The sequence below is a fragment of the Ornithorhynchus anatinus genome, chromosome 3 (assembly GCF_004115215.2).
Source record: "Ornithorhynchus anatinus isolate Pmale09 chromosome 3, mOrnAna1.pri.v4, whole genome shotgun sequence".
Lineage (NCBI taxonomy): Eukaryota > Metazoa > Chordata > Mammalia > Monotremata > Ornithorhynchidae > Ornithorhynchus > Ornithorhynchus anatinus.
In genome coordinates, this window is record NC_041730.1 from 111,149,525 (window position 1) to 111,284,558 (window position 135,034).

Below are 135,034 nucleotides of genomic sequence, written 5' to 3' on the forward strand. Positions count from 1 at the left end.
AATCGGATTTATCGCACGCTTACTGTGTGCAGAGCACTATACTAAACGTTTGTTCATGAAAGACTGGCACTCCTGCACATTACTTGGCCAGTGTGCAGACTACCAGCAGTCATGTTATTAGTAAGATGGGATCATTTGTGTCCAAATGTGGGTCCTGAGTTTTTTTTTGTTTTAAATGCTGTTGAGTGGTTTCCTATTCATAGCGACTCCATCCATGGACATGTTCTCTCCAGAATGCCCTTTCTTTAGCACTTAGTACAGCGCCTGGCTCACAGTAATCGCTTAACAAATACCAGAATTATTATTCTGCCACAATGCTTCTGTAGTCATTCTGGTATGTGTATCCATAGAGTTTTCTTGGGAAAAAATATGGAAGTGGTTTACCATTGCCTTCTTCTGCACAGCAGAAACCTAAGTCTTTGCCATTGTCTTTGATCAAGATTTTGATTACTTGATCATCCGCCTTTGACTCTTTCCCGTGCTGCTGCTGCCCAGCACAGGTAAATCAACTTTGATGCTTCGGCTTTGAATTTTCCATTAAGGGTAACCCTGACAAGAAAATATCTCTCAATCGCAAAGACCTAAGCTTCACTGGCAAATTCTCCTGTCACGGTAAGGCATTGATTCATAGGAGAAGGGTCCCAGTTTAGGTGCCATTTAAATGTCAGCAGTAAAAAATATAGCACATGTACAGGTCAGCACTCTTAACGTTGTTCTCGATTGCTATGGGTGCATTTATCCATTTTTATTTATTATTTTTATCTATTTCCCTTTTCTTTAAGCTATGACATATTACATAGAAGCAGCGTGGTTCAGTGGAAAGAGCCCAGGCTTGGGAGCCAGAGGTCATGGGTTCGTATCCCAGCTCTGCCACTTGTCAGCTGTGTGACTGTGGGCAAGTCACTTTACTTCTCTCTGCCTCAGTTCCCTCATCTGTAAAATGAGGATTAAGGCTGTGAGCCTCATGTGGGACAACCTGATTAGCCTGTATCTCCCCCAGCACTTAGAACAGAGCTCTCCACATAGTAAGCGCTTAACAAATGCCAACATTATTATTATTATATTTGTCAACTTATTTGGACTTCACTGGCCTATGTCACCGTAAACTCCTGAAGGGTAGGGAATCCAACTTATGATTTTTCTAGGCATCCCCCTCTCAAGCATTTAGTTCAGGGTTCTGAATCTAAGGAGCCCTTAATAAAGGTTAATAATGATGTTGGTGATGATGATGATAATTCTACAAGCAGCATCTTTTGAAGTGTTTACTTTGTAGTACAGGCACCGATATATCACTCCATCAGCAGAGTAATCATCGATCGGTGGTATTTATAAAGCGCAAACTGAATGCAAACCACTGACCTAAGTTCTTGGAAGAGAACAGTAGAAACAGTCGGTCAATTGTATTTAGTGAGTGTTTACTGTGTGCAGAGCGCTGTACTAAGTACTTAGGAGAGTACAATACAACAATAAAACAGACACATTCCCTGCCTCTAATGACCTTACAAAACACACATTGCCTGCCTTCAAGAAGCACCCGATCTAATACAAGTAAAAATCTCTAATCATGGGTTTCTTCCAGAAGGCTGAAATTCTTTGGAAAGCTGTAAAGGAGCTGGAGAATGAGCTCTGACTTTGAATAGGTTGTATTTTTTTTACTGTAACCTGGGTTTTAGTGGTTCCAAAAAATTCTAGAGTTTACCTTCTTTACGGCTATTCAGGCATCTGTTTCTCACTCCCTTCTCCTCATAAGACCATAAGATGCCACCTTGGGTCAGCATCTCTACTCCATCAAGACCAACATTCCAACTTTAACACTTGGAGAGGAAAGAGTTGTCCACTTGGATATCAGGGAAGCAGCAAGTCCTAGTGGATAGAGCATGGGCCTGGGAGTTAGAAGTCATGGGTTCTAATCCCAGCTTTGCCACTTGTCTGCTGTGTGGCCTTGGGCAGGTCACTTCACTTCTCTGTGCCTCAGTAACCTCATCTGTAAAATGGGAATTAAGACTGTGAGCCCCATGTGGGACAGGGACTGAGTAAAACCCAATTTGCTTGTATCCACCCCAGTGCTTAGTACATTGCTTGGCATATAGTAAGCACTTAATGAATACCATAATTATTAATATTATTATTAGTGGATAAAGCACGGGCCAGGGAGTCGGAGGACCTGGTTTCTAATCCTGGCTCCTCCACTTGCCTGTGGTGTGCCCTTGGGCAAGTCACTTAATTTCTCCTGTCCTCAGTATCCTCATCTGTAAAATGGGGATTCTATGGGGTTTCAATACCTGTTGTCCCTCTTACCTAGACTGTGAGCCCCATGTGGGACAGGGACTGTGTCCATCCTAATCAACTTGTATCTATCCCAATGCTTAGAATAGTGCTCGACACATAGTAAGCACTTAAAGACCCCAAAAAAATCTATAATAAATCCATCAGGGATACTTATTGAGATCGGGATGCACCTTGTGAAGTAGAAGGTTGAATCTTCCCTGCAACTCATGAAAGGATGGACTTTCTTAGGGGTCTATAGGACACTGTGGTCCTTCTGATGCCCTTACAGGGAGAAGAGTGAGGAAGATATGAGTGAGGAAGACAGCAGGAGTGTAGCCACAGGAGAATAAAGCCTCCAGCAAGCAGGTCCTCCAAGGGTTCATGCCAGAGTTATAAACTTTTTCAAAGGTCTGCAGAGCTCCTGGTCATTGGGAAGTCAGTTGTTCCTGGCCCTTGCCACACTTCCCTTCATGGAGGTGAGCCCTATCACTGATCCGGTGGGAGAACCCTGCTCCTGGGAAACAGAACAACCAGGGTTCTAGTCTTCAATCTGTCAGCTAAACTGGATGCAGACTGCACATAATAATAATAATGGATTTTGTTAAGTGTTTGTGCCAGGCACTGTACTAAGTGCTGGGGTGGATACAAGCAAATTGAGTTGGACACACTCCCTGTCACATGTGGGGCTCACAGTCTCAATCCCCATTTTAAAAATGAGGTAACTGAGCCCCAGAAAAGTGACGTGACTTACCCAAGGTGACACAACAGACAAGTGGTGGAGCCAGGATTAGAATCCATGACTTTTTGACTCTCAGGCCTGTGCTCTATCCACTGCTGCATCTCTGCCTGCCTATGATCACTCAGTTGATGTTATTAATTGTACGCAGAGCACTGTACTAAGCACTTGGGAAAGTACAATAGAGTAGGTCATGTGATCCCTGCCCACAAGGAGCTTACAGTCTATAGGGGAAGCCTACTATCTGGTTGAATTCCATGTCCCTGCAGGAATAAAATTAGCAGGGCTGAGAGAGTTTCAGTGTCACTCTGCAAGCCACTCTCACTATAATCAATTCCTCTGCTGAGGCCTTGGCCCTGAATCAATCAATAAATCAATGGTATTTATTAAACACTTACTTTGTGCAGAGCACTTTATCAAGGGCTTGGGAGAGTTGTTGCTGTCGAGTCATGTCCGACCCATAGCGACGCCATGGACACATCTCTCCCAGAATGTCCCACCTCCATCTGCAATGTTCTGGTAGTGTATCCATAGAGTTTTCTTGGTAAAAATATGGAAGTGGTTCACCATTGCCTCCTTCTGTGCAGTAAACATGAGTCTCTGCCCTCTATTCTCTCCCATGCCGCTGCTGCCCAACCCAGGGAAGTTTTGAAATGTGGCAGATTGCCTTCCACTCACTAGCTACTGCCCAAGCTAGGAATGGAATGGATATGCCTCTGCCCGAATCTCCCTCCCATAGTCGAGACTGGTAGAATACTAGAAACTCTCCAGGTGAGACCCTGAGAGATGACTTGGGAGAGTACAATATAACAATAAACAGACACATTCCCTGTCCATGTCGAGCTTAGATTCCAGAGAGTCTTTTCGACTCAGATTTGTCCATCCTGATAGGAGGCTCTTACAACAACATGCAAGCGAAATCTTGGATAGAGAGGAGACTTGTGGAAAGGGAAGGGAAGTAGATGTCACCCTCAACTGATTATCAACCTGAAAGTTGGAAGGAAGAAAGCCTCCCCATTTCATCCTGGGCACCAGACAGATATCCAGAGGAACAACTGCTGAGATTTTCCTGATGTCTTCTGGTGTGGAACAAATTAGGCACAGAAACGAAATCCTTTGTGAAGGGAGTCATCCAGGCTCTTTGTGGCTGTTTTTCTAAATTTAATAACTAAACCACATTAGAGGATTTTTTTTTAACAAAACAAAACAAAAATCCTCTTAAGAAAATAGCCAACAAACTTGTCATTTTAAAAAAGAAAGCATTTGCTTAAAGGTAAGGAATGTATAAACACACTCAAAACACGAGCTAATTACTTTTTTTGGCGGTCTGTGATTGAAAAACAGCTTAGTGGATTTTGACAGGGCTTTGTTAAAAAAATAAAGAAAGAAAGAAACATGCTTGGGCTTGTATCCCCTACCATTTATGCTGTATTACACTTTAGAGTAAAAGTAACATGAGAATTGTAAAACACTGAAAAATTGAGCATCTAACAAAAAATATGAATAGGTTCATCACTGAAATAACTACCAGAAACAAAGTCATGAAAAGGTGTAATAAAAAAGAAGAAAGTGACTATAAACCAACTTTATTAATAAACAGAAATGCACACCTTTCCAATTAATAAAATGATGTTGACATACATAATAAAGCAAACTATACACTGCCATAAAAGAACTCCCTTTTTTAATGCAATCCCAAATTTTTAGATTTCATGTGATCACTTGATTCTGTACTTACAAATATAAAACAAAGAAAGTGGATCACACTTTTCAAGTGCCTGCTCAAAATTTCAGACAAAAACACCACAGTGAAAATAGGATTCCAGGCAACATTCTCTTAATAATTCAGATATAACTACTTAATTTCTCTGTGCCTCAGTTACCTCATCTGTAAATTGGGAATTAAGACTGTGAGCCTCAAATGGAACATGGACTGTATCCAATCTGATTAGCTTGTATCTATCCCAGTGCTTAGGACAGTACCTAGCACACAGTAAGGGTTTTACATCTTTATTTATATATATAAAAAACTGCCCTCCCACATATACATGTGTGTAGTTGGAGGAAGGTGGGAATGTTTAATGGCATTTGGTAAGTGCTTACTATGTGTCTGCACTGTTCTAAGCACATATATAATGATTACGGTATTTGTTAAACACTTGCTATGTGCCAGGCACTGTATTAAACCCTGGATACAAGCAAATCGGGTTAGAAACAATCCCTGTCCCACATGGGACTCACAGTCCCAATCCCCATTTTACGGATGAGGTAAGTGAGGCCCAGAGAAGTGAAGTGACTTGTCCAAAGTCACACAGCAGACAAATGGTGGAGCTGGGATTAGAACCCATTACCTTCTGACTCCCAGACCCATGCTCTATCCTCTTTGCCATGCTACTTCATATATATAATAATAATAAATGATTTATATGTAGGGGAATTACATATGATATATATATATATATATACTCTGTGTGTGTGTGTGTGTGTGTGTGTGTGTGTGTGTTCACAGGTATAAATTAACAAAGTTCATTGTTTGATCCTGGTGAGTTCCTGTAAGATACAATGTACTTTTATCTATATCCTGCAGAATGAAAGAGAAAGAAAGACTAGAAGAGAGAGCAAAGAAGGAGGAGGAGAAGAAAGAAGGAGAAGAAAAGATAGAGGAGTAATAATAATAATAATAATGATAAATGTGGTATTTGTTAAGAGCTTACTATGTGCCAGGTACTCAATGTAAGTGACTAATGTAAGGGTTCATGCCAGAGCAATATGTCTTTTCCCCAGGGCTGCTGAGTCCCTGGGAACTGGGCCGTTGGTTTTTCCTGGCTCTTGACTCACTTCCCTTGATGGAGGTGAGCCCTACCATTGATCCGATGAAAAAGCACAGCTCCTGGGAAACAGAACACCAGGATTCTAGTCCCCATTTTATAGATGAGTCACTCAGGCACAGAAAATATAAGTCACTTACCCGAAGTCACATAGCAGATACGTGGCAGAGCTGGAAATAGAACTCAGATCCTCCGCACTACCAGGCCTCTGCTCTATCCATTAGGCCACATTGCTTCCAAAGAGTATAGGGGTTAAAGAGATAAGAATCCCTCTTCCCTTTTCACTCCTGAACTCCCTTGTCTTCTTCCACCCAGGGTCATAGGTCTGTACCTAGGCAGGTCCTGTTGTGGTCAGAGGAGGAGCAAAGAGGCAGAGCCGGCATCAGGACCAGGGCCAGCTGAAGTGAAGAGAGAAAGGAGCTGGCCCTCAACCCTACGGATCTTAATTGCTGGCCACAATGGTCTCCTTAGAGTTGGGTTCCAGTGAAGCTTTAAATCTACCCCAGAAGTCCATCAAAGAAAGAAAACCTAAAATATTCCAATTTGATTCTCCCACAGTCACAGAAAAGGAAAGGATCTCGATCCAATGGTTCACTCCTCCACTCTTTAGCAAGATCAGCATGTTGGATATGAAGAATTAATAATATTCTAGGAAAATCTAGATATATGAGTGCAATATTTTTAGATCTCAAGCCACCAAATTTTAATTTGTGCTTTACATAAATTCCACTTCAGTTAGAAGCAGAGCTTAAGGCCAGATAATGGCAATTACCATAAATGAGGAGGCTCTGTCCAGCCTCGGATGGATTCTGTTAGCAGTGAACTGTGGCTTGCTTGGAAGGATGCGTGTTCATTAAAAAGGAAGTTGGATGCAACAAGTGGCAAATAAGTATTTCCGCTTCTGACAGATCTGACAGATCTTCAGCTCACAGTATGCCCCCCAAAATCAGGAGCCAGCTAATGGTAACTTCAATTTTAAACAGACCTAGGGAGTTAATACAGCGCAGTCTATTTGGTTAGATTCATGAGAATGGCTTTGCAAAATGGAAAATAGCTAAAAGATTTCTTAAATTGCATTTCATTCTGATATTACTAAAAAGTGCACAAACCTTTGAATTGGAGAAGTGTGAAAACCATAAATTCAATGTAAAAACAAAACAAAACAATACAAGGTTTGAGATGATGTCCAACATCTCGTAGGAATCTAGAGGTTAAAGATAACCCAACAGATCTTCTTGCCAGCCCCTACATCCACTCAATCGATTACTGGTTTAAATTGAGCATTTACTGTGTGCAGAGCACCGTACTAGTGCAGAGAAGCAGCGTGGCTTAGTGGAAAGAGCACAGGCTTGGGAGTCAGAGGATGTGGGTTCTAAACCCAGCTTTGCCATCTGACTGCTGTGTGACTTTGGGCAAGCCACTTAATTTCTCTGTGCCTCAATTACCTCATCAGTGAAATGTGGATTAATGCTGTGAGCCACCCGTGGGGATAACTTGATTACCTTGTATCTACCCCAGTGATTAGAATAGTGCTTGACACATACTGAATGCTTAACAAATACCATTATTATTATTAAAAAGCACTTGAATACAGTAGAGTTGGTAGAGAAAATCCCTGACCACAAGGAGTTTACATCCACGCAGGTAAATGACTAAACTACCCAGGGGAGATGGGTATCTATTTTTTTCTCTGAAATCCCAAAGGATGGAGGCTCCACAACCCCTCCCGTCAACCTACTCTTCATACTTCCTTTCAGGATTGTCACAACCTGAGGGTCAAGCAATTCTCCCTTAGCACCTGGGCAGGAATATGTCTGTTGTTATATTGGACTCTCCCAAGGACTTGGTGCAGTGCTTTGCACACAGCGCTCAATAAATATGATTGAATGAATGGCTGAACCTACTGAAATTTCTTACGTCATTCATTGCCACCTCTAACTCAGGCTACATTTTAATCCATTCATTCATTCATTCATTCAATAGTATTTATTGAGCGCTTACTATGTGCAGAGCACTGTACTAAGCGCTTGGAATGAACAAGTCGGCAACAGATAGAGACGGTCCCTGCCGTTTGACGGCCTTACGGTCTAATCGGGGGAGACGGACAGACGAGAACGATGGCAATAAATAGAGTCGAGGGGAAGAACATCTCGTAAAAAAACAATGGCAACTAAATAGAATCAAGGCGATGTACATTTCATTAACAAAATAAATAGGGTAATGAAAATATATACAGTCGAGCGGACGAGTACAGTGCTGAGGGGATGGGAAGGGAGAGGGGGAGGAGCAGAGGGAAAGGGGGAAAAGAGGGTATAGCTGCGGAGAGGTGAAGGGGGGGTGGTAGAGGGAGTAGAGGGAGAAGGGCAGCTCAGTCTGGGAAGGCCTCTTGGAGGAGGTGAGTTTTAAGTAGGGTTTTGAAGAGGGGAAGAGAATCAGTTTGGCGGAGGTGAGGAGGGAGGGCGTTCCGGGACCACGGGAGGACATGGCCCAGGGGTCGACGGCGGGATAGGCGAGACCGAGGGACGGTGAGGACGGCGGAGGAGCGGAGCGTGCGGGGTGGGCGGTAGAAAGAGAGAAGGGAGGAGAGGTAGGAAGGGGCAAGGTGATGGAGAGCCTTGAAGCCTAGAGTGAGGAGTTTTTGTTTGGAGCGGAGGTTGATAGGCAACCACTGGAGTTGTTAAAGAAGGGGAGTGAATCCGCATCAGTGTAGTAGGAGAAGCAGCATGGCTTAGTGGATAGAGCACAGGCTTGAGAGTCAGAAGGTTCCAATCCTGGCCCCGCCACCTATCTGCTGTGTGACCTTGGGCAAGTCACTTCACTTCTCTGCACCTCAGTTACCTCATCTATAAAGATGGGGATTCAGAGTGAGAGCCCTGTTTGGGACAGGGAATGTGTACAACCTAACTTGAATCATTTATTCATCCATTCAATAGTATTTACTGAGCACTTACTATGTGCAGAGCACTGTACTAAGTGCTTGGAATGTACAATTGGGGAACAGATGGAGACCATCCCTGCTCAACAATGGGCTCACAATCTAAATAGTAAGCGCTTCGCAAATACCCTCCCACCTCACATCCACCAAGCTAACTCTCTTCTCCTCTTCAAAGCCCTACTGAAAGCTCACCTCCTCCAGGAGGCCTTACCTGACTGAGCCCTCCCTTTCCCTCTGCCCCTCATCCCCTCCCCCCCGCCCTCTGCTCTACCCCCTTCCCCTCCCCATAGCACTTGTGCATATTTGTACATATTATTTATTACTCTATTTATTTTGTTAATGATGTGTATATATCTATAATTCTATTTATCTTGATGGCATTTACACCAGACTACTTGTTGTGTTTTGTTCTGTTTTGCTCTCCTGTCTGTCTCCCCCGTTTAGACCATGAGCCCGTTATTGGGCAGGGATTGTCTCTATCTGTTGCCCAACTGTACATTCCAAGTGCTTAGTAAATACTAATACAAATACCGAATTGCCCAATAAATATTATTGAATGAATGAACATCCCAGTGCTTAGAACAGTGCTTGGCCCATAGTAAGCCCTTAACAAGTACCATAATTATTATTACTAATTTTCTAACACCAAAATTGTCACTTATTTGGAGTCCGCAAAGACATTTAAACTGTAACTTCCCTAATATAATAATAATAATGTTGGTATTTGTTAAGCGCTTACTATGTGCAGAACACTGTTCTAAACACTGGGGTAGATACAGGATAATCAGGTTGTCCCACGTGAGGCTCACAGTTAATCCCCATTTTACAGATGAGGGAAGTGAGGCCCAGAGAAGTTAAGTGACCTGCCTACAGTCACACAGCTGACAAGTGGCAGAACTGGGATTTGAACCCATGACCTCTGACTCTCAAGCCCGGGCTCTTTCCACTGAGCCATGCTGCTTCTCTAATGCATTCTCTAATATGGATTTGTCATAGCCACCCCTCTTAAAAATGATACTCTAGCCCAGAGAAGCCCCATAAGAAGTTAAATTGAGAGCCTCACCTTCTGAAAGACCCAGTCAGGAGAGGCAGTTGAGATAAACACCCACAAAAAAAAAAGTGTAATGGAGAGCCAAGTCCCAGAAATCTGAAATTAATGCACAAAATCGCCTCCTCCCATAAACCCAGCATTTCCCCTTCCCCAGAGCTTTACTCACCCATCCCCTCTCCAAGAATCCGGCACAGCCCCGCTACTCTACTACATCCCAGAGACTGGCATTGCCTTCCTCCTGAAGCCCAGCAACTTGCCTTTACTAGAATCAATCATTAGTATTTATTGAGCACTTAGTGGGTGCAGAGCGCCGAACTAAATGCAGGTTAGAGTTGGCACAAGTGAACCCTGCCCACGACCTGCACCACTTCCTCTCCGAGAGCCCTCACCCACTGGGATAAAGGAAAAACATAGACTCAAAAGCAAATAAAGTTGCCCTATAAAAATGTCTGCTCTACAGTCATACACACATGCCCACCAGATTACCTGAGCACACAGATGAGCACACTGACACTCTCGGGGGATCTCACACACACACAGATACGTACAGGCTGGGCAATCAGCAAGGCCTAGAGAAAATAGCACCAGACCCGAGTTCTAGTTCTGGCCCGGATACTTACCTGCTATGTGACCTTGGCAAGTCACTTAACTTCTCCAGCCTCAATTTCCTCATCTGTAAACTGGGGATAAAATACCGATTCTTCCTCCTCTTAGACCGTGTGACCCTTGCGAGACGGGGACTGTGCCAGATCTGATTACCTCGTAGCTACCCCAGCTCTGTGTAAAGGACTTGGCACCAAGTAATTATTATCCTGATTTTGATTATTCTTAGTACTACTATCACTATTATATATGCTTATGCAGAGAACAGAAACACAGTGAAACCTCTACAATCATTCTGAGACGTGCATATATGTACAGAGAAATACACACTGATCAGACATACTAAAACCATGAATCTGGAAGCGGGGACTGGGATTCTAGTTCAGGCGAGTCACATAATCTCTCTGTGCCTCAGTGCCCTCATCTGTTTTGGAGTCTTCCCTGATTAATTCTCAGCATCCTCGTTGTATCAGACCAACAACCACTCTCAGCTCCTGGAATTTTATTATTACACTCATCACTCACGTCCATATGCATTCATTTATTTTTATATATTTTATTTATATATTTAGCTGTACATTCACTTATTTGTTCAGCTGTTCCATTCTGTTTGTACTGTTTCCTGCTTTATCTTTGTTCTTTCTCCAGCTTTCATTCTCGGTAAAATATTTTTCACCCGTCTCCCCCCATTAAATTGGAAGCTCCTGGAGGGCAGAGAATGTAATTGCCGCAATCTCCTAAACAGCTTAGCACACAAGTTTATCACTCTGAAGGTCCTTAATTAATATCACTGATTAGCTAATTGATATAGTAGTATCTGTCTCTACTTTCCTTGGGCAAATAAAAGAACATTGAGGTGAAAACAGTACCTGTGATTAACAAATGCATGGCTCTTGTGGGCAGGGAAAGTTCCTGGGAACTCTGCTATATTGGGTTCTCCCAAGCGCTTAGTACAGTGCTATGCACATAGCAGGTCCTCAAAAATATCATTGATAGTGATTATTCTCAACATTAGTATTAGTCACACTCATATAGGTGAACATAAGCACGTCACCCAACAGGCAAGACGGCCAGAGAGATATCTCAAGGACCGCTAGGGAGAGCCACAGAAGAAGATAATAATAATAGTATTAATAACAAGAATAATATTTGATAAGCACTTACTACATGCCAGGCACTGTATTAAGCACTGGGGTTGATACATGCTAATTGGGTTGGACACAGTCCTGTCCCATGTGGGGCCTACGGTCTCAATCCCCATTTTACAGATGAAGTAACTGAGGCCCAGAGGAGTGAAATGACTCACTCAAGGTCACACGGCGGACATGTGGCGGAGTCGGGACTAGAACCCATGACTTTCTGACTCCCAGCCCCTTGAGCCGGGAAAACCAGCAGAGACTCGGATACGGTGACCGCGTCGTGGGCAGGGAATGTGTTTCCTGTCATATTATCCTCTCCCAAGAGCTTAGTAGAGTGCTCAGCGCACAGTAAACATTCAATAAATACGACTGACTGACTTTGGGGGATCCGGTGTTGACGCGTGAACGTGTGCACTCATATGGCTGTGATAGATGCTCATGATGAGAATAATCAATATCGATGATATTTTTGAGCACTCGCTATGTGTGCAGAGCACTGTACTAAGCACTTGGGAGAGTCCAATATAGCAGAGTTCCCAGGAACTTTCCCTGCCCACAAGGAGCTACACATTTGTTAATCGTGGGTACTGATTTCACCTCGATGACCAGTGAAGGAGGTCCCTGGGGAGGATGGAGCACGAGGGTCTCGCTCCCAGCCAGGTTTGGGACCCTCTTAAACTCCGGTCTGGCCCGAGCGCCCCTGCCAATCAATCACCCAGGGCGGAGGGTCCGGTCTGGCCCTGGAGGCGCTGCCAATCGCCCAGGGTCGGGGGGTCCGGTCTGGCCCTGCCAGTCACCCAGGATGGGGGTCCGGTCTGGCCCCAGAGCCCCTGCCGATCGATCACCCAGGGCGGAGAGTGGGGCCTGGCCCAAGTGCCCTTGCCAATCAATCATCACCCAGAGTGGGGGATCCGGCCTGGCCCTAGAGCCCCTGCCAATCAATCGCCCGGGGTGGGGGGTCCGGCCTGGCCCTAGAGCCCCTGCCAATCACCCAGGCCAGAGGGTCCGGGCCCCGGCCTTCCATGGGGGCCTCCTTCTCTTCCCGAGGAGGAGCTAGCACGCGGGCCTGGTCGTCAGAAGGACCTGGGTTCTAATCCCACCACCACCACTTCTCCGCCGGGGGACCTCAGGCAAATCACTTCGCTTCTCAGGTCCTCGTTCCCTCATCTGTAAAATGTGGATGAAGACTGTGTGCCCCATGGGGGACAGGGATTGTGTCCAATCTCATTAGCTGGAATGCACCCTAGCGCTTAGAAGAGTGCTCGGCACATAGCAAGCGCTCAACAAGTCCCATAATTGTTATGAATTATTATTATGAAGTCTCTTTTCCTTCTCCCAGAACCGCTCCGAGATTTCCGCGGTCCGGGCCCCGGTCCGGGCCCCGCTCCCTCCCCCTCCGCCGCCCGGGCACCGGTCCGGGCACCGGTCCTGCCCTTTGGGGGTCCGGGCACCGGTCCGGGCAGCGCTCTTGCCCTTTGGGGGTCCGGGCACCGGTCCGGGCAGCGCTCTTGCCCTTTGGGGCTCCGGGCACCGGTCCGGGCAGCGCTCTTGCCCTTTGGGGCTCCGGGCACCGGTCCGGGCAGCGCTCTTGCCCTTTGGGGCTCCGGGCACCGGTCCGGGCAGCGCTCTTGCCCTTTGGGGCTCCGGGCACCGGTCCGGGCAGCGCTCCCCCACCCTCCGCGCTCCGAGCACCGCTCCTGCCCTTTGGCGCGGCGGGCACCTGCCCGGGCACCGCCCCAGCGCTTTGGCGCTCCGGGCACCGGGCTGGGCACCGCTCCTGCCCTTTCGCGCTGGGGGTACCGGGCTGGGCACCGCTGCGGGCACCTCTCCTGCCCTTTGGCACTCCGGGCCCCGACCCTGGCACCGCTCCTGCGCTTTCGCGCCGCGGGCACCGCTCCGGGCACCGCTCCTGCCCTTTGGCACTCCGGCCCGGCATCGCTCCTTCCCTTTCGCGCTCCGGGCACCGCTCCGGGCACCGCTCCTGCCCTTTGGCGCTCCGGGCATCGTTCCCTCCCCTCCGCGGTCCGGGCACCGCTCCTGGCCTCTGGCGCGGCGGGCACCGGCCCGGGCGCCGTCCTGCCGCCGCCTCCGGGCGGGCCGCCCTCCTTACCTTGGGGCGGGGGCCGGGCGGCGGGACCCCCGGGGCCGGGGCCGGACATCCATCCTGGGCCGGGGGGTCCGGAGGGGCCGGGGGGTCCGGGGTGGGCGGCGGGCAGGTCCCAGGGCCGGCGGGCGAGGAGGGATGGGCACGGGGCACCGCCCCCGGCCAGGCTCCGCCTCCGCCGGGCCCCGCCACCCCCGGCCCGGGTCCCTGCCCCTGCCGGGCTCCGCCCTCACCACGCCCCCTGCCCCCTCCCCAACCGGCCCCTGCTCCTGCCCCTGCCGTATCCCACATCTGCCACACCCCTCACCCCATTCTGCCACGCCCCCCTCTTCGCCCCCTGCCAAGTCCCACCTCTGCAAGCCCCTGCCACCTGCCGCCCCTGCCCTGATGCTGCTGCTGCTGCTGCTGCTGCTGCTGCTGCTGCTGATGCTGCTGATGCTGATGATGATGCTGATGGCATTTGTTGAGCGCTTACTAGGTGCACGTGGGGCTCACAGTCTTAGTCCCCACTGTGCAGATGAGGAAACTGAGGCCCAGAGAATAATAATAACGTTGGTATTTGTTAAGCCAGAGCACTGTTCTAGGGAATGAGGTTGTTGGTATTTGTTAAGCGCTTACTACGTGCAGAGCACTGTTCTAAGCTCTGGGCTAGATACAGGGGAATGAGGTCGTTGGTATTTGTTAAGCGCCTGCTATGTGTAGAGCACTGTTCTAAGAGCTGGGGGAGATACAGGGTAATCAGGGTGTCCCACGTGAGGCTCACGGTTAATCCCCATTTTACAGATGAGGGAACTGAGGCACAGAGAAGTGAAGTGACTTGCCCACAGACACACAGCTGACAAGTGGCAGAGCCGGGAGTCCAACTCATGACCTCTGACTCCGAAGCCCAGGTTCTTTCCACTGAGCCACGCTGCTTCCCCAGCGTTGTCCTACGTGAGGCTCAGTCTTCATCCCCATTTTACAGATGAGGGAACTGAGGCACGGAGAAGTAAAATGACTTGCAGCGGACAAGCGGTCGGAGCTGGGATTAGAACCCACCACTTTCTGACTCCCAGGCCCGGGCTCTAGGCACTTGGAATGTACAATTCGACAACAGTTAGAGACAATCCCTGTGCCGAGCGCAGTTCGAAGCGCCGGGGGATACAAGGAACTCAGGTTGTCCAACCTGGGGCTCACAGTCTTAATCCCCATTTTACAGATGAGGTAACTGAGGCACAGAGAAGTTAAGTGACTCACTCAAAGTCACGACTGAGGCACAGAGAAGTTAAGTGACTCGCCCAAAGTCACACAGCTGACAAGGGGGTGGAGGTGGGATTAGAACCCACGACCTCTGATTCCCAAGCCCGGGCTCTTGCCACTGAGCCACGCCAGGCTCCGCCCCTGCCAAGACCCTGCCCCGGCCCTGCCCCGGCCCTTCCACACCCATCTTCATGCCCCACCCTCGTCACACCCCTGTGGCTCCCTATGCCACGCCTCTGCCCCTGCCAGGTCCCTGCCATATCCCACATCTGCCACAGCCCTGCCCCCTCCCGCCCATGCCACCCCCCTGACCCCGTTCTGCCACGCCCATGTCACGCCCATAAGAAATAAATAATAATACTGGCATTTGTCAAGCGCTTACTATATGCAAAGCACTGTTCTAAGCGCTGGGGAGGATACAAGGTGATCAGGTTGTCCCACGTGGGGCTCACTGTCTTCATCCCCATTTTACAGATGAGGGAACTGAGGCACAGAAAAATGAAGTGCCTTGCCTAAAGTCCCACAGCTGCCAAGCGGCTGATGGGATTTGAACCCACGGCCTCTGACTCCCAAGCCCCGGCTTTTTCCACTGTGCCACACTGCTTCTCCTCTGCCATGCCCCTGCCCCATCCGGCCTCTGTCACGCCCCTGCTCCATCCTGTCCCTGCCAGGCCCCTGCCTTATCCCACATCTGCCACGACCCTGCCCCGTCCTGCCCATGCCACACCCCTGACCCCAGCTAGGAGTCAGAGCTCGTGGGTTCTAATCCCGCCTCCGCCGCTTGTTAGCTGTGTGACTTTGGGCAAGCCGTTCAACTCCTCTGGACTTCAGTGACCTCATCTGTAACATGGGGATTAAGACTGTGAGCCCCACGTGGGACAACCTGAAGATCTTGCATCTCCCCAAGAGTTTCGAACAGTGCTTGGTACATAGTAAGCGCTTAACAAATACCGATATTATTATTATTATTCTGCCTCGCCCATGCCACGCCCCTGTCCCGGTCTCACCCCCTACCAAGTCCCACCTCTGCACACCCCTGCCACGTGCCGCTCCTGCCCTGCCATGCCACTGTCCCGGCCACGCCACCCGGCAGTATCCCACTTCTGCATGCCCCTGCCCCATCCCACCCCTGCCCCGCTTTTATTTTAATGGTATTCGTTAAACACTTATTGTATGCCAGGGACTGTTTTAAGCGCTGGGGCGGAGACAAGTTAATCACGTCGGACCCAGTTCCTGTCCCACGTGGGGCTCACAGTCTTAGTCCCCACTGTGCAGATGAGGAAACTGAGGCGCAGAGAAGTAAAGTGACTTGCAGCGGACAAGCGGCAGAGCTGGGATTAGAACCCACGACTTTCTGACTCCCAGGGCCAGGCTCTAGCCACTGGGCCACGCCTCTTCTTATGAGTGGATAGTGGACTTTTCACTTCTCTGGGCCTCAGTGCCCTCATCTGTGAAATGGGAATGAAGACTGTGAGCCTCACGTGGGACAGGGACTGTGTCCAACCCGGTTTGCTTTGATCCACCCCAGCCCTTAATAGAGTGTCTGGCACATAGTAAGCCCTTAACAAATACATGCCTGACTACTTGTTTTGCTTTGCTGTCTCCCCCTTTTAGACTTTGAGCCCGTTGTTGGGCAGAGATTGTCTCTAAACTGTTATCGAATTGTACATTCCAAGTGCTCAGTAGAGTGCTCTGCACAAAGTAAGTGCTCAATAAATATGATCGAATGAATGAATGAATGCCAGGGCCCCTTCCATTTCCCATCTCCATCATTCATTCATTCATTCATTCAATAGCATTTATTGAGCACTTACTATGTGCAGAGCACTGTACTAAGCGCTTGGAATGTACAAATCGGCAACAGATAGAGACAGTCCCTGCCCTTTGCCGAGCTTACAGTCCATCTTGCCCCTGCCACTCCCCAGGCCAACCCCTGCTCCTGTCCTGCCATGCCCCTGCCCGTGCCCATGCCACGCGCCCTGCCATGTCCCACCTCTGTCATGCCCATGCCACTCCCCCGTCACGTCCCCTGCCACGCCCCCGCCCTCTGGCAGGAGCTGAAGGTCCCGGAGCCCCGGCGAGGTCAATAACAATATTGATATTTCTATTGAGTTCTTGCTGGGCACCCAGCACTGCTCTGAGGTAGGTACAAAATAACTAGGTCCTCGAATGGAGCTCACGTCTAAGCAGGAGGAAGGATGGTGAAGTTTTGCCTCTTGCAGAGGCGGAAAAGCACATTGGAGTGTAGAACTCCAGCTACTGCTTAGATAAGTGGTAAAAATGATGCCAAATTATCAGAAACCCATATGCCCATTTATGGACATAAGAGGGAAAAGGACAATGCCTAATGAAATACTGAAAATTCAGTAGAAGGAAACAATGCCTATGGAAATTGTATCACGCAAATGTGATCCTCTATCATTTTAGAGCAAATTTGGGTCATAAACTAATAGTGTAGAGCAGCTGTGATGTAACTTCATGTAATAGCTTTCCTAATAAATTCTAGAATGCCCAGGAAAAGAATACTGTTAGCAGTAGGTTGGTTATGAAATCAGTGGTATTTTTTGAGCACTTACTTGCTGGTTATGAAATCAATGGTATTTACTGAACACTTCACCTATTCTGGGAAAGGGAAGGTATTGGCTCACTTCTCGCACTCCACTGGCCTCCTTCACACCATTCCTTCTCCCCCATCCGGCTTTTCCCTTCCTTCAAAACCCATATCATCCGCCTCTACCACCCACTCCAGATTCTAGTAATGGTCATCTGCCCCAGGCCCCAGGCCCCAGGCCCCAGGCCCCAGCTCCAATTTTTTTAGCCATTTTGATCTCTTTCTCAGGTTCCTTCGCTCTTTCTCCATCCCTACATTGATCCTTGGGGACTGTAAAATCCACGTAGATGTTCCCGCCCACCCTTCCACTGCTTGTTTTCTATCACTCTTCAACTCCACTCACCTCCTGCTCCACCCCAGCTTGTCCAGTCACCAATTTGGACACATGCTCAATCTCATCATCTCTAGTCATTGCACAATCTCTACCCCCACCAGCTCCAAAATCCCTCTATCTGACCACAACTTCCTTACCTGCCTTCTCTCCCACACCCCTGCTTCCCACAAATTTGTGCTGTTTCCCCACAGAGACCACCGATCTTTTCCCGACTCATCATGCCCTGTTTAGCATCCCTACCCAAATTACCTTCCCTTAATGACTAAATTGATGCTCTCAATACCGCCCTCTCTACTGAACTCAACTCACTGGCTCCCCTATCCCTTTGTCGATCTCGTACCACTGACTCACAGCCCTGGATCATCTCCACACTCCGCCTCCTTCGTTCTTGTGGATGAGCCGCAGAGCGCCGCTGGCGGAAATCTAGGTATCAGGCCGAACTTGTCCACTTCAAGTTCATCCTTAGGTGCTTAACTCTGCCCTCTCCTCTGCCCAGCAAAATTATTTCTCCATCCTTATCGACACCCATGCTCATCCCCGCACCAGTTGTTCCAGATATTTAACTCCCTCCTCAAACCCCCTGTCCCCCTGCCTCCCCCATTCCTTGACTGCAACGACCTAGCCTCTAACTTTCCCGTCACTGTAGATGGCACCACCATCCTTCCTGTCTCTCAAGCCCATAACCTTGGCGTCATCCTTGAGTTCTCTCTCTCATTCAACCCACATATTCAATCTATCACTAAATCCTGTCGGTTCGACCTTCACAATATCACTAAAAGCCACCCTTTCCTCTCCATCCATGCTGCTGCCACGCTAATACAATCAGTTATCCTATCCCGCCTTGATTACAGTATCAGCCTCCTTGCTGACTTCCCTGCCTCCCGTCTTTCCCCACTCCAGTCCATACTTCACTCTGCTGCCCAGATCACTTTTCTACGGAAACATTTAGACCGTGTTTCCCCAATCCTCAAGAACCTCCAGTGGTTGTCCATCCACCTCTGCAACAAACAGAAACTTCTTACCTTGTCCCTTTCGACCTCCCCTAGCCACCCTCCTACAACAGTCAAGCCCACAGGCTTTGTTCCTCTAATGCCAACTTTCTCACTGTACCTCAGTCTCATCTATCTCATCACTGACCTTTTGCCCATATCCTGCCTTTGGCCTGGGACACCCTCCCTCTTCATATCCAGCAGACAATTACTCTGCCCACCTTCAAAGTCTTACTGAAGGGACATCTTCTCCAAGAGGCCTCCTCTGACTAAGCCCTCCTTTCTCTGTCTCTTACTCCCATCTGCGTTGCCCTGACTTGCTCCCTTATTCCTTCCTCCACCCAGCCCTACAGCACTTATGTACATATCTGTAATTTATTATATTTATGTAATTGTATTTATAGTTATATTTATATATATCAATATAAATAAACTAGACCATAAACTCATTGTGGGAAGGGAATGTGTCTGTTATATTGCTACACTGTACGCTCCCAAGTGCTTAGTACAGTGCACTGCACAAAGTAAGTGCTCAATAAATACAATTGACTGATTAGTTGCAGAGCACTGCAGTAAGCACTTGGGAGAGTACAAGATAACAGAGTTGGTAGAAACGTTCCTTTGCCCATAGTGAACTTAGAGTTTAGAGGAAGCCAAATAATATGCATATGCATTGTTTTTACAAACACCTGAGTTGATTCTGAGAAATCAGAATCTGTCTTCCAGAAATGGGAAATGTTGCTTTTCCATACCAGCCGGGCATCTCAACTGGGGGACAGGGGACTGATTCACAACCAGCAGGGACTCTAGAGGCACAGTGATTATTATTATTATGGCATTTGTTAAGTACTTACTATGTGCCAAGCACAGTTCTAAGCACTGGGGCAGATACAGGATAATCAGGTTGTTCCACATGGGGCTCACAGTTTTAATCCCTATTTTCCAGATAAGGTAACTGAGGCACGGAGAAGTTGAGTGGCTTGCCCAAGGTCACACAGCAGAAAAGTGGCTGAGCCGGGATTAGAACCCATATCCTCTGAATCCCACTTAGTGTTCTTTCCACTAAGCCACGCTGCTTGGCATCATTGTACGAATCCAAGTTAAGCTCGACTAGATAGAATCAGTCAATCAATGGTATTTATTGAGGCCTTAGTGTTTGCAGAGCACTGTACTGAGCCAATGAGTTCCAATTAATTCCAATTTAATAAGATAGGGAAGAACAACAGAATCAGTCCCTCAACCCTTTCAGTGATTATTTCCATCTTATACTTTGAGGAAAACTACACCCTTTTAAGAAAATCAAAGGGATGGATGAAATTATTCAATCAATCATATTTATTGAGAACTTACTTTATGCAGAGCACTGTGCTAAGTGCTTGGGAAAGTATAACATAACAGAGTTGGTAGACATGTTCTCTGTCCACAGCAAGCTAAGTCTAGAGGACTGTGAAAAATGCAAAGTGACCAGCTAGTTTGGGGAGGTGGGGGGCTGAACCCCCAAAAAATGAGTGAATGGAATTGTCAAATCAAAACCATTGCTCAGCTTCGCATGGGATGTGGGTAAATGAAAAAGAATTTGAGCTCTTTGTTCAATAATTCATTCATTTAGTCATTCAATTGTATTAAAAGAGCCCTAACTGTGTGCAGAGCATTGTACTAAGTGGTTGGAAAGTACAATTCAGCAACAGAGACAATCCCTACTCAATAATGGGCTCACAGTCTAGATGGCTGGAGACAGACATCAAAACAGGTAAACAGGCATCGATAGCAACAATATAAATAAATAGAATTGCAGACATATGCACATCATTAATAAAATAAATAGAATAATAAATACGTACATATATACACAAGTGCTGTGGGGCGGGGAGGGGGGTAGAGCAGAGGAAGGGAGTTGGGTCTATGGGGAGGGGAGAGGGAGCAGAAGAAAAGAGGGGCTCAGTCTGGGAAGGCCTCCTGGTGGAGGTGAGCTTTCAGTAGGGCTTTGAAGGGGGGAAGAGAGCTAGTTTGGCGGATGCGAGGAGGGAGGGTATTCCAGGACAGCGGGAGGACATGGGCCAGGGGTCGACGGCAGGACAGGTGAGAACGAAGCACAGGGAGGAGATTAGCGGTGGCAGAGGAGTGGAGTGTGTGGGCTGGGTTGTAGAAGGAGAGAAGGGAGGTGAGGTAGGAGGGGGCAAGGTGATGGCCAGCTCTGAAGCCAAAAGTGAGGGCAACGATGAGCCAGCATGGCTTAGTGGAAAGGGTCTCATGTGGGACAGGGACTCTTTCTGATGTGATTAACTGGTATCTACCCCAGAAGCTAGTACACACTTAACAAATACCATTATTATTATTATTATTATTATTAACTCAAATTCCCTAGGGGACACAATGGTAAAGATCAAATGACACATACTGGCCAAGTTTAACCTGCCCAAAGTGTGCGATGTCATTTGGCATGAATGGTTGCTCACTCAGCAGAATATTCTAATCTGTTGTAACTCCCTTCTCACTCATATTCACACAGAGGAGCAGTCCAAAGAGTCACTCTTAACCCTGGAGCAGAGGAGGGGAAGAAAGGCAAGGGAAGACATTTGAAAGGTCCTGTCCTGGATCCATGCTTACTCAATGATTTTTCAGCTCACTCCATCAACACCAGACAGAATTGTCTCTCAGCTCTCAGATCACGTATATCTAGACTGCACTGCCCAGGGTTCCGCCAACCTCCCCGGGCCAAACCGGGATCTCCTCAGCTCCCCATATCATCCTAGATGGACCTCACCCTCCCACATAAAGAATTCAGTCTAGAAGTCTTTCTTTCCAGAGAGAGGAAGAGAGAGAAAGAGAGAGATATGTGCCAGGGTCTGGCAGGGCCATCCCTCAGGAGAGAGAATGGCCCAGGGCTGAGGGTCCCTAAGACCACACCAGACGGGTATCCCGAGATCCCTGCATCCCCACCATCAGCCCACACCAGAGGTCTCATTGCAGGCTCTGGGCCGAGCAGCATCCAGGCAGCTGATGGTTCCACCTCCACCAACCCAAAGTAACCAAACCAAAGTAGTTTAATTATTTTAATTGAACTCCATCCCATGCCCAAATGGACTCACGGTCTAAGGGGAAAGAGAGAACAGGCAGCAGCATGGCACAGTCGATAGAGCACGGGCCTGGGAGTAAGAAGGTCATAGTTTCTAATTCTGTCTATGCCAGCTGTCTGCTGTGTGGCCTTGGGCAAGTCACTTCACTTCTCTGGGCCTCAGTTACCTCATCTGGAAAATGGCGATTGAGACTGTGAGCCCCTCATGGGATAAGGTAGTGTGTCCAACCTGATTTGCTTGTAACCACTCCAGTTCATAGTACTGTGCCTGGCACGTAATAAGCACTTAACAGATACCACAATTACTATTAGCAGGCATTGGCTCCCCATTTTTACCAATGAGGAAACTGAGGCATAGAGAAGTTAAATGGCTTGTCCAAGGTCACACAGCAGCCAGATAGCAGAACATTCTCTTTTTTTTTCTTTTTAACGGCATCTGGGTTTTTTTTTAATTTGTTTGTTTTTTGGTTGGGGTGTGGGGTTTTTTAATGATATTTGTTAAGTACTTATTATGTGCCAGAAACTGTATTAAGCTCTAGGGGAGGTGGAAGATAATCAAGTTGGACACAGTCCATGTCCCGCATGGGACATGCAGTATTGATACCCATTTTACAGATGAGGTAACTGAGGTACAAAAAAGGTTAAGTGACTTGCCCAAGGTCACACAAGTTAAGCGCTTACTATACTCTACTAAACCCTGGGGTACATTCAAGATTCGGACATAGTCCACGTCCCACATGGGGTTTAAAGTCTTAATTCCCATTTGACAGCTAAGGTATCTAAGCCATGAAGAAGTTAAGTGACTTGCTGAAGGACACACAGCAGAAAAATGGCAGAGCCAAGACTAGTACCCAGGTTGTCTGACTCATAGGCCTGTGTTCTTTCCAATAGGCCATGATGTTCCACTAGGGCATAAAATATCTGGTCTATTAACCAGGATTTATTGTTTTGTTTGTATGATTCCAGGCTGGAAATCTTCTAGCAGCTGTTTTCCAACACATTTCTGAATTCACAGCTAGAATATGGTCTTAATTATTCACTATTTTGTAATGGTAAAATAACAGTTGACTGTAAGCTCGTCATGGGCAGGGAATACATCTTCTAATTTCATTCAATTGTACTCGACATAGACGAGATCGAGTACAGTGAGATGATTAGCATTAGAGGAGCCGGGTATGAGTGCTGGGTTGTAGAAGGAGAGGTGAGGTAGGAGGGGGCAAGGTGACTGAGTGCTTTAAAGCCAATGGTAAAGAGTTTCTGTTTGATGTAGAAGTGGATGGACAAACCCTGGAGGTTCTTGAGGAGTGAGAAAACTTGGCCTGAACATTTTTTTAGAAAAATGATCCAGGCAGCAGTGGTCTATATCACAGTTTTGCTAACCTTGTGAGTCACCTAACTTTGTTTCTCCTCTCAAGTGCATGTACATTTGGGATGATTTTTAGTGCTAATCATTCTTTCTTGGATCCTCACAGTAACCCTCCAGTCTGCCCCTCCTAGACCTGGGGAGTGCCTTGTGTTTGTTCGATCCTGCTAGTGGTTTGTGTAATTCCAGAGCAGACCTCAAGAGCTTGGGCCTCCCTTTTCTCCGTCTAAGGGCCATAGAAAAACAACGGGCCAAGCAAATCAAAGCCAGAAAAACCATTCATTCATTCAATTCATTCAAACGTATTTATTAAGCAATTACTGTGTGCAGAGAACTGTACTAAGTGCTTGGGAAAGTACCAAAATTCCAGGTGGACAGAAAGAGAGTCCCAGAGCTCTTGAAGACAGGGGAGAAGGGAAATACTGGGGTCACAGTGCTGTGTTAAGGAAGAGAAGGGGAATACTTGTCTGCTGTGTGACCCTAGGGAAGTCACAACTTCTCTGGGCCTCAGTTCCCTTACCTGCAAAATGGGAATTAAGACTATGAGCCCTATGTAGGACAGGGACTGGGTCCTACCCAATTACCTTATATCTACCCCAGTGCTTAGTCAGTGCCTGGCGCAAAGGAAGCATTTAGCAAATTCCATAATAAAAATTGACAAGTGTACAAATCCAATAAACCATAAGCGCGGCTCAGTGGAAAGAGCCTGGGCTTAGGAGTCAGAGGTCATGGGTTCGAATCTCGCCTCTGCCACTTGTCAGCTGTGTGACTGTGGGCAAGTCACTTAACTTCTCCATGCCTCAGTGACCTCATCTGGACAATGGGGATGAAGACTGTGAACCTCACGTGGGACAACCTGATGACCCTGTATCTACCCCAGCGCTTAGAATAGTGCTCTGCACATAGTAAGCGCTTAACAAATACCAACATTATTATAAACTGTTACAGCATGCCAAGACTGTAGACTAGCATCCATGGGCTGCCTCCTGTATTACTTCTTCAACAATTTGGTCTTCATTTACAGAGAAACAACATGGACTAGTGGATTGAGCATGGGTCTCGGAATCAGAAGGATGTGGGTTCTGTTCCTGGTTCTGCCACTTGTCTGCTGTGTGACCTTGGGCGAGTCAAATTCTCTGGGTCTAAGTTACCTCATCTATAAAATGGGGATGAAGACTGGGAGCCCTATATGCGACAGGGACTGGTCCAAGCCAATTTTCTTATACCTATTCCAGGGCTTAGTACAGTGCATGGTACACAGGAATCACTTAAATGCCAGAATAAAAAATGACAAGTGTGTGAATCCAATAAACTATGAGTTGCTAGACTGTAAGCCCGTCAAACGGCGGGGACTGTCTCTATCTGTTGCCGACTTGTTCATCCCAAGTGCTTAGTACGGTGCTCTGCACATAGTAAGCGCTCAATAAATACTATTGAATGAATATTAAAACTGTAGACTGCAAGCTCGTCTCTTTCTTGTAAGTTCGTTGTGGGCAGAAATGTGTCTACTAACTGTTATATTTTACTCTCCCAAGTGCTCAATACAGTGGTCTGCACCCAGTTAGGTGCTCATTGAATTATTGATGCTAAACTTACAGGCAATTTTCCTTGATGCTATCCCATCAGTTAAGACTGGCTGGTTGCCTGACTGGTTGACTGACTGGCCGCTGGCTGGCTGGCTAATTGGCTAACTGACTGGTTGGCTGACTGGCTGATTGACTGACTGGTTACTGGCTGGTTGACTGGTTGTCTAGCTGTCTGACTGGCTGTCTGGCTTTCTGGCTATCTGGCTTAATGGTTGGTTGGCTGGTCGACTGGATGTCTGACTGTCTGGCTGTCTGGCTGACTGGTGACTGGCTGGTTGACTTGTTGACTAACTGGCTGGCTGGCTGGCTGACCGGTTGGTTGGCTGGTTGACTGGCTGGCTGGCTGGCTGGCTGACTGTCTGGCTGACAGGCTGACTGGTAGCTGGCTGTCTGGATGACTGGCTGGCTGACTGGTTGACTAGCTGTCTGGCTGGCTGGTTGGCTGACTGGTTGGCTGACTGGCTGACTGGCTGGCTGACTGGCTGACTGGCTGGCTGACTGGCTGACTGGCTGACTGGCTGACTGGCTGGCTGACTGGCTGGCTAACTAGCTGACTGGTAGCTGGCTGTCTGGCTGATTGGGTGGCTGACTGGTTGACTAGTTGACTAGCTGTCTGACTGGCTGGTTGGCTGACTGGCTGGCTAACTAGCTGACTGGTAGCTGGCTGTCTGCCTGATTGGGTGGCTGACTGGTTGACTAGTTGACTAACTGTCTGACTGGCTGGTTGGCTGACTGGCTGGCTGACTGGCTGACTGGCTGACTGGTTGACTAGCTGTCTGACTGGCTGTCCGGCTTTCTGGCTGTCCGGCTTAATGGTTGTTTGGCTGGGTGACTGGCTGTCTGACTGTCTGGCTGACCGGCGAGTGGCTGGTTGACTTGTTGACGAACTGTCTGGCTGGCTGGCTGACTGTTTGGCTGACTGGTTGGTTAGCTGGTCGACTGGCTGACTGGCTGGCTGACTGGCTGACTGGTAGCTGGTTGTCTGGCTGGCTGACTGGCTGACTGGTTGACTGGCTGTCTGTCTGGCTGATTGGCTGACTGGTTGGTTGGCTGGTCAAACTGGCTGACTGACTGGCTAACTGGCTGACCGGTGGCTGGCTAACTAGCTGACTGGCGGCTAGCTGTCTGGTTGATTGGCTGGCTGACTGGCTGGCTGGCTAGCCAACTGTCTGTATGACTGGCTCGCTCACTGACTATCTGGCCAACTACCTGGTTGTTTGGTTTACTGCCTGGCTGACTGTCTGAGTGATTAGCTGACTGGCTGGCTGAATAGCTGTCTGGCTGGCTATCTGGTTGGTTATCTGGCTGGCTGTCTAGCTGTAGGGGAGGTAGCAGAAGATTCCACCCTACTCCTTTTCCCTGCCCCTCCCTCTCTTTGCTAACACTGCCATATTCTAAGCTTAAACGATTTGGAGAAGCACTGAGTCCTGAAGGTTGAGGTATCTCACCTGATTATCTTAGAGAAAGTCTAAACTCTAAGATCCTTGTGGGCAGGGAACATTTTCATCAGTGCAGTTGCACTATAGTCTCCCAAGTGTTTAATCCAATGCTCTGCACCCAGCAAACATTCAATAAATATCACTGATGGACTGATTGATTGATTGAACTCACCAAATAGCAGAATTGTTGTCCATAAAGCCGAATTTCCTTCATGGACCTCAAGAATGGTGAAAGCAGAAGGGCAGCAGGGAGGGATAGAGAGAAGCAAGGTGAGATAGTAGAGTGGGTGGGGAGTGGGGGAGAGGGGAAAAGACAGTAGGAAGCAGGAAGTAGGAAACATTGGGGGTTAGGGAGAGGCAGGAGTAGGCAGCCAGGGAGAGGAAGAGGTGGGGGCCTCAGGGACAGTGGTGACTGTGATGGAATATGCAGAGAATAATAATAATAATTGTGATATATATTAAGCACTTACAATGTGTCAGGCATTGTACTAAGCACTGGGGTGGCTACAAGCAAATCAGGTTGGTCACTTGTCCCACATAGGGCTCACAGTCTTAATCCCCATTTTACAGATGAGGTAACTGAGGCCCAGGGAAGTGAAGTGACTTGCCCAAGGCCACACGGTAGACAAGTAGGGGAGCCGGAATTAGAACCCATGACTATGGGACTCCCAGGCCCGTGCCCCATCCACTATGCTATGCTGCAGTGGGAGGAGGGAGGGACTAACTGTTTCTTCTCAACCAATCCAAAATAACCAAATATTCAGGAGATTCAACCAATGGATGTTTACAGTTTTTCATCTAGTTAAATTGTCAGAGGACCTGTTAAAACTGGCCCATCAACGCATTTACTGCCTTGGTCTTATTACCTGAAATTAGGTGAATATTTTCTATTTTCACCTTTTGTGAGCTGAAAATTGTCTTTGAATGTGATATAGTTAGTTCTGCTCAACTTCAGGAATCCTGTAGTCTCCAAGGGCTGCCTCAGGCATTATATATTTGATTATTTGATGTTCACTTGCTGAGAAACAGGGTGGCCAACTGGGTATAACATGGGCCTGGGAGTCAGAAGGACCTGGGTTCTAATCACAGCTTTGCCACTTGCCTGTTGTGTGACCTAGGGCAAGTCACTTCACTTCTCTGTGACTCAGTTACCTTGTTTGTAAAATGAGGAGTAAGACTGTGAGCTCCATGTGTTCAACCTGATGAGCTTGCATTTACCTCAGTGCTTAGTAATGTTCCCAACACATATTAAGAGCTTAACAAATACTGTTAAAAACATAGAACTGCCCCAGCCAGTGTCCCCTGGCTGAACTGACTGGCACGTGCCTAGCTCAAACTCCATTTGGATTCCATTCTTGCTCTTTGCCAATTCTAGTGGCTTGTGAAGCTGGGGGCAAGACATCCTAGGCTGCAGAATAATAATAATGTTGGTATTTGTTAAGCGCTTACTATGTGCAGAGCACTGTTCTAAGCGCTGGGGTAGATACAGGGTAATCAGGTTGTCCCACGTGAGGCTCACAGTTAATCCCCATTTTACAGATGAGGTAACTGAGGCACAGAGAAGTTAAGTGACTTGCCCACAGTCACACAGCTGACAAGTGGCAGATCCGGGATTCGAACCCATGACCTCTAACCCCCAAGCCCGTGCTCTTTCCCCTGAGCCATTATGGGGTCAATGACTCAGTCTCAGATATTCTCTAGAAGTCATGACCCCCCCAGAACCATAATACACCAAGCAGGTCTCCTTGGAATATTTCCATTTTCATATTCATTCCTCAGTCAATTAAAAAAAATCAGTCAGGAACATTTATTGAGTGTTACTATTGAAGATTCAATCAATCAGTCAGTGGTATTTATTATGTGCTTACCATGTGCAGAGCACCACATTAAGTCCTGGGAAAGAGTATATAAGTAGAAATTAGAGGGGGAACCTTAGGGAAAGGGAGTTACAAGCCAGAGGGAGGATGTGGGTGAGGGGTCAGTGGTGAGAAAGATGAGACTGAGGTACAGAAAGTAGGTTGGTGTTAGAGGACCAGAGTATGCAGGCTGGGTTGTGGTAAGAAATCAGAGTCAAGATAGGAGGGGGAAACCTGATCAAGTGCTTTAAAGTCAATGGAAAGACATTTCTGTTTGAAGCAAAGATGGATTGGAAATCACCAGAAGTTTGGGGGGAGAGGAGACACATGAAGTGAGTGGGATTTTTTAGAAAAATGAAACATGCAGCAGAGTAGAATGTGGACTAGGGAGGAGAGAGACAGGAGGCAAGAATATCAGCAAGGAGGCTGATGGTAGTCAAGGTGGGATATGATGAGTGCTTGGATCAGTGTGATAGTATGGATGGAGAGAAGGGGCAGAGTCTAGAGATGTTGAGAAGGTAGAACTCATAGGAGATGGAATATGTGGATCAAATAGGAAAGATGAGCCAGGATAATGCCAAGGTTATTGGCTCATGAGACAAGGAAAACGGTGTTTCCTACTGCGTGGAAAAGTCTTGAGGAACTGTCTTCCCCTCTACAAAGCCCTACTGAGAGCTCACCTCCTCCAAGAGGTCTTCCCAGACTGAGCCCTCTCTTTCCCTCCACCCCTCCTCACCTCTCCATTGCCCCTACTCTACCCTTTTCCCCTCCCCACAGCACCTGTGTATATTTGCACATATTATTTATTACCCTATTTTATTAATGATGTGTATATATCTATGATTCTATTTATCTATTTGGATGGTACTGATGCCTGTCTACTTGTTTTGTTTTGCTGTCTGGTCTCCCCCTTTTAGACTGTGAGCCCGTTGTTGGGCAGAGATAGTCTCTGTTGCCTAATTGCACATTCCAAGCACTTAGTACAGTGCTCTGCACATAGTAAGTGCTCAATAAATATGATTGAATGAATGAATGAATGAATGGGAAAAAAAGGAGTTCAGCTTTAGACATTTATATTTGAAGTGGCAGTGGAACAACCAAATAGAGATGTCCTGAAGGCAGGACGAAATGTGAAACTGGAGATAAGTGAGAGGTCAGAGCTGAGGAGATAGATTTGGGAATCATCTGTGTAGAGATGACGGTTGAAGCTTTAGGAGCGAATGAGTTCTCCAAAGGAGTGGGTGAAGATGGAGAAAAAAGAGGGTCCAGAACAGAGCCTTGAGGTACTCCCACTGCCAGAGGGTGGGTGGCAGAAGAGGAACCTGTGAAAGAGACTGAGAAGGAGCAGCCAGAGAGCTAGGAAGAGAACCAGAAGAGGACAGTGTCACTGAAGCCAAGGTTGGATAATGTTTCAAGGAGAAAGAAGTGGTTTGCAGCGTCAAAGACAGCTGAGAGGGCAACAAGGATTAGGATGGAGTAGAGGCCACTGGATTTGAACAAAAGAAGTGCTGTATTAAAGTACTTGGGAGAGAAAAATAGATTTAGAAGACATGGTCCCTGTATTTAAGAAGCTTCCAGTCTAACAGAGGAGACAGACACAAAATAATTTACAGAGGAAAGAAAAGGAAAAATTTGACATGTAGATAAGAAGTGATACATAGTAAGGAATGTAAGTCTATATGTCCAAAAGTGCTATGGATGGGACAATCAATTTGACTGTCCATTAACTATCTTTGGTTTTTTTGGCATTTTTTTAAGCTCTTACTATGTGTCAAGCACTGTTCTAAGCTCTGGGTCATATACAAAAATCAATCAGGATGGACAGAGTCGCTGTCCCATATGGGGCTCACGGGCTAAGTAGGAAGGAGAGTAGGTTTTGAATCTTTGCTTTACATCAGAGGAAACTATAAAAAAGATTAAAATATTTAATGTTTCTTCTCTTGCCTCCTGAAAAAAAACAAAAACAAAACAACAATTGAAGTTCCAGAATCTCTAATAGTGGTAACTGAGAGATTGAACTGTAGACATTATTACAGAGTTTAGGCTTAGATTTTTTAGTTTTTTAATCGACGGCTATAAATCAGTTTGAAGAGATTATGTTTTCATTCCCATAACTATTTAGCAGCAACCTTTCTATTCTACCATCAGTGTTTTATTCTGCTCACAATGTGAGTAAATATTATTATTGTAAACATTCCTGCAGTGGAAACCTTGCTATTAGAAGGTTGGGAAGGGAAGACAACCTCCTTCTAAAGGATGGAAAAAAAATCACATCTTAATTGACTGTGTCAAAGATGAAAATCAATCTAGCCCAAATGAGTGTATAATTAAAAATTTTCTGAGGTTGTTTATTTTTGATCACCCTTCTTACTCCTCACCTTGTTAGGGGAAACATGTCTTCAACCTTCCAGAAGTCTTGGGAGTTCAAGTAATGTCACAATCCATCTCCTGTTATCTGATATAGAAGCAGCGCGGCCTAGTGGAAAGAGCATGGGCTTGAGAGTCAGAGAACTGGGTTCTAATCCCAGGACCGCAACCTACTTGCTCTGGAACCTTGGACAAGTCACTTAACTTCTCTGTGCCTCAGTTTCCTCAACTGCAAAATGGGGATTCAATACTTGTTCTCCCTCCTTCTTAGATGGTGAGACCCATGTGGAACCTTGTATCTACCTCACTGCTTTGTAAAGTGCTTGGCCCATAGTAAGCCCTGAACAAATAACACAATTATTATTTCCTCCCCCCAAAAGGTCAGAGTTCCTAATTCTAGTCCTCCCAGAGAGGAACACAGAACTGGTTGGAAGTTGAGCCGCTCGAACTTAACTCCAGAACATCCTCTAAGGGCACCTGGGAGTTCCAGCAGAATCCCAGGCTCATTTTATGCTATTTCCAGGGCTGGGTGAGCAACTAGGAACCAATTCTGTGCTTATTGTGGGCAGGAAATGTATCTCTTTATTGTTACATTGTATTCATCCAAGTGCTTTATACAGTGCTTTGCATACAGTAAGTGCTCAGTAATAATAATAATTATGGTATTTGTTAAGCGCTTACTATGTGCCAAGCACTGTTCTAAGTGCTGGGGGAGATACAAGGTAATCAGGTTGTCCCACGTGGGGCTCACAGTGCCTGGAACATAGTAAGCACTTAACAAATACCATCATTATTATTATTATCATTAGTCCCCATTTTACAGATGAGGCAAATGAGGCACAGAGAAGTTAATTGGTTTGCCCAGGGTCACACAGCAGACGAGTGGCTCAGTAAATCCTATCAAATGGGTGAATGAATGTTGAGCACTGGGGTAGATGCAAGGTAAGGGGCTTGTCCCACATGGGGCTCACATTGCCTGGCACATAGTAAGCGCTTAACAAATACCATCATCATCATCATCATTATTATTATCATTCGTCCCCATTTTACAGATGAGGCAACTGAAGCCCAGAGAAGTTAAGCGGTTTTTCCAAGGTCACACAGCGGACGAGTGGCTCAATAAATACGATCGATTGGGTGATTGAATGCAGAGCACTGTGCTGAGGCTTTAAGAGTGTACAATAGGATAGAGCTGGTAAACGTGATCCCACAAGGAGCCCACAGGGGCCTTGAAAGAAGAAGCGGCTTCCAAGACGGGGAAGGAAACCCTTCTTTGCCCACGCACTGTCCGCTGGAGAAAGACCCGACCTAATAGTGCCATCAAGTGTTCGGCTGGGCAGCTGTCTGGTGAGGAGAGTTGCCCGTTCTGGAGGGAAGAGCTGAATTCGGAAGACAAAGCGCGGGCCCATCTGCGGCTTTGGAGTGGCCTGGCCTGAAGGTTGCTAACCAAAGCACCCTACTAATGGAGCCCTGGGAACGGACCCCATTTCTCTCCCTTTCAACTTTTCTGTCCTTACCTTATAATAAGGTTGGTATTTGTTAAGCGCTTACTATGTGCAGAGCACTGTTCTAAGTGCTGGGTTGGACACAGGAGAATCAGGTTGTCCCACGTGGGGCTCACAGCGTCTTAATCCCCATTTTACAGATGAGGTAACTGAGGCACAGAGAAGTTAAATGACTTGCCAACAGTCACACAGCTGACAGGTGGCAGAGCCGGGATTCGAACCCATGACCTCTGACTCCCAAGCCCGGGCTCTTTCCACTGAGCCACGCTGCTTCTGTACTACCGATGGCATTTGTTAAGAGCTTTCTATGCGCCAAGCACCTTACGGCTCAGTGAATAGCGCACAGACCTGCGAGTCAGAAGGACCTGGGTTCAAATCCCCCTCCACCGCGTGTCTGTTCTGTGACCTTGGGAAAGTCACTTCACTTCTCTGTGCCTGTTACCTCATCTGTAACAGGGGGATCAAGAGTGTGAGCCCCATGTGGGACAGAGACTGTGTCCAACCTGATCAACTTGTATCTACTTCAGCGCTTAGAACAGGGCTTGGCACATAGTAAGCACTTAACAAATACCATAATTATAATTAGTTATTTATTACCAGATGGATTTTATCGTATCACCACTGTGCGATGATACACTCCCCTCTTCCCCCATAAATCCATTTTCCCTCAGGGTCTGGAATTACAGGGGAGGGGGGAAGTGACATTTGAATCTTAATTTCTGACTTTGGGGTGTGATCTCAGAACCCCCATCCTCCTTTAGATCCTCCCCACCCCACGCCCCAAACCAACCCACTGGGAAGAAACGAGATCCCCGTGTCCACTCAATCCAGTCAGGAAACTCCATCTCTGAGCTAGACTGACCTATTTTAAACACCCTTCCCTCCCTGACTTTAGGGCCGCAGAGCAGGGGAGAACAATTGGGTCGCCCCCCAGGCTAGAAAGCAGGACCCAGGCACCTTCACCCATCCCCTTTCCCTGAAGTTGCAGAGCCTGGGCTGCGGCAGGCTAAAAACGGAAATGCAGCCATGACGCTTATAGGAGCAAGATGCATATACATTTATATTTATGATTCAGTTTGCATGTTGGACAGAGGGTTTCTGTGTGGGCAAGTATCTCTGAATTGGAACACTCATTTATGTTTGCTCTGTAAACAATTCTGTAAGCACCCCCTACCCTCCACCCACCCCCATGGCTCTGTTCTCCTGGAGTTCAGTGGAGTGTGGCCAAGAATCCCAAAGGCTTAATTTCAATATGGCTCTGCTTTTTCATGCCGTCGGCCAGGAATGTGACCCTCATGACGGCCTTAAAATGTCAGCGAATGCTGATGAGGCCGTCAGTACTGGAGTGGTTTTGTGTGGGATGAGGTAGCGGGATTGATTAGGCAGTTCTGTTCCAAACTAAGGTTGATGACTATGCCCTTAGAGGCACACACCCAAGAAGACATGCAAATGGTTGTAAATCGCTTGGAATCGGCCAGGCACTGCAAGATGACGATAAGTCTAAAGAAAACCAAGGGGATGTGACGACCTGTACAGAGAAGCTGTACGTATAATAAAATTTAATTCGGCAACCCAGAGCAAAACACTGCCTCAGAATGATGTTACTTAGAGTGGAAACTGCGTAACGGAAGACAAGAAAAGTGAGAAGGCCACCGACGAGAAGCAGCGTGGCCTAGTGCAAAGAGCAAGGGCCTGGGAGTCAGAGGACCTGGGTTCTAATCCCGCCTCTGACCATCGTTCTGCCAAATGTTTGCTGTGTGATCTTGGGTAAGTCACTTCAGTTGTCTGTGCCTCAGTTTCCTCAACTATAAAATGATGATTAAATACCCCTTCTCCCTCCTCCTTAGACTGTGAGCCCCATGTGGGGCAGGAACTATGTCTAACCTAATTAACTTGTCCATACCCTAGGGTTTAGAACAGTGTTTGATCCATAGTAAGCACTTAACAAATGGCATAAAAATAAAACAAAACAAAACAAAAAAACTTTGTGGCAACAACATAGCATCAATTCAATCATATTTATTAAGCACTTGTGCGCAGAGTATTGTACTAAGTGTTTGGAAGAGTACAATATAACAATTTGGTAGACACATTTCCACCAACGAGGAGTACCAAACTAAAGTTCAACGGAACTGTAGCACTTCCTGGCTTCCTTAATGGCTGTGAAATCTGGAATCTCCACAGATGTCATATTTATCAGTTAATCAATGGGGTTAATTGAGCGCTTACTGTGTGCGGAATACTGTACTAAGCACTTGGGAAAGTATAATGAATCAGAGTTGGTAGACAGGTTCCCAGCCCCCAAGGGACTTACAGTCTAGAGCAGTTTCTAACCTCTAGAGTAGTTTTGAAACAGGCAAACCAAAAGCAAGAAGGTCAGAGGAGGTGATTTAAAGATCTGGAAAAGCCAAGCCTTAGACACTGCTGCGAGGCACACTGTAATCCAGAAAAGACGGACTCTGTTGATGCGGGAGCTCCATAAATGAAGCAAGAAGACAAAACCGAAACAGCATCGGGAGCTGCAGTTCACAAACAAGAGAGCACGAAGGAGAAACCGCGCGGTCTAGTGGATGGAGCACAGGCCTGAGAGTCAGAAAGAGCTGAGTTCTAATCCTGACTCTGCCATTTGTCTGCTGTGTGACTTTAGGCAAGTCACTATACTTCTCTGGCCCTTGGTTACCTCATCTGTAAAAGGGGGATTAAGGTTGTGAGTCCCAAGTGGGATGTGGACTATGTCCAACCTGATTACCTTGAATCTACCCCAGCATAGTGCCTGGCACATAGTAAGCACTTAATAAACACCATAAAAGCAAAGAAACATCTTTTCCTGTTCTGGCCCGGACTTGGGTAGCAGTGCCAGATGACGTTCAGTCTCTTAGCTCACAGGTGATACAAGTGATGGTGACTTCACAGGGAGACCAGAAAGCCTGGAGTGTCCTCACCCCACTGGGCTTTCCGACGACCCCTTGACCCCTGGTTTGCCTGAATCCTTCGCTCCCCAGAGCTCCCTGACTCCCACAGGATCAATCTGTGGCCAGAGCCTCCCAGCTCCCACCACCCACCCTCTGACTTGGCTCCATTCCATTGTCAAAGTGCCCCTTCTGCTTTCCCCACCCCGGGCCTGTCTTCTGCAGCATTCCAGCTGCGTGGGCATCCGGCGGTCACCCACCCTGCGACCCAGCTGGGCCCGGCGGCCCAGCGGTACAACAAGCCTCCCTTTGATGTTACCGGACTGGCGCTGCTTTTGGATCCCCCGTGCGGCCGCCACCACCGACGCTCTTCCGTAAAATCAAAACATCACGCACCTGAACAAACAGACGTGCTAAACGGGGACCAGATCTGTGTTGCTCCTCCAACGGCTCCATCCGGACGTTCTGCTCAGCTTCCCCGCCAGCACCCTTTCTCTTAGAGTTGTCTCCCGGTGCCTTCTTCTCCTCCGCTCGGAACCGGGAGATGGCTGTGTCTCTCCCCAGTCACCATTTTTATGGAGAACTTCTATTTTCTCCCTCAGCCAAAGTTCCCAAAGCAAATCAGTCTGTTCTGTTTGTTCCCAGAAAACGTCGCTGCCATTTGCCAATCTTCAGCCCTATACGAACCTCTCATTCATTCAGTCGATCTAATTTATTAAGCGCTTACTGTGTGTAGAGCACTGTACCGAGAGCTTGAGAAAGTACACTAAAACACTAAACACTGACAATCCCTGCCCACATTGAGCTCACAGTCAAGAGAAGGAGAGACAGACATCAGTACAAAAAGAATTAGAGATATTTAATCTCTGTGGGGCTGGGAGCAAGGAGGAGAACAACGGGAACAAGTCAGGGTGACACGGAAGGAAGTGGAAAATGAGGAACAGTGGGGCTTAGTCTGGGAAGGCCTCTTGGAGGAGGTGTGCCTTCAGTAAGGCTTTGAAGTGTCTGGCAGATTTGAGGAGGGAGGGCATTCCAAACCAGAGGCAGGACGTGGGCCAGGAGTCAGCAGCAAGAGAGGCAAGATGGAGGCAAAGTGAGAAGATTACCCACAGAGGAGCAAAGTTACAGGCAGATTACAGAAGGAGAGAAGCGACTTGAATGAGTATTGGGGCCCCGCTGGCTTTGCTGACACCATCCCCCTTATTGCAACATAATTTTAAGTAGATCCCATCAGTCCACAGCAACCGCGTTTCAGCAATTGCTTTTTTTTCTGTACAATTTAAAATAAATCACATCGGCTGATAACAAACACTTTTTCAGCAATTGCTTTTTTTTTTTCCTAACTCGATAAGCCAGTTTTCATCTGGCTTTTCATGTCTAGCAGCAAGGCTCCCACAGCCCACAGACCAACCCAGCCCCATCAGACCCACTCAGCTCAGCTCCACCCAGCCCTGCCCAGTCCAACCCCAACCCCTCCCAGCCTTGCCCTGTCCTGTCCACCCCAGTCTTTGGCTGTGGCTTGACCTGGGGAAGGGAGGGAGGGAAGAAGGGAGGGTAAAGCAAGGCAGAGCAGACTGGGAAGACGAGACTAAGCTGGAGGTAATCAGAGTCAACAGGAAGGAGACTGTGAGAGCACAAAGAATGGGAGATCAAACTGAAACCAGAGGCCTGCCAAAGATGGGGAAGCAGTAGAATGCAGCCAATCCAAATATGTCTGTTTTCTGTTGTATTGCTATTGTTATATTGTACTCTCCTAAGCGCTTAGTAGGGTGCTTTGCACACAGTAAGCACTCAGTATATACGAGTGAATGAATGCACTGAATAATGTTGGTATTTGTTAAGCGCTTACTATGTGCAGAGCACTGTTCTAAGCGCTGGGGTAGACACAAAGGAATCAGGTTGTCCCACGTGGGGCTCACAGTGTTAATCCCCATTTTACAGATGAGGTAACTGAGGCACCGAGAAGTTAAGTGACTTGCCCAAAGTCACACAGCTGACTAGTGGCAGAGCCGGGATTCGAACCCATGATCTCTGACTCCAAAGCCCGTGCTCTTTCCACTGAGCCACGTTGCTTCACTGAACATCCTCAGGGGCAAGATACTGTACTCGGTGCTACAGAACAGAACAGTTCTGTCCCTAGGGGGGCTCCCGATCACAACCTCGTTGGGAGCACAACCACAACTGGGCGGTATTTAAGGTTATTAAATTGTTATTTATTTATTTAAAGAAATTATTAAGGCATTTAAGATTGTCAATCAATTGTATTTATCGAGTACTTTCTGTGTGTGGAGTACTGTACTAAGGTCTTGGGAGAGTACAATATGAAAGAGTAGGCCCTGCCCACAAGGAACTTACAGACTCGAAGGGAAGACAGACTTTAAAAGTTAGGAGAAATGGCCAAGTATACTGATAAGAATATAAATGCTGTAGGGCTGGGGTGGGGTGAATTACTGATGAGTTTAAGGGGAACAGATCCAAGTGCATAGTTGACACAGAAGAGAAGGCTTAGGCAGGGAGGTGAAGGTTTAGTTGGGGAAGGCCTCTTTGAGGAGATGGGATGTTAGTGGAGTTTCGAAGATGGGGAGAAAGGTGGTCTGTATACTTGCCGTATAATAATAATTGATGTATTTGTTAAGCACTTGCTATGTGCAAGGCACCATATTAAGCGTTGATACGAGCTCTCATAATATCCCGACTGGATTGTTGTGTCAGCCTCCTCTCTGATCTCCCTTCCTCCTGTCTCTCCCCGCTCGACTCTATTCTTCATTCCGCTGCCCGGATCATCTTCCTACAGAAACGCTCTGGGCATGTCAGTCCCCTCCTCAAAAACCTCCAGTGGTTGCCTATCAACCTTTGCACGAAACAAAAACTCCTCACTCTTGGCTTCAAAGCTCTCCATCACCTTGCCCCCTCCTACCTCACCTCCCTTCTCTCTTTCTACTGCCCACTCCGTACGCTCTGCTCCTCTGCCACTCACCTCCTCACGGTCCCCTGTTCTCACCTATCCCGCCGTCGACCCCTGGCCCATGTCCTACCGCTGTCCTGGAATGCCCTCCCTCCTCACATCCGCCAAACTAACTCTCCTCCCCTCTTCAAAGCCCTACTGCGAGCTCACCTCCTCCAGGAGGCCTTCCCAGACTGAGCCCTCCTTTCCCTCTGCTCCTCTTTCCCTCCCCATTCCCCCTCTCCTGCCCTCTGGTCTTCCCCCTTCCCCTCAACACTGTGCATATTTGTATATATTATTTATTATCCTAATTATTTTGTTAATGATGTGTATATCTCTGTGATTCTATTTATCTTGATGATGTTGTTTTGTTTTGTTCTGTTTTGCTTTGCTGTCTGTCTCCTCCGTTTAGACTGTGAGCTCGTTATTGGGCAGGTATTGTCTCTATCTGTTGCCGAATTGTACATTCCAAGCACTTAGTACAGTGCTCTGTACATAGTAAGCACTCAATAAATACTATCGAATGAATGAAGGGCTGGGGTGGATACAAGCAAATCAGGTTGGATACAGTCCCTGTCTCACTTGGGGCGCACAGTCTCAATCTCCATTTTACAGATGAGGTAACTGAGGCACAGAGAAGTGAAGTGACTTGCTCAAAGTCTCTCAACAGACAAGTGGAGGAGTTGGGATGAGAGGCCATAAAAATATGACCCCCAGGACACAGGGACTGTGTCCAACCTTATTTGCTTGACAAGTGGTCAACAGCAAGAAAGATAAGACCAGGGTACAGTGAGAAGGTTGGCGTTATAAGAGCAAAGTGTGTGTGTTGGGTTGACGTAAGAGATCAGGGAGGTAAGGTGAGGGGGAGAGCTGGCTGAGTGCTTTAAAGCCAGTGGTAAGGAGTTTCTGTTTGATGCGGAAACGTTGAAGGCATTTTAGCTGCACTTTATAGATGTGGAGACAGGCCCAGAGATGTTAAGTGAGTTGCTCAAAGTCACACAGCAGGTAAGTATCCAGACCGGGACAAGAACCTGGGTCTCCTGACTCCCAGCCCTCTGCATTCTCTAGCAGGCCGTGCTACCTCTCATCAGAGTGGCCTGGGTCTTTCCAGGACAAACCTAAGGGAAGGTGGAAATGCTATATAATATGCTGACCGTGAGCCCGTTGTTGGGCAGGGATTGTCTCTATCTGTTGCCGAATTGTACATTCCAAGCGCTTAGTAAAATGTTCTGCACACGGTAAGCGCTCAATAAATAAGACTGAATCAATGAATGATGCTATCCCACCTTGGCTAGCTGTGGCTAGGGGAGTTTCTCTCTAGAAATTTTGCATTCCAGTATTACCAGCCCTCAATACGGTGTGGCTAGAGCATGGGCCCGGGGGGTCGGAAGGTCATGGGCTCTAATCCCAGTTCCGCCACTTGTCTGCTGTGACTTTGGGCAAATCACTTGACTTCTCTGTGCCTCAGTTGCCTCATCTATAAAATGGGGATTGAGACTGTGAGCCATAGGTGGGACAGGGACTGTGTCCAACCTGATTTGTTTGTATTCACCCCAGTGCTTAGTACGGTGCCTGGCACATAATAAGTGCTTAACAAATACCACAATTATTATTGTTATTATTATTAAGACATTCTCAGGCTGAGAAATCAATCTGTCACTGGTATGGAGCACTTATGGGATGCAGAGCACTGTACTAAATGCTTGGGAGATTTCAATACAATGGTGTAGTGGATAGAGTACAGGAGCGGGAGTCAGAAGGTCATGGGTTCAAATCCCACCTCTGCCACTTGTCTGCTGTGTGACCTTGAGCAAGTCATTTCACTTCTCTGAGCCTGAGTTACCTCATCAGTAAAATGGGGATTGAGACTGTGAGCCCCAGGTAGCACAGGGACTGTGTCCAACCTGATTTGCTTGGATCCACTCCAGCGCTTAGTACAGTGCCTGGCACATAGTAGGCGCTTAACAAATGCCAAAATTATTACTAAGACTTTCGCTGGAGCCCACTGACAAGAAGGATTGTATTTTTGGAGCCCAAGAGTTCATGTGATGGCAACTGGCGCCTGAAGATCCCAACAGCTTCTGTCCTGATCCCTTGATCTGCTGCCGCTTGGCCAGGCTGGACTCTGGGGACTCAGTGGGGGCTTGGGGTAGAGGTCATGGGTCAGAGGTCCTGGGGAAGGAGGCCTGGAGATTGGGACCTGGATTGTGGCTCCAATAGTATTTTCTCAGTCCTGAGCAATCCTCAGACACAATAATAATAATAATAATGTTGGTATTTGTTAAGCGCTTACTATGTGCAGAGCACTGTTCTAAGCGCTGGGGTAGACACAGGGGAATCAGGTTGTCCCACGTGGGGCTCACAGTCTTCATCCCCATTTTAATAATGACGGTATTTGTTAAGCGCTTACTCTGTGCAGAGCAATGTTCTAAGCACTGGGGTAGATACAGGGTAATCAGGTTGTCCCAAGTGAGGCTCACAGTTAATCCCCATTTTACAGATGAGGTAACTGAGGCACAGAGAAGTTAAGTGACTTGCCCACAGTCACACAGCTGACAAGTGGCAGAGCCGGGATTCGAACTCATGACCTCTGACTCCCAAGCCCGTGCTCTTTCCACTGAGCCACGCTGCTTCTCTTGATACTTAAAGTTTGAATAGTTCTGGGCAGATGTGGGTTAAAGGAATGTACCTGGCCCATATTATTGTGCTTAACCACAGAAAGAGGAGTGAGCGGGGTGTGTGTGGGGGGGTGTGCTTTGTGCTTAACCAGAGAAAAGACAGGGTGTGTGTGTTTGTGCGTGTTTTGTACGTAGGTAAAGCTTTCGGAGTTTAAACTTGGAAGTGTTCCCCAAAAAGGCAACAAAAAATGGTGCCACACGAACTACAATTTAGCATACACAGTACAAAACAATTTATTTCAGATTAGTGAAAAGAAAATGAATTCAATAGAGACACGCATATCAAATATACTTTTCATTTTTAAAAAAGGTGGGATTTTTTAAGGATTTAAATAATTTTTTTTTATTACAAACTCAAATATTTCCATTTTTAACCCAGGTACTGCACTGGTAACTGGGCTTTCTTCACAAACGGACATCAGTTATCTGGAGTCTGTTGGGCTGCCAATAATAGCTTTTTCCGGCTGCTTTTTCTAATTCAGGTCAGGATATTTATAGGCGAGTTTAGCGCCTTATTCCCTACTGTATGCAATTTCCCAATTGTCAGGGGAAGATTTATGGATTCGGTGAATCTGTGCAGAGCCCACAGAAGATTTTAACACCAAATTTGATTTGGGCCAGTGTGGTGGCGGGATGAACCACTGGGGTAGGTTGAGGAGCCTTGGGAGGTTGTGAAATCTTGAGACCTTGATGGTGTGACCTTAGTGGTTAAAGCAAGGGCCTGGGGGCCAGGGGCCCTGGGTTCTAATCCCCACTCCACCACGTGCCTATTGTGTGGCAAATCACTGAATTTCTCTGTGCCTCAGTTTAGTCATTGGCAAAATGGGGATTCAATACCTGTTCTCCCTCCTACTTGACTCAAAGCCCCAAGTGGGGCAGAGACTCTATCTGGCCTGATTAACTCATACCTATCTCAGTGCTTATAACAGTTCTTGACACATAGTAAGTGCTTAACAAATGCCATAAAAAACTGCTAACTACTTCTCTGGTTAGCTTCAATGTGTGTCCCATAGTTCTTTTAATCATTCAGTTGTATCTACTGAGAATTGAGTGTGCAGAGCACTGTACTAAGCGCTTATCTGCACATCAGATACCTCCTCTATACCTCCAATCTCTCCTATCAATCCATCAGTTGCATTTCATTCATTCAATCATATTTATTGAGCACTTACTGTGTGCAGAGCACTGTACTAAGCACTTGGAAAGTACAATTCAGCAACAGAGAGACACAATCCCTGCCCACTAGGGACTCCTAGTCTAGAATCTCCCTTATACAGAGGAGGAAACAGAGACACAGAAAAGTTAAGTGACTTGGCCAGGGCCACACAGCAGGCAAGTAGATTGATGATAACCATGGTATAAGCGCTTACCGTGTGCCAAGCACAGTACTTGTCTCAAAGTCTCAATCCCCATTTTTCAGATGAGGTATTTCTTGAGTGCTTACTGTGTGCATGATATTTTAAGTATTTAAAGTGCCAAATACTCACTCCACCCTCAGCCTCACAGCACTTACATACATATCCAAAATTAATTTTAATGTCTATCTTCCCCTAGAGACTAGAAGTTCCAGGGGAAGAGCATGACTTTGAGGGAAGAGCATGGGCTTGGGAGTCAGAGGTCATGGGTTCTAATCCTGCCTCCACCACTAGTCAGCTGTGTGACTTTGGGCAAGCCACAACTTCTCTGTGCCTCAGTTACCTCATCTGTAAAATGGGGATTAAGAATGTGAGCCCCACATGGGACAACCTGAGAACCTTGTATCTACACCAGTGCTTGAACAGTGCTTGGCACATAGCGCTTAACAAATAGCATCGTTACTATTATTATTATTAGTCAGGAAACGTTGTTGTATTGTACTCTCCCAAATATTTTGAACAGTATTCTACACATAAGACACTCAATAAATACCACTGAATGACTGATTGTGGAGCACTGTACTAATTGCTTGGGAGAGAATAATACTAATAATTATTTTGATATTTGTTAAGCGCATACTACATGTTAAGCACTGTTCTAACTGCTGAGGTAGATACAAGGTAACCTGGTTGTCCCACGTGGGACTCACAGACTAAATATAGGGAACTAGCGTGGCTCAGTGGAACGAGCCCGGGCTTGGGAGTCAGAGGTCACAAATTCAAATCCCGGCTCTGCCATTTGTCAGCTGTGTGACTGTGGGCAAGTCACTTCACTTCTCTGTTCCCTCATCTGGGAATTAAGACTGTGAGCCTCACGTGGGACAACTTGATCACCCTGTATCTCCCCCAGCGCTTAGAACAGTGCTCTGCACATAGTAAGTGCTTAAATATCAACATTATAAGAGAAGCAGCGTGGCTCAGTGGAAAGAGCCCGGGCTTAGGAGTCAGAGGTCATGGGTTCTACTCCTGGCTCCACCACCTGTCAGCTGTATGACTTTGGGCAAGTCACTTGTCTGTGCCTCAGTTACTTCATCTGTAAAATGGGGATTAAGACAGTGAGCCTGATGTGGGACAACCTGATGACCCTGTATGTACCCCAGCACTTAGAACAGTGCTTGGCACATAGTAAGCGCTTAATAAATAACATTAAATCCCCATTTTACAGATGAAGTAATTGAGGCACAGAGGTTAGGTGACTTGCCCAAGGTCACACAGCAGACAAGTGGCAGAGCCAGGATTAGAACCCACATCTTCTGCCTCCCAAGCCAGTTCACTTGCCACTAGACCAACCATCATAGAGTAAGGAGACATAATAATAATAACAATAATAGTGGTATCTGCTAAGCACTTACTATGTCCCAAGCACTGTTCTAAGCACTAGACACGACCCCTGTCCTCCCTGCTTTCTCCCTCTAGTAGTCAAGCCTCCAGAGGAAATTCTGTGAGTTTCTCCTCACAATTCATAAGGTCATAGTTTCCATCCTGCTCCGGGATTGAGGACTCTGCCCATGTTTTCTCCCTTATTCTTTCATATGTCACCTTACAGAATGAAAATGACATTTTCCTGTGGTGTGATTACTATTTATGACTTGTTCTGGGATCACACACCAAGTATCGCTACTTCTTCAAGTTGTTTTATTTTGTAAAAATGTACTGATTATGCGCACAAATGACAGAAAACAGTCACCAGGTGTTTATTTTCAGAAATATGTTTCACCAGCTTCGGTGCATTATATAAATATAACAGCTTATTTCATAACTGGCAGATTTGAGAAAGAAAAGATTCCCACGTACACATTCAATTTTTTTTATCTGAATTATTGCCAAGAATTTATTTGGAGTGAGTCTACACATACCAAGTGGAGGCTGAATCTGCCCAGGCAAAGTGGAGGATTGAACAATTGTAGGCTAGTGGAATAAATTAATCAATCAATTGTATTTATTGAGTGCTTACTGTGTGCAGAACACTGTACTAAGTGACAGTACAACAGAGTTGGTAGACACGTTCCCTGCCCACAGTGAGTTTACAATCTAAAGGCAGAGACAGACATTAATACAAATAAATAAATTAAATTACAGATATGTACATAAGTGCTATGGGGTTGAGGTAGGGGTGAATAACGGTTGCATATCTTAGTGCAAGGGTGATGCAGAAGGGAGTGAAAGAGGAAAATGAGGGAAAGTGCATGAGCCCGGGAATTGGGGTACCTGGGCTCTAATCCCAATTCTGCCACTTGCCTGCTGGTGACTCAAAAAAGCCACTTAACTTTGTTGTGCCTCAGTTTCATCATCTGTCAAATGGCAATTATATGCCCATTCTTCCTCTGAACAGGACAGGGACTGTGTCTCACCTGATTACCTTGAATCTATTTAGAGGTTAATACAATGCCTGGCACATAGTAAGCACTTAAATACCACTATTAACATAGATCATACAGACTGATTTTTTTTTGCCTCAATGGCAGGGTTTTTTGCAGAGGGTTTGGTTTCATTACCTATTTTACTCTCCACTCGATTTTGCCTATGCAGATAAAGCCCAAATGACTGATTAAAACAACACAGTTTGAAATCAGTGCATAGGTAGACAGAAAGTTGACCACTCCCTTTAAAAAATAAAACTTTGCATTTAGTCATAAAAACTAATATAAAACATTTAAAAATCAGTATATCCAGCAATTAAATGCAAAAAGACACTTTCTGTTAAAAACATGACCCATTTTAAACCAGAGAGTTATATATTAGCATAAACTTTCTAGTGACAAACATTTTGAAATCATGTTACAGTTGGAAAAATATTCAATCTCTGAATTACAAAAATCAATTTTTGCCATAGTAGTTTTAGCCTGCACCACATTTAGCAGGGCATCAAGAATATTGTCATTCTTTACAAACTGTTTTCTAATTAAAATAACACCCTTTCCTTCCACCCCATCAACACAGAGCTAGATACAAGCAACAGGGAAGGATGGGAGGAGCAGGATGGTCTAGTGAATAGAGCAGGGGCCTGGGAGAGAGAAGGGACTGGATTCTGATTCCTGCTCCGCCATCTGTCTGCTGTGTGTCCTTGGACAAATCACTAAACTTCTCTGTGCCTCAGAGAAGTGGGGACTGAGTCCAACCTGATTAACTTGCATCTACCCCAGCGCTTAGAACAGTGCCTGGCACATCCAGCACTTAGTAGTGCCCCAGAGCTTAGTATAGTGCCTGGTACATAGTAAGCATTTAACAAATACCTTTATTTTTACAGTAAGCGCTTAGCAAATACTGTTTAAAAGAGTCAGTGGTTGTGTGATGGTGAAGGGAGTGAGTAGTAGAGATGGGCAAGATCATGAGAAGGGGACACGATGAAGGGGCAGAGAGGTGACAAGGAAGTAATGTGGAGATAATGAGGTGAGGAAAAGGAGCTGAGCTGGTGGTGGTCAGGATAGGCTAGTCATTCATATTTACTGAGCACATATTATGTGCAGAGCACTATACTAAGTGCTTGAGAGAGAACAGTACAAAATCAAGTCACATTCTCCGCCCACCACGAGTTTACAGTCTAGTCAATGGGGAGAGGCAGTGGCAAAGTTAATGGGAGAGTTGGGTGGCAGGTTGGTGTGATCTAGCAGCAGGGAAGCTGGGCCTGTGTCCTTGGGGAAGCTGTGGCTGTGGAGATGCCTGGGGAGGGGGATGAGAGGGGAATTGCGGGAGGGAGACTCCAACCTGGACAGGTGGAGCTTTGACCATTAACCTTATTAAGTAAGTGACAGAGTTCAAGCCTTTAGCCATCATTTTTTCAGCCAATCGCCATGGTGCTTAACTGACATTTATTTGGTATTCATCCAACTTGAATGCTCTGTCCCTCTAGTAGATAACTCACTGTAGGCTGACCATCCAGCTACATAAACACCAACACTCTGCCCATCCATCAAAGGTGTGTGGGAATCATTATTGTCATCCAAGCATGCAAAGAGAGGTCATGCAACCAGACAGCTGTAGTGCTTAGAGAAAATCTTAACTAACTTCTATTCCTCCCTGGAGCGTCTATCTAGGACCAAGTCTTTATCCTAGGAAATCCAGTCAGTGACTGACTTTAGCAGGGCAAAAATACTAATTTTTTTTTTTTAAAAAGCTATCATCTGTTTGTCATCATTTTTCCAGGTCATCAGAAAGTTATATTGTTAAAGTTTTTTTAGCAGGCATTTGGCCCAGGAGTTAGCTTGACAGCTGCTGCCTCAGCATGTAAATGCGGGTGGTGTCTGCTACTCCCATCACTCTACTATACACCACTTCCCCTTGGTCTACAGACCACTTCTAAGTTTGATGTCAGGAGGATGAGACACACTCCTCCACGCTAAAGAAGGGGGAAGAACCCACAGCCACTCGGAGCACACAAAGGAAGCCGGGCCCATCAGTTGTCAGCAGGAGGGTCAGGTTCTGGGAGGGAATGATGAGGATGGTGCTCGTTAAGCACTTATTATGTGCCAGGCACCGTACTAAGCGCTGGGGTGGATACATGCTAATCAGGTTGGACATCGTCCCTGTCCCACATGGGGGTTCACGGTTTCAATCCCCGCTTTACAGATGAGGTAACTGAAGCCAAGTAAAGTGACTTGCCCAAGATCACACAATTCATCCCTAAAGGTAGCACATTGGAGCATACCATTTTGATCTTGTTAATAACCGGAACTATTCAGCCAAGGAAAACTGGATAAATCAAGCTGCAACATGAATTTATCTGGGCTGGTTATCAGGTAGAGGTGATTTCATGAAAGGTTTCAGGGAGAGAGGCAGGTAGCCCGGAGGAAGGTCTCTGGAATCCCTGGGCCATCCAGGAACTCCGATATTGTCTGCCTACAGTACAGATAGCATTTTGGACCTTTCAAGCCCCCATCCCTGTTGACTATCCTATGTGCATAGCCTGAAGCAAACCACTTCCAGCTGCTCCAGAAAGATAACCAGCTGCCATCTACTTCACTGGGTTGAAGGTAAAGTGGCTTCCATTTGTGGTTGTGTGACTGGTTTGTTTGCTTTTCCAGATGAATACTGGCTTTACCCAAAGTCAGATCTGACTGTTGGGAAACTGAATTAATTCCAATTTTCCTTAAACATTTATTAGAGCATGGTTCATACAGACCATGTACAACTGGAAACAAACGCTTACAGCCCAGAGTAACATGGTCTTTCAATAAGAACAGACACTTTGTGCCTACTGTATTGAGGATTTTCTGCAGCCCAAATGACACGGGATTTTTTTAATGCTATTTGTATGTGCTAGTCACTGTACTGAGCACTGGGGTAGATATAAGCTAATCAGGTTGGACACAGTCCATGTCCCAGGTGGGGCTCACAGTCTTAATCCCCATTTTACAGATGAGGCAACTGAGGCACAGAGAAGTTACGTGACTTGCCCAAGGTCATAGAGCAGACAAGTGCTGAAACCAGGATTAGAACCCAGGTCCTTCTGACTCCTAGGCCCGTGCTCTATTCACTAGGCCAAGCTGCTTCAGGCACTACTTAGCACTCAGTAGGTGCTCAATAAATACCACTACTTGATTGGATGACTTCACACTCCTTTTCAGGCAAATCCAAGAAGGCTGCCTACTGTCAGTCATAACAATAATTATAATGATAATTGTAGTATTTGTTAAGCTCTTACTACATACCAAACACTGTGCTAAGCACTGGGGTACATATAAGATAATCAGGTCCCACATGTGACTCACAGTCTAAGTATTCATTACCCTAAAGGTTTGATTTTCCTAAAGTTTTCGCGACAGAATAGAAGCTTTCTCCTCAATTAAACAGCTTCGTTAAAAACATTTCATAAAAGTTTTGAAGCCAGTACCAGCTCATTAACCTAGCTCTGACTAGCCTAGGGTAAGTGGGGATGGAGCAACCATACGCCTGACTTTTTTTTTATGGTATTTGTTTAGTGCTTGCTATGTGCCAGACACTGTTCTAAGCGCTGGGGTAGATAAAAGCCAATCAAGTTGGACACATGCCATGTCCCACATGGGGCTCACAGTCTTAATCCCCATTTTACAGATGAGGTGACTGAGGTCCAGAGAAGGGAAGTGACTTGTCCAACGTCACATAGCAGACAAATGGTGGAGCTAGGATTAGAACCAATGATCTTCTGACTCCCGGGCCCCTTTTAGTAGACTTGCTTTGGTTGACCCCCAGCCTGCTTTCAGAAGCCCCCAAATCCGCTTTAAAGCCTGAATTAAAGCAGCTGGGCCGCTTCCACCTAAAGCATCAAGTTAACAATTGCTCTAGTGGGTCAGTCAATCATACTTATTGAACACTTACTGTGTGCAGAGCACTGCATTTGGGAGAGTACAATACAACAATAAACCGACCCATTTCCTGCCCACAACCAGTTTACAGTCTAGAGGAACTGTAACCTCTGTAAGGTCTAGAGGATGGACTGTAAATTCCATCCTCTTCTTCCTTTGCTTTTCAGTCCTGCTGTTGATTCTAACTACAGCTGTAGGCTGCCGTTCAGGCTACACCCTAGAGCTGGACGGTTTTCTACATGTGCCCAGAAAATTAGCCTCTCTGAGTGACATTTTAAGTCCAAATCTAGGCGATGACAAATTGGGAAACTTGCCTGATTATCAACATTGTCCATCCCCTGTGAAATGACTGAATTTTTCCACAGAATTATTCAAAGACGTTCTGGGGAGATCATTCGTTTCCACGTTGCACCGAGAGGGTCAGATGGGCTGCACACCCAGAAACAGCACACAATCAAAGATACAAACCCCATGTAGTATTTCTGTTTAAGCATGTAGGCCATAAGCCAGAGATCGAGAGGAAAGGCTCAAATTAAAGTAACCTACGGCAGGACAAGAAGAGCACGTGTGTGAGCACAAACCACATACACACACACACACACAGTCATTCCACATAGCAGAGGGCATTCCGAAGTTAGTAATACACTGAAAGTCCATGACAAGGACATTAGGAAATGAAGGCTACAGATAGACCACAACATGACAACAGAAACGGGCTTTATTTCAACCAGACACATCAATACTTCATCTACTATCAGTTTCTCTCCAAACCTGAATGTACGAAAATGAATGATCTGTTCAGACGATAATAGGTAAAAACTCTTGAATAACAATATAGCTCCTTCCAAATCCAAATATCTTTCCCTCTAATCGCTGCCCCTCTTTCCAGAATTTGGGTTCATGCTAGGGTTCATTTACAAGAATACACAAAATATTCATCAACCCTTAGCCAGATCAACTTAGCAAGAATTTGTTTCAAAGATAGAAACTGGGACTTGAAGGAGTGTTTTTGTTTGTTTTTAAATACAAAAACTTGAATAACCCTGACTGTTTTATTTGCAAGATACTTCACCACAAGCTCCTGGGTACACACACCAAAAAGACACACAGCGTGCTAAGTATTTCCCAGCACCCCAGTCCACAATCTCAATTTAATTATGCCTCAATAACGGTGACTCCCACTGGGACAGATGGGACCGACAACTTTTGAGCCATGGCCTTGCCCTTCTCTCTGAAGGTCAGAGAGGACTAGTACTAAAGAATGCTTCATTTGAGTTCTGAACTCCCCACATTCAGTCCATTCAACAAAATATTGCAGAAGGAAGGAGATCTTCCTTATTCACACACTCAGCAGTCTTCTCTGGGCAGACAGTTCTCCTAGGGTTGGGATCTTAGAACACTGGGCATCGTCTGGGCTAACATGGACAACACTAACAGTCAAAGATAGGACAGTTAATTGAGTGGGGGAGAGAGAATCCCAGAATAAGCGGTGAGGGGGTTGGCATTCCCTTTTAGTAGAGAACATTTACTAACACAAAAACAAGACCAACACCCCCCCCCAAAAAAACCCCACCCAAAAACAAACAAAACCCAAAGGCCAAAAATAACATTCACAGTCAACATGCCAGCTTTGTAGTTTCATTTGAAACCAAGAGCAAATCATGAAACGTCATGAAAAATATAAGTAAAGGTAAAATCTCCTAGAGTAATTACTAAATGAAGTTTAAATTACCACACTGATCAGTAAACCCCAGAAGAAAACAGCTCTCACATTTCAGGTCCTTCTTCAAACATTATTCAGCTTCTTAAAATTAATGCAGAAAAATCAGTACATTTGGCCACGTTGCACTTTTTTTCTTTAAAAAATACAATATACAGAAAAAGGTCTCTCGTATTCCCCATATGAATTTTGAAGTTCAAGCTCAAAACCCAAGAGTTTAAAGATCAACTAAAAGGATTTAAGTTATTTACAAATCCAGCAGGTACCACTGCCCAAATGGCTTTGTTTCCATTGGCGGTCTTGGGGATAGTCTGTTTCCAGCAGCAGAGCAGCAGCTTACACAGGGGGTTGTTTCCTGTTGTGGGCACCTTCACTTCTCATCGTTCATTTTGAACAATTCCAGAAGGGCCCCCACGGCTCCAAAATAACCCTTTAAAACAAGAGCAAAAAGTCCCTATCAGAAACTCCTCAGAAGAGCAATAAATTTCACAGTGATCCAAGTACACTACAGCTGGGCGTTTTCAGACTTTTCCATCATTCAATCAATCAATCCATCATATTTATTGAGCATTTACTGTGTACAGAGCACTCTACTATGCACTTGGGAAAATACGCTATAACAATATAACATTCCCTGACAGTCTACAATCACTGATACTTACTGAACACCTTACCATGTGGTTCTGCACTGTTCTAAGCGCTCTGACTTCTATTCCATACCTTCAAGCAGGACGACTTCTCGGTATGATATTTCAGATCCCTCTGCCTCAGCCTCTCCCCTATCCGAACCACACTTCGCTCTGCTGCCTGAACCATTTTTTTCCTAAACCACCATCTTGAAGTCGTCCGGCCTAGTGGCAAGAGCATGGGCTTGGGAGTCAGAGGACATGGGTTCAAATCCCTGCTCTGCCACTTGTCTGCTGTGTGATCCTGGGCAAGTCACTTCACTTCTCTGTGTTTCAGTTACCTCAACTGTAAAATGGGGATTAAGACTGTGAACCCTATGTGGGATGAGGACTGTGTCTGCACGATTACCTCGTATGTACCTCGGTGCTTAGAACAGTGTTTGCCATAGGCTGAGTACTTAACAAATACCATAATTATTATTATTATTATGCACAAGACTGAGACATTTACAAAACAAATGCAAGAATGGTATTCCAAGAGCCAAGCACTTGCAGGAGCTGGGTCCCAGGGTGGCAACCTAGATCTGGCTGCAGCTCAGTCACTGGTGCCCAGAAAGCTCCTATGCCCCTTCTAGGTAGTCTGCCACCAGTCCTGCCATCCCCAGTGGCAGGTGGAAAAGCAGGGACAGGGGAGGGAAATCCAAGAAGAGATTCCAGAAAAGAAAATGAAAGAAACCTAACAACGGAACCTTCTGTGCTTCTGCAAGGGGCCATAAGGACAGAACTACATTACAATTACATTTATGGTCACACAATTTCTCATTTTGGAAAGACTACTGCCATGGCCATGGATTTACCCTCTAAATTCTCCTCCACCCCTCTTCGCCCTCGCTTCCTTCATAGATCCCCAGGCACCTTGGAGAAGAAAACGATCCATTGACTCCCATATGCCCTGCTCTCTTCCTCCCTACACTCCTGGCAGCTGTGTGAATTTGGTGCTGAAGGAAGAGGACAAGTGACTCCAAATCTAGACATCGGGTCAACCTCGTCTACTTCAAGTTTATCCTTGTGAGCTTTAACTCTTCCCAGAAAAACTATTTCTCCATTCTTATTGATACCCTTGCCTAGTGCCCTCGCCAGTTGTTTCAGGCGTTTAACTCCCTCCTCAAACACGGGCTTAGGAGTCAGAGGTCATGGGTTCTAATCCCGGCTCCACCACCTGTCAGCTGTGTGACTTTGGGCAAGTCATTTAACTTCTCGGTGCCTCAGTTGCCTCATCTGTAAAATGGGGATTAAGACTGTGAGCCTCACGTGGGACAACCTGATTACCCTGTATCTATCCCAGCGCTTAGAACAATGCTCGGCACATAGTAAGCGCTTAACAAATACCAACATTATTATATTATCTCTTGGCCTGGTCACCTACTTGGAGAAAATCGAAACTATCCAGCATGACCTAAAATCTCCCCTATTCAGTCCCTCCCTCCTCCTGCCCCTTTGTCAACTCTCCCACCTTTTCCATTGGTATATCGAGAGCAGATCGCCTGTCTTCTCCCAAAATTCACCCGTTTCCCTTGCACATCTGACCCAATTCCTTTCACATTTTATCAAAACTCTTACCCCTCCCTTCCTCCCTCAGTTTCGCTCTCCAATGGTTCCTTCCCCACTGCTTTCAAACATACCCATATCTCCCCTATCCTAAAAGAAACCTCCCTTGACCTTGTGGCTCCCTCCATTTATTTTCCCCCCTCCCTCCTAGCATCCCTCTCCAAACTCCTTGAGTGACTTGTCTACACTCACTCTCTCAAGTCCGTCTCCTCCAATTCTCTCCTTGAACCTCTCCAATCTGGATTTCGTCCCCTTCACTCTGCAGAAACCGCCCTCTCAAAAGTCAAAAATGATCTCCTTCCTCTTTAACAATATAAGACACATTCCCTGCCCACAACAAGCTGACAGTTTACAATCACTGATACTTATTGAACACCTTACCGTATGCTTCTGCACTGTCCTAAGCACTCTTGACTTCTACTCCATACCTTCAAGCAGGATGACCTCTCAGCATGATATCTCGGATCTCTCTGCCTCAGTCTCTCTCCTATCCGAACCACACTTCGCTCTGTTGCCTGAACCATTCTTTTTCTAAACCACCATCTTGAAGTCGCCCGGCCTAGTGACAAGATCATGGGCTTGGGAGTAAGAGGACATGGGTTCAAATCCTTGCTCCGCCTGACAAATCAATGGCCTCTACTCCATCCTAATCCTCCTTGACTTCTCAGCTACCACTTCTGGAAACATTATCCAACCTTGGGTTCAATGACTCTTTTCTCCCCTGGTTCTTCTCATCTCTCTGGCTGCTCATTCTCAGGCTCATTCACGGGTTCCTCCTCTGTCTCCTATCCTCTAATTGTGTGAGTCCCTTGAGGCTCAGTTCTGGGCCTCAAGTTCTATTCTCCATCCTTGAAAACTCATTCCGTCCCACGGCTTCAACTACCACCTCTATGCAAATGATTCTCAAATCACTACCTCCAGCCCTAGTCTCTCTCCCTCTCTGCAGCCTCGCATTTCCTCCTGCCTTCAAGACATCTCTACTTGGATGTTCTGCCGACACCTCAAATTTAACTCGTCCAAAACAGTACTCCTTATCATCCCACCAGAACCCTGTCGTCCCCCTGATTTTCCCATTACTGTAGACAGCACCACCATCCTTTCTGTCTCTAAAGCCTGTAACTTTGGACGCTTCCTTGACTCTTCTCTCTCGTTCAACCCGCATATTCAATCACTAAATCCTGTCACTTCAATCTTCACATTGCTAAAATCAGCCCTTTCCTCTCCATTCAAACTGCTACAATGTTAATCCAAGCATTTATCCCATCCCATCTTGATCACTGTATCATTCCCCCGGCCCTCGCTCACCTCTCTGCCTGCTCTCTCTCCCCACTACAGTCCATATTTCGCTTTGCTGTCCGGATCATTTTTCTACAAAAATGGACAGTCCATGTTTCCCCACTCCTCAGGAACCTCTAGTGGTTGCCCATCCCCCTCCACATCAAACAGAAACACCTTATCGTCACCTTTAAAACATTCGATCACCTTTCCCCCTCCTACTTTACATCTCGCTGCTCTCCTACTATAACCCAGCCCTCATGCTTCATTCCTCTAATACCAACCTACTCAGTGTAACTTGGTCTCATCTATCTCGTCACCCACATCCTGCCTCTCGCCTGAAATGTCTTCCCTCTTCATATCCAACAGACAATTACTCCCTCCATCCTCAAAGCCTACTGAAGACACATCTTCTCCAAGAGGCCTTCCCTGACTAGACCTTCATTTCCTCTTCTCCCACTCCCTTCTGTGTCACTCTGATTTGTTCATTTTATTCACCCCTCCCTTAGCCCCGCAGCACTTGCGTACATGTCTGTAATTTATTTATATTCATGTCTGTCTCCCGTTCTAGACTGTGAGTTTGCTGTGGGCAGGGAATTTGTCTACCAACTCTGTTATACTGTACTCTCCCAAGTGCTTAGTACAGTGCTCCGCACATAGTAGGCACTCAATAAACACAACCAATTGATTGATTGATCTGCGGGCAAAGGATGTGGTCTGAGGCAGAGGTGCCAGAAGGCAGCGTAGCCAAGTGGAAAGATTACGAGCCTGTGAGTCAGGACTCAGGTTCCAGTCCCGGATCTACTAGGAGCTTACTGTGTTACTTTGGGCAAGTCACCTAACTGCTCTATGCCTCAGTTTCCTTATCTGTAAAAGGGAAATAAGATACCCATTCTCCCTCTCAGACTGTGAGCCCATGAGAGACAAGAACCATTTCTGACCTGATTAACTTATATCTACCCCAGTGCTAAATACAGTGTTTGACACCCAATGAGCTCTTTACAAATAACATAATAGTAGTAATAATAATAATAACAATAATAATTTACTGGCTTACATTTTGAGTCTTTGTTTTTCAATGCTAAAATACTCCAGAAAGCACCTGGTTTGGGTTTCAGAACCAACCGGATCTTTAATTTAAAGTTGTTTTCCAAAATGGAAATGGGAAAGGAAACTTCCTCAACAGCTTCTTAGCTCCATGCATAGTGGGACAGAGCCAAGTACCCTGGCTTTGCACCATCCTCCTGCTACTATGCTCAGCATTCCCCTACCCATCCCCTCTGAGTGAGTGTTACAGGACTGAAGCTTCCCTCTTCAATCCCGGCTCCCAGCAGCCCCAATTTACACTAGGATGTTGCTATTCGTCCATTTGTAATTCAAACAGTTCAATTTTGGGCAGGTCTGTCCCCTGTCTGGGGCTGATATGGCACTAGAAAACTTTATGTCTGATATTTTTATTTTTAAAGCCCCAGGCTCCTTCCACCTCAGCTCCGGCCACAGAGCCCCAATGGCTTGGGAAGCCGCCATGTTTCCAGGGGCCAGGAATGGGAACATGATGGCTCTGGAGCAATGGAGGGGGTGGGGGTGAAACAAACAATGCTCTCAGCAATAACAGAGGCTCTGCAAACAACCACAGAGAATCTGTGTGTCCTCACCACACCCTTACACTCCACAATTTACAAATGGAACGTACATCTGTGGCTTGCCCAGAGTGCTTAGTAGGTATGCTTAATACTTCCTCCTTTCTACCTCAAACACCCTTAACCTGCTCCATGGATGCAGAAGAGGGAGGGGTGTCCTGTAAGAGTACACACCCAATTATTTTAAAGGAAAAAAGTTTCTGCTCACATCCCCCACTTACCTCATGCTCCAAGAATAGTGCTTTTAGTTGTCCTTTGGACCAGAAATCCATGGCATAAGCTAGCAGCTTCATGGAGACCATGTTGATTCGGAGGAAATTCCCCACAAACACCACCCTGTCAATGTTCTGCAAAAATGAAAGATACCTTTAGGGGCCTATGGGAAGGACATTTCAGTGAAGAATAATGCTACCAGTTCAATTTTAAAAGTGATACTTTTTCAAAATAGTTTGGATCAGAACCTGAACAAAACCAACAAATATTTAGTTGTTATAAGAACACAAAGAGCAGAAGTTTATCTTTAGTTTTAAATGAGCAAAAACAGAACCCCAGATTGGTAGTATTCTTGGCACTCCATCTAAGGGTTTAACATTACCTAGCACACTAGTGTTCTCCAGATATTTTTCTCAGGTCCCAATTTTTTTCCCCACTATTTATAAAGCATAGGTTAGAATGTGCGCCCCAAATGAGACAGGGAATTATTCCAACCTGATTATTTTGTATTTACTACAGTACTAATCACACAGTAATTGCTTAGCACCATAATTATGCGGGACTAGGAAGGTGTCTGGTGAGCTTTTGCCCAGAAAATAGCATTTCAATTAAACAATGGTATATATTGAGCAGCTACTGTGTGCAAAGCACTGTACTGAGCACTTGGGAGACAAGTTAGAAAACACAAATTAGAAGATTTCTGGCCTCAAGGAGCTTACTTCTCCAAGAACAGAGGCCACTCAATCTCCAAGGGCTCCTTCCCCTCTGCCTTCAAACATGCCCACGTCTCCCCCATCCTAAAAAAACCCGCTCTTGACCCCACTTCCCCCTCCAGTTATCGTCCTATCTCCCTACTACCCTTCCTTTCCAAAATCCTAGAACGAGTCGTCTACAATCGATGCCTAGAATTCCTTAACTCCCATTCTCTCCTAGACCCCCTCCAATCTGGCTTCCGTCCCCTCCACTCTACCGAGACTGCTCTCTCTAAGGTCACCCGTGACCTCCTTCTTGCCAAATCCAATGGCTCCTACTTACTCCATTCTGATCCTCCTTGACCTCTCTGCTGCCTTTGACACTGTCGACCATCCCCTCCTCCTCCATACCTTATCTCACCTTGGCTTCACGGACTCTGTCCTCTCCTGGTTCTCCTCTTACCTCTCTGGCCGATCATTCTCGGTCTCCTTCATTCTCGGTCTCCTTCGCTGGAGCCTCCTCCCCCTCCCATCCTTTAACTGTTGGAGTTCCTCAAGGGTCAGTTCTTGGCCCTCTTCTGTTCTCCATTTACACTCACTCCCTCAGTGAACTCATCCGCTCTCACGGCTTTGACTACCATCTCTACGCAGATGACCCGCAGATCTACATCTCCTCCCCTGTCCTCTCCCCCTCCCTTCAGGCTCGCATCTCCTCCTGCCTCCGGGACGTCTCCACCTGGATGTCGGCCCGCCACCTAAAACTCAACATGAGCGAGACTGAGCTCCTCATCTTCCCTCCCAAACCCGGTCCTCTCCCAGACTTCCCTATCACCGTGGATGGCACGACCATCCTTCCCGTCTCTCGGGCCCGCAATCTCGGTGTCATCCTTTACTCGTCCCTCTCGTTCACCCCACACATCCTATCTGTTACCAAGACCTGCCGGTTTCACCTCTACAATATCGCCAAGATCCGCCCTTTCCTCTCCACCCAAACGGCTACCTTACTATTACGGGCTCTCGTTATATCCCGGCTAGACTACTGTGTCAGCCTTCTCTCTGACCTCCCTTCCTCCTCTCTCGCCCCGCTCCGGTCTATTCTTCACTCCGCTGCCCGGCTCATCTTCCTGCAGAAACGATCTGGGCATGTCACTCCCCTTCTTAAACAACTCCAGTGGTTGCCTATCGACCTCCGCTCCAAACAAAAACTCCTCACTCTAGGCTTCGAGGCTCTCCATCACCTTGCCCCTTCCTACCTCTCCTCCCTTCTCTCTTTCTACCGCCCACCCCGCACGCTCCGCTCCTCTGCCGCCCACCTCCTCGCCGTCCCTCGGTCTCGCCTATCCCACCGTCGACCCCTGGGTCACGTCCTCCCACGGTCCTGGAACGCCCTCCCTCCTCACCTCCGCCAAACCGATTCTCTTTCCCTCTTCAAAACCCTACTTAAAAATCACCTCCTCCAAGAGGCCTTCCCAGACTGAGCTCCTCTTCCCCCTCTACTCCCTCTGTCATCCCCCCTTTACCTCTCCGCAGCTGAAGCCTCATTTTCCCCTTTTCCCTCTGCTCCTCCACCTCTCCCTTCCCATCCCCACAGCACTGTACTCGTCCGCTCAACTGTATATATTTTCGTTACCCTATTTATTTTGTTAATGAATTGTACATCGCCTTGATTCTATTTAGTTGCCATTGTTTTTACGAGATGTTCTTCCCCTTGACGCTGTTTATTGCCATTGTTCTTGTCTGTCCGTCTCCCCCGATTAGACTGTAAGCCCGTCAAACGGCAGGGACTGTCTCTATCTGTTGCCGACTTGTTCATCCCAAGCGCTTAGTACAGTGCTCTGCACATAGTAAGCGCTCAATAAATACTATTGAATGAATTAAACAATGGTATATATTGAGCAGCTACTGTGTGCAAAGCACTGTACTGAGCACTTGGGAGACAAGTTAGAAAACACAAATTAGAAGATTTCTGGCCTCAAGGAGCTTACTTCTCCAAGAACAGAGGTCTTAGTGCTGGGCTAACTATTGTGAATAAGGTTAGAGAAAACAGAAAATAGTGCCTTTACTAAAATTAAAAAAAAAAAGATCACTGACTCCCAGAGTCAAAAGAAGCTTCTGTTCAGCTGAGAAAAGGACTGTTTTTTAATGGTACTTATTAAGTAATTATTATGTGCCAGGCACTGTACTAAGCACTGAGGTATAGTTTATTCAGGTTGGAAACAGCCCCCTGCCTCACATAGGGGTCACAGTCCTAATCCTCATTTTCCAGTCAAGGTAACTGAGGCCCCGAGAAGTTAAGTGACTAGCCCAAAGTCACCCAGCAGACAAGTGGCAGAGCTGAGATTAGAACCCAGGTCCTCTAACTCTCAGGCCCATCCTCTTTCCACCAGGCCATGCTGCTTCTTTCTGTTGATTCTCAAAGTGGTTGGCCCGTGTTGTTACCTTCCCAATTGTTTTCACTGCTTTATTTTTCTTGAAAATCGGATGCTTCATTTTGTTAGTTTTCACACTCTCCCTTTTCCTCCATCTCCCCCAACACCTAGGATCTCAAATTAAGTGACAGACTAGTATCGAAGCTGAAGACGAACCACTCTCCTCCACCGTAGAAAAAAAACCAAAACCCTCAGTTCTAGTTGAGTGGATCAAGGCCCAGACAGTGGATTTGGAGCCACTCGAAAATTGTACATTACAAACTGAGTGTGAAGGGTAGCAAGCATGTGCGAAAGCAAGTCTCGTTCAGACTGTAGTGGCTTTTGAGTGGAGGGTCCATGGACTGAAAAGCAGAAGGCCAGGAAGTGATTTGGAAATTCAGACCATTGCTCTGGACTGCTGGATGTGAAGCACAGTTCCACATTACAAGATGGTCCTCAGAGGGTAAGGCCATTATTCATCACTGCTGGAGTCAACACGGAGAAAAGCAAGGATACACTTGGGGATAAAAAAAAAACCCTCCTTGTACATATTTCTTCTCAGTAGAAATGGTGCTAATGCATTTTATATGCAATGGAGGATTTTTATTATATGAATCGACTAAAATTCATCGAGGTTGATCTGGTCTCACAGCCTTTTTATGAACGTAGGCCTGAAGTTTTGACTGCTAGGAACTCGCACCACCCATGCATTTATGTGTGTGTGTGTGTGTGTGTGTATTTATGGTATTTTTCAAGTGCTTACACTGTATGTCAGGCACTGTTCTAAGCACTGGGGTCCAGAAAGGTAAATTAGGTTAGGCACAGTCCCTGCCCCTTATGGGGCTCAGAGTCTAAGTCAGAAGGAGAGGAGTTTAATTCGCATTTTACAGATGAGGTAACATACACAGAAAAATAAACTGACTTGTCCAATGGCACACAATGGACAAGTGGAAGACCCAGGTCCTCTCCCTCCCAGGCCTGTGCTCTATCTACTAGGGCATGCTGTTTCCCCTTTACATTCTACTGCTTCCTCCTACCTGCAGTGTCTTTTTAAGTGCCTTTCTCATCAGACTGTAAACTCCTTGAGAACAAGGATCATGTTTATTAATTTTCTCCCAGTGTTTAGTACAGTTTCTGGCTCATAGTAAGGGCTTAACAAATATCATAAAAAAACTGTATTGTACTCTCCCGAGTGTTTACTACAGTGGTTAGCACAGAGTGAGCACTCAATAAACACGACAGATTGTATGATTGACTTTGGATTCTGTCCAATTATGAGCTGTAGTCAGAGGTTCAAAGGGGTCTGGATAAAGTCACGGATGAGCAGTCTAACGGGTTACTAAAGGTTAGTGATGTAGAAGACAAGACAATATTAGAAGTTTATAGGATAGATGTTAAGAAGCAGCATTGTCTACTGGGAAATGCACGGGCCTGGGAATCAGGGGACCTGGGTTCCAATCCCAACTATGCCACTTGGGCAAGTCACTAACTTCTCTGTGCCTCGTTTCTCTCATCTGCAAAATGGGGATTCAATACCTGTTTTCCCTCCTACTTAGACAGAGAGCCCCATGTGAGACCTGATTATCTTGAATGCACTGTAGTGTCTAGTACAGTGCTTGGCACATAAGTGCTTAACAAATACCACAATTATTACAAAGGCCAAACCATTTCAGGGTTCCTACAAGCATCCTACTGCCACTAGAGAATGCAGAATACTGGCCTAGATGGACTAACAAGTCTATTGCACTCTCCCCGAGCTCGTAATACAGTGCTTTGCACACAGTGAGTGCTCAATACATATGATTGGTTGATTGAGGGGCCACTGGCCTGATTCAGAATGGACTCTCCTCATGCTCTTAAATCCAAGTGGGCCTCCAATGAGGTGGAGGGAAAACACATCTTGGGCCAAACTACACGGTATCTTCCCTGTTGTAGAACAATTCCTGGTTCATAAAGCCTACCCGTCAAGAGGTGTTTTAAACATTTCAAACACAGAAACGAGGAACTACTATCTATACAACGACTCCTGGTGTGGGCATTCTGGCCTCTGCTGCCGCTCTCTAGGCTTTGATAGCCCTGTACAATGCTGCTTGAACTCCATGCCACAAGGCAACACTGTAAAGAAGCTGAAAGCAAAGAGAAGAGAGGAATCTTCTAGCAGATTGGAGAACGGTTTGCCACAGAACTCTGGTGTCTGAAACTGGGTTAGGTTGTGCAGTGTTCAGTCTACAAACACGCCATGGCCCTCACATACACTGAGGCAAGAAATGTGGATAGACCCTCGTGGCCAAGTGCACTAGATATGGGCCAAAAACAGTGGCATCAACAAATTTAACACGTAGGTTTAGGACTAGCCCACGCCTTCCCTTGGCATCTTGCATCCGACTAGGCTCGATTACCAGAACGAATTTGGGAAACACTATTTTTCTCATTACAGCAAGATGCGCATAGGTTACGGAGAGGGAGCTTACCTCAGATTTTGAGCTTCAGACAGGTATCACAAGGGTAGTCCCACCCACTATCACCAACACAAGTACCATACTGTACTCTCCCAAGTGCTTAGCACAGTGCTTTGCACACAATAAACACTCCATAAATACTATTGAATGAATGAATAAAAAGAAAGTACCTCATTCAGTGCACACATGCGAGCAATGGAGCCAATGTTGTTCGTGATGGTGACGAGGGTGGCTCTGGCCAGGTCCTCCTTACTGATGGAATCTCTCTTTTCTTTACTCATCATATGGCCAAAGCTACGTTGGGAACAGCAACAGAGGATTTGAGTCAGCCTTTCAGAGGAGCCAGGTTTTGACTGAACGGTTGTTACCGAAGTTTCCCAGTGACCTCTGTTTTCACCAGAGGCCACAGCCTGAAAGGACTGTCTGTGCTACAATGTTCCTATTCAAAAACCATTAAGAATCCAATGGAAAGGGCAGGCTGTCACCCATTATTTTCCGCACCAATGAGATGGATTGGTTATCGGAAACGTCCGTGCATGTCTCCGAACGATGAATGCCCTTTCTTCCATTCCACCAAGGGGAGGGTGAGGCTAAGAAAATATTAGCTAAGAAGCTGGGGGGAAGAGAGGGAGGAAAGAGTGGCTATGGGGAACAAATGAGAGACAGAAAGAGACAGAGAGACAGAGCGCGCAAACACTCCACAGACAGGCCTTTCCTCATCTATCTCCCTTCCCAATTTTCACCCATATGACCCCTTCTCTGTCAGCCTCTCCCTACACTGCACTAACCATTGTTCTTGTCACGGTTGTGTCCCCCTCTTGCCTCCATTCCCCAGTCATTTTTTGGACCCCTAATCCTAGCTTCCTCAAAAGAAGACAAAAAGAAGCCCCATTAGGTAAAGCCTGCCTCTTTTAAAGAACATTAACCAGCTATTTTTTAAAAAAATTCAAAACTGGTCAATTTTAAAGACACACTTCAACAACACAAACATTTAAGTGTCTTTTGTGAAAGAAAAATCAAGCCATCACTGGCGTATCTTTATCTTTAAATCTTTATTTTAAAATTACATATTATAAATTATTTATTTATAATGGCTGTCTTCCCCTCTCTCGTTATGGGCAGGGAATGTGTCTGCGAACTCTGCTATACTGTACTCTCCCAAGCACGCAGTACAGTGCTCTGCACAAAGTACTCAGTAAATACCACTGTGAAATAAAAGTCAAGCTCTTGATCCTAAATGAGGCAGTAAATCCAAGAAAACCTCTGGACTGAGCCTGCCACACGGTTAACAGTACTGATCCTAGCTAAAAATGTCTCTACCTTGATGCTACAGCCGATCCTTGGAGGCCAAACCGCTCATAATCTCCTCCGTAGATGTCCTTCACCAGCTTGTCCACATTGGTGCTGTCTCCCTTAGCTGCCATTTCTAGCGCTTCTTCAAAAGTTTCGCAGCCTGTCAGCAAACAGCACAGCCCCAGGAATGTTCCACCTCCGAGACTGAAGGAACAACAGGAGTTCATGTTTAGTTTTTGGAAACTCTTCCAGCCCAGGAAGAACCTGGATGTACTATCAATTGGAACAGGAAATCCCATCAGGATTGAGTGCAGCATGGCCTAGTGGTAAGAGCACAAGCCTGGGAATCAGAGAACCTGGGTTCTAATCCTAGCTCTGTCACTTGCCTTGGGTACGTTTCTCATCCCTCAGTTTCTCAACTGTAAAATGGAGATTCAAAATCCAATAGAATCATGATAATAATAATATTTCTTAAGCGTTTACTCAAGCACTGCATTAAGCACTGCATTAAGCACCGGGGTAGATTCAAGATAATCAGGTACCACATGGGGCTCACTTTGCAGATGAGGGAACTAAGGCACAGAGACGTTATGTAACTTGCTCAAAGTCCAAGCAGACAAGAGGCGGACGGGATTAGAACCCAGGTCCTCTGACTCCCAGGCCCATGCTCTTCCCACTAGGACATGCTGTTTCTCTCTCCTACTTAACCATAAGCCTCATATGGAACAGGAACAGCATCCGGCCTAATTAACTTCTGTCTACCACAGCACTTTGAATAGTGTTTGACGCATAGTGAGCACTTAAATACTATTAAAAAAGTACTTGAACATAGTAAGTGCTTAATGAATACCTTTTTTAAAAAAAAAAAAAAGATCACACTTAACAAATGGGTCTCTAGGCCAAACTTGCCTAATTTATGGTGTAGACTGCCTTAAAGTTGCTAGATTTGGGGAACAGGGACGTCTAGCACCCAAGTGTCTCATTTGCAAGCACTGTAGCTTAGTGGGAAGAGCACAGGCCAGGGAGTTTGAGGACCTGAGTTCAAATCCCAGTTCTGCCACTTATGTGCTATGTGATCTTGGACAACTCATGAAACTTCTCTGTGCCAGTTTCCTCATCTGCAAAATGAAGATTCGATACCTGTTCTCCCTCTTACTTGTGAGCCCCATGTGGAACCCCGTTATCTACCCCAGTGCTTGGCATATAGTTAAGCGCTTAACAGATACGACAGCTTATTTTGCAAATACCAAAACGAGTGATATTACCTAAGAAATCCTTCTCATACAAATGGTACTGGATGAGAATCAAAATAAAACTAAAATAAAATCCAAAATACACCCAGATGTATCTGAATTTTAAAAATGAATAAAACCTGATCATTTTATCCATGAATTACCTATTTCTAATGCATAATACCATCTACCCTACGTATACGCCAGGGCTTTACAACCAACCAGCCAGTCAATCAATGGTATTTCCTGAACGCTTACTGTGTACAGAGCATTGTACTAAGCACTTGGGAGAGTACAATGAAGTTGGCAAACATGATCCCTGCCCACAAGGAGCTTACAGTCTACAGGGGGAGGCAGACATTAAAAAATAATTACAAATAGGGGAAATGGTGGAGTGTATGTACTGTGGGGCTGTGGGTGGGGTGAATATCAAGTGTTTAGGGGTTGATGTAACCATCTTATATTGCTGGATAGAGTTCCCAGGATACGAGTGGGGCTTGGTCTACGTCCATTTCACCTAAAAGTTAACTCGGGGATGATGGGATAATCTGTTTACCTTAGATAACTCTTGGACTTAAAGTCATTTTTTAAGTCTTTAGTATATGCCAGGAACTGTATTTGGTAATGGGATAGATTCAAACAGGTTGACCACAGTTCCTGTCACACATGAGGCTCACAGTCTCACCCCCACTTTAGAGATGAGGTAACTGAGGCACAGAAAAGTTAGGTGACTTGCCCAAGGTATCACAGGTGGCAAATAATAATAGTAATTGTGATATCTGTTACGTGCTTACTATGTGCCAGGCACTTCTCTAAGTACTGGGATAGATACAAGCTAATTAGTTTGGACACAGTCATGTCTCACATGGGGCTCAGAGCCTTAACCCGTTTTACAGATGAGGTCACCGAAGCACAGAGAAGTCGTGACTTGTCCACGGTCACACAGCAGACAAATGAGAGAGCCGGGACAAGAACCCAGGACCCTGTGACTCTCAGGCCTGTGTTCTATTCACTGAGCCACACTGCTTCTCCAAAGGTCAGAGCTGGGATTAGAAACTAACTCCTCTGGCTCCCAGGTCCATGTTTTTTCCATGCGGCTTCCAACTTGAGTTGGGCCCAAGGCTTCCATTCTGGTCTGTGCCTGCCTTTGGGGATCTGGCCATCATGGGAGAGGTGTCTGGGGCGGGGTCAGCCTGTGCTGAATGTCCAACAGCACTTCTCTCTGGGGGGTGGAGCCCCGAAACAAGGATCTTCTAGCTGACTGGTCCAGGGCACATCCTTCCGCTCGCTTCCCCTCTGGGAGGCAGGCTCCCCATTTCCGACTCCTCACCCTATGGTGGCTCCGGGCCTGAGGGGGTAGCCACTGGGGGTCTGTTCCCAACAGGACAGAACCCCAACCCTCAGTGTCATTACACTGAGCCAACAGGACCACGAAACCAGGCCTTGAGGTTGGGGACACTGTTTTGGGGCTACTGCCTAGACTCTAAGCTCCCTGTTGACGGGGAAATCGTCTGTTTATTGTTATATTGTACTCTCCAAAGCGCTTAGTACAGTAAGCAATCAATAAATACGATTGAATGAATGAATGAAAGAATACATCCTTTGGCAATGCTGAGGGAAAGACTTTTCCGCTCCTTTTACTCCATATCACCCTGCTTTAAGTCCTCTTTTTCCCAGCTTCCCTTCCCTTCTGCCTCATCTTTGCACTTTGATCTGTGACCTTTGGATATTTGATATTCACTCCATCCCCAACCCCACAGTGCTTAGGCACATATCTTTAAATTATTATTATAAATGACATTTATTTATTCATATTAATGTGTCTCCTCCCCCCGACTGTAAGTTTGTTATGGGCATCGAATGTGTCTTCTAACTCTGTTGTACTTTACTCGCCCAAACGCTCAGTACAGTGCTCTGCACATAATAAGCACTCAATAAATACCACTGATTGATTGATCTGTGCCTCGGTCTCCTCATCTGTAAAATGGAGTTTGAATACCTATTCTGCCACCTTGGTAAACTGTGAACCCCATGTGGGTCAGGGATTGTGTCTGATCTGACTGTACTGTAAGCGCTCAGTACAGTGCTAAGCACTGTGTTCTGCACACAGTAAGCACTTACTAAATTCGACTGGCTGAATGACCTCGGGAGCTAGCACAATGATTGGTACCTAGTAAGCACTTAAATACCAGAATCGTTATTGATGCATACAAGACCTAGTTCCTGGTGCAGATACCTTGTGCCCTGGGGAAGCAGCGTGGCTTAGTGGAAAGAGCACGGGCTTGGGAGTCAGAAGACATGGGTCCTAATCCCGGCCCTACCATTTGTCAGCTATGTGACCTCGGCAAGCCACATAACTTCTCTGAGCCTCAGTTACCCCCTCTGTAAATTGGGGATTAAGACTGTGAGCCCCACATGGGACAAGCTGATTACTTTGTATTTACCCGAGAGCTTAGAACAGTGCTTGGCACATAGTAAGTGCTTAACAAATACCATAATTACTATTATTATTATTATTACCCTGAAATTCAGGGATGGGGAGGAGGGGAGTGAGGGAGAGAACATCCTGTGGGCCATGTTATAGCCTCTCCGGGACTGCAGGATGGCCCAACAGTCACGCCCTTTCATTTACCATCTTCATTTCCACTTTAGAAGAACTGGACGGAGTAGCAGCGGTGGAATATAGGACCACCAGGAAAAATCTCCCAAATCTCAGTCACTGCTCACCCCTGCTCCTCTCACCAACCCATCCTTCAGAACCCACTCACTGTCCTAGAAACTCATTTGACAAGGCGCTCCGCTCTTCCCAGAGAGGTAGCCAGGGTAGCCCTCTTCCTCAACCCAAGACCAAGGCAGGAACGAGCAAGGAAGGATGGTTGCCGGGGACTCCGGATGTGGCTCCCAGCATGATGAATGAACTATAGCACTGCTGAATAATTTAGATCATTCTTTATGGTATTTGTTAAGCGCTTACTATGGGTCAAGCATTGTTCTAGGTGCTGAGGTCGAAACAAGTTCATCGGGCCGAACACGGTCCCAATCCCAAGCGGGGGTCACAGTCGGGTAGAAGGAGGAAGAGAAGAAGCATGGTGTAGTGGCTAGAGCAAGGGCCTGCGAGTCGGAAGGTCATGGGTTCTAATCCAGAAGCCACCACTTCTCTGCTGTGCTACCCTGGGCAAGTCGCTTCATTTTTCTGGGCCTCAGTTACCTCATCTGTAAAATGGGGGTTGAGACGGTGAGCCCCAAATGGGGCAGGGACCGTATCCAACCCAATTTGCTTGTGTCTACCCCAGAGCTTAGTGTAGTGCCCGGCATATAGTAAGCACTCAACAAATACCACAATTATTACTACATCCCCATTTTGCAGTTGAGGAAATTGAGACACAGAAAAAGTGACCTGCCCAAGGTGATACGACAGGCAAGTGGTGAAGCCAGGATTAGAACCCAGGTTCTCTGGCTCCGAGGCCCGTGCTCTATCCATAAGGCTTTCCATCTTGTAAAGCCCTCGGTTAGCCCGGACGCATTACCGGAGCACTTGCACCACGTATGCAGGTTGAACGTGACGAAGAGCCACCTTACTCTGGCCGGACTCTCCGGCGAGCGGACATCCCGCTCCAGGGAGGCAAGGGACGGCTCGGTCCGGGGAAGATGTCGTTACCTGGTCCCTGTCACTCTTTTGAAGTTGTCCTTGGAATACACCGCTAGGATGCTCACTCCCGAGCCCATGTTGACCAATAACATAGGGTAGGGGTTATCAAGGCAGTACGGCTTTTTCTGACACAGCTTGGGGTCCGTGGGTTTTTCGAAGTAGTAACACTCGGGTTTGCCATTGAAGCCTACAGAGTCCACATAGAGCAGGCCTTGGATAAGGCAGTCCAGTTCATCCAATTTATGGAGCTGCAGGTCAGCGATCTGGAACAGAACGAGACTTTCGTGAATGTCCATCCCTCACCTAAATAATCATAATAATGGTATTTGTTAAGCCCTGATTATGTTCCAGGCACTGCACTGAACGCTGAGGAAGATACAAGCAAATCCTGTCCCACATAGGGCTCACAGTCTTCATCCCCATTTTACAGAAGAGGACACTGAGGGATGGAGAAGTGAAGTGACTTGCACAAGTATGACACAGCAGTCATGTGGAGGAACCACGAGTAGAGTCCAGATCCTTCTGACTCTATCCACTAGGCCAGGCTCCTTCGCCAGAGCTCCAAACAGTGGACAAGCACTGCATTTCCTACTTCAGCACTTCTAATCCAAGAAGCCTTCATTGACTAAGCCCTCCTCTCTTCTTCCACTCCCTTCTGCACCGCTCTTGCTGGCTCCTTCATTCATCCTCCTTCCCATCCCCACAGCACATACGTATCTATCTGTATATATCTGTAATTTATTTATCTATTTATTTATATTGTCTGTCTCCCCCTCTGGACTGTGAATTCTTAAAGAATGTGCCTGTTTGTTCTTATATTGTACTCTCCCAGGCACTTAATAAAGTGCTTTGCACACAGTAAGCGCTCAATAAGTATGACAATGAATGAATGAATAGGAGTGTTGTGGGTCCCTCTACTCCTCTAGGAAAGTTTGCCTAGGGCTGAGGCTTTGGGGCGGCTTCAAGGGGAGGAGATAATCTCTCCAATCCCTACCCCCACCCTTTCTTCTCTTAGTTTTGTCAGTCCCTGGCTCCACCAGCCTCGGGCTTCTGGGTGGAATCGGAGAGGAGACACTGAAGCTGCGAGGGAGGGTAAGGTTGGATCTGGGGCTGGCCGGAGGGAGAATCCAGGGAAGGAGGGCTAGATCTGGGATTCTGGACCATTTCTCACAGAACCTGGTCCTGAAAGAAATCTAGCTCTCATCAGTATTCCCCACAAGCTAGAAGAAAAATGGAAGGAAAGAAGTATTTTAGAGTTCAGGGAGGAGGACAAAGCATCAAGAACTTACACCGGCCCTTAAGCTAGGGGATCGATGGACAGGACTAAACAATTCATCAAGCAAAAATACTGAGCGCAGACTCATCTCCTTATGAGCAGGGATCATGCTTATCGACTTTGTTGTTTTGTGCCTTCTCAAACGCTTAGTAGAGTGCTCTGCACACAGTAAACACTCAGTAAATACGATTGACTGGCTTTGAAAGGCGGGACCACTGCTCATCACCAAACTCTTCCCTCATTTCACAGCCCCTCCCCACTTGCCTCACGACTGTATTTATACTCCACCTGCACAATGTCAAATAGACTATTTTGTCCAATGCCAAATTTGTATTTGCCTGTCTGCTGATGGGGAACACCCCTTTCTTTTGTTATTTTTTTTTAATGGTATTTGCTAAGCAATTACTACATGTCAATCACCATCCTGAGCGCTGAGGTAGATACCAGATAATCAGGTTGTATGTACACTGTCTCTGACCCATATGAGGCTCAGTCTTAATATCATTTTACAGATGAGGTAACCGAGGCACAGAGAAGTTAAGCGAGTTGCCTGATGTCACACACCAGGCAAGTAGTGGAGCCGGGATTAGAACCCAGGTTCTTTGATTCTCAGGCCTGTGCTCTCTCCATTGGGTCACACAGCCTCCTCTTGGACAGGTAGGTGGGCTCTGAAAGTGGAGATTCCACTTGTTGGGGTACCTCTCAGAGTCCCCCCGCTCCAACATACTTACCACATCTTCTAATCCTGCACTGCTGTTCTGGTCTGAACCCCGCAGACAACTCACTAGGCCTCTGTTTTAAAAATAATTTGGCAAGAGGATTGGAAACTTATTTAATATGTTCATTAAGGAAAAAGAGGGAGAGCTGAATTAACTACCTGCCCTGGACGATTTATCTGCCTAGAGGCAGGGGGCTGGACAAGATGACCTCTTGGGTAGCTGCAGATTCATTTTAAGAAGGGAGAGTGAATCAAGTCTTCCTGTGTGTATACCATTTCAAACTATAACATTATTTGGGTGTGTGGCATTTGAAACCTATCTGTTTACTGGAATGGAAATTTCTGAATGGAAAACAAGATCCTGTTCTAGTTGGAGAAGGTAACTCAAGGTCAGGAGTTCGGGTGTCTGTTCCTAACTCTTCCTCTCCCACCTCATGAGGCACCACAGGCTAGTCATCGTTCATTCATTCATTCATATTTATTGAGAGCTTACTGTGTGCAGAGCACTGTACTAAGCGCTTGGAAAGTGCAATTCGGCAAGAAATAGAGACAATCCCTACCCAACATCAGGCTCACAGTCTAGAAGGGGAGAGACAGATAAAACAAAACAAGTAAACAGGAATCAATATAAATAGAATTATAGATATATACAAATCACTAATAAAATAAGTAGAATAATACATATGTATACATACATACCCAAGTGCTGTGGCGCAGGGACGGGGGTAGAACAGAGGGAGCGAGTCAGGGTGAAGGGGAGGGGAAGAGGAGGAGAGGAAAAGGGGGGATCAGTCTGGGAAGGCCTCCTGGAAGAGGTGAGCCTCACAGCATGGCCGAGTGGAAAGGGCATAAACCTGGGAATCAGAGGCTGTGAGTTCAAATTCTGCCTCTGCCGCCTGTCTACTATGTGACCTAGGGCAAGTCACTTCACTTCTCCATGCCTCAGCTACCTCATCTATAAAATGGGGATTAAGACTGCGAGCCCCTTGAGGGACTGTGTCCACCCCTATTATCTTGTATCTACCCCAGTGCTTAGTACAGTGCCCGTACATAGTAAGTGTTTAAATACTATTAAAAAAACCCACACATGCCATGGGCTTCAAATTCCTTACTTTTAAATGTGGAGTGACAAATGTTGTCTTCATTACACCACAGCAAGATTTGGTTTGTCGAGCCATACGGGATAGGGACTGTGTCTTACCTGATTATCTTGGTTCTTCCCCAGCATTTAGCACAGTGTTTGGCACACAGAAAAGTGCTTAACTCCATTATTGTTATTATTACTATCCAACAGATGATCACTCTTCCCACTTTGAAAGCCTTAGCATCTCCTCCAAGAGGCCTTTCCCAACTAAGCCCCCATTTCCTCTTTTCCCATTCCTTTCTATATTGCCCTTGCACTTATTCACCACACTCTCAGCCCCATAACACTTATGTACAAAACCGTAATTTATTTATCTTAATGTCTGTCTCCACCTCTAGACTGTAACCTCATTGTAGGCAGGGAACATGTCTGCCAACTCTGTTGATAAGTCTGTAGAAGAAAGTGGGCCCAGTGTGGGACATGGACTGTGTCCAACCTGATTAGCTTGTATATAAGCAGTATGGCTCAGTGGAAAGAGCCCGAGCTTGGGAGTCAGAGGTCAGGGGTTCGAATCCAAGCTCTGCCACTTGTCAGCTGTGTGACTGTGGGCAAGTCACTTAACTTCTCCGTGCCTCAGTTCCCTCATCTGTAAAATGGGGATTAAGACTGTGAGCCCCACGTGGGACAACCTGATTACCCTATGTCTACCCCAGCGCTTAGAACAGTGCTCGGCACATAGTAAGCGCTTAACAAATACCAACATTATTATTATTATTAACGTCTGTGCCTCAGTTACCTCATCTGTAAAATGGGGATTAACTGTGAGCCCCATGGGGGACAACCTGATTACCCTGTATCAACCCCAGCGCTTAGAACAGTGCTCTGCACATAGTAAGCGTTTAACAAATACCAACATTATTATTATTACCTTAGTACTTAGAACGGTACTTGGCATGTAATTAGCACTTAAATACCACACTGGAAAAAAACCAAAAAACCTTCTGTTATATAACCTGGACCCTTCCAAGAGGTTAGTACAGTGCTCCTCATACAGAAAGCACTCAATAAATGATGGATCACTTGTCTACCCCTCTAGACTTTAAACTCGTTACAGGCAGGGAACAAGCCTGCTAATTCTGTTGTACTCTCCCAAGCGCTTTGGATAGTGCTGTGCACATAGTAAGTGCTCAATAAATACCACTGATTGATTGATTATCATTAAGTGGAAGGTGCTAGTTAAGCTCAAAGAGTTGGGGCTAGCAGCCTGTCCAACTTTATCTATTCCGTCACACCGGACTCTAGCGCCGGCCCTCTCTTTCCCACGTACCGTACGAAAGTCTTCTTCGAACTTGAATGCCCCACCTCCCGTGGCACAGAGCGTCGTGTGCAAGCTGGAGAAATTCTTCTCGCTCCCCATCTGGATGAACCTGTGCATGGCACAGCTGGGAAAGCGGATGAAATGGAGACTCCCCTTCCGGCCACACATGGTCAGGTTCTTCAACTCCAGGTGGACGTCTCGGATCCCGGTTTTCCCATAGGCGGTGTTGGACGTTAAGTACTTCCTGATGCTCTTTAGGTTCTCCACTTCTTCCTGTTCCTCCTCAGCTGTAATGTCTCTTGGCTCGAAGTAGACCAATTTAACCAGCGTTCCACCAATGTCCATACCGAACCATGGGAATGCTAAGGGTGACAGAGAAGAGAGTGAATGCCGCTGAATGCTACCCATATCGACGAGGGTTCACGGCTGCTTATAATTTAAGCAAAACTCAAATAGGGTGTCACTGCTTTAACCCCCACTTCCAAAGATTCAGAAGAAACCTCGTTTCTTTCCTAGAGCAAAAGGAATAGAAATACAAAGGTCTACTGAAAGAGGGCTGGGATCGCAATTAGCACAAGAGCCAAAATACGATCAACCGATCACTCTATCATATTTACTGAGCACTTACTACGTGCAGAGCACTGTATTAGGCCCTTGGGAGTGGACAATATAACAGAATTAGCAGACATATTTGCTTACCCATAATGGAATACTGAACTCTTCAATTTAACAATATACAGAGCATCACTAGGGAAATCAAATGCAGGCCAACCTTCACCTCAAATTTTTTTTTTATGGCATTTGTAAAAAACTGTAGAAGCGCTTTTTCTGTACCAGACACAGTCTTCATCCCCATTTTACAGATGAGGTAACTGAGGCACAGAATTGAAGTGACTTGCCCAAGGTTACACAGCAGACAGGTGGCAGGTCCAGGATTAAAACCCAGGTCCTTCTGACTACCAGTCCCATGCTCTTTCCATTAGGCTACGCTGCATCCCTTGGAATGGAATCCATTTTTAGATATTTAATTAACGATGCCAAAGTGACTCGGAGACAACTCCCATTGGTTTGGCACTGTAGCACCAGCTCTGCTTTCCTTTGATTAATAATCACGGTATTTACTCAGCGCTTGCTATAATAATAATAATTATGATTCCTGTTAAGTGATTACTATATGCCGAGCACTGTTCTAAGCACTTGGGGTAGATTCAAGTTAGTCCAGTTGGACACGGTCCCTGTCCCACAGAGACTGCCCCTGGAAGGGACAGAACAGAGTCGAGGCCTAATTTCCACCCCTATATTCTTTCCCAGTGCCTCAGACAGTGCTCTGCACAAAGTAAGTTCACAATCACTACTATTACTGCTGCTATTAGGGGAAAAAGGCCGAAGACATCTAGCATTCACCCTGATGGTGTTTCCTTTTGGGAACACAGATAAGCCTTGGTCCGGTCACTGAATTTCAGGAGGGAGAACCTGCACGGAGGAATAAATTCTAGTGGACGACGAAGTGGGCCGAGCACTCTCTTGCATCCCTGCCAGTCCTGTTCCCACGGGGACGATGGAAGCAACAATAGAGTAGGTAGGCAGGGGTGTGGCGCATTGCACAGCCCCAGGCAAGAATTCGATGCCCCCCTCCACTGCAGCCTAATGCTGATGGGGTGCCAGGGCACCATGGGACGTCAGCAGGGTAACCGATGCAGTCTTCGCCACCCTCATTACATTTTCAAGATTCCTGCTATGCCCATCCACCACACAAATCACCCTAGGGGGTTCTTTGGTCAGAAAATTTCACTACCTACAGCACAGCCCAATAGACGACCCGCCCTCCTTCCCTCCTTCCCTCCCCCTCTCTCTAACCAGACTTTTGGAGGGAGTGAGAAACATAGGCCACAAGAAAGAGTGAACGAAAATTTTCCTAGAATGTCTTCGCAAACAAAGTGGCAAAACTAATCACAACCATCCCAGATTATTCATTTCTATGCACTGAAGAATTAAGGAGTGGTGTGAGCACGTGCTCACACTTGCTGCCTTAGAGAAGAGGGGAGTTGGAGAGTTCAGAGGCCTTCCGTGACACACTACTGTATTTCCGAACCAAAGGGAATCTGGGTTTGTGTCACTCCCTGCCTCGATGCACGCGCACTGCCGGCTACCATGTCGGCATCCACACCCAAAAATTCTGGCAGGCCACAGGCCACCAGCTGTCCACTGTATCTCGATCCTGACTTCAGGACCAAGGAAAGATTACTCGTCTCCTCGCCTTAGTGCCCAATGGGCAGGGACAGCAGGTCCAACCAGAGATAGCTTCCTCAATGGAACGGGACTAGAGAGGGAAGGGCAAGGGAGGTGAGGATAAGCATTTAAGGGACTCCTTCCTTGTGCAACTACAATGTATTAGCCAGGGACTGGTTATCCACGCTCCTTTCTCCTTCCTCCATTTTTCTGCCTATTTCCCAACTTGGGAGCAACTTAACATGAAGGTGAGCAACAAAAAGGTTTCTGTGAAACCCAACCTCTATTACATGGGGTTATTTTCTGCAGATTTCGTAAGGAGAGAAGGGGGTGGATGATTCAACTGATTAGCCAAGATGAGAGAGGTTGTGCGTCTCTCGAATGTAAGCTCATTATGGGCAGGGACCATGACTGCTAATTCTGTCACATTGTATTTACCCAAGGGCTTAGTACAGGGCTCTGCACATAATAAGCGCTCAACAAATACCTCAGACTGGCTGACTGTCTGAGGATTTTATTCATTTGTGCTAGCTTTCCTCATTATCACCGGTTACACACGGATGTAATAATAATGGTATTCATTATTTGCATTATGCTACGCATTTCACTAAGTGCCAGGGTCGATACAAGCAGTATGGCGTAGTGGATACAGCTCGGGCCTGGGATTCAGACGGTCATGGGCTCTAATCCCGGCTCCGCCACTTGTCTGCCGTGTGACCTTGGACAAGTCACTTCACTGGGCCTCGGTTTCCTCATCTGTAAAATGGGAATTGAGACTGTGAGCCTCATGTGAGACAGGGACTGTGTCCAACCTGATTAGCTTGTATCTCCTTCCGCCCCGCCGAGCTTAGTACAGTGCCTGGCACACAGTAAGCCCTTAACAAATGCCAGAATTCTTATTTATTATTATGATTATTACAAGCCTCTTAAGATCGGACACAGTCTTGGATTGTGAGTCCCCGTGAGGGACCGGGTCCATGTCTAATTCCCACCTGTATACTCTTTCCCAGCGCTCAGTACAGTGCTTTGCACCAAGCAAACACTTCATACTATTACTACTTCTGTCCCTGTCCCATGTGGGGCTCAAGATCCGTTGTTTATGTTTGCTGTTAACATTGATGACCATCCTATTACAGATTCTACCTGTAACTCTGTTGTAGTGTACTCTCCCAAGCACTTAATACAGTGATCTGCACACAGTAAGCACTCAATAAATACCACTGACTGTTTAGATTTACACTTTCTTAATAATCTGGTGCCACGACATATGTAAAGTGGGTTATAAATAAAGAAGGGCAATGTCTATCCCTCACTCAAGGAAAAATATACTATCTGGTCCGAGTCGCTCTACAATGATGATGACAGTAATAATGATAATAAAAATAATACTGTTAGTTTAGTGCTAACTAGGCTCAATAATAATAATTGTGGCATTTGTTATGAGTTTGCTATGTGCCAAGCACTGTTCTAAGCACTGGAAGATACGAGATCATCAGGTCAGATACAGTCCCTGTAATTCAATGCCAGTCAAAGTCCACAGGGCTCAGAATCCAAGTAGGAGGGAGAACGAGAATTGAATTCTCATTTTACAGAGGTAACTGAGGGAGAGAAGTCAAGTGACTTGCCCAAGACCACACCGTCGGCATGTAACAGCCAAGATTAGAACCCAGGTCCTCTAGCTCCCAAGCCCATGAGCTTTCTCCTAGGCCAAGCTGCTCCCCTCTCTTGGCTTTTACTAACATTCCATTATCAGAAACTCTCCACGTCTTGTAAGGCACCCCAAGGAGGAGGATGAGATCTGGTCTTCACATTACGAAGAGCTGGTCAGCTCAGCTCAACAGTCCTGCAGGATGCTAAAGTATTTTCTTCACCTCCACACTACTATTTCGGCTCTATTGACAGAGCTTATTTTCTGCACCTATACTGTATTCTCCTAAGGGCTTACTAATAATAATAATAATGTCGGTATTTGTTAAGCGCTTACTATGTGCAGAGCACTGTTCTAAGCGCTGGGGTAGACACAGGGGAATCAGGTTGTCCCACGTGGGGCTCACAGTCTTAATCCCCATTTTACAGATGAGGGAACTGAGGCACAGAGAAGTTAAGTGACTTGCCCACAGTCACACAGCTGACAAGTGGCAGAGCTGGGATTCGAACTCATGAGCCCTGACTCCAAAGCCCGTGCTCTTTCCACTGCGCCACGCTGCTTCTCTAGTGCCAGGCATAGAGTAAGCACTCAATAAATATCACTGATTGACTGGCTCCAGAGGCTACCGCACCACAGTGCCACAAAAAGGGAAACGCTCCATATAACAGTCTGGAATCCTGGATATTGGCAGTGAACGATGATGGATGACCCCGCGGCGGAAGGGAAGACCAGACAGACCACGGGGATGACTCAAAATGGACATAAGATGACACAAAAAGCCCTGGTTCTCCAGAACCGAGGAATGAACCAGGAGCTAAATCAGTGTGAGGTCCAGCCCTAGGTTTTCCTTTAGTAAGCCATCCTCCCTTCCTGAAGGGACATCATCAACCCCAATGGCATTTATTGAGTGCTTGCTATGTGCAGAGCAACATCTAAGCACTTGGAAGAATACAACAGAGTTTGTAGACACTTTCCCTGACCTGGATGAATTTACAGCCTAGACCCATAGCTAGCTGGGTTTTGATAAGAAACTGTACAGCTCAAATATCCAGAATGTCTCTAGATCCAGACGGGTCTGGATTTTTTTTTTTCCCTGACCTGAAGTGCCTCAGGCAGAGGAGGGACTCCAGCTAATTCTTCCTTCTTCTAGAGACGTCAGCGGAGGTTTCCAGCAAGAAGCCAGGTGCAATTACACAAGAGAACTTATGGTTCTGAGTAGAGGCAGTGGGAGTATACATCCTGTTCATGGATTGGAATGGGAAGAGGGAGATGGGGTGATACCTAGAAAGTGCAGTGGGCTCAGAGGAGACTTTTTTAAAGAGAGGGAAGATGTGGTCACATTTGAACTGTGAGAAAACTAAATATCAAGCTCCAGGGATAAACTAAACTAGAGAAGCAGCGTGGTCAGTGGAAAGAGCATGGGCTTGGGAGTCGGCGGTCATGGGTTCGAATCCCGGCTTGGCCACTTGTCAGCTGTGTGACTGGGGGCAAGTCACTTAACTTCTCTGTGCCGTAGTTACCTCATCAGTAAAATGGGGATTAACTGTGAGCCCCACGGGGGACAACCTGATTACCCTGTATCTACCCCAGTGCTTAGAACAGTGCTCTGCACATAGTAAGCGCTTATCAAATACCAACATCATTATTATTATTATTAAACAGTGGCCAGGAAGCTGAAAGATTCAACTTTAGTTCAAGCTTATCAAATGGAAGAGAAATTTAAAATATAACAATAATAATAGGTATTTCTTATGTGCTCACTATTTACCAAGCACAGTACTAAGCACTGGGATAGATGTGATGGAGATCAGACATGGTCCCTTCCCACATGAGTTCACAGTCTAAGGGGAAGGGAAAGCAGGTATTGAATCCCCATTTTATAGATGAGGAAACTGAGGCACAGAGAAGTTAAGTGACTTGCCCAAGGTCACACAGTTGGCAAGACATACAGGTGACAGGACAGTGGGGTAAGTGGGCTGGCCTCGATTCCTGCCTGTGGCATAGGCAGGGGGATGACTGGTCAAAGCAACGTGTCTCCTTCAGCACACGGTGTGCTCTTCAAAAAACAAAAGCCAATTCATGAGGGTGCTTCTGCATTAAACAATCCCCCTCTCTTCCCCCCATGCTCCTGCCACCAGTATTTTTCCCCTCCTGAATTTCACATCTTTCCTGGAAAAACACCTCCCCAATTAAGGCTGAGGTGTGCAACGTGATCTGCTTTCTGCTTGAATGGAGAGCTTAGCTGGCTTCATCTGTGCCCACACCTAGCCTGGGCTTCTGTCACTAGGAGACCTTGAGAGGACACAGTTTCCAAGATAAGAGGTCTCTGGATCCTGCTCCAGCTATAAGGGCTGCCCAACTGCTTTTAAACTTTGTCTACAGAGACGTCAACGAACTGACTAGATGTGTTTCTAAGTATAGCACTGTGAGAGTGTTCGCTAGCTTTATTAGCCCAACAAGTTAAAAAAACATTGGCTCGTTTCTCAAAGACCTCTCCAAACCTGCAGATTAAACCAGTAGGATGATGGCACTTTGATTTATAGATCAAATATCAAAAAAAGCTCCTAGAAGCATCACTGTTCAGAGGCAATTAAGAAATCCTAGGATTTTATCAAGGAATGTGTCTATCAACTCTGTTATAGGGTACTCTCCCAAGTGCTTAGTACAGCACTCTGCATACAGTAAGCACTCAATACATACCACTGATTGATTCCTAACAGCTGGAGAAGACAGTATTTCTGTTGGAACAGAAGCAGCCTTTCAGAAAGAAGTGCCTGATGCTAGGCAGGTGAAGCATCTATTTTGGACAGTTTGAGAACAGGAACTAAATCAGTTGTGCTTACTGTGTACCTTCAGGGTGCAGAACACTGTTTTAAGCACTTGGGAGAGTACAGTAGAATGAACAGACATGATCCCTGTCCTAAAGGAGCTTACAACCCAGTCCAAAAATCAAAATAAAATTGTGCTACAGGTCTATTACACTTTCCCAAGCGCTGAGTACACTGCTCTGCACACAGTAAGCACTCAATAAATATGATTGAATGAATGAATGAATGTGGAGAAGGTGCTTTCCCAAGTAAATGTTACAGGAGATTCTCCAAGAGGACCTCACAGTACAGTGAGAGTCAGATTCTCTCAATGTCCAAGCTCCGGGAGGTTTAAATTAACAGTTTGGGAATCCACATTAGCTGTTCCAGGCCACTTAAGTACCAGAGAATTCCAGAGACCAAGGCCAAGTGGGACAAAGGAACATTCTGGATAACTGAGATATCCTATCTCTGCTAAAACACGACAACGTGGCTTGTGTTAGCGCAGGATAAGATGAGGATGCACCAAAACAAAAGACTTGGAAACCGGCTAGCTCCCATTTAACTCTGTGGGTGCAGGGAGACAGATCTGGGCATCCCATTGTGTCTATTAGGAATGAGCGGAATACAGGGAAAAGCCTTGTACCCCAATAGCCTACTGTTCTCACTGCATGATCAATGATTTCTCACTGTAGGGTTTGCCAAGTTGGCTTCTCTGTGGCCTTGGGCAAGTCACTTAGGTTCCCTGTGCCTCAGTCTCCTCATTTGTAAAATGGAGATAAAACACCCGTTCTTCTCCATTAGACCGTGAGCCCTAAAACAGACAGGGACTGTGTCAGATCTGCCTATATTGTATCTACCTTGGTGCTTAGTCCAGTGCTCGGCACATATGAGAAGCGTATGTGCCGAGAAGCACATTGAGAAGCAGTATGGCTCAGTGGAAAGAGCACAGGTTTGGGAGTCAGCGGTCATGGGTTCTAATCTGTTGCCGACTTGTTCATTCCAAGCGCTTAGTACAGTGCTCTGCACATAGTAAGCGCTCAATAAATACTATTGAATGAATAATCTCGGCTCTGCCACTTGTCAGCTCTATGACTTTGGGTAAGTCACTTAACTTCTCTGTGCCTCAGTTACCTCATCTGTAAAATGGGGATTTATACGGTGAGCCCCACATGGGCCAAACTGATCACCTTGTATCTGTGCCGGTGGATTAGAACAGTGCTGGCACATTTATAAAATACCATCATCATTATTATATCAAGTGCTTTACAGCATGTTTTATTATTATTATTATTATTTGAATTCCAAGCTGTTGTCCAAAAACATATCCTGACCAGTTAAAGCACATGGAAGAATGGCAAGAGACTACCCAGGCAGCTTCACTACTGCAAGCTGAAACAGAGGGCAGAAATGCAAGGACAAAAGAAACATCGAGAGATGTAAGCAGAGCAAAATCTCGGTGGCTATGGCTCAGGTGTGAGCAATTGGGATACCAATGTGGTACACAGACCAGACTGGTTCACTGTAATCCACAAAACAGGTAATGATGGGAAGTGGAGGAAGGGGTGTTGTCACTTCCTCAACAGAAGCTGAAGAGGAGTTGCGTGGCCTAGTGGATAAAGCACGAGGAGGCCAGGGAGTCAGAAGGACCTGAGTTCTAGTGCCACTTGTCTGCTATGTGACCTGGGGCAAACTGCTTAACTTCTCTATGCCTCAGTTACGTCCTCTGTAAAATGGGGATGACTGCTGTGAGCCCCACGTGGGAGATGGACTGTGTCCAACCTCATTATCTTGTACCTCCCCCAGCGCTTAGAATAGTGCCTGGCACACAGTAAATACTTAACAAATACCATTAAAAAAAAGAAGCTGTGAGGAGATTATGACACCACTAATGGTCTGAGACAACCCAAATGGGAACGAATACACGACCTCTAATGTGCTTCATCAAAAAGGAATAGGGTGACCTCACATGAAACTTGAGAGTTCACCACTCCACCCTCGAGTCCAGGCTGGTCTGGACACTTGGACATTCCGGCCACTCCCTTCCCGCCCACCTGCTGGGACCAACGTCTGTCAAATTAGAAACTGGCTATGAAATGCCCAAGGGAGAAGTTGCAAAGCCGGTTGGGTATCATTGATACTATCTACAACAAGGAAGGTGGAGAAGACTTTTATTTCTGAGGTGTATTTTTTGTCAGGGTGAAGCAAATTTAATAAAGTAAACATTCAATGTAGTCATCAGGGGGTATTCCCAGGACATGATAATAATAATAAACGGTTTTTGTTAAGCACTTACTATGTGCCAAGCACTGTACTAAGTGTTAGAGTGGATATAAGTTAATCAGGTTGGACACAGTTGCTTGTATCACAGAGGGCTCACAGTCTTAAGCCCCATTTAACAGATGAGGTAACTGAGGTGCAGAGAAGTGTCGTGCCTAAGGTTACACAGCAGACAAGTGACAGAACCGAGTTTAGAAGCCAGATCCCCCTGATTCCCAGTCCCATGCTCTATCCATTAGGCCACACTGCTTCTCAATAGTGAGCGCTTAACAAATAGAATTAACAGCTACAATGGAACAACAGGAGGCTTGAAGAAAACCATGTGATGCAATCTTTGACCTGGATAAATTAATGTTGGGAAGATCCCATGATAGACCGACACCACTAGCTTTTCCCTCTATATCTCCAATTTTCCCTCCAGCAATCCATTATATACTTCATTTGTGCATTTATCTGAACCTCTCTGGAACCTACTAATATTTTCTACCTCACTAGTTACTTTGATTGTAAATTCCATATGCCTACCATTGTGTGAAGAAAGGCTTCCTTTTGTTTCAATCAATTGTATTTATTGAGCACCTGTATACAATATATCGGAGTTGGTAGACACTTTTCCTGCCCACAAGGTTCTTACAGTCTAGAGGGGGAGATAGACATTCTGTACTTAATACCTGTGGGCCTCCGGGTGGGGTGAATAAAGGCTACTAATCCAAAAGCAAGGGAGATGCAGAAGGGAGAGGGAGTAGGGAAAATGACGGTTTAATTGGGGAAGGCCTCTTGGTGGAGGTGTGGTTTTAATAAGGCTCTGAAGGTGGGGAGAGCGACGCTCTGTAGGATATGAATGGATATAAACGTGGAGGGAGTTCCAAGCCAGAGGCAGGACAAGGGCGAAGGGTCAGAGACGAGATAGACAAAAACACGGTACATGCTTTATTTAACTGGTGTTCCCTCCCTCTCCCTGTGGTGTGATTCAGTGAACTCCAATTCCAGGTTTGCCTGGCCACCCTCTTCAGGATTCTGTAGCCTTCAAACACATCCCTTCTCACCCCGCATTTCCCAGCTTGAGGAGCCCTCTTTCAGTCCATCCTCATCAAGAAGCTTCACCATTCCCCTAGTCATCCCAATTGTCCTTCCCTTGACTTCTTCAGCTCTTATTATAACCTTCTAGAGATAGAGCAGTCTGAAATGCACTCAGTATTCCAGAAAGAAGGAGACTACTTGCAGTTAGCAAGCTTACACCCAGTGGCTCCTAGCACACTTTTTATGGAATTCCTTAAGTGCTTACCATATGCTTACCGTACGCCAGGCACTGTACTACGCGCTGGGGTAGATACAAGCAAATCGGGTTGGACATAGTCCCTGTCCCAAGTGGGGCTCACAGTCTCCATCTCCATTTTACAGATAAGGTAACTGAGGCACACAGAAGTGAAATGACTTGCCCAAGATCACACAGCAGACAAGTGGTGGAGCTGGCATTGGAGCCCAGGTCCTTCTGACTCCCAGGCCCCATGCTCTACCCACTAGACCACACTGCTTCACACTGTTGCACGCTGCCAGCCACCTCCTCCTTCATGGCCCCCAAATGGCAAGAAAATGGCAGGAAGGAAAAGCATTTTTTCGGGAGCTCCATGCCATTGTGGGCAGGGAATGTGTCAGTCTGCTGTTATACTGTACTCTCCCAAGTGCTTAGTACAGTGTTTCCACACAGTAACTGCTCAACAAATATTGAATGAATGAACAAATGAGTACATGGTTAGCTGGCCAGCTGCAGTTGGAGAACCACTGGGATCCTGCTTGGAGGCACAATTCCCTGCCAAGAGGGCCAGCTTCCTGCTCTCCAAAAATATTTGTGGAGGAAAAGTTCCACGTAAGGGTAAGAAGGCCAGTAAAGTTCCCTGGAGAATACCAAGAAATATGCACACTGGCCCTATCTCCACACAGCACCATGTTCCAACGTTGCAGAGCAATTCTGCACAGGAGCAGAAGCGATCTTTTCTCCACTTTATAACCCGCTAACAGGCACAACGGATTAATAATAATAATGTTGGTATTTGTTAAGCGCTTACTATGTGCCGAGCACTGTTCTAAGCGCTGGGGTAGACACAGGGGAATCAGGTTGTCCCACGTGGGGCTCACAGTCTTAATCCCCATTTTACAGATGAGGGAACTGAGGCCCAGAGAAGTTAAGTGACTTGCCCACGGTCACACAGCTGACAAGTGGCAGAGCTGGGATTCGAACTCATGAGCCCTGACTCCAAAGCCCGTGCTCTTTCCACTGCGCCACGCTGATTCCACAGGCATCTCTGTGGTTTGATTACTGTAAGCTCCTTCGAGGGCAGGGATCGTGTCCACCAACCATACTGTGTGGTATTCTCTCAAGTGCTTAGCACAGTGCCCTGCACATGGTAAGTGCTCAAAAAATTAGCCCTGATTGATTGATTGCTAAATCCTAGCCTCGCCACTCATCGGCGTGCTCAACCACACAGTACTCTGCACCCAGCAGGCACTCGGCAAATACACTTGAACTACTTACTTACACCCTCGAGAAGAGAAAAATGAACTCAAAGCTAGATGGTTCTGAGGGGTGGACCACCTGCAGTTAGGAATTGAGAGAAGCCATCACGGATCAGAAGTCCATCCAATTGTGTGGGTCAGATGAGTAAGTGAAATAGTTCTGACCTGGCCCTGGGAAATAATAATAATAATAATGTTGGTATTTGTTAAGCGCTTTCTGTGTGCCAAGCACTGTTCTAAGCACTGGGGTAGACACAAGGTAATCAGGTTGTCCCACTTGAGGTTCGCAGTCTTAATCCCCACTTTCCAGATGAGGTAACTGAGGCACAGAGAAGTGAAGTGACTTGCCCAAGGTCACACAGCAGACAAGTGGCGGAGCCGGGATTAGAACCCACGACCTCTGACTCCCAAGCCTGTGCTCTTTCCATTGAGCCACGCTGCTTCTCAATTAGCAGCAACCGGGCAAGGAGACCCTCAGGGACTCTCCTGGGCTGCCTTGGGCCTGGAGATCAACTGACCACCCCCTATAAAGGCCATCTGATATCCCAGCTCCAGACCGGAAAAGCTGAGAAGCCACTGCCGTAGTGGCCTAGTGGATAGACCAGGGAGTCCAAGGACCTGGGTTCTAATTCCCGTTCTGCCACTTGTCTGCCCTGTGTCCTCGGGCAAGTCGCTTCACTTCTCTGGGCTTCAGTTACCTCATCTGTAAAATGGGGGTCAAGACAGTGAGCTCCATGTGAGACAGGGACTACATCCAATCTGGGTAACTTGTATCTACCCCAGTGATTAGTAAAGTGCATTTAACAAATACAATTTTAAAAAGCCAAAACTTTGTGAACGTTGAGAAGGCCATGGCTCCTGCCGCTGTGAGTGTCGAGACTTGTTGGACTCTGAGTTGAAGGGGGCTGAAACTCTGTATTTCTAGTATTTATTCCCTGTCGTCCCTATTGTATTTCTCACTGCCTTTGCCATATACATTGTGTTGCATTTTTACTGTTTCATCATTCCACAAGTGCCTGTCACCATCCCCCTCTCCTTTCTTTATTCTTTGATTGGGATGCCCTTGGGACCAAGGCATCATGTCTAATTCTCAACCGTGTATTATTTTCTCAGCACTTAGCACAGTGTTTTGCACACAGCAAGTGCTTCATAAATACCATTACTAAGCGGCATGGCTTAGTGTCAAGAGCACGGGCTCGGGAGTCAGAGGACGGGGGTTCTAATCCCAACTCCACCACTTGTCTGCTCCGTGACCTTGGGCAAGTCATTTAACTTCTTTGGGCCTCAGCACATGTGGAAAATGCGAATTAATAATAATAAAAATGATATTTGTTAAGCACTTACTTTTTGCAAAACACTGTTCTAAGCGCTGGGGAGGATATAAGGTGATCGGTTGTCCCACGTGGGGCTCAGAGTCTTAATCCCCATTTTACAGATGAGGTAACTGAAGCACAGAGAAGTTAAGTGACTTGCCCAAAGTCACACAACCGACAAGTGGGGGAGCCAGGATTAGAACCCATGACCTCTGACTCCCAAGCCGGGACTTTTTCCAGTGAGCCACGCTGAGACTGTGAGCGTGGGACAACCTGATTACCTTATATCCAACCCAATGTTTGGAACAGTGCTTGGCACATAGTATGTGCTTAACAAATAACAAATTATTATTATTACTAAAAGCAGGTTGCACAGAAATATACACTGACTAGCTAACAATAATAATAATAATGGCATTATTTGTTAAGCATTTACTTTGCACCAAGTAGTACTAAGGGCTGGGTTAGATACAAGATAATCAGGCTGGACATAGTCCCTGCCCCACATGGGGTTTATAGATTAGGACAGAGATTAGGCATTGAATCCCCATTTTACAGATAGGGTAACTGAGGCACAGAGAAGTTAAATGACTTGCCCAAGGTCCTTCCAAGCTGCCTTCAACTAGCTGTCTCACGCTCCTTTTTCTTCCACACTAACATCTGCAGCGATCACGTCTCTCAACTTTAAAGGGTCTGACCGATCTGTTAAATCAGAAACTACTGTAGGCAAACTGCAAGTAACTGAGGAGGAAGTGAGGAGTGTTTAAAAGTGGTTTGAGCAAATATTGTTTTAATTAACTGCCCTGCTAGTAATAATAAAAATGGTATTTACTAAGTGCTTTCTATATGCCGAGCAGTGGCGGAAATAGAAGATGATGAGGTAGGTCGTGACTCAGTGGAAAGAGCACGGGCTTTGGAGTCAGAGGTCATGGGTTCAAGTCCCGGCTCGGCCACTTGTCAGCTGTGTGACTTTGGGCAAGTCACTTAACTTCTTGGTGCCTCAGTTACCTCATCTGTAAAATGGGGATTAAGACTGTGAGCCCCACATGGGACAACCTGATTCCCCTATGTCTACCCCAGCGCTTAGAACAGTGCTCGGCACATAGTAAGCACTTAACAAATACCAACATTATTAAGTCATACTCCCTGGCCCACGGTGAGCTCAGAGTCTAACGCACCCTCTGCTTCTAGAACAGTGCTTGGCACAAAGTAAGCGCTTAAAGAATACCATCATTATTAGTATTATTATTACACATTCTTCCACCAACTCCTCGGGGCAAATGCTGGAGAAGATGCCGAGAGACTGTTCTTCCCCTCTGCTCTAGACTGTGAGCTCACTGTGAGCGGGGAATGTCTACTGTCATACTGGACTCTTCCGAGTGCTCGGGACAGTGCTCTGCACACAGTAAGAGCTCAATAAATGCGACAATGAAGGAACACTACACATAATCACTGACGGGAAGAGAGGTGGATCACAAACCCTCCTTCCACAAATCGAACAAAGCCTTATTGAAGGCACGTCTGCTCCAAGAGGCCTTCCCTGACGAGGTCCTTCTTTCCTCTTCCTCTGCGTCATCCTGACTTGTTCCCTTTATTCATCCCCCTTCCCAGCCCCACAGCACTTATGTATATATCTGTCCTTCACTTATTTATATTAACATCTGTCTCCCCTTCTAGACTATAAGCTTGTTGTGGGCAGGGAATGTGTATATTGTACTCGCCCAAGCACTCAGTACAGTGCTCTGCACACAGTAGGTGCTCCGTAAATACAACTGAGTGACTCAGAAGATTGACAACCTTAATTCCATCTCTGCAACTACACTCCCACTGTACCCATGGCTGCCAGGCTTAGTTTCATGCAAGAGAGGAAAGCATTTTCAGCAAGATATGCAATCACTTGTATAGCCTCCTCTCCCTTCTGCGTCATCTATGTACGTGGATCCATACCCTTTGGGCATTTGGTATTCACCCCACCCTCAGCCCTACAGCACTCAGGTACACATCTATAAATTATTTATTATATGGCTGTCGGTCTCCCCCTCTAGACTGCAAACTCCTTGTGGCAAGGAATGTGTCTACCAACTCTGTTGTACTGCACTCTTCCAAGTGCTTAGAACAGTGATCTGTACACAGTAAGTGCTCAGGAAATACCAGTGATTGAGGCTGGAAAAGCATGTTCAGTTGATGCTCGGCAGGCTTGTTCCGTACCCATTTAGCAGGTGAGGAAACCAAACTCCAAAGAAAACAGTCTTAGTTGGAATCCTGTGTGTCATCAGGATTAGAAATGAGCTATACAGGCAGTCCATTTATTCCTACCCCCCACGACACCGGGAACGTGCCTACAAATTCTGTTATATTGTACTCTCCTAAGTGCTTAGTACAATGCTCTGCATAGTAAGCGCTTAATAAATATGACTGATTGACAGACTGAAATCATGGGTCTGGGAGTCAGAAGAACCTAGGTTCTAAAGCCGGCTCGGCCACTTGTCTGCTGTGTGACCTTAGCCAAGTCATTTAACTTTTCTGGGCCTCAGTTACCTCAAAAATGGGGATTACGACTGTGAGCCCTGTGTGGGACAGGGACTGTGTCCAACCTGATTAGCTCGTATCTACCCCACCACTTAGTAGAGTGCCTGGCACATAGCGCTTAACAAATACCACAATTATCATTATTATAATTATTTACTGAGTGCTTACTGTGTGCAGAGCACTGTACTAAGCACTTGGGAGAGTACATTATAACAAAGTTGGTAGACACGTTCCCTGTCCAAAATGAGCTTATGATCTAGAGGGAGCTTACACTTAAGGGGGTATTTTGATATTTGAGAATGTTTAAGGACTTGGGGGTATTTCTTAATTGAAGTGATCTCATTCAATAATATTTGAGTGCTTACACTGTGCAAAGCACTGTACTAAGCAGTAGGGAGAGCACAATCACTAAAGTCTATCTCCAATACAACAGAGCCTGCAAAATCAAGACCTGCAGGGCACTGTCATTTATAAAAACTCCTCAGAATAGAGGGCTGGATTGTAAACTCCTGGAGGGTGGGAACTGTGTCTACTTTACTGGACTCTTCCTAAAGTTTACTATAGTACTCTGCATAGAATAAGCATTAAATAAATATCTCTGATTGATATATAGCTACCTAAGCAAGCAGGATTCAAAGATAATTTTGTTTAAACAAAACTATCTCTTGGCAGATGCTCCCAATTCTGCTAGCCTGTTGGATACTTTTTCCTCAGTTGTGCTCTATTGATACTGATAACAATAATAATAGCATTTGTCGCTTATTATGTGCCAAGCACTGTATTAGATACTGGAGTAGATAAAAGATAATCAGGTCATGCACAGTCCCTGTTCCACGTGGGGCTCACAGTCCAAAAGGGAGGAAAACAGGTAATTTAATCCCCATTTTACAGAAGAGGAAACTGAGTATAGAAGTTAAGTGACTTGCCCAAGTTCACCCACATCTGCCTCTTAACTCTGCCAATTACAAAGAGGAGCTTGTTAACACTGACTTTTCATGAGACACTGATGAGAAAACCAGGATATTTGTTCAGCCTTATTCAAGGCCTGGTGATTTTTTTTTTATTGCAACATCAGAACCATTTTGGCGTTCTGGGAAATTTATTAATCTGGTCCAGCAGGAGAAGCAGTGTCGCCTAGTGGAAAGAGCTCATGCCTGGGAGTCAGAAAGACCTGGGTTCTAAACCAAGCTCCACTGTTGTTCTTTTGGGCAAGTCACTTCACTTCTCTGTGCCTCAGTTGCCTCATCTGTAAAATGGGGGTTAAGATTGTGAGCATCATGTGGGACATGGACTGTGTCCAATCTGATTAGCTTGTATCTACTCCAGCTCTTAGTACAGTGCCTGGCACATAGTAAGCATTTATCAAAGACCATAAAAAGCCATATTTTCCCTAATTTTTGCAAATAATATGGGTCATTTTATGAGTATGAGGAGATCACAGTGGCTTGGTTTTGATTCTGGGCCTCCACCTAGTAACACAGTTTATAGCTTTGCACTGTACTTGGAGTTATTCCTCTCACATTAGGAGTATAGTATTAAGATCCTATTGATTTTATTTAATGGCATTTGTTAAGCACTTACCATGTGCCACGGACTGCTCTAAGAGCTGGGATAGACACAAGGTAATCAGGCTGACCCACGTGGGGCTCAAAGTCTTAATCCCCATTTTACAGATGAGGCACAGAGAAGTTAAGTGACTTGCCTGAGGTCACACAGCAGACAAGTGGCAGATGAGGATTAGAACCCAGGTCCTTTGACTCCCAGGTCCATGCTCTTTCCACTAGACCACATTAATTCCCTAATCAATCAACCAGTGGTATTTATTGAGTACTTTCTACTTGCAGAACATTGTACTATGTGCTTGGGAGAGTACAAAAGAATTAGCAGACATGTTCCCCGTCCATAATCAGTTTACAATCTAGAGGGGGAGACAGACATTAATATGAATAAACAATTTATAATGTATAATTTAAAGATAGGTACATATGTACTCTAACAGCTCAAATGTCAACAGCTCAAAGCCTATATCAAGTCACTGTTTAGATCAAATTGCTTATACTTCATAAAATCAATGGCATTTAACACTTACTGTGTGCAGAGCACTGTACTACACACTTAGGAGAGCAAAATATGACAGAGTTGGTAGATTGGTGTTTACAGCCTGGAGGGGGAAACTAACATTAAAACAAATTATAGATATGTTCCGAAATGCTGCGGGGCTGAGGGTAGGATGACTACCCAGTACTCTGACCTCCCTTCCTCCTCTCTCGCCCCGCTCCGGTCTATTCTTCACTCCGCTGCCCGGCTCATCTTCCTGCAGAAACGATCTGGGCATGTCACTCCCCTTCTTAAACAACTCCAGTGGTTGCCTATCGACCTCCGCTCCAAACAAAAACTCCTCACTCTAGGCTTCGAGGCTCTCCATCACCTTGCCCCTTCCTACCTCTCCTCCCTTCTCTCTTTCTACCGCCCACCCCGCAAGCTCCGCTCCTCCGCCGCCCACCTCCTCACCGTCTCTCGGTCTCGCCTATCCCGCCGTCGACCCCCGGGTCACGTCCTCCCGCGGTCCTGGAACGCCCTCCCTCCTCACCTCCGCCAAACTGATTCTCTTTCCCTCTTCAAAACCCTACTTAAAAATCACCTCCTCCAAGAGGCGTTCCCAGACTGAGCTCCTCTTCCCCCTCTACTCCCTCTGCCATCCCCCCTTTACCTCTCCGCAGCTATAGCCTCATTTTCCCCTTTTCCCTCTGCTCCTCCACCTCTCCCTTCCCATCCCCACAGCACTGTACTCGTCCGCTCAACTGTATATATTTTCGTTACCCTATTTATTTTGTTAATGAATTGTACATCGCCTTGATTCTATTTAGTTGCCATCGGTTTTTACGAGATGTTCTTCCCCTTGACGCTGTTTATTGCCATCGTTCTTGTCTGTCCGTCTCCCCCGATTAGACTGTAAGCCCATCAAACGGCAGGGACTGTCTCTATCTGTTGCCGACTTGTTCATCCCAAGCGCTTAGTACAGTGCTCTGCACATAGTAAGCGCTCAATAAATACTATTGAATGAATGAATACTGAAAGGCTACAGATCTAAGTGCCGAGATGAAGAAAGGAGAGAGAATAGGGGAAAAGAAGACTTAATCAGGGAACACCTCTTGGAGGAGACGTGATTTTAATAAAGCTCTGAAGGTGGGAAGAGTGTTGGTCTGTCGTATATGAAGGGGAAGGTCAGAGGGAGGCAAGCCATCAGAAGCACAAGGCACAGTAAGTGAGCTGGTTAGAGAGAAGCCAAGTGTGGCGGCTGGGTTGTAGTAGGAAATCAGAGCGGTAAGGTAAGAAGGGGTGAGATGATTGATTGCTTTAAAGCCAATAGTAAGCAGTGTCATTCATTCATTCGACCGTATTTATTGAGCGCATACTGTGGGCAGAGAGTTTCTGTTTGATGTGGAAATGGATGGGCAACCACTGGAGTTTCTAGAAGAGCAGGAAGATGTGGGATCAACATTTTTTTCAGAAAAATCATCCAGGCAGCAGAGTGAAGAAAGAATTTAGGTGGGTAAAGGTCAGCAAGGAGGTTGGTGCAGTAGTCAAGGTGGGAGATGATACGTGTTTGGATCCAGATAGTAGTAGTTTGGATGGAGAGGAAAGGGTGGGTTTTAACGACCTTGCAAAGGCAGAACCAACAAAATTTGGTGATAGATTAAATATGTGGGTTGAGCGAGAGAGATGAAACCACCTGGTACAAAAAAAAAAAAGCCGGGATGATTAAGAAGCTCCAATCACCTAGAAGATGGTATATAGCAAGTAATCTGAAGCCTGTGACAGCTGTATTATTTGGAGTTAAGGTTCATTTTCAACTACAGTATGCCCAAGATATACTGAACACCCAGTCTCGACCTGTGACTTAGAATGGCAGGTCGAAGTGAAACACTGGAAGACGTAATGACCCCATACAAAATTGAATTCCAGAAGCAACTAAATGGAAGCAGTGTGACTTAGTGAAAAGAGCACAGGCTTGGGAGTCAGAGGTCATGGGTTCTAATCCTACCTCCACCACTTGTCAGCTGCGTGACCTGGGCAAGTCACTTAATTTCTCTGTGCCTCAGTTACCTCATCTGTAAAATGGGGATTAAGACTGTAAGCCCCGACGTGGGACAACCTGATAACCTTGCATCTCCCCCAGTGCGAAGAACAGTGCTTGGCACATAGTAAGTGCTTAACAAATATCATTATTATTATATTGTTAATAATAATAAAAATGGGAGTGTGACAGCTGTCTGACTGCCCCTCCCCGAACTTAGAGAGGATAGAAGCCAAGAAAGTCATTATGTGGCACCTCTTGGGGAGGAAAGTGAAAAGACTTAGCCGAGCCAGAGAGAAGGATTGTTCATTCAATCGTATTCACTGAGCGCTTACTGTATGCAGCGCACTGTACTAAGCGCTTGCACATTACAGTTCACCAACCAATAGAGACAATCCCTATCCAACACCAGGGGTTGGGGGTGGAGGAGCCAGTGGTTGCAGAAGATGACCCGTGGCCATCTTGAAGAGAGAATGGGAGCTGTGTGCCTGGAATAAGAGGATTCAGAAAGAACTCATGCTTTGACCCTAACCCTCTGAAACCAAAGAGAGGGTTGGGAGACCCTGAAGGTTCAGGATCCAGCCGCTACGGCTTCAGAGGAGTGAGGCTCCTGCCCCTGAAGGGGAGAAAGAACACTTACTACTAATAATAATAATGGTATTTGTTAAGCGCTTACTATGTGCCAAGCGCTGTTCTAAGCACTGGGGTAGAGACAAGGTAATCAGGTTGTCCCACGCGGGGCTCACAGTCTTAATCCCCATTTTACAGATGAAGAACTGAGGCTCAGAGAAGTTAAGTGACTTGCCCAAAGTCACACAGCTGACACGTGGCAGAGCCGGGATTAGAACCCACAACCTCTGACTCCCAAACCCATGTTCTTTCCACTAAGCCACGTTGCTTCTCAGAGAAGCTTCTTAAGAGACCCTGGCACCCGAACGATGGGGAGAGGGTCGGACTGAAAACCGGAACACCCCAAGAAGTGAGGGGGAAGGACCAGTGGAAAGTAAGCGATGGGAGGACTACAGAGAAATACAGAGGGTCCTGGTGGGAAGAGAAGGGGGAGTATTCGATCTAAGGAAAGGCAGAAGACTGTGAGCTCGATGTGGGCCAGGAAAGTCACTGTTGATCGCTGTATTGTACTTTCCCAAGCGCTTAGTACAGTGCTCCGCACACAGTAAGCACTCAATAAGTATGACTGAATGAATGAATCATTACCAAATTAAGAAAGTACAGCACAATGTTGAGATGTCAGATCCTGGTGACTGCCTGGAGGAGCAGCTCTGGGTGGCAGGGCACCTGGGGAGCTGCGGGAACGGACGGAGAGCTAGTCTCAGTGTGGGAGGCTAATTCCCGATGACCCCTTCAACTCTGAGGAGATGCCCAGGCTTCAGTTGAAGGGTGGTGGGATTTGGGGTGCAGAGCCCCCTCTAGACTGCAAGCTGGTTGGGAGCAGAGAACGTGTCTGTTCTATTGTACTTTCCTAAGTGCTTAGTATAGTGCTCTGCACACAGAAAGCACTGAATAAATACGATTGACTGACTGATGGAAAACATCTCCAAACTCTGTATTAGAAGAACGGAAGCACTGGGGGACTTTAGGGCCCAGAAGAGGTTGGCCAGGAGGGCTGTTAAGGTGTCTCCAGGAGCTCTTTTGGCAGAGAGCCAAAACCCTGGGTTAAGGTCACAACCTATTCTTTCAAATCAGATCCTTTGTAATTGCTCAAACACTACCAAATTAGAAGTCAAAAAAAAACAGTGTTTTGTTGGTGTCCCACATATATCGTATTGCACACACTCCCTCTAACATTTTAGGACCATTGTGATTTAACAAGCACATTTTATATTCACTTTTGAATTCACACGCACTGGTTTTACCCTGGATTTGTTTTGCTTTTTTTGTTTGCTTTTTGAGGCAGTAAAGGCAGGATAGGGTATCCTCAGAACTCGGAAGACATTATTAACCACTTAACCCTTCTACAACCCAGCTCGCACACTTCTCTCCTCTAACGCCAACCTTACTGTACCTCAAGTTCAACTAATTCACCACCATTTCCTTGCCCACATCCTCCTTTTGGCCTGGAACTCCCTTCCCCTTTGTATATGACAGACCATAACTTTTCCCACCTTCAAAGACCTACTAAAATCACATAATAATATTAATAATTGTGGTATTTGTTAAGCGCTTGGTGAGTGCCAGGCTGTATACTACGCGCTGAGGTGGATCCAAGCACATCAGGTTCAGTCTCAATTCTCACTTTACAGATGAGGTAACAGAGGCACACAGAATAATAAAAATAATGTTCGTATTTGTTAAGCGCTTACTATGTGTAGAGCACCGTTCTAAGCGCTGGGGTAGATACAGGGTAATCAGGTTGTCCCATGTGAGGCTCACAATCTTAATTCCCATTTTACAGATGAGGTAACTGAGGCGCAGAGAAGTTAAGTGACTTGCCCACAGTCACACAGCTGACAAGTGGCAGAGCAGGGATTTGAACCCATGACTTCTGACTCCTAAGCCCATGCTCTTTCCACTGAGCCACACTGAAGTGACTTACCCAAGGTCACACAGCAGACTATGGGCAGAGTGGGGATTAGAACTGAGTCCCAGATCCCTGGGAGCTTTAGCCACTGGGCCTCTCCTCACCTCCAAGAGGCCTTCCCTGACTAATCCCTCAATTACTAATCCCTTTTGACTACAAATTTGGATCTGTACTATTTGGTATTTACTTAAGCCCCCTTAAGCCCCTCCGCATTTATGAACATATCTATAATTTACTTTAATGCATGTTCCCACCTCTAGACTGTAAAATCCTGGTGGACTGGAAAGGTATCTACCAACTCTGTTGAACTGTACTCTCTGAAGCATGTAGTTCACTGCTTTACACAGTAAGCACTTAATAAATATCCTTGATTGAGTGATTAAAAATTAGTGGAATCTGGAATCTCTTTAAATTGGTGTCTGCCCACTTCAGGGGAATGAGCAAAAAAAAGTGGACAGCCAACTAAAATGACTGCATGCACTGGGTAAATCACGCTTTGTAAAGTGCCTCGTAATCCTGGCTCCGCCACTTGCCTGCTGTGTAACCTTGGGCAAGTCACTCCACTTCTCTGGGCCTCAGTTACCTCATCTGTAAAATGGGGATTGAGATTGTGAGCCCCACATGGAACAGGGATTGTGTCCAACCCAATCTGCTTATATCCACCCCAGCGCTTAGTACAGTGCCTGGCACAGAGTAAGTGCTTAAAACACCACAGTTATTATTATTATTATTATCCAAATATTTCAGAGCACTCAATCATGTTTTTAATAGTATTTGTTAAGTGTTTACTACGAGCCAGGCACCATGGCTCTGTGGAAAGAGCCCGGGCTTGGGAGTCAGAGGTCATGGGTTCGAATCCCGGCTCTGCCACTTGTCACAGGGCAAGTCACAACTTCTCTGTGCCTCAGTTTCCTCATCTGTAAAATGGGGATTAACTGTGAGCCTCACATGGGACAACGTGATTATCTTGTATCTACCCCAATGCTTAGAACAGTGCTCTGCACATAGTAAGCACTTAACAAATACCAACATTATTGTTATTATTATGTGCTGGGGAGATACATGCTAATCAGGTTGAACACATTCTATGTTCCACCTGGGGCTCACAATCTTAATCCCAATTTTTACAAATGAGGTAACAGACTCAGGGAAATGAGGCTTTTTGTCTTTTTTGTTTGTTTTTATTTATGGTATTTGCTAAGTGTTTACTGTGTGCCAGACAATATACTAAACATTGGGTTGGATACAGGTTGGGCATAGTCCTTGTCCCACTTCGAGCTCACAGTTTTAATTCCCCTTTTACAGATGAGGTAACAGATACAGAGAAGTTAAATGACTTGCCCGAGGCCACACAGCAGGCAAGTGGCAAAGCTGAAATTAGAATCCAGGTCTTTCTGACTTCCCAGGGCGGTGCTCTATCCACTAGGCCATGCTGCTTCAATTGACTCAATGATTCTGGCATTCCTGCGAGATAAGTCATTGGTCAGTTTTATCCCATTTTACAGATTGACTTTGAGGCACTACCAATTTTCTCCATCATACTTGTAGACTCTGCGTCAGATACTCCCCAGTTCAACTCTTCATTCTACAGAAACGCTCCTGGTATGTCAGTCCCCTCCTCAGAAACCTCCAGTGGTTGCCTATCAACCTTCTCATGAAGCAAAAACTCCTCACTATTGGCTTCAAAGCTCTCCATCACCTTGTCCCCTCCTACCTTACCTCCCTTCTCTCCTCCTACAGCCCAGCCGGCACACTCTGCTCCTCTGTCGCTCACCTCCTCACGGTGTCTCTTTCTGGCCTGTCCCACCGTGGACCCCTGGCCCATGTCCTACCTCTGGCCTGGAATGCCCTTCCTCCTCAAATTCGCCAAACTAGCACACTTCCCCGCTTCAAAGCCCTACTGAAAGCTCACCTCCTCCAGGAGGCCTTCCCAGACTGAGCCCCTCCTTTTTCCTCTGCTCCTCCTCCCCTGCCCATTGCCCCTACTCCCTAGCTCTGCTCTACCCCCTCCCCACCCCACAGCACTTGGGCATATTTGTACATATTACTCTATTTTATCAATGATGCATATATATCTATGATTCTATTTATCTATTTGATGCCTGTCTACTTGTTTTGTTGTCTGTCTCCTCCTTCTAGACTGTGAGCCCGTTATTGGATAGGGATTGTCTCTATCTGTTGCCAAACTGTACTTTCCAAGTGCTTAGTACAATGCTCTGCCGACTGTAAGCACTCAATAAATAGGATTGAATGAATGAATTCCTCCCAACCCCATGTTGCAAGTGTACCCTCATGGCTGCCCCTCCCATCACTGTCCCCTTGTTGGCACAGTTCTCCTGCTTGACAACTTCTGTTCTCCCCAAATGTGCCAGATCATAACTCTCCCCTCTTCAAAGCCCTTCTAAAATCCCGCCTTCTCTAATAAGTTTGCCTCATTGAACTCCCATCCAGGCATCTCAACCCAAAAACCAACACTTGCACATAGTCATTTAGTCATATCCTTCGCTCAGCAGTTGGGAATATCCAATGGTACACAATTATTTATTCTAAATCCATGGTTTATAAACATCTCTAGGTCTTTCTCTCCCACTAAAGCATTAGCTCCTTATGGGCATGACCAGGATTTGTACATCTTCTGCGCTTTCCCAAGTCCTTCGTAAAGTGCATTGTTCCAGTGAGCTATTACCAAGGTCCCGATGATTACAGCTCTTACTGCAATTCACCCAGACACCAAGCTCAATCAATGATATTTACTGAGCACTTATAATGGGCAGAGCACTGTACTAACCGCTTGGGAGCGTACAATACAAAAGAGTTAGCAGTCAGGGGTTCCCTGCCCACAAGCCTCTGGTTTTTCCTAGAGGCATGTGGAACAGTTCAAAGTGTTACATACCAGGGGACAATCAGTCCTACAGTACTTTCAACCAATCTAAATCAGTATCAGGGCCTGGGGCCAAGTCAGCCAGAATACCCAATGCCTAGATAGATCCTCCCTCTGGCTCTTTGCACGGACCCTTTCACTTCTCAGATAGGTGCCTGGTCAAAATGGGCTTCAGATTTGTTTCTTCAATGGCTAGAAGCATAATAAGGGCCCCGCCCCCATTAACTAGGTCTCTTTTCCCTGATTGATTCAGAGGAAGAATCTATGCAGCCCGGGAAGTGGCCAGTAGAGCTGGGTTTTTCTCCTGCATTCTTCTGCGGGCTGGTGACAGAGCAGCATATAACTCTGAACCTCATCCATGCCCTTGGCTGGCTCTTCTTCCTGCCGAAAGCCCAGGATCTCGCCTCCGACCCCTGGCCCACATCCTGCCTCTGGCCTGGAACACCCTCCCTCCTCAAATCCGACAGATAATTACTCTCTCCCCACCCCCGCCCCTGCCTTCAAAGCCTAATTGAAGTAATACTTTCTCCAAGAGACCTTCCCAGGCTAAACCCCACTTTTCCTCACCTCCCACTCCCTTCTGCGTCACCCTGACTTGCTTCCTTTGCTCTTCGCCCCTCCCAGACCCACTTCACTTATATCCATATCTGTAATTTTATTTATTTGCATTGATGTCTGTCTCCCCATTTCTAGACTGTAAGCTCTATGTGGGCAGGGAATGTGACTGTTTATCGTTGTACTGTGCTCTCTCAAGCGCTTAGTACAGTGCTCTGCATACGGTAAGCACTCAGTAAATTTGAATGAATGAACAAACTTTAAGAAAATACCCTTTTGGCTACAGTGCTAGGCTGCAGAGGGAAGAGGCCTCTCCCTTCAGACTACTTTGGGATTAAATCACACTTCCCACTACACAGTCCCAGGTCAACAGTTCTCCCTGAAGGGACTGGAGATAAAATTGAGTTTTAGAGATTTCAATCCTATTTATTGAGAGCATATTCATTCTTTGGTTCAATCGAATTTAATGAGTGCTTACTGTGCGCAGAGCACTGTACTAAGTGGTTGGGAGGGTACAACACAACAATACGTAGTCATGTTCCCTGCCCACATAGAGTTTACAATCTAGATGGGGGGGAGAGAGACATTAATATAAATTACGGAGCACTGTACTATGCGCTTCAAAGTGAATATAACAGACATTCCCTGCCCACAACAAGCTTACAGCCTAGAGGAGACAATCCCTACCCTGGGAGAAGGTCTGACACCAGTTGTTTTTGAACAGCAGGGCCCTGATGTTTAAACCTCACCTCTCCATCCTTACAAAAATGAACACCGAGCCTTCAGAAGCACGACTCCGGACAGAAGACAGCCAGGCACTGCGACAGTAAAGCAGCCATGCAAAAAGGGATACCCGCCCACACTCCCAAGGCAGGTTCCAACCTGCTACCGGCATGTAGGCCACAGCAACATTCCTGATTGGCCCCGTCCTGCCTCCACATCTTCTTCTGCTAGTCAGGCAGGTGAGGAAGTGTGTCTTCATTTGGTTGTAAATCTGCACCCCTGATCACACCATTACCTTCTCAGAAATGTGCACAATCTCAGCCATATATTTATTAGGCACTGCCCAGTTAAAAACTTTTCAGAAAAGAAAACAGTGTTTGCAAGAGAACCACCATTTCAGTGTCAAAACGTCCGTTAAGAGTTTGTTTCCCTTCTTGCCAAGCCATAGAGTCAGGGCTAAGTATGGTTTTCTGCACACAATGGGTGCTCGATAACATTGATTGATACAGAAAGGTACAGTGCTTGGCAAAGTAAACAACGTTTTGATTTTTTGACTTTATCTTGGCCTTATCACTCTCCCAGGAACCTGCCTGAGCGATTAGATGCATGGAATTAGATTTTACATGGTGTTCTGTCTGTGGAATTTTGCGAAGACTCAGAAATCTTACCTACATATTTCTATCCCTTGACTATTTTCCTGAACTCTTTAATCATGCTTTGGTTTCTTTAGCTACTGATAAAATATGTACATGGCATTAAATTACTCCTTTTACAGCTTACTGAGGCTCCGAAAATTGCAAAAGAATTCACCTGCTCAATACCTTTTTCTTCATAGGTGTCAACTGGCCACTCTAAAATCCAGTTTCAAGCAGGCCTTTCAAAACCGCCCATGCCCTAAATGTTCTTAAAATACAAATGGTTTCAGTTTATAAGGTTTATTGCATTAACAATTTTGGTCAGGGTGTAATTGACAAAAGAAAGTAACATAGTGCACACACAGAGCCATGAGCAAAGTTTAGGACTAAATATGGGGGAAAAAAAATATTTCTGTTTTAGGTAAACGAATAGAGTGAGAAGGCAATAGGTAAAGATGTCATTGTTTTCCACCATGAGCTTTACTTTGAAAAACGAAGTCCAAATTAAATTCAATTAGAGTCTTTAAAAGAAGTTTGTGCAGTATTTTCATGGCCATTTTTGTTTGCAGGGCACATTTTCTAATACTAAATAATAATTTCAACAGTTAATGTGCATTTGATTAATACATGATGAAATGTTGAGGAAACAATTGCAAATGTTGACATTAGACTTGTGGGCAGGGAACATGTCTACCAATTCTGTTATATCGTATTCTCACAAGAGCTCTGTACAGTGCTCTGCACCCAATAAGTGCTCCATAAATACAACTGTTTGATGCTTCACTGGACTTTCACATTGAGTGTTCAGGCGCTAACTTCCTATCAAAGCGGAGCTCCATCTGTTTGAAAGGGAACAAACCCAGCAAGGAATCATCATGAGGATTAAGTTAATGGTAGAGAAGCGGCATGGGCTGATGGAAAAAGCTCAGGCCTGGGACTCAGAAGACCTGGGTTCTAATCCCGGCTACCTACTTGCCTGCTGTGTAACCCTGGGCAAGTCGGTTCGCTTCTCTGTGCCTCAGTTACTTCATCTGTAAAATGGGGATGAAGACTTTGAGCCCCACATTTTGCTGTACGTCTCTCCTTTTTAGACTGTGAGCCTGTTGTTGGGCAGCGATTGTCTCTATCTGCTGCCAAATCGTATAATCCAAGTGCTTAGTACAGTGCTCTGCATACAGTAAGTGCTCAATAAATACGATTGAATGAACGAATGACATGGACTGTGTCCAACCTGATTATCCAGAATCTCCCCCAGTGCTTAGCACAGTGTCTGCCATGTAGGAAGAACTTAATAAATGCCATTAAAAAGAAAAGATGATTAACCTTGCCATTCTTCCTGAGATTGTAATCTCCTTAAGAGGGTGGTGATAGAGTCAAACCATCAACCAATGGTACCTATTGAGTGCTTACTTTGTCCAGGGCACTGTACTAGGTGCTCAGGAGAATATACAATGGAAGACCGATCCCTGCCCTCAAGGAGTGTAAGGTTTTAGCAGCTTCACCAATTAATTAAGTCTCAAGCACTTCAAACTGGAGGCGTGGAAGGCCCTCCCTCTTCATGTTCAACAGAGGATCACTCTCTCCACCTTCAAAGGCTTCCTGAAGGCACCTCTCCTCCAAGATGCCTTCCCCAACTAAGCCCTCATTTCCTCTTCTCCCACGCCCTTCTGCGTTGCCCTTGAACTTGGATTGGCACCCCTCATTCCCCTCTCCCTGCTCCCCATAGCACTTACAGGACATATTTGAAATGTACTTACATTAATGGCTGCCTCCCCCGTTGAACTGTAAGTTCCTTGAGGGCAGGATACATGTCTACCAACCCTGTTGTCTTGTACTCTCTCAAGGACTTAATACAGTGTTCTGCGCAAAGTAAGTGCTCAATAAATACCACTGATTGACTGTGGGCAGGAACTGTTGCCTGCCAACTGTTATATTGTACTCTCCCAAACTTTAGTATAGTGCTCGGCACATCCTAAATGCTCACTCATTCATTTACTCAATTGCATTTATTAAGTGCTTACTATGTGTAGAGCACTGTACTAAGCGTTTGGGAGATTACAATTTGACAATAAACAATGGCATTACCTGCCCACAATGAGCTCACAGTCTTGGTGGGAGGCGGGGGAGACAACACAAAGAAATACAATTACAGGTATATACATAAGCGCTGGGGGGCTGGGGGTGTGAGCAAAGAGATCAAGTCAGGGAGACACAGAAGGGAGTGGAGGATGAAGAAAAGTGGAGCTTAGTCTGGGAAGGTCTCTTGGAGGAGATGGCCCTTCAATAAAGCTTTGAAGAGGGGAGAGGCATTGTCTGTCTGGATTTGAAGAGGGAGGGGTTCCAGGCCAGAGGCACGACATAGGCCAGGGGTTGGGGGAAAAGACAGGCGAGATCCGAGGCACAGTGAGAAGGTTAATACTAAAGGATCCAAGTATGCCTCCTGCTCTCAATAGCATATGACTGATTGATTGACTGATTGATGGGTGCCCTGCACAGAGCAAGCCCTCCAACACTACTAGTGACTCTTGGTTGGGCAGATGAGACTGGAGTCCTGGCCTACCTGTCCAACCCTGAAGGGCAGTTTCCCTCTCATTCAATTGTATTTATTGAGCGCCTGTATGCAAAGCACTGTGCTAAACGCTTGGAAAGCACAATTTGGCAAAAACTAGGGACCATCCCTACCCAACACTGGTGTGATTTTGGGCAAGTCACTTAACTTCTCTGTGCCTCAGTTACCTCATCCATAAAATGGGGACTAAGACTGTGCACCCCACGTGGGACAACCTGATCACCTTCTATCCTGCCCAACGCTTAGAACTGTGTTTGGTACACAGTAAGCGCTTAAGAAATGCCAACATTATTTATTATCATTTAGACCGGTAGGGCCAAAGACGTTGGAGCGGTCTGGTGGCTCCGTCAGGGTCCAGCCGCCCTCCTTGCTGCTCCCAGACCTGGCTAATAATAGTAATGATGGCATTTGTTAAGCGCTTACTATGTGCCAAGCCCTGTTCGAAGCGCTAGGGTAGATACAAGGTAAGCGGGCAGTCCTCCATGGGGCTCGCCGTCTTCAACCCCATTTTGCAGACGAGGACTAGAAAAGTGTAGTGAGTTGCCCGGAGTCACACTGCTGATACGGGGCGGAGGGGGGATTTGAACCCATGATCTCGGACTCCCAAGCCCGGGCTCTTCATTCCCTTCGGATCTAGGGAGGTGGGGGGCAAGGATGGAGTGCGGGGGTGTTCGGTGCCCGCCGCCCAGGCCTCAGTCCCCTTGGAGCCCCCCGGACTCACTGCGGTGGCCCGCGGCTGGGAGTTTCGTGCCAGGATGGGCGATGCCAGGGGCGATGCCAGCCGCCCGGCCGACCCTCGCCAAGGTCACGGGGGCGGCGGGGCAGGAGGGGGAGAAGGAGCAGAAGGAGAAGGTGAGGAGGAGGAGCAGGGGCAGGAGGAGGAGGAGGGGGAGCAGGAGAAGGAGCAAGAGGAGGACCAGGAGAAGGAGAAGGGGAGAAGGAGGAGCAGGGGCAGGAGGAGCAGCAGCAAGAGGAGGAGGGGGAGCAGGAGCAAGAGAAGGCGCAAGAGGAGGAGCAGAAGGAGAAGGGGAGAAGGAAGAGCAGGGGCAGGAGGAGGAGGTGGAGAAGGAGGAGCAGGAGAAGCAGGAGGAGGAGGAGGAGGGAGGAGGAGGAGGAGGGGGGAGGAGGAGGAGAAGCAGGAGGGGAGCAAGAGAAGGAGCGGGAGCAAGAGAAGGAGCAAGAGGAGGAGCAGAAGGAGAAGGGGAGAAGGAAGAGCAGGGGCAGGAGGAGGAGGTGGAGAAGGAGGAGCAGGAGAAGCAGGAGGAGGAGGAGAGGGGAAGGAGAAGCAGGAGGGGGAGCAGGAGAAGGAGCGGGAGGAAGAGAAGGAGCAAGAGGAGGGGCGGGGGAGAAGGAAAGAAGGAGGAGCAGGGGCAGGAGGAGGAGGTGGAACAGGAGAAGGTGGAACAGGAGAAGGGGAGAAGGAGCAGCAGGCGAAGCAGGAGGAGGAGGAGAGGGGAAGGAGGGGAGGAGGAGGAGGAGGAGGAGGAGGAGGAGGAGGAGGAGGAGGAGGAGGAGGAGGAGGAGAGCCTTCCCGGCCGGGGCCCGGCCCCTGTGCCCACCAAGCCCTCCATCCCTCCCGGTCCCCGGCCCCCAGTCCTGCAGACAGAGCCCCGAGGCCCCAGGAGCGGCCCTTCCCCGGGGCCTGGCGGCGGGCCGGGGCTGCAGGGAGGGCGGGGGAGGGCAGGGGAGGGGAGGGCCGAGCAGGGCCGGGCCGGGCTGGGCCGGGCCGGGCCGGGCCGGGCCGCCCCGAGCAGCCCCTCGTCCGGTCGGTCCCTCCCGGCCGGCCCGCACTCACGTGGCCGCGTCCTTGGGCCCGAGTCCGCCCTCCGCCGCAGCCGGCTCTTCTTGGCCGGAGCCTGGGGGTCCGGGGTCGGGTCCGGGGGGCAGCCGTTGAGCAGGAGGCGTTGGGCCGCGGGGCCCGCGGCGCTGGGGGGCGGCTGGGCCTGGCCCCCCGGCTCCCCCATGCCGGCGGGACGGACGGACGGACGGACGGACGGACAGACGGAGGGGCTCGGGGCTCCGGCGGTCAGGGCCCGGCGCTGGAGGTCATCCTCGGCCGTCTGAGGCCCCGGACCCTCCCGGGCGGCCGCTGGAGCGGCGCGGCCACCGCACGCCCCGCCCCGCCCCGCCCGGCCCCCGGCCCCCGGCCCCCGGCCCCGCCGCCCTGCTCCGCTCCGCTCCACCCCCTCCGACCCCGGCCCCGGCCGCTCCCACGCCCCGCCCTCAGCCCGCGCTCATCTCTCCTCTCCCTCCTCCTCCTGCCCTTTCTCCTGCTCCCCCTCCTCCTCCTCCTGCTTCTCCCCCTCCTCCTGCTCCCCCTCCTTCTCCGGCTTCTGCTCCGCCTTCTCCCCTCCTCCTCCTTCTGCCCCTTCTCCCCCTCTTGCTGCTTCTTCTCCTCTTCCTCCTGCTTCTCCCCCTCCTCCTCTTGCTCCTTCTCTTCCTCCTGCACCTTCTCCTGCTCCCCCACCTCCTGCTTCTCCTGCCCCTTCTCCTCCTGCTCCTACTTCTCCCCTTTCTCCTTCTCCTCCTGCTTTTCTTCCTCCTGCATCTCTTCCTCCTGCTCCTCTTGTTTCTTCTCTTCCTCCTCCTCCTGCTTCTCCTTTGTTCTTTCTCCTCCTCCTGCTCCTGCTTCTCCCCCTTCCTCCTTCTCCCCTCCTCCTTTTCCCCTGCTCCTTCTCCTCCTCCTGCTTCTTCTTCCCCCAACTTCTCCTACTCCTGCTACTTTTCCTCCTCGTCCTCCTCCTCCTATTTCTCCTCCTGGTCCTCCCTGTTCCTCCTGTTACTGCTTCTCCCCCTCCTCCTGCTCCTGCTCCTCTTCTCACCTCCTTGGGTCCCTGGAGGCTTTGGCTCTGCCTTCCCCTTTGGGCCTGCTGGTTCCCTTGGAAGTGCAGCCCCCGATCGGGGTCTAGATTGAAGGCTCCTCGTGGGCGGGGGATCTGTCTAACAACTCTGTTACGCTACACTCTCTCAAGCACTCAGTACACAGTAAGCGCTCGATAAATATAATTGATTGATCGGAGTCACACCCCTGGCCGCGCCACAGCTGAGCAACCCCGAGGATGTCCAGGGCTGCCTGCGGAGAGCGGAGCGCTCCCGGGTCCGGACCTGTTGGGCCGCGGAGTTCCCGACGGGAGCCGGGACAGGGAGAGAGGACACGATTTCCAGGGGCAACCAAGGGTGCCAGGGTGGGAGGTTTCAGCCCCGCGGGCACTCCGGACAACCTGGAAAGCAGGTTTTCTTGGCAGAGGTGGAACGTGTGGATCCAAGAGGTCAAGATTAGACCTTGCCTTCCCCCCAAGACCCCAAACGATTACCTGAGGTAATGGGCCCCCCGGCCAGTCATCTTGCAAGCTCGATCTCAGCTATCTTGCCTTTCCCATGATTTACCTCTGGAACTCAAGCATTTAGTACAGTGCTTTGCACAGAGTAAGCACTCGGGAAATGAGATTGAATGAACTCCCTTCCCAACCATATGAACCAGACCACCACTCTCTCCAACCTCAAGACTTTATTAAGGTCACAACTCCTCCAAGAGGCCTTCCCTGATTAAGCCCTCTTTCCCCGACTGCTTCTCCCTTCTACACCATCTATGCACTTGGTATTCAAACACAGACGCTCCCCGACCCACAGCACTTATGTCCATATCCATGTCCATGTCCATATAAAATAAAAATTTATTTTAATATCTGTCTCCTGCTCTAGACTGTAAGTTCATTGTGGGCAGGGAATATGTCTACCAACTCTGTTGTTTTATACTCTCTCCCAAGCGCTTAGTACGGTACTCTCTGTGCACAGAGAGGACTCAGTGAATACCATTGCTAAATGACCTGTTTTTTCTAGGGTATTCCTCTGGCTTCCATCAGTCAGTTAATAGCATTTATGGAGCACAGGCTCTATGAAGATGACTGTACTATCAATCAGTGAGTAGTATTTATGGAGCACTTGCCCTGGGCAGAGCACTATACTAAACTCCTGGGAAAGTACAATGCAAGAGAGTTGATTGATAGATACATTCCCTGCCCACAAGGAGCTTAGAGTTCATAGGGTATATTTATAATTAATCAAAGGTATCAAGTACTTTCAGGGTGCAGAGAATTCTATTAAATGCTTAGGATCAATCAGTCAATGGAATTTATTGAGCCTTTACTGGATGCAGAGTACTTTTATTAAGTCCTTGGGAGAGTACAATACCATAGAGTTGGTAGACAAGATTCAATCACTAATCTTATTTATTGAACACCTACTGTGTGTAGGGCACTGTACTAAGCGATTGGGAGAGTACAATAAAACAGAGGTGGTAGACACATTCCCTGTCCACAGCGAGCTTACAGTCTAGAGGATTCCTGTCCTTAAAAAGACTTTACGATTTAGCAGGACAGGCAGACATCAAAAGAAATTACAGGTAAGGGAAGCAACATAGAATAAGGGATATGTACCTAAGTGCAGGGTTCGGGAAGGGAATACTTAAGTGCTCTGGGGGTACAGGCTCAATTGCATACTTGATGCAGAGGCAAGGGAAAATGGGGAAGGAAGATGAGAGGTTAGTCAGGTAAGGCTTCTTGGAGGCGATACTATTTTAGTAGGGTTTCAGGTGTTGTAGTGTTCACAGCATGGGTTAGTTTGCTACCCAAAGCTGAACTCTAAAGGTGCAGACAGTGGGGTGACTTACTTACCTTGAGGTTTACCTTGAGGTTCCTCTGTGCCCTGGTGTCTGGATTCTGTGTGAATGACTCCAGCGGTGACCTGCCCTTTGGGGGCCATGGACAGAGACCTGGTTGACCCTGGCCAAACTCGATGCACCTACTTTTCAAAGCTACCAGTTGCCCTTCTCTTCCACCTTAATCAATTATATTTACTGAACACTTACTGCATGCAGAGCATTGGGCTAAGCACTTGGGAGAGTACAGTGTAACAGAGTTGGTACTCCGCTCCGAGAGCTGTGGAAATCTCTAGCTCAATCTATCCTTTTCAGCTTCTCTACTTTTCAAATAGTCTCTACGTGGAAGCACGTGGGGCTAGGTCAGGTCCGTAGGTCGGCGTATCTGGGATGCAAAGAGGGGGATAGCGTTATCGTCGTACGCAAGTGGCGAGTGGTACTGACCCTGCCTGGGTAGAAACACGCTGGACTTTTGCAGGGACAGAATGTCCCCCGCCAACTCTCAGTCTCGTGCTTGGCGACCTTCCAGTAACCTGGAGTCCCATTACACCCTAGATGGTGAGGGGAGAGGAGAGAGGAGAGGAGGGTGTTGCTTGCGACTGGGCAGGAACCATGGTCCCCTAACAAAAAGGCTTAGTACAGTACCTGGCACATAGTAAGATCTTAACAAATACCACCGTTATTAAAGGGAAAGAGCAAGAAGTGGCCTCATTTTTTGGCCAGAGGCCCTTTACTCTTAACCCTTTCCTATTCAGTCTGATTGGAAAGCTCTGTAAAAACTAGCATTTTCATAAGAACAGATTTTAAGTGTGGATTCAATTGTATTTCGGGTAAGTCTGAGAACCTGATTAGCCCAACACTTTTCTTTGATTATCAAGGAAATAAAAAGTTTATAAAGAAATTTAAAAAAAAAACAACTGTTGTAGCCATTCTTTAATCATTTTTTTTTTGGTGAGACAAATCCAAGTTTGAGAAGATTTAAAGATGTCCCTTAGACACCTCCCTCTCTCTCTTTCTTTCTTTCTCTCTCTCTCCTCTTACAGGGATTGTAGTCACTGCTTCATTGCATCAATTTTAAGGAACAAAAAAATACTTAACTCTCTGAATCCCCATTAGATCTTAAGTAGAAAGGTTCTTTGTGAATTTTGAACAAAAGAGCATGGGATTGGGATTCAGGAGACCTGGGTTCTTGTACCGGTTCTTCAACTTGCCTACTGTGTGCCCTTGGGCAAATCACTTAACCTAATAATAGTTATTATTACTAGCTAAGAGCTTATTATGTGCTAAGCACTGCACTAAATGCTAGGGTAGATGCAAGATAATCAAGTTGCACATAGTTCCTTTTCCCATATGGAGCTCCCAGACTAAGTGGGAAGGAGAACAGGTATTTAACTCCCATTTTATAGATGAGGAAACAGAGGCACAGAGAAGTGAAGTAATTTGCACCAGGTCATACAGCAGGTAAGTGGTGGAGCTGGGATTAGAACCCAGATCCCCTGACTCTCAGGCCCAGGTTCATTCCACAGGGCCATGCTGCTTTACTCTGTGCCTCAGTTTCCGCAACTGTAAAATGGGGATAAAATTTCCGCTCTCCTGATTTCAATCATGAATCCTATGTGGGACAAAAGCTGTGTAGGATCTGATTGTCTTTTATCTACCCTGGCACTTAACACAGTGCGTGACACATAGAAAATGCAGAACAAGCTCCATAATTATTAAATAATTAAAAGGTGAGTGTCAGGATGCTGGGACCAGAACGTTGTGAATTAGTCAAGAAAGTCTTCCTGGAGAAAATGGGATTTTTAGCAGGTCTTTGAAGATGGGGAAAGGTGTGGTCTGGTGGATTTGTGGAGAGAGAAGAAGCTCCAGGCTGGAGGGAACAGGATGAGCAAGTGGGAAAGTTGAAAGCAAGGGGAAGCTCAAAGGTGAATTTGAGAGGAGCAGAGAATGTAGGCTGGGGGAAAATAGTAGTGGCATTTATGGAGAGCCCATTTGTGTGGTGCAATCTACTAGGTGTTTGGGAAGTACTGAATGACCAGGTGACGTTTTCCCTATCCCCGAGGAGTTTACACACCAATAGGAGGGACAGACCTAAAAGCATTTACAACTTGAGAGGTCACAAATAAATACATAGAGCAGGAAGATATACATGAACAGTAAGGAGGGTGTAATAAGCTCATAAGAGAATGAGTAGCGGTTGAAGAGAGTCAGTAGGTAAGATGGAAAAAGTTAGTGGACAGCCTTTAAGCCAGCATTAAGGAATTTCTGCTCCAAGTGGCAGGAGAGGGAAAGTCAGTGGAGGTTTCTGAGGAGTAGAGAGGTGCTTGCTGAGATGATTTTGGAGTATGGACTGGAGTATGGAGTATGAACTGAAAAGGAGAGAGGCAGGAGGCAGGGAGACGAGAGGCTAAAACGGTAATCTAACTGTGATATGATAAAGATCTTGAACAAAGGTGGTATCTGTTTTGAGGGAAAGGAAGGGGTGGATCTGGAAAACGTTATGGAGGGAGATTCAATTAATGGCATTTAATGAGTACTCACTGTGCATTCACTGAGCGTTCTACTAAGCGTTTGGGGGAGTACAATACAAAAAGGAAGTTATAGGGAATACCTGCCCACAAAGAGTTTACAACCTACAGGGGGAGACAGACATTAAAGTAAATTACAGGTGATTATCAGTAATAATAATGATGGCATTTGGTAAGCAATTACTATGTGCCAAGCACTGTTCTAAGCGGTGGGGTAATAATAATAATGATGATGGTATTTGTAAAGTGCTTACTATGTGCACTGTTCTAAGCGCTGGGAGGTTACATGGTGATCAGGTTGTCCCACATGGGGCTCACAGTCTTAATCCCCATTTTACAGATGAGGAAACTGAGGCATAGAGAAGTTAAGTGACTTGCCCAAAGTCACACAGCTGACAGGTGGCGGAGCTGGGATTAGAACCCATGACCTCTGACTCCTAAGCCCGTGCTCTTTCCACTGAGCTATGCTGCTTAGGTAATCAGGTTGTCCCACATGGGGCTCACAATCTTAATCCCCATTTTACAGATGAGATAACTGAGGCACAGAGAAGTTAAGTGATTTGCCTAAAGTCACAGAGCTGACAAGTGATGGTGCCGGGATTAGAACCCATGACCTCTGACTCCCCAGCCCATGCTCTTTCCACTGAAGTACGCTGCTTCTCTGACAAATACCATCACTATTATTATCAGTCAATCAGCAATCAGTCAATGGCATTTATTGAGTGTTTACTATGTGTAGAGCAGTGTAATAAACCCTTGGCAGAGTACAAAATAACAGAGTTGGCAAACCCATTCCCTGCCCACAACAGATATATACAGAATCGCTGCAAGGTTAGGGGAGGGGTGAATAACTAAATGTTTAAGGGGAACGGATAATAATGGCGGTATTTGTTAAGCGCTTACTTTGTGCCAGACACTGTTCTAAGTGCTGGGGTGGATACAAGATAATTGGGTTGGACATAATCCCTGTCCCACATGGGGCTCACAATCTTAATCCCCATTTTACAGATGAGGTAACTGGGGCCCAGAGAAGTGAAGTGACTTGCCCAAAATCACAGAGCAGACAAGTGGCGGAACCGGAATTAGAACCCATGACCTTCTAACTCCTAAGCCCGTGTTCTGACCATTAGGCCCTGCTGCTTCAGAGAAGGGAAATTTTAGACAGAGAAATTAGGGTTAAACTGGGTAAGGCCTCTTGGAGGAGATGGAATTTAGTGGCAAGATTTAGCAGTGGATTGAATGCGAAAGTTGGAGGGCAGTGAGAAATTTAGGGCGACATCAAGGTGGCGGGGTTCTAGAGCCGGAAAGATGGTGATGTTATCAACAAAATGGGAAAGCTTATCAACAAAATGGGAAAGCTCCTTGTGGGCGGGGAACGTGTCTACCAACTCGCTTATATTGTACTTATATTGTACTTGTAGAGAAGCAGCGTGGCTCAGTGGAAAGAGCCCGGGCTTGGGAGTCAGAGGTCATGGGTTCGAATCCCGGCTCTGCCACTTGTCAGCTGTGTGACTGTGGGCAAGTCACTTAACTTCTCTGCACCTCAGTTGCCTCATCTGTAAAATGGGGACTAACTGTGAGCCTCACGTGGGACAACCCCATTACCCTGTATCTACCCCAGCGCTTAGAGCAGTGCTCTGCACATAGTAAGCGCTTAACAAATACCAACATTATTATTATTACTTTCCCAAGAGTTAAGTACAGTACTCTGCACACAGTAAATGGGATTGACTGAGGAGTGGATTTAAGATGGAAGATGCAAAGATTTAATGTCAGACATGTTGAATTTGAAGTGTCAGCAGGATTGGGATTGTCCATTAGGCGAGAGGTCAGAGTTGGAGAAATAGATTTGAGCATCAGTCTCAAAGAACTAGTAGTAGTTAAAGTCTTGAAAGTGGACGAGTTGGCTGACAGAGTGTATGTAGAGGAATAGGGCACTGAGAACGGGCTTACAACACTGCCACGGTGAGGGAGGAGGAAAAGGACTCAGCAAAAGAGACTGAGATGAATAATCACTGAGGTAGAGGAGAAACAATTGAGTATCGGATTGGCAAGTCCAGGCCTGAAATTGTTTGAAGCAGGAAGGAATGGTCAAAGGTGACAAATGTCAAAGGCGATAGGTGAAAGAAAAAGGATCAGGATGGAGTCGAGGTCACTGAAAGACGGCTATGAAGGAAACAGCGGAGACTTCGAGATTTGCTGCCTCAGAAAAACGAAGGGCGTAGGAGCCTGATGGAGGGAGAAAGGAGATACTCGAGGGAAAGGAAGCAAAAGCAGAACCTGGATTCATGTTGTTCAAGTTTGGACAGGACTAGGAGCAGGGAAATGGAACAATAGCCGAGGGAGCTGTGAGATGCAGAGAAGTCTTTTATAGGGGTGACTTGAGCAGGTGTGAAGGGCTCTGGTAAGGAGCCATTTGAGAGTGGGAGGTTGAAGGTGACGGGGTGGGAAGGGAGGAGAGTGGGAGGTTGAAGATGGTGGTATGGAAGGGGAGGAGAGTGGGTGGTAGAAGATGGCGGTCTGGGAGGTTGAAGACGGTGACATGGATGGGGAGGAGAGTGAGAGAAAATATTTTTAAGAGGTGTGACGGGACCAAGTCGGAGACCCAGGCAGAGGGGGTAGATTGAGAGAACAGATGCTACATCTCTTCCTTAGAGACAGAATTAATGGAAGAGGAAGAGGGAGGGGTAGTAGAGTGGTGAGGAATCATTTGGGAGACTTTGGGAAGTTCATCATCCGTTGGGGCCTTACTCCATGTCTTTTTTTTCTTTTTCTGTGACCGCTGGGGTCACGGCCCACGGTTTGAGAAACATTAACCAAAGGTCTATCAGGTAGGAGCAACCCCCACAGCTCATGCGCCAGGGCATTCTTCTTGCTAGAACAGCCTCTCGGTAAACATGTCATCAATCACCGCCTCATCTGTAATGGCGAGGCTCTCACCTTGCCTTTTGATAGGTCTTGTGATCGGTAATTGAGTAGCGTGAACAAGAGACTGTGAGTCAACCTCCCGGAGACCCCAGAGACCAACTCTCTCAAATCAATCGTATTTATTGAGCACTTACTGGTTGCAGAGCTCTGTACTGAGCACTTTGGAGAGTACAATATAACAATATAACTGAGTTGGTAAACATATTCCCTGCCCACAGTGAGCTTACAGCCTAGGCGGAGAAACAGACATGAATAGAAACAAGTAAATTGAGGATATGTACTGAAGTGCTGTGGGGATGGAGGAGGAGAGGGGGTGAATTCCGGCTCTGCCACATGCCTTCTGTGTGACATTGGATAAGTCACTTCACTTCTCTGAGCCTCGGTTACCTCATCTGTAAAACAGGGATTGAGCCCCATATGGGACAGGGACTGTCCCCCACTCGATTTGCTTGTATCCACCCCAGCGCTTAGTACAGTGCCTGGCACATATTAAGCCCTTAAACAATATCATCATTATTAATAATAAAGGGAACACATCAGGGCAACGCAGAAACTGAGAGGGGCCAGCTGTTGCAAATCCTCTTCCCAAATGCCTGACTTGAAAACTATATTCCCTGAAATCCTCTCCCTGAAAGTGCCGTTTCCTCAAACTCTCCAGCGAGACACATAGATGTGCAGATCCTTGGGCAGAAGTGGAGCTAGGGCCACTGGGAGCGGCTCAGGGAATTATTTGACCGGTGACACCATCCCATCCTCATGAACCCATCAGCTCACGGCATCTGAGGCACAGAAACAAGTTAAGGAACTTGTCAGGAATCATGTGTCAAAGTTTGGTTCCACTGCAACTTTGCCAAATGACCCCTGACACTAATTATTAAATTCATCCGCCAATTTCCCAAATTGGATGGTGTTCATCATTTCATTAAATGCCTTTATTTTTCGCTTAAACAAGTCCCAGAGAGATGCAACATTTCCCTTTCCCCAAGGACTGAAGCCAAATTAACCCACTCATTGAGCAATCACGAAGTCTATCCCTCTGCTGCACAAGACGACATGTCATTGCACCTTCTCGAATTTCCACACACACGCGACGGGATGGAGAGAACATGACACGAACCTTCTCTCTGGTTGCCAGCAAATGCCTTTTCCAGGGATTCTTGGATTCTTTCCATTTCTGGGTATATTTCCATTCAAATGTGTCCTATTTTTATCCTGTTTTCAACTTACTAAGAACTCCATCTCCTTCTTATGTCATTTGCTTTTTTCTACAATGCTTGGTTAAGGGAAGTAAGTATAGATTTCTTTCCACCTCTCTGGGCTCATATGATTTAGTCAAACTAATTCTCGGAAATTAAATCTATCTATGTTAAAGGGTAAAGACAGTGAGCATTGCCTATCTTTCGTTTGTGTTGATAATTTGCCTTCAGATAGTGTTGGCTTTTTGTCGTTTTTTATGTTTATTTGGACTCTTCCTGGAATATTCTGGGCCTCTCTACTGTCACCACAGAAACACAACAAGCCCGGAAGTCACTCTAGCAGGGGGGATGGGAATAGAAGAAGCTGTTGAGAGGGTGAGGAGAGGAGGAAGGAAGGAAGGAGTGGAGACAAAAGGGTAGAAAGAGACAGGGGCAGAAAAAAGGGGAGGCAAAACCCAGGTCTTCTTTCCACAGCCTAGACCATGGACTGTCAAGGCTGAATGATGTAATTAGTGAGGGTTTGGAGCATGGTTGGTCAATGACAACTACCCGTGTGACAATCTCTTGACTGTAAGCTCCTTGTGAGCAGGGAACATGTTTACTAGCTCTGTTATATTGTCCTCTCCCAAGTGCTTAGTACAGTGCTCTGCACAGAACAAGCGTTCAATAAATACCATTGATTGATCCACCTATTTAGACCGAGAATCCACAAATCCCTACTCAGACTGTGAACTCCATGAGGAACAGGGACTGTGTCTGACCTGATTATCTTGTGTCAAATAATGATAAATAACTGTCGTACTTGTTAAGTGCTTATTAGGTGTCAAGCACTGTCCTATGTAGTGGGGTAGATATATGATAATCAGGTAAGACATGAGGCTCACAGTCTAAGAAGGAGGGAGAACAGGTATTCAATCCCCATTTTATGATGAAGAAACTGAGGCACAAAAAAAATAAGTGACTTTCCATACAACAAGCAAGTGGCAGGTCCAAGATTAGAACCCAGGTCCTTTAACTCCCAAGCCTGTGGTCTCTCTGTTAGGCTATGATGCTTCTCAGTGTTTAGTACAGTGCTTCACATAGAGAAAGAGCTTAACAAGCAACACAGTTGTTTTTATTATTATCTGCCTAGACCCATAGTGGGCAGATTCCATCCTTCTGGCCTTCTGGGACTATTAATCCTCATTCGTTTATTCAATCAACTGTATCTATTGAGTGCTTCCCATGTGCAGAACACTGTACTAAGTGCTTGGGAGAGTGCAATACAACAATAAACAGACCCATTCCCTGCCATAGCGAGCTTCCCTCCTCCCCACCTTCTTCAGGACTGCTGACAATTGTGGAATGGATACTCTGACGACCAGAGGAGAGGGGAGCAAGTAAAGAAGTTAGGTTGACCATCCCAGGCTCTCAGATTTGCCTTCCTCTGCTTAAGACTGTAACCTTCTAAAGAGCACAGGGATAATGTATGCTTAACTTGCTTTGAGAATTGCTTAATGCAATGCTTGTGGGATCAGGGACTGTTTTTAATTCATCCTCCATGATACTGGTGGTGTCGAATGCTCTTGCAAGATGTAAAAATGCCGTAGTGAGATCTTTCTGTTGTTTCTTGCACTTCTCCAGAATATGGAGTGCTACTGGAATCATATCCACAGTCACGGGTGCCAGCTTTTCATTCTGTGTTTAAGAGTGGGCTGCAGGAGCGTTTATAGAAAACAGCATTTAAAGGAAAAAAAGCAAGCATGAGGAGAGGCTCCAGTCAGATCTGCAGGATTGCAGCCAGGGAGTCACAGAGACTTAAACCAGAGGCCACAGAGACCTCAGCCTGGAAGAGAAGAGGAGAGAGGAGGAGGAAGAGAGAGAGGAAGTGAAAAGCAGAGAAAGAGTGAACCGGATAGAGAAAAACACAGAGGAGGGAGGGAGGGAGCGAAGGAAGGAAGGAAGGGAGGAAGGGAGCGAAGGAGGGAGGGAGGAAGAGAATGGAGATTTCTGTTCTCGGAATTAGTGTTATAAAACCAGTCCTGGTTGACTCTGCTAACCATGTCTTAATGACTTCCTAATAGCGGTTTATAAAGCTACCCATTTCTTAGTTTTTTTTTGCCACTGGCAAACGTTCAAAAGGAATCAGGTGATAATCAATCCAGCAGTATATTTGACATTTAGCGGCAGTCATGTGAACAACATTCAAGTCTTGCTGTCAAAATGTAGTAACAAAGTGCCGCTGCTTAAATCTTGGAAGCATCCTTGATGTCTTTCTCTTTTTGAGAAGCAACCTAGTCTAGTGGATAGAGCATGGACCTGAAAGTCATGGCTCAGTGGGAAGGGCCCGGGCTTGGGAGTCAGAGGTCATGGGTTCGAATGCCGACTCTGCCCCTTGTCAGCTGTGTGACTGTGGGCAAGTCACTTCACTTCTCTGTGCCTCAGTTCCCTCATCAGTAAAATGGGAATGAAGACTGTGAGCCTCACGTGGGACAACCTCATTCCCCTGTATCTACCCCAGCGCTTAGAACAGTGGTCTGCATGTAGTAAACGCTTGACAAATACCAACATTTATTTATTTTTATTTAGTCCTGGTCTCTGCCGCTTGTCTGCAGTGTGACTTCGGCCAAGTCGCTTCACTTCTCTGGGCCTCAGTTACCTCATCTGTAAAATAGGGATTAAGACTTGAGTCCCTTGTGGGACAGGGACTGTGTCCAACCTGATTAGCTCCTATCTACCCCAGCGCTTAGTACAATGCCAGGTACATGGTAAACATTTAACAAATACCATACAAATACCATTCACTGTGTATGCCAAACGATACTTTACTGAACTGAAATAGACTATTATTGTTTAGCTCTCCCATCCCTGATAGACCTTCTAACTCAGAGATGTTTAGGAGATAAGACTATAATCAGATCATAAAGAGCAGTTCCAGGCACTGGAGTTCTAGGGTCACTATAGATCACAAGCTGCTGGAATTGAATTGAATTCTTTGAATTGATCTTTGACTTCTTTTACGTTTTCCCCAGGCACCTGTGCTCTTCATACTGCAGGCATTCAATTAATACTCATTCATTCATTCATTCAACTGTATTAATTGAGCGCTTACTGTGTGCAGAGCACTGTACTAAGCACTTGGAAAGTAGAATTTGGCAACAAATAGAGACAGTACCCAACAACGGGCTCACAGTTTAGAAGGGGGGAGATGGACAACAAAACAAAACAAATAGACAGCCATCAGTAGCATCAATATAAATAAATAGAATTATAGATATATGCATATCATTAATAAAACAAATAGAATAGTAAATATGCACATATATACCCAAGTGCTATGGGGTGGGGAGGGGGTTAGAGCAGAGGGAGGGAGTCGGGGCGATAGGGAAGAGAGGAGGAACAGAGGAAAAGAGGGGCTCAGTTTGGGAAGGCCTCCTGGAGGAGGTGAGCTTTCAGTAGTATTATTGTTGCTATTTCTATTGCTACAGAAATCAAACAAGGCAAGAAAAGTAAATAAACTAAAATAAATAATAAAGTAAAAGTAAATAATAATGATGGTATTTGTTAAGCACTTACTTTGTGCCAAGCACTATACTACACGCCTGGGAAGATAGAGAAGCAGCGTGGCTCAGAGGAAAGAGCACGGGCTTGGGAGTCAGAGGTCATGGGTTCTAATACTGGTTCCGCCACTTATCAGCTGTGTGACTTTGGGCAAGTCACTTCATTTCTCTGTGCCTCTGTTACCACATCTGTAAAATGGGGATTAAGACTGTGAGCCCCATGTAGGACAACCTGATTATCTTGTATTTACCCCAGCGCTTAGAACAGTGCTTTGCACATAGTAAGTGCTTAACAAATACCACCATTATTATCTGTTCCCCTTAAACATTTAGTTATTCACGCCTCCCCTAACCTTACAGCGATTCTGTATATATCTGTTGTGGGCAGGGAATGTGTTCGCCAACTCTGTTATTTTGTACTCTGCCAAGGGCTTATTAAACTGCTTTACACATAGTAAACAAATGCCACTGTCTGATTGCTGATTGATTGATAATAATGCCAATAAATGCCATTGACTGATTGCTGATTGATCGATAATATTAATGATGGCATTTGTCAGGGAAGCAGCGCAGCTCAGTGGAAAGAGCATGGGCTGGAGAGTCAGAAGTCATGGGTTCTAATCCCGGATCCACCACTTGTCAGCTGTGTGACTTTGGGCAAGTCACTTAGCTTCTCTGTGCCTCAGTGACCTCATCTGTAAAATGGGGATTAAGACTGTGAGCCCCATGTGGGACAACTGTGACTTTGGGCAAGTCACTTAACTTCTCGGTGCCTCAGTTACCTCATCTGTAAAATGGGGATGAAGACTGTGAGCCCCCACGTGGGACAACCCGATTCCCCTGTGTCTACCCCAGCGCTTAGAACAGTGCTCGGCACATAGTAAGCGCTTAACAAATACCAACATTATTAACCTGATTACCTTGTATCTATCCCAGCACTTAGAACAGGGCTTTGCACATAGTAAGCGCTTAACAAATACCATCATTATTATTATTACAAGTTGATCGGGTTGGACCCAATCCCTGTTCCTGATGGGGCTCACGGTCAAAGCAGCATGGCCTAGTAGATAAAGCATGGGCCTGGGAGCCAGAGGACCTGGGTTAATAATAATAATAATAATAATGGTGGTATTTGTTAAGCACTTACTATGTGCCGAGCACTGTTCTAAGCGCTGGGGTAGACACAGGGGAGTCGGGTTGTCCCACGTGGGGCTCACAGTCTTCATCCCCATTTTACAGATGAGGTAACTGAGGCACCGAGAAGTTAAGTGACTTGCCCAAAGTCACACAGCTGATAAGTGGCTGAGCTGGGATTCGAACCCATGACCTCTGACTCCAAAGCCCGTGCTCTTTCCACTGAGCCACGCTGCTTCTCTAACACCGGCTCTGTCACTTGCCTGCTGCGGTGACTTGCTCGGCAAGACACTTAACGGCTCTGTGCCCTCGGTTTCTTCATCTGCAAAATGGGGATTCAATACCTGTGCTCCCACCTACTTAGTCAGTGAGCTCTATGTAGGGAAAGGACTGTGTCCGGCCTGATTAACTTGTACCTACTCCCGGGCTTAGAACAGTGCTTGACACATAATAAGCGCTTCACCATCAAAGAGTAAAGCAGCAGCATCCTCATAAGTGTTACGCACATAATAAGCGCTCAATAAATATGACTGAATGAATAAGTGATCAGATCTATCACTCTAGGCTTCAAGGCTCTCCATCACCTTGCCCCTTCCTACCTCTCCTCCCTTCTCTCTTTCTACCGCCCACCCCGCACGCTCCGCTCCTCTGCTGCCCACCTCCTCACCGTCGGTCGGTCTCGCCTATCCCGCCGTCGACCCCCGGGCCACGTCCTCCCGCTGTCCTGGAACGCCCTCCCTCCTCACCTCCGCCAAACTGATTCTCTTCCCCTCTTCAAAATCCTACTTAGAGCTCACTTCCTCCAAGAGACCTTCCCAGACTGAGCTCCCCTTTTCCCTCCGCTCCCTCTACCCCCCTTCACCTCTCCGCAGCTAAACACTCTTCTCCCCCCTTTCCCTCTGCTCCCCCCCCACCCCTTCCCATCCCCTCAGCACTGTACTCGTCCGCTCAACTGTATATATCTTCATCACCCTATTTATTTTGTTAATGAGATGTACATCACCCTGATTCTATTTATTTGCTATTGTTTTAATGAGATGTTCTTCCCCTCGATTCTATTTATTGCCCTTGTTCTCGTCTGTATGTCTCCCCTGATTAGACTGTAAGCCCGTCAAAGGGCAGGGATTGTCTCTATCTGTTTCCGATTTGTACAGTCCAAGAGCTTAGTACAGTGCTCTGCACATAATAAGTGCTCAATAAATACTATTGAATGAATGAATGAATGAATGAATGAATGAATCTATATGTGAGATGGACCACTGCAAGGTGAAAAACAGCTAGCAAATGGCCAGTTCTTCCGAATGTATGCTCGGTTGTTGACCTTGTCCCCATAAGAGGAATTGAGGTGATCTTGAACTTGCCACTCGTCCAGACCATAATTCTTGGCTGGAACAGTGGCCAACCTCGTCGTTGAGGACAGTCACGTGATTGGATTGCATCGCATGATGTGACTGGATTAGAGAAGCAGCATGGCGTGGTGGGTAGACCACGGGCCTGGGAGTCAGTTGTCTGCTGTGTGACCTTGGGCAAGTCACTTCACTTCCCTGTACCTCATTTACTTCATCCCTAAAATGGGATCGATTCTGCGAGTCCCATGTTGGACAGGGACCGTGTCCAAGCTGATTTTCTTGTATCCACCCCCGCACTTAGTACAGTGGCTGGCAAATAGAAAGCATTAACAAATACCATCATCATAATAATAATCTACTTAATAATAATAATGATAATAATAATGGTACTTGTTAAGTGCTTACTATGTGCAAAGCACTGTTCTAAGCGCTGGGGGGATACAAGGTGATCAAGTTGTCCCACGTGGGGCTCACAGTCTTAATCCCCATTTTACAGATGAGGGAACTGAGGCCCAAAGAAGTGAAGTGACTTGCCCAAGGTCACACAGCTGACATGCGGCAGAGTCGGGATTAGAACCCATGGCATCTGACTCCCAAGCCCGTGCTCTTTCCACTGAGCCACGCTGCTAAGAGTTTGAGTCCTCCTTTAGTTTGCAGAGGCATTTCCATTGATTTTCAGCGTTTGGGAGAGTCAACACACCAGACCGTTTCCCTCCCCTCTTACCTTCCACCTAGCTGGGTTGGGACTTTTCTGACTGGGCTATAGGGTATTCAGAAGCAGTGTTGCCTAGTGAATAGGGCACAGGAACTGGGAGTCAGAAGGAGCTGGATTCTCATACCAGCTCTGCCACATGTCTGCTGTGTGACTTAGGGCAAGTCACTTAACTTCTCTGGGTCTGTCACTTCATCTGTAAAATGGGAACTAAGGGAGTGAGCCCCATGTGGGACAGGGACTGTATCCCATCTGATTAACCTGTATCTACCCCAGTGCTTAGAACAGTGCACGGCACTTGGGCATATTTATATATATTATTTATTACTCTATTTTGTTAATGATATGTATATATCTATGATTCTATTTATCTTGATGATATTGATGCCAGACTACTTGTTTTGTTTTCTTCTGTTTTGTTTTGTCTGCCTGCCCCGTTTAGACTGTGAGCCCACTGTTGGGCAGGAATTGTCTCTGTTGCCGAATTGTACATTCCAAGCGCTCAGTACGGTGCTCTGCACAAAGTAAGAGCTCAATAATTACGACTGAATGAATGAATGTTTGACACAAAATAAGTGCCCAGCAAGTACCGTAATTATTATTATTATGCAGGAAATTAGAGAAATAATAATGTTGGTATTTGTTAAGCCCTTACTATGTGCAGAGCACTGTTCTAAGCGCTGGGAGAGATACAGGGTGATCAGGTTGTCACAGTTTTAATCCCCATTTTACAGAGGAGGTAACTGAGGCACAGAGAAGTTGTGACTTGCCCACAGTCACACAGCTGACAAGTGGCAGAGTTAGGATTCGAACCCATGACCTCTGACTCCCAAGCCCAGGCTCTTTCCGCTTAGCCACGCTGAGTTCTTCCATCTGGATATATTCATTCGTTCAATCGCATTTATTGAGTGCTTACTGTGTGCAGAGCACTGTACTAAGTGCTTGGAAAGTACAATCCAGCAACAAGTAGGGACAATCCGTGCCCACAGTGGGCTCACAGTCTAGATGAGAGAAGACAGACATCAAAACAAGTATACAGGCATCAATAGCATCAATATAAATAGAGTTATAGATATATTCGCATCATTAATAAAATAAATAGAATTACAAATATGTACATATATACACACGAGTGGTGTGGGATGGGGAGGGGCATAGAGCAGAGGGAGCGAGTGAGGGGCGATGGAGAGGGGAGGGGGAGCAGAGGAAAAGGGGGGCTTAGTCCAGGGAATAACCCAGCCTGCACACTTTGCTCCCCCGTTGCCAACGTATTCACTGTATCTCAAACTCATCAATCTCACCACCTACCCCTTGTCCACGTCCTCCCTCTCACCTGGAGCTCTGTCTCCCTCCATATATGCCAGAATAGCACTCTCCCCACCTTCACAACCTCATTAAAATCACATCTCCTCCAAGAGGCCTTCCCCTTCAAACCTCTTTTCCCCATTCCCTCTCCCTTCTGCATCGCCGATGCATTTGATTTTCACCTCACCCTCAGCCCTGCAGCACTTACCTATGTATCCATAATATATTTTAAAGTCTGTCTCCTCCTCTAGATTGTAAGCTTGTTGTGGACAACACAACTCCGGGGTGTTGTACTCTCCCAAGCGCTTCGTACAATGCTCTACACACAGAAGAACCTCAATAAATACCATGGATTGACTGATAGATCTTCATTCCTCCTCCAGTCAAATGTCCTATTCCATAGCTGTTGGAGTCTTCCATCTCATAATAATAATCATCATCATCATCGTCATCATGGCATTTCTTAAGCACTTACGATGTGCCAGGAAAATCGGGCTGGACACAGTCCCTGTCCCACCTTGCGGCTCACAGTCTCAAACTCCATTTTACAGATGAGGAAAGTGAGGTCCAGAGAAGTGAAGTGATTTGCCCAAGGTCACACAGTGGACAAGTGGCAGAGCCCATCCTACCCCCATTCCATCCTATCCTCACGTTGACAGTTCTTTCAGTTGTTCCTGGCTTTCTTGACAGATTTTTTGATACTAAAGAAGCAATCGAGCTCCAGGCTCCAACCTCTCTGAGGATTGGTGATATGTGGGGCTGGTGAGCCGGTGCCCAGTGGAAGGAGCCCTGGGAAAAGCGGAGGAACTTCTCCTCCATTCCTTCTCTTCTCTCCTGCTCCTCCACTCCCTCCTCCTCCTCTTTCCCTCCCTCCATCCCCAAGCCCCCGGCACTGAAGGGTTGATGCCAGGAATTCCCAGGAATTATTTCAGAACCTATCCAGTGCTAGTAAAGTGGCAACAAGGGTGGTTTTTCTGACTTACCAAGTGATGAGGCTCCAGGGCTACAGTTCAGTGGTATGACGAGCCTTGTTTGTTGACCGGGCCTGTTGAGAAGCAGTGTGGCCTAATGGAGAGACAATAGGCCTGGGAGACAGAAGGACCTGGGTTCTAATCTCAGCTCTGCCACTTATCTGCTGTGTGATCTTGGATGAGTCACTTCACTTCTCTGTGCCTCAGTTACCTCATCAATCAATGGAATTTACAGAGCACTTACTATGGGCACTTATGAGAAGCAGCATGACTTAGTGGAAAGAACAAGGGCTTGGGAGTCAGAGGTCGTGAGTTCTAATCCCAGATCCACCACTGTCAGCTGTGTGACTTTGGGCAAATCATTTAGCTTCTCTGTGCCTCAGTTACCTCATCTGTAAAATGGGGATTAAGACTGTGAGCCCCACGTGGGACAACCTGCTTACCTTGTATACCACAGGCCTCCTGGAGGAGGTGAGCTCTCAGTAGGGCTTCGAAGAGGGGAAGAGAGTTAGTTTGGCGGAGGTGAGGAAGGAGAGCATTCCAGGACAATGGTAGGACGTGGGCCAGGGGTCGACGGCAGGACAGGCACAAACAGGGGACCGTGACGAGGAGTGTACAAAGGTGGGCAGTAGAAAGAAAGAAGGGAGGTGAGGTAGGATGGGGCAAGGTGATGGAGAGCTTTGAAGCCAAGAATGAGTTATTGTTCCTTGCAAAGGTTGATAGGCAACCACTGGAGGTTGCTGAGGAAGGGAGTGACATGCCCAGAGTGTTTCTGTAGGAAGATGATCCGGGCAGTGGAATGAAGAAAAGAGTGGAGTGGAGAGAGACAGGAGGAAGGGAGATCAGAGAGGAGTCTGGCACAGTAATCCAGTCGGGATATTATGAGAGCTTGTACCGGCACGATAGCAGTTTGGATGGAGAGGATAGGGCGGATCTTGGCGATATTGTGAAGGTGAGACTGGCAGGTGTTGATGACGGATTGGATGTGTGGGGTGAAAGAGAGAGCAGAGTCAAGGATGACACCAAGGTTGTGGGCCTGTGAGACAGGAAGGATGGTAGTGCCGACCACAGTGACAGGGGAGTCAGGAGAGGACAGGGTTTGCCTGGCAGATAGTAAGCACTTTACAAATATCATTAAGAAAAAAAACTGCTACTCATAACAGAGAACATCGTATCTGTTGGACTCAAGTGCAAGGTGGCTAACTCAACTGAGACAGAGGCAGCCCCAGTGTCTGGTTGAGGTGGTAAGGGATACTGACTCCAAACAAGGTGCAGAGGAAGGACCACAGGCTTTGGAGTCAGAGCACCTCAGCTCTAATCCTGATTCTGTCACTTTGCTGGGTGACCTTGGGTAAGTCATTTCACTTCTCTGTGCCTCAGTTACCTCATCTGTGAAACAGGGATTAAATCCTCCTCCCTCAGACTGTGAGCCCCATATAGGACAACTACTGTACCCAACCTGATGAACTTGTATCTATTTCAGTGCTTACTACAGTGAATGGTACATATAAAGCACACAACAAACACCATAAAAAAGTGCATTTGAGACCACACCTTCTCTTCAGAAAGGGAAGGCCAGAAAGCCAGATGCAGACTGAAGCCTTTCCAACAGTAGGATTTTAAGATTCCAGAACTCAGTGATTCTGGTCACTGTAAAATACCCTGGGAACAAGATGGTGCTGGTTTTAATAACAGGATAGGGAGGAGTGGGAAAAGGGGGGTAATAGCACTGACCCAGAAACAAATGCTGGGTAGGAAGAAAAGTTAATTTTTAAAAAAAACAAATAGTCCCCATTTCTGCTTGTGGTCTGGTAATAAGTAAATATAGCGGTCAAAGAGTTGTTAGCTTTGCTGAAGATGCTATTTGGAAACAAAGTTGATCCTAGGAGGGGGTACGGAGCTCGGCAAAATTAAGCAGAAGCTTGGAGAGATGGCAAAAGGGAAGGTTTTGGGGGTATTTGGGGGCTTTTTTATGGTATTTGTTAAACAATCACTATGTGCCAGGCACTGTACTAAGAATTGAGTTACTGTGAGACCTATATGGGACAATCTGATTACCTTGTATCTACCCCAGGGCTTAGAATAGTGCTTAGCACATAGTAAGCACTTGGCAAATACCAACATTATTATTAATTAAGGTAGGTACAAGCTGATCAGGTTGGACACAGTACTTGCCCGATATGGGGCTCACAGTCTTAATCCCATTTTAAAGATGTGTTAACTGAAGCTTGGAAAAGTTAGGTGACTTGCCCAAGATGACACAGCAGACACGGTTTAGTGGATAGATCACGGGCCTAGGGGTCAGAAGGACCTGGGTTCTAATCCTGCTTCTGCCACTTGTCTGCTCTGTCATCTTGGGCAATTCACTTCACCTCTCTGTTCCTCAGTTCCCTCATCTGTAAAATGGGGATGAAGAGTGTAAGCCCCATGTGGGACAGGGCCTGATTGACTTGCCTCTATCCCAGTGCTTAGAACAGTTCTTGGCACATAGGAAGTGCTTAACAAGTACAGTTATAGTTATTATTACATGGCGGGGCCAGGATTAGAAGCCAAAGTCCTCCCAAGCCTGTGCTCTATACACTAGGTCATGCTGCTTCCCTCAAAGTTCCATCCTGAAATCTCCTCTCCCTTGTGCCCCTTGTGTGTCGACGGCAGGACAGGCACAAACAGGGGACCGTGACGAGGAGTGTACAGAGGTGGGCAGTAGGTCACAAATAACCCTTCAGCCCGCTTCACACCTACAAGCGGCTCTCCAATTAAAAATTAAAATTAAATTTAAAAATTAAATTTAATTAAAATTTAAAATTAAAAGGATTAGCAATTAAAAAGGTATTTAGTGATGGGAAAGAAGGAGGGAGGAGTGTGTTGAGCCCAAAGAGAAGGGATGCCAGGTGTGGGCTAAAGTGAGTGGCCACCCCCAGAGCGCACACTTTTCTTTCCTAGTCCAACGGCTTACACTTCCGAAGATGTTCTATAAACAGTAGCAGTAGTGATAGTAATAGTAATGAGAGTAATTGTAGTAAATAATAATGATGGCATTCATTAAGCATTTACTATGTCCCAAGCACTGTTCTAAACGCTGGGGTAGATAGAAGGTAATAAGGTTGACCCACTTGGGGCTCACAGTCTTGATCCCCATTTTACAGATGAGATAACTGAGGCACAGAGAAGCCGAGTGACTTGCCCAAAGTCACACAGCTGACAAGTGGCGGAGTCATGATTAGAACCCATGACCTCTGACTCCCAAACCCGGGCCACAACGTGAGACTTCCATAAAGCCCCGGAAGATTGGTGGCTGAAGGAGTGCATTGAAATTGTATGAGAAGCAGCAGAGCCTAGTGGAAAGAGCCCGGGTCTCGGAGTCAGGGGACCTGGGTTCTAATCATGGTTCTGCCGCTTGTCAATGGGACCTCGGGTGAGTCACTTCACTTCTCTGGGCCTCAGTTACCTCTTCTGTAAAATGGGGATTAAGACTGTGAGCTCCGAGTGGGACGGGGCTGTATCCAACCTCATTAACTTGTATCAACCCCAGCACTTAGTATAGTGTTGTATAGTGCTGTAAGAAACAGTGGGGCTTAGTGAAAAGAGCCTGGGCTTGGGAGTCAGAGGTCGTGGGTTCTAATCCAGACTCTTCCACTTGTCAGCTGTGTGACTTTGGGCAAATCATTTCACTTCTCTGTGCCTCAATTCCCTCATCTGTGAAATGGGGACTGAAACTGTGAGCCCTACAGGGGACAACCTGATTACCTTGTATCTACCCCAGTGCTTAGAACAGCGTTTGGCACATGGTAAGCACTTAACAAATACCATCATTGTTATTATTATAGTGCCTGGCACACATTTAGCCCTTAAATATCGTTAAAAAACAAAACGAAAAATCCCTGAGCTCCAAGGAGCCTTAAAGTCTGTTCCTCCAGCGATCTAATATTACAGTCTCTAGTGGGAAGACTAGTTAATTTTTAAAATATAGATAGTCCCCATTTCTATTTGGTGGTGTGGTAATAGCTAAATATATGGGTCAAGGGGTCATTTGCTTTGCTAGAGGTGTAATTTGGAAAGAAGGTTGACCCTAGATGGGGGTGCAGAGCTCAGGGCAATTAACTGGAAGCTTGGTAGGACGATGGAGTTTTACAGAAGGGAAGTTCCACCCTGAAACCTCTCCCTCACTCCTCCTCGCCGCCTGCCTTGTAGCCTCTCCGCAACAAAGCGTGGCTCAGTGGAAAGAGCACGGGCTTTGGAGTCAGAGGTCATGGGTTCGAATCCCGGCTCGGCCACTTGTCAGCTGTGTGACTTTGGGCAAGTCACTTAACTTCTCGGTGCCTCAGTTATCTCATCTGTAAAATGGGGATTAAGACTGTGAGCCCCACGTGGGACAGCCTGATTCCCCTGTGTCTACCCCAGCGCTTAGAACAGTGCTCAGCACATAGTAAGCACTTAACAAATACCAACATTATTATTATTATTAACACTGCAGATCCTGTTCCCTGAGAGACAGGGACCATGCCTAATTTCTGTCTGTGTATTCTCTCCCAGCTTTTAGTACAGTGCTCTGCACATAGTAAACACTTCATGAATCCTAGTAGCACAGAGCACTACATGAAATATTGGAAGGAAGTACACAGGTAGGAATTAGACCCGTAAGCTATCCTTCGAGGAGCTCGCAATCTGATCTCCTCCTACAACCCAGCACGTTCCCTTCGTTCCCTAACACCAACCTCCTCACTCTACCTCGATCTCATCTTTCTCGTCGCTGATCCCTCACCCATGACCTGGCTCTGGCATGGAACTCCCTTCTCTTTCATATTTGACAGACCATCACTCTCCCCACTTGGAAAGATTTATTAGAACTTCTCCTCCAATAGGCCTTCCCTGACTAAGCCTTCATTTCCCTTGCTCCCTTTCCCTTCTTCATTGCCCTTGCACTTGAATTTTTGTTTTTTATTCACTCCACCTTTAGCCCCACAGCCCTTATATATACATATACATATATATACGCATATATATTCATGTATATTCAAAGTCCTTCTGAAAGACCACTTTCACCAATATTTCATCCCTGTTCCCAGAATCCCAAATCAGATAAATTTCATTAGCCAAATCCAGCACTTATAATGCTTACTCAGAGTCATCCTCAGCTCTCTCTCTCACACACACACACCTTTCCAATTTACATTCGATTATTTATTTTGATTACTCCAATTTGTGAATGCTCTGATATCTTCCTTTGTTGGAGTGTAAGCTCTATGTGGACAGGAAGTGTGTCGCTTGCTTGTTTGAAACTTGCCAAGCACGTAGCACAATGCAATGCACCCCGAGAGTGCTCAATAATTGTTATTATGATTACTAGGTGTCTCTCTCTGTGGCCATGTATAACAATGTCTATATTTTTGTCTCCTACTTTTTTCTCTTTGTGTGGCTGTGTATCCCTGTCTTTATCTCTTTCTTTTACTCCATAAAATATAGCTATTATTTAGTGGCCCTGACATTTCTTATACAATTTTTCACTTAATTATTATTATTATTATTAAGTGCCGACGAGTTGTTTCCCATTCATAGCGACTTCATGGATATATTTTCTTCAAACTACGTGTCCTCTGCCATAATCTGCAACCTTTCTAACGGGTCTTCCGTTATGGTTATTACGGTCTCTATCCATCTAGCTGCCGGTCTGCCTCTTCCACGTTTTCCCTGGACTTTTCCTCGCATTAGTGTCTTCTCCAGAGAATTAGTCTTCCTGATGATGTGTCCAAAATATGCTAATCCAAGTGGAGTCATTTGGCCTTCCAAAGATCATTTTGGTTTAATTTGCTCCAAAATCCATTTGTTTGCTTTTGGGGCAGTCCTCGGTACTCGGGAAAGCCTTCTCCAACACCACGTTTCAAAAGAATCATGTTCTTTCTATCCTGTTTTTTCACTGTTCAGTTTTCAGATCCATACATTGTCCCTGGAAACACCATAGAGTTAACAATTTGTATTTTGTGGAAATTGTTACATCAAATTTTTCACTACCCCTTCCAGTTCTCTCAAAACACCCAAGACCTATATGCTAAGTGTATTTATTTTAACAGACATCCACAAATGTAACCGGAAGGTTGTGTAATTTGTATTTTTACCTCTAAGTCCAAGGCCAGTTTTAGACGATAAAACGAGTGCTATTTGCAGACCTTGTGCCGCGGTGGGGCGGCTAGAGTGTCGGAAGTTTACGTCTCCTGTTTTCTGAAAGTGTGCTAGCGGGAACCAAGCAAAGTCCACTCACTAAGGCTACTAGGTGGCCTGCAACGTCAGCAGTCACTGAGTCCAGTTCTTCCCCCCAGCCGGGGGAACGTGCTCTTCTCAGTGAAGCGTTGCGGGTTGGGGGTGGTCCCTGACCCCCAGGGAACAAAGAGCCAGCTAGAGCCCCGCACACCCCGACCGACATCACAGGGCTTGGGAGTCCCAACCTTATGCACAAGGTCCAGCTGGCACAAAGCTGAATCGAATAATACTAATAATTAAACCATAATCATAATTAATAATAATTATGGTACCTGTTAAGCACTTACTATGTGCCAAGCACTGTTGTGAGCACTGGGGTAGATACAAGTTAATCAGATTGGAACCGTTCCTGTCCCACAGTGGGCTCGTATGCTTAATCTTCATTTTCTAAATTAGGTAACGAGCCCAGAGAGGTTAAGTGACTTGTCCAAGGTCACACTGCAGATATGTGTTGGAGGTGGGATTAGAACCCAAGTGCTTCTGACTCCCAGGCCTGATTGGATTTGCTTATGTTCAGTTGCTGTCTGCCACCCTGAAGGCGGCCCTCCCCTTCATTTCACAGGGCTATGTTGCTCAAAACACAGAGCAGTGCCCATCGGGAGCTACTCCTGCATGTGGGCCAAAATGTTGTACATAAGTGGTTGCCTCTGTCACTCTTCATCATCATCATCACCATCATCATCGTTTAAAACACTCAATCACCTTGCCCCCTCCTACCTCACTTTGTTACTCTCCTATTACCCCCCGGCCCCCACACGTCGCTCCTCTAATAATAATAATGTTGGTATTTGTTAAGCGCTTACTATGTGCAGAGCACTGTTCTAAGCGCCGGGGGAGATACAGGGTAATCAGATCGTCCCACGTGAGACTCACAGTTAATCCCCATTTTACAGATGAGGGAACTGAGGCACAGAGAAGTTAAGTGACTTGCCCACAGTCACACAGCTGACAAGTGCAGAGTCGGGTTTCGAACCCATGAACAACCCAATGCCAACCCAGTGCCACCATACCTCGATCTTGTCTATCTCTCTGACAACCTCTCGCCCACGTTCTGCCTCTGGCCTGCAGTGCCCTCTCTTTTCATATCCCACAACTATCACTCTCCTTGCCTTCCAAGATTTATAGAAAGCATATCCCCTCCAAGAGGCCTTCCCTGACTAAACCCTCTTTTCCTCTTCCCCCACTCTCTTCTGGGTCACCCTGATTTACTCCCTTTATTCACCTCTCCCTCAGCCCCACAGCATATATGTCTCGTCTTGTCTTATGCTGCGGAGTCGTCTCCGACCCATAGCGACTCCATAGACACGTCATGGGCTCGACTCCCAGCTCTGCCACTTGTCAGCTGTGTGACTGTCGGCAAGTCACTTCACTTCTCCGTGCCTCAGTGACCTCATCTGTAAAATGGGGATTAACTGTGAGCCTCAAGTGGGACGACCTGATTACCCTGTATCTCCCCCAGCGCTTAGAACAGTGCTCTGTACATAGTAAGCGCTTAACAAATACCAACATTATTATTATTATCTCTCCCAGAACGCCCCACCTCCATCTGCGATCGTTCTGATGGTGAATCCATAGAGTTTTCTTGGTGAAAATACGGAAGTGGTTTACCATTGCCTTCTTCCACACAGTAAACTTGAGTCTCCACCCTCGACCCTCTCCCATGTCGCTGCTGCCCAGCACGGGTGAGTTTTGACTTGTAGCAGATTGCCGTCCATTCGCTAGCCACTGCCCAAGCCGGGAATGGAATGGGTCTGCCTCTGCTTGGCCTCCCTCCCGTAGTCGAAACCTGGTAGAATACTGGAAACTCTCCAGGTGCGATCCTGAGAGGGGAAACTTTTATGTACATATCCATAAATTGCTTCATATTAATGTCTGTATCCCCCTCTAGACTGTAAGCTTGTTGAAGGCAGGGAACATGTCTACCAACTCTATCATGTTGTGCTCTTTCAAGCATTTAGTACAGTGCTCTGCACACAGTACGCAGTCAATAAATAGGATTGATTCAGTGATCATCACCAACATCAGGGACTGTGTCCGATCTAATTAACATGTACCAATCCCGGTGCTTAGAACAGTGTTTGACACATAGTAAGCACTTAACAAATGCCAGAAATATTATAATATATCATTATGTACGACAGATTCATCTGAGCACCTACAGTGTTTAGAAATTCCATTCCTCTACTGTCAGTATCATCTGCAGATGCTTAAGGAGAGGCTAAACAAAACATTGTGGCAACATAAAGAGAAGCAGTGTGGCTCAGTGGAAAGAGCACGGGTTTGGGAGTCAGAGGTCATGGGTTCGAATCCAGATCCTCCACTTGTCAGCTGTGTGACTGTGGGCAAGTCACTTATCTTCTCTGTGCCTCAGTTACTTCATCTGTAAAATGGGGATTAAGACTGTGAGCCTCACGTGGGACAACCTGATTACCCTGTATACCCCGGCGCTTAGAACAGTGCTCGGCACATAGTAAGTGCTTAACAAATACCAACATTAATTAATTAATAAAGACAGAACCCAGGTCCTCTGACTCTGAGAGGACTCCTGAGTTCTTTTCACTAAACAAACAAACAAAAAAACCTCTGAGCCCCAAAGAGCCTGAAAGTCTGTTTCTCTAGCCACCTAACATTACAATCTCTAGTAGGAAGAATAGTTAATTTTTAAAACATAGATAGTCCCCGTTTCTACTTGGTGGTCTGGTAATAGCTAAATAAATGGGTCAAAGAGTAGTACCTGACACATAGTAAGCAGTTAAAAATAATAATAATAATAATAATAATAATGTTGGTATTTGTTAAGCGCTTACTATGTGCAGAGCACTGTTCTAAGCGCTGGGGTAGGTACAAGGTAATCAGGTCGTCCCACGTGAGGCTCTCAGTCTTCATCCCCATTTTACAGATGAGTGAACTGAGGCCCAGAGAAGTGAAGTGACTTGCCCACAGTCACACAGCTGACAAGTGGTGGAACTGGGATTCGAACCCATGACCTCTGATTCCAAAGCCTGGGCTCTTTCCACTGAGCCACGCTGCTTCCCAAATACAATACAAATAACCTAGTTGCTATTATTATTGTTATAATATGGATCTTTGGTTTTGTCTTTGTGTTGCCATAATAGTTGGCTGTGCCTCTCCTTATGTATCTGCCAACAGCCCCCTCCCTCTTTTTATTGTTTGATCTTGAGACGCCCGAGGGACAGGGCCCTTTTCCAATTCCCACCTGTGTATTCTTTCCCAGCACTTAGTATAGATCTCTGCACCCAGTAGGTGCTTAATAAATATGACTACTGCTGCTGCTAATGCAGACCGCTATCCAGGGAGTCATTGGAGTTACCACACAATCTGTTCCTGAAAACTCCACCTTGAATCATTCATTCATTCAATCGTATTTATTGAGCACTTACTGTGTGCAGAGCACTGTATTAAGGGCTTGGAAAGTACAGTTCGGCAACAGAGAGAGAGACAATCCCTGCCCAGAATGGGCTCTCAGTCTAGAAGGGGGGAGACAGACATCAAAACAAGTAAACAGGCATCAATAGCATCAATATGAATAAATAGAATTATAGATATATACACATCAAAATCAAAATGCTGTAAGCCAAAATTAATTTTCTAATACAAACAATGCAACAAATGAGGGATTGGTGCCTGATTGGTTACCCACTTTTTAATAATGTTGGTATTTGTTAAGCGCTTACTATGTGCAGAGCACTGTTCTAAGCGCTGGGGGAGACACAGGGGAATCAGGTTGTCCCACGTGGGGCTCACAGTCTTAATCCCCATTTTACAGATGAGGGAACTGAGACACAGAGGAAGTGAAGTGACTTGCCCACAGTCACACAGCTGACAAGTGGCAGAGTGGGGATTCGAACCCCTGACTTCTGACTCCAAAGCCCGGGCTCTTGCCACTGAGCCATGCTGCTTCTACTTTTTACCCAAATGACCTAGAATTGTTTACTCAATCAACTCTAGATTAGCACTAGAGCTAAAATGATATATTCTTAATGAATCAGAAAAGTTCTCCGATAAGGTAGTGGACTTTTGCTTTCGAAATAAAATATGCTGTAAGCTCCTAAAGGCAGAAATAGTGTTTATCCACTCTACTGCATTATGTCCTCCTGAGCACCTAAACCAGTGCTCGACACATGGTAACCACTCAGTAAATGCAATTAGAAGCAGCGTGACCCTAGTAGAAAGAGCTCCAGTCTGGGAGTCAGAAGACCTGGGTTTTGATTCTGACTCTGCCAATTGCTTGCTATGTGACTTTGGGAGAATCACTTCACTTCTCTGTGCCTCAGTTTCCTCTACTGTAAAATGGGTATTTAATGCCTGTTCTCCCTCCTGTTTAGACTGTGAGCCCCATTTGGAACAGGGACTGCGTCTGCCCTTAATTAAAGTGTACCCACCCCACTGCTTAGAAAAGTGTTTGGCACACAGTAAGCACTTAAGAAATATCATAAAACAAAAAACAAAAAGTGATTGACTGACTCTTCCTGATGAGTCAGAAGCAGCGTGGCTCAGTGGAAAGAGCACGGACTTTGGAGTCAGAGTTCAGGGGTTCGAATCCTGGCTCTGCCACTTGTCAGCTGTGTGACTGTGGGCAACTTCACAACTTCTCTGTGCCTCAGTTACCTCGTCTGTAAAATGGGGATTAAGACTGTGAGCCCCACGTGGGACAATCTGATTCCCCTGTGTCTACCCCAGCGCTTAGAACAGTGCTCTGCACATAGTAAGCGTTTAACTTACTATATGCCAGGCACTGCACTAAGCTCTGAGATAGATACAAACTGATTAGGTTGGACACCATCCACGTCCCACATTAATTATTGTACTCTCCCAAGAGCTCACAGTCTTCATTCCCATCTTTGCTCCGGCATGCCCTCCTCTACCTAAATTTCCCATCATAGTTGACCACACCACCATCCCCCTCTTCTCTAAAGCCCACAACCTTGGTACTATTATTTTTCATGGTATTTGTTAATCGCCTATTACGTTCAGTTCTGGGTCCGTTCCGTCTACACCCACTCCCTTGGAAAACCCATTCACTCACATGGCTTCAACTACCACCTCTATGTTGATGACACCCTGATCGACTATTTCTCCGGCCCTGATCTCTCTCCCTCACTGCAGTCTAGCATTTCTTCCGGCCTTCAAGACATCTCTACTTGGATGTCCTCCTGTCACCTCAAACTTAATATGGCTCAAACAGAACTTCTTATCTTCCCACCCAAACCCGCTTACCCTCCTGCTCACTTTCCCATCACCACAATCCTTCCTGTCTCACAAACCCATAATCTTGACATTATCCTTGACTCCTCTCTCTCGTTCAACCCACGTTTTCAAGTCATCACTAAATCTTGTCAGGTCTACCTTCACAACATCGCCCAAATCCTCCCCTTCCGCTCCATCCAAACTCCTACCTTATTAATGCCAGCATTTATCCTATCCCGCCTTGATTATTGTATCAGCCTCCTTGCTGACCTCCCTGCCTCCTGTCTCTCCCCACTCCAGTCCATACTCCATTTTGCCTCCTGCAACATTTTCCTTCAAAAACGTTCAGACCGTGTTTCCCCACAGCTCAAGAAACTCCAGTGGTTGTCCATCCACCTCCTCATCAAACGAAAACTCCTCACCACTGGCTTTAAAGCACTTAATCCCCTTGCCTCCTCCTACCCCACCTCACTACTCTCCCACTACAACCCAGCCCGCACACTTCTTTCCTCTAATACTAACCTTCTCGTTGTACCTCGATCTCATCTATCTCGCCACCGACTTCTGGCCCACACCCTACCTCTGGCCTTGGAATGGTCTCCCTCCTTATATCAGATAGATAATTGCTCTCCCCGACTTCACAGCCTTATTGAAGGCACATCTGATTAGACTGTAAGGGACTGTCTCTATCTGTTACCGATTTGCACATTCCAAGCGCTTAGTACAGTGCTCTGCACATAGTAAGTGCTCAATAAATACTATTGAATGAATGAGTCTCCAAGAAGCCTTCCCCGACTAAGCCCTCCTCTCCTCTTCTCCCACTCCCTTCTGCGTCTCCCTGACTTGCTCCCTTCATTCATCCTCCCTCCCATCCCCACGGCATGTATGTATATGTCTGTATATATCAGTACTTTATTCATTTATTTATATTAATGTCTATCCCCACCCCCCTTTAGAATGTAAGTTCGTTGTGGGTGGGGAATATGTCTGCTTGTTGTTATATTGTACTCTCCCAAGTGCTTAATGCAGCGCTTTGCCCACACAGTAATCATGCAATAAATATAATTGAATGATCTGATTCCCAGGCCTATGCTCTATCCACTCCGCCATATTGTTTCTCAATAATATTTAGGGTATTGGTTAGTCTTTATTGTGTGCCAAGCTCTGGGGTAGATTCAAGATAATCAAATTGGACACAGTTTCTGTCCCCTATGGGGTCACACACTAAGTAGGAGGGAGAATAGGTATTGAATCCCCACTTTACAGATGAAGAAACTGAGGCCCGAAGAAGGTTAGTGACTAGGCTAAGATCACAGAGAGGGGAAGTGTCAGAGCTGGAAATAAAACTCAGAGTCTCTTGACTCTCACTCCTGTGATCCTTCTACTAGGCCGCACTGCTTACCCCATGTTTTTTCTCTTCCCCAAAAAACTTGTAACTGTCCTTCATTAATAATAGTAATAATTGTGGTATTTGTTAAGTGCTTACTATGTGCCAGGCACTGTACTGGCTCCAAGCAAATCGGATTGGACACAGTCCCTGTCCCACATGGGGCTCACAGTCTCCATCCCCTTTTTACAGATGAGGTAACTGAGTCCCAGAGAAGTGAAGTGACTTGCTCAGGGTCACACAGCAGACAAGTGGAGGAGCTGGGATTAGAACCCATGACCTTCTGACTTCCGGGCCCGTGCTCTATCCACTACACCGTGCTGCTTCTCTGCACTCATTCTGCACTGTGCCACTGCTGCATGCCTGTGATGGTACTATTTATCATCACCCTTGTCATTTGAGATTTCTTTTCATCTTTTCTTATGTCATCCTTTTGTACTTACGCCTAGAATTTACTCTAACGCACTCCATCAAACATTTAGTACAGTGCTCTGCCGAGTAAGCGCTAAATAAAAATCAGGGAGGATAATGATAGTAATGATAGAGAATGATGATGGTAATGATAGAGAAGCAGCGTGGCCTAGTGGATAGAGCATAAGCCTGGGGGTCAGAAGGACCTGGGTTCAAAATCACCGTTCTGCCGCTTGTCTGCTGGGTGACTCTGGGCAAATCACTTCACTTCTCCCTGCCTCAGTTACCTCATCTGTAAAATGGGGATTAAGACTGTGAATCCCATGTGGGACTTGGATGGTGTTCAATCTGATTAACTTGTCTCTACCCCAGTGCTTGGAACAGTGCTTGACACATGGTAAGTGCTTAACAAATACCCTCATGCTACTTTTCCCTACTACTCTTGATAGGGCAGGCATAGTTGCACTGTATTAAGTATTTGTACTAAGCAGAGCTGAAGAAACAGTGAGCAGCATATGAATTTATACAAAAACTTTGTATACCAGGGAAGAAGCAACGTGGCTCAGTGGCAAGAGCATGGGTCTAGATGTCAGAGGACCTAGGTTCTAATCCTGGATCTGCCATTTGTGACTGTGGGCAAGTCACTTAACTTCTCTGTGCCTCAGTTACCTCATATGTAAAATGGGG

General features: G+C 46.4%; 1 protein-coding gene and 3 non-coding genes across 5 annotated transcripts; all 4 read right to left on the reverse strand.

The window, feature by feature from the left end:
* Positions 1–3,655: 3,655 nt before the first annotated feature.
* LOC114810569 lies at positions 3,656–3,793 on the reverse strand. The gene has a single exon (XR_003758265.1). It is a non-coding gene; the product is annotated as a small nucleolar RNA SNORA7 (small nucleolar RNA).
* Positions 3,794–48,956: 45,163 nt separating this feature from the next.
* Positions 48,957–105,811, reverse strand: PANK1 (pantothenate kinase 1). 2 transcript variants are annotated; one of them, XM_029060339.2, is made up of 7 exons: positions 105,441–105,811; positions 71,477–71,829; positions 67,081–67,334; positions 62,218–62,394; positions 61,068–61,191; positions 55,347–55,472; positions 48,957–50,406 (listed from the first exon to the last, which is right to left on the reverse strand). In XM_029060339.2, the coding sequence occupies exons 1-7, from the start codon at positions 105,526–105,528 to the stop codon at positions 50,347–50,349; spliced, it is 1,182 nt and encodes a 393-aa protein (XP_028916172.1). In that variant the 5' UTR covers positions 105,529–105,811; the 3' UTR covers positions 48,957–50,346. The 2 variants fall into 2 exon arrangements, with proteins under 2 accessions (XP_028916172.1, XP_028916171.1); XM_029060338.2 differs by lacking the exon at positions 105,441–105,811 and adding an exon at positions 102,563–102,846.
* MIR107 (microRNA mir-107) lies at positions 60,493–60,581 on the reverse strand. The gene has a single exon (NR_034814.1). It is a non-coding gene; the product is annotated as a microRNA mir-107 (primary transcript).
* A 23,222-nt stretch (positions 105,812–129,033) lies between the features above and the next one.
* Positions 129,034–129,171, reverse strand: LOC114810418. The gene has a single exon (XR_003758118.1). It is a non-coding gene; the product is annotated as a small nucleolar RNA SNORA7 (small nucleolar RNA).
* Between the last annotated feature and the right edge of the window lie 5,863 nt (positions 129,172–135,034).

Coding starts and splice junctions, on each gene's coding strand:
- PANK1 (XM_029060338.2), bottom strand. CDS start 102,731: ATGGGGGAGCCGGGGGGCCAGGCCCAGCCGCCCCCCAGCGCCGCGGGC. Junction 71,830..102,562: donor GGGCCCAAGGACGCGGCCAC/GTGAGTGCGGGC, acceptor TGTCACCCTTAG/CATTCCCATGGTTCGGTATG. Junction 61,192..62,217: donor GGATCGGCTGTAGCATCAAG/GTAGAGACATTT, acceptor TTCCCAACGTAG/CTTTGGCCATATGATGAGTA.